The following is a 144,179-nucleotide window of genomic DNA, read 5'->3' as shown; positions in this document are numbered from 1 at the left end:
TGCAGACACCTCCAGCTGCCTGGAAGCTCACAGCAGCCAAAGGCCGAATCACAAATGCTCAGCACAGTGCAGAGGAAATCAGTGCATTTCATCAGAAAGGAGGCAGCAGCTGAATGGCCTGCAATAAAAGCTGCCATTGAGTCATCAGTGATTTTCAAGAACTGGTAGCAATGGTGAAAAGTGATTGCATGCATTCACTATTTACATCTCATTTCCTGCTCTATTTATTTTATTTTATTTCCAAGATTTTCATTGCAAGAAAAACATTTTGTAACCGATTTTCATGCAAAATGTTACTCATTACTCGTCACTAAGAGGGGCTACAGGAGAGAAGAGCATTCCATCCTGTAGCTGAGATGCTGCAGAGCTGCCATGTTTTTCTTTAAAGTAATTATTTTAATATTATTTTAATTTAAGGGGCAATATCGTATCTTGTCCCTTGTAAAAATGATTTTTACTTAATATCTATAAAATGCCAAAATATAATGGCATATAAAGTGATGTCTTCAAATGAGTGATATTTGTTTTAAAAAAAAAAAAAATCATACAAATAGGACCACTTGTGTAGCATGCTGGGGGTGTGGTGTTCAAGGGACATGGAGGGATGTGGACCTGTGGCCCTTCAGTCTCCTTTGGCTCTCCAGCCACTTCCTCAAAACACTTATCAAGATAAGGGCTCGTCCGGGATTTGAACCCGGGGCCTCTCGCACCCGAAGCGAGAATCATACCCCTAGACCAACGAGCCACAGAAAACACAGAATTCCTTCTTTTTTCTATCTAGTGTGACTTCCTTGTGCACCAAGAACGACAAATAAACGTTTTTAAAACAGTTTAAAGTGATTTTAGCCGAATCCTCAATACAGAACTGCTTCAGTTCTGAGATGGTGTCCTCACATGAACTATTTGCTTGAGGTCCTTCCATAACATTTCTATTGCATTAAGCCTTTGAGTAGGCCATTCCAAAACATTAATCTTGTTCTTGTTTAACCATTCTCGTCAAGAACGACTTGCTGTGCTTGGCCTTGTTGTCTTGCTGCATGTCCCAGTTCCTCTTAAGTTTCAACTCAGGGACAGATGTCCTGACATTCTCTGGTGTTATTCAGAATCAGTGGTGGCAAGCTGTCCTGGAACATATGCAGCTAAACAGGTCCAAACAAGAACCGTACCACTCCCATGTCTCATGGACGGGATGAGGTTTTGATGCTAGAATGCAGTGTTGTTTTATCTCCAGACACAACGCCTCTCATTTAAACCAAACAATTCTACTCCGGTCTCATCTCTCCAAAAAACTTTTTTTTTAAAAAAGCATAGTCGTCTGGCTCATCAATATGATGTCTGGTAAATGGCAGAAAGGCAGAAATGTTCTTTTTGTTGCGCAGTGTCTGTGTCTTTACCACTCTACCATGCACAGTTCAATGTTCTCCTAATGGTAGATTCATGAACATTAACATTAGCCAGTGTGAGAGAGCAGCCTGTAGCTGCTTAGAATTTACCCTGGGTTCCTTGGTGACCTCTCAGACTGTTATACTTTTTGGAGTGATTGTTGGGCCGACCCCTGATTAAACAAATACACACAAGTATAACATTTTTTGTATTATTATTATTATTTGTGTTACAGGGTTCTCATTGTCTATTTTCAGTACTTTTGTGAAAATCTGTTGATGTTTTAAGTAATTTTTATGCAGAAATAGGGAATTCTAAACTTTTAAGTGGCACTGTCTATAAAACTGAATGTGTGTGTTGGAAACACACACACACAAAAAAAAGTACAAACATCATCATTAAGAAAGAAGGTGTCCTAAATTGGGCTAATTCTGGGAGTATGAGTAGATACAGTGCGTAAATAATATAGAAATATAATCCTCAAAGAATGAAGCATCAAAGCCTGTATATTTTCAGACACAAGAAAGAGACTGATTGAAATAGTCCTTTGTATGTTGGTAGAAAGAACTTCTTCAGAGAAAAACTAGGGGAGTGAGCCATAAAAGCACATTCACCATCACTTCCTTATCTTGTACCTTCTGTTCAGCCTCAAACAAAACTAACTGGGGGGCAATAAGGGGCATCCTTACACAGGTATGGCACTTTAATTAATTAAATGGTCAAATATTTGAACCGGGGCATTAATGTGGATGTTTGGGAAAAGCATTAATCAAATGCTTCTTCACAATCTTTACAAATGCTGTTTTTAACTTAGTTATGCCATTACTATATTCTAAATTTAGATTTAACTTAATGAAAGGAGAGTAATGATGACGATTGTCAAGGAGTTGCTCAGTTAGATTCATAGTCTTGAGACTTTGTACAAATAAAGTAGCTGTAATTCATGCCTAAGTAAAAGAGATGACAGAATTACGCATTAGTTCTTACCATGGATTGCCATATGTGCAGAGCATGCCTTTTGGTTTTATCTTACAAATGATAATCCCATAAATGGAATCCAGTGAAATTTTCTCTGGTTTGTGTCATATTCACTAAACCTTTGAAAGAAAGAACATTCCCCACTCTGTATAAACACATTATCACTGTATCTGATGAATACTGCCAGATAAAATCTTATCCTAAAAATGTTTGAACAATTAAAAATAAGGCAATTTTATAGTTTTTAGTTTAAAAAAATTAAGGCCATTTTATTGGTATTTATATAATGAATTACACTGATTAAAATCAAGAGGCGCAAAGAAAATCTAACTGCAAGAGACCCTCCGTAAAGGAGGTACTACTCATACATTTTTAAGAAACATTTGTTAGAACATACGGGGATAAATGCTGTATTTTGTTTTAATATTTAAAGACACCAGCAGCAATGTGAATAATTTAAATGTACAATGGTTTCTTTGTTGTTGATATTCAAGCTTGAATGTGGAAAGTCGTTTTTAATCACTTGCTTGTTTGCATGTCTACTTCTTAAAAGAAGAATTACAGTAAGGTTCAAGCGTGAGGATTCCCCCACTGAGTTCGAGCATTGACTCTATGCTACAGCATGTAGCGGTGAGAAAGACTCAGATTGTGCTATGTACCTTTGGGCTTAACAGCAGTTTGGAGCAAACTTGTCTTCTGGCCATTGTTTTGGACATTCAGTTGAAGAGAGAAGATTCATCCACTGATCATTACATATTGGTGCATTATATCATGTTGCTGAGGAATTAGGAGAGTGAGAATTAATTGGAAACATCTGGATTGAGGCCCCTGTGCAGGATACATGGCATCAGAGTTGGCCTCATACAAAGACAGTTGCCCAGAGTTGTGGTCAGAAGGTGATCAGTGGAAAACCACGAATCCTTCCACTGGTGAAACAAGCCGTCAAAAAGATGGAAGCTGATTCAAATATGGCCAGAGCTTGGAAAACGATTAAAGGAGGGTAATCTGACCATGTGACTCAGATGCCTCCTGAACAAGCAGGCCAACTTGGAGGAGATCCTTGAATTACCACTTGACCTGGACCTTCTTCAGGAGGAGCTGTCAAACTTGGTGAAGAGCTTCTTGCATGTCTCCTATTACTGTGTGTAGAAAATGAATGACATGTATCAATTTAACCGCTTTTTAAATTTATTTGTTAAGGGGTGTAGAGTAACACCAAACAGCCACAACATTATGACCACTGACAGAAGAAGTAAATAACATTGACCATCTTGTGACAATACAATGTTCTGCTGGGAAACTTTTGGACCTGGAATTCATGTGGATGTTACTTAGACATGTAGCACCCACCTAGACCAGACCAGGCACCCCCCACCCCATAGCAATGACACTCCTTGATGGCAGCAGCCATCCCCAGCAGGATGCAGCACTGACACAGACACACACACAAAAAGGGAGATCTACAAAATATTAGCAAGGTGGTAATAATCTTATGCCTGAACGGTATATAATTACAACTTCTCTGCTCAATGTCTAGTGGTCAATCAACCAGCCATGATGTGCAGCTCGCACCAGACATATACCGGCTTTAATGTTTAAGTTAAATGAGGACCTCTTGTTCTTGTCTTAATGGTCTTTTTTGTTATTGACATTATTGACATTGTGTGCCAACCATTAACCATTATGGCCAATGAGTCTGCTTTAAACATTTACATTTAGAAAACATATTTGCTTTGATTAATATTTGTCATTTAAAATATTGCTAACAAATGCTAAACTAAAATGTCACCGATTGTACTCCTCCTTCATGAGCATGTCTAATTTGTTTCTAGCATCTGTGACCGAGCATCTGCTGCTTACCAAGGACACAATTAGCTATCCATCAATCAACTCCCTCTCTTGTAGCTAACTCAGATCATGCTCTGCCAAAAAGCATGGGCATTAACAAGCAACTGTTGGCCATCATGTCCCAGACCAAGCTGTGCTTTGGCGGTACGGTGTGGAAAATTTAATGTTGAGTGATAATATTGAAGGTTTTTGTGTGAAATTGATTATCAGTGCAAACAACCAAATTAACTGTGGTGCCTACAATCTGTTATCTTCAATGGGAATGCTACTAAATGCCAGCATTCCTGTTAGCATTGTGTTCATTTGGGGACATACTAAATCGCCGTGTTGGGTCAAAATTAGCTCTCTAAAAAAATGTATGAAAAATTATGTGAATCTAAATTTGTTGCAAAGTCACTCTAATTATGAAACAAGAAGTGTTGTTGTTAGGTGTCTTGGGCTTTGTTTGTAAAAAATCCTATTACCCAATGTCAGAGGTGCTGTCAGTGTCAGTAGTACGGCCTCCGGTTGTAATTCTGTATCATATATAGATGTTTTGGTTCCCTGTGGTCTTGCAAAGGAGATTTTTGGTTGGGGGTTAATATATTAAAATATAAGAAACAGACAGTACTTATCGCCAAATAGGTAACTGCATCTAACTTCTTCAGCAACTTTCCAAAAACCAACAATCTGAAATTCACCCCCACTTAATGCTGTGAGTGGGCATCTGTCAGAGGTAAGAAAATACACTGGGTTATAAACTCTCTGCCTTTCTCTTGGTTACGTCAAACATTTATGCAACTTATAATGTGTGCAAACAAGTGCAGCACTCTGAATGTCTTCCTGGACACCTGGACCAAATATGAAATAAATATCTGGTTTTACCCCCCCCGTATAGCAGGCAACTTTTTCACTGACTGTTTGGAGCTGGTACTTTCTACGTGACCAAACAACACATCTTATTCACCACTTTTTCTCTCGAGTCTAAAAACCTGACATGTAAGCTGAGGATAGTAGAGGGAAACTGGAAGGAAGGAGATTCCACTCAGTGGGTATGTTTAAATTTATATTTTGAGCCATCTATGAGATTGTTTTATACTCCTACAGTATATGCAGTATATACTAAACTATATGGTAGAGAAGAATTGTACAACATGCCCCCAACAGTACAGTTAAGTCTTCAGTATTGGAAAGTAAGACTCAGTGTGAAGATCAACACAGAATAAAATAAATGGAATGGAGAGTCCCGCTGGCCAGCTTGTCAGAAACCTTGCACTACCCCGAAGTCTAACAGCTGCTGTGAACTGCAGTGCTTCTGAGAGCCCCCTTTTGGTGACAAATTGGATCTTTCTGTCCATTACTTCCTTTTACGTAGAGTACAATCTATGATTACCATCAGGCATTCTGATGAACCCCTAATGAGCTCACCAAGCAATTACAATCCTATTAAGACTACCAATTCCCTTATTTGCACCTGCTGGTATGCACATACAATATAAAGGTGTGGAAAACATTCATGCTCGAATGCATAATATTGCTCTGGGGAGAGTAAGATGGATTTGCTCTGACTGGGTATTATTCTGCTGGTATATCCCTTTCCCTTCAAGTAATAATGTCCCAACTCTCCCTACCGGGACAATCTGCAGCATGACGAAGTGCAATTATGTGCCGCATAATAGCCAGTTCTAACCCTAACCCTGTTTAAGACACGAAGGGCAAAGTAAAACCCTGCGGGACATGCTGTGACTGTGGAGAATTGGGAAGGAGAGTATGTCTGACACATTGACTGAAAAAGCTGCCAACAATAGACTAATAATGGAAGGTCACACCTATGCCTGATATCGCTGAGCAGAGGCAGCTCGTTCAGGATTCCTGGCTTTCTGCTTGTGTTGAGATGCACAGAGGCATTAGGAAACATGATTTTTGACTTTTTGGGTTCTTTTTGTTTTGTTGATGCTTTGTTTTTTGTTTTTGACGTGGGGATTCCACTACCATATGCTTGGAAATTTCCCCAAGGACTTGACTATTGTCAGAGGACAGCATCAGACCAGAACTAGACAATGCAAAAAAAAGTGGACAATATGACAAACCTTCCCATCAATAGTGTCAAAATGAAAAAAATCCATATGCTGGCTTTTTCAGGAAATAAGAAAAAATTAATGTTTAAAAGATACATGAATAAATGAATAGCAAAAAGTGAAATAAAACAAAAAATCAATATATTTCCAGAAACTTTTGGTGTTGTAGACCATGGTAGCAGGTTGTTTGGTATGGTTTGTGTTGTCAGTGAGTGCACTAAAAAAACTGAACTAGTTTGTTTGCTGCGTAAAACAACCTCAGTCTGGTAGATTTCTAACTGAGCTAATGGAGCTAATTATTGCTAATCTAATAGATGACATGAGATGAGATGAGATGAGATGAGATGAGAAATGCTTTATTGATTGCATATAATGGAAATTCAAATATGAATAGTTAACACTGTCAATGTTATGTCACACAATAAGCTATTAAGCTATCACTATTATGTGAATGCTAACATTAGCATTATCAAATGACATTATTTTACTCATCAGGAGTTGTCTCAAACAGCAGAAACCTCTATTTTTAGTTCTTCTTTTCTTTGTACCTTCAACAAATTCTTCCTCACACGTTGAAGGTCAGAGTGGACACTATTTTAAAGTACAAAGCGGTATTAAAGGGCTAAACAGACAGGAGCTAGCAAGCAGGATGCAGCCTGACACCGGCTCACACACAAAAACGGTTTAGGAACAACTCAAAAAAACATGAAGAACAGTACAAGGTGTTGACCTGGCCTCCAAATTCACTAGATCTCAAACTGATCAAGTATCTGTGGGATGATCCACAGAGGCCCCTCCCCTCAACCCATAGGACCCAAATAACAACATTCTGTTGCCAGGAAGGTGGTCATAATGTTATGTCTGATCGGTGTATGCAACCTTCAAAAAATGGAATTCATGAACTTCTGATTTATGACCTGGAAAGTTGTGTGCAGGAAAGTCTTGGCCTTCAACTTTTTGACATAGTTGTGACAAAACTACTACCAGGCAACTGTTGGTGATCAGAAACTAAAATTTTAGCAAGTTAATCAGCAGGTAGTGTAATTATGTAATAAATTAATATATTTAGATTTTTTTTTATTTTAAACTGAATAAAACACACATTGCACCTTTAAGCTTGGTGAAAATGTCTTTCTTTTGACATCTCTTTAGCCAAGCAGTAAGGAAAAATCGGATCCTCTGCTCTGTTCTATGCAAATAACACCAAGCGTGGAGGCACATGGTTTTCACAGTAGAGATATTGTCACCCCGTTTCCTCCTCTCCCTCCCTTCACTTTTTTTATTCTCATTTTTTTATATCTTTCTTTTACACCACTGCAAATTATTTCCATCACTTCTACTTAAGTGACATTTACAAATGAGGGTAAAATCAGGAAGGCAGTGGAACTCAAATTGGAAAAGGCATTGAACTGAAGATAATGCCACAGGCTCTATAATATCAAACCAAATGATATGAAATGTCAAATGATGTGAAATTGTTGCAGTGCTGAATTTTATGCTCCCACCCTCATCAATGCAGCACTTTTTTTTAGAAACCCTCTCTTTGGGCCCATGAGTAAAAACCTGATTAGATTGTGCAGAGGAGAACATCATGTTCAGTCTTAAAAATATATATATATATATATATTTTTAAATCACGATGAATAAAAATATCAGGTCCGATTCAAATAAGTAATACATAAATAAATAAATAATAAAGAAAAAAATGGATAATTTGGAATGCGAAGTTTAATGCTCCTTACTGCACATTTCCATGATTCTTTTGTGCCTCCAGGCCAAAAACAAAGAAAATCTACCTGCTGCAGAGGGGGAAGACATCATGGTTTTATTTCACCTACTTACATGCTGGTATAATTTGCATGCAGCTCATATACTAGATGGTGAGAAATGTCTTTCTCCGGTGACATCCAATCTCAAACAATGTTTTCCCTATGAATGGCCAATTTCTCAATTACTGTTACCCATGTTTCAGCGATGATAGTTGTTTTTTCAGCTATCATTTCTTCCGACTGAGCCCCTCAGTCGCTGTTATTCATGGTCTGCTTTCACTGTCTGCAAATGCAGTTAAAATGTCTAAAAGTTACCTTAGAGATCATATTCATCCCCATGGCATATGAAAAGACATCTCCCATATTCCTGCCGACAATTCTGAGGTCAGTCTTGCGACCCTTAAAATCATGCTGCGAGAATTCCTGAATAACGATCCATGTTGATAAAGCTTTGGAAAGCTGACTTGTAAACATTACCTAAACCTGCGTTATATCTAATTAAAGGCCTTGACCTCGCTGTGTTAGATATGTGACACGGGATGCGGAGAAAATCCCATCCCGCGCATGTATTCCTCACCTCCCTGCTGAACCCATGCCCCCTGTTCCATTACATTTGATCTGGAATCCCATTCACGGCCCAGCGACTCCCATTTTCTCATGGGATTATCGACAGGGAGCCTCCGTTTGTTCTAATCCATCTCTTTGTCATTCAAGACCAGATGTCGATTCCATAATTATATTTTCTATCTTCCAGTCAGATGTGGCTGAAAGATTTATATGCAAAGTTGGAAGAACTCAAATATACCGTCCCTGAAAGAATAAAAAACTGCAATCCAATAGTGTTCTCTCTTCTGTCTTACTCTGAAGAGGAGTCAGAGGTAATTGTAGTGCAACGTTGCTATCTTTTCGGGAGGAGGTTGTATCATGTGTTTCTTGGAGTCACTCCATGTCTTTCTCACCAGATGTGCAACACGCACAGCTCTGGAGGAGCATGTTTTGAGATAAGAAGAGAGGTGAAGGCAGCCTGCGTTTATGGCCATGGTAGCGATGTACTTATATGTGACCCCAAGGCAGATGAGCAGATGCTTCATCACCCTCTCTGTGCATTAGCAGGATTATAACAACACATGGACATGGAAATAAAGGCTCGGCGGAAGCCATAAGGGAGTAGAGACGCATAGTAAACACGGATGTTTACAATTTATGACGGCATTCATAGAAAATGCACATGTGACGCGAGATGGACAGATAAATGCAAACATTAATAGACCGGTCAGCCTAACCTCAGAGATATGAATGGACTGGATGAAATATCAATAAAAAACACCTTTCAGCAGTCTAGCGATGCAGTATAATTCATCAGCACTACAAACTGCAGACCCCAAAATAACCATAAAGTTGAATCAATAGATCTTTTAAACACTTACAAAAGAAAAAGGGAGCATTATAATTATCATTAAAAAGCTGTTGTATTAGACTGCATTAGTTTTAGGTAGCGAAAGCATAATTATGTTCAGGGTATGGATACTGCTGAGCATTTTTACACACTTAAGGGAAAAGACTGTGGTTTTAGATAGTAAAAAGTCAACATGAAGTGCAGATCTGTGATTGGTCGCCTCTATGAAAGTTGGACTTGCTCCATGCCCTTTCGTCCCATAGTGCCGTGCTACATAAAAACCAAACTACTTGATTACTACTTGATTAGACTGGGCTTAAATCATGATATGCAGAATCGTTCTGTGAGGTCTTAATTTATCAGGTGATACACACGTGGCCAGCGCTAATCTAGAATCTCCTTCATTTAACTGTTGGGCAGCTTTTCACGCTGGAGTCCTCTTGTTACAGTGCATTTCTGTCTGATGACTTTTTAAAATGCAGCTACCCAACAGCGACTTGTCAGTGCTGTTGTGTAGCTTAGCTTACGAGTGTTACGTGTCCCTCTGCATTAGTTCCAGGTTGGTTTTCCTTTGAGCGACGGCTTTAATACACTGCAACTGAAGGTCAAAGAAAATGAGAAGTCACGCTGGTGCGTTAAATTAACGATTTTCAACCAGAAGGGCAACTGATCAATTGAAGGGACATTTTAACTGACTAGTTACTTTCTTCCTCCTGCTGCTGGCTCTACGTTGCACATTTGTGGCCATCTCGGCTCTAAATGAAGCATTGAGAGGTTTTACTGTCGCCGAAGGAACCTGTTTAAGGCTTGTTTTTTCTTTGCCCCCACTGGAACGCTTTCGTAAAGCTGTTTCCAGTAGAGTGCGCTTTTCTACAATAGCGTTCCTGAGACGACTATTACATTTACTTTACTGTATTATTAGGCCAACAATGACATGAGGCGCTGGCTGTAAAATGGCAGTTTTCATTTGAAGGAAGGCATTGCTGTAAAATGACGGTTAGCTGACGTAGCCCTCACCCGTTGCTTTGCTGATTAGACTTAAGTTCAGACACGCTGGCGGTTGTCCAGTAAAAGACAGAGACGATTGGAGTAAAGCTCAGAATTTTTATATAGGGCAGTTTCCACAGTGCATAGATTTGTGTGGTTCTGGAATACAACAAAACATTACAATAAACAAAGTTAGCAATGCAAAGAAATGTCACAAGAACTCTCAATCACCTTAGCCTAGCATGAACTGAGCATGGAGCTACACTAGGCTAACATAAAGTAGGCTAAACCTAGCAATTGAGCTAACCAAGCTAAACGTAGCAATTGAGCTAGCAGAAACGGTTCTATTACTAATAGCAACAAAACTTACATTTACATAACATATAGCTACAATCACATTGCACACACATATCGAAAACTGATTACTTACAATTTTCATGCACGCACAACACTTTTGGAGAACTTTCAGCCCTTTTGATGTCAGTAATGGCTGCCATGTGTCTCAGTCATCAAGATGGATGACAGCAATGGTGGGCGGAGCCATACCAACTAAGAGTGTAACGTGATTGGCTGGCTGTATTGACTGATTGACAGCTGAATTAGCAAATAAGGAACTGCTAGACAAAAAGTAAGGATTTACATGAGGTAAAATGGGCCTTTTTAACAGCCGCCCCCAGATTTCTTATGGAAATCTGCACATCATCATAGAGGCCCTGCAATTAGGGGAGATCCTACTCGGGCAGTGCAGGAAGGTGAATGATACGGGCCACTGGGCGCGTGTAGCTGCGGTCCCCAACTTGCACTGTCACAGTCCGGACCCGATCATCTGATCCAGGGAAGACTTGTGATATCCGTCCCACTGGCCAGAGTGCTCGAGGCAACTGTGGATCCACAATCATGACCGGGGTGCCAACCTGTGGATCTGGTGCTTCTATTTGCCATTTCTGACGTGCTTGGAGACCGGGTAGGTAGTACTTCAGAAAGTGTCTCCAGAAATGGTCTGCCAGCAGCTGACTGTGCCTCCATCTCCGCCGACTCAACATTTCTGACTCCGGATACACAACCGGTGGGAGTGACGCGTCTGGCCGCCCCATCAGAAGAGAATTTGGGGTTACCGGGTCGGGATCACTGATGTCCGAGGAGGTATAACCAAGTGGTTTTGAATTGAGGATCCCCTCAATCTCAATGAGGACCGTCCTCAGGACCTCTTCTGTCACTGATTGAGCTCCCAGAGTGACACGCAGAGCTTGCTTGAGGGAGCGGATCTCCCTTTCCCAGCAACCGCCAAAGTGCGGTGCACTCGGGGGGTTGAAGGCGAACTGGATTTGTTGGCTGGCAAGTTGAGCTTGAACTTCAGGCTGGAGAGCGGCGAAGGCCTCCTTCAACTCTCGTTCTCCTCCCCTGAAATTCGTCCCCTGGTCGGACAGCAACTCAAACGGTCTGCCTCGCCGAGACACAAAGCGCCGGAGTGCCATCAGGTAAGAGTCGGCATCCATGCTGGTGAGGAGGTCGATGTAGACTGCACGCGTTGTCATACATTTAAAGATGATGCCCCATCTTTTTTCGCTCCTGCGTCCGATCTTAACTTCGTAGGGGCCGAAACAGTCTACTCCAGTCGAGTAGAATGCAGGCTTGTGGAGTCTCAGTCTCGCAGGTGGCAGATCAGCCATTCTAGGAATCTGGGGGGTTCCACGCCATTTCCGACAGTCGGCACACCCTCGCTGATGACGTCGTATAGCTTGCCTTCCATGGATGACCCAGTACTTGCGACGAACCTCAGCGAATACTCGCTCTGGGCCGGGATGCAATAGTTTCTCGTCAAAGTCTTTGATGATCAACTTGGTGATCCAATGCTGAGGGTCAAGCACGATCGGATGCATAGTGTCCTGGTCAAGTAGAGTGCTGTGTCGCAGGCGACCTCCCACCCGGATCAATTGAGTGGTATTGTCGAACTCGGGGGCAAGGGTGATCAGGCGACTGCTACTGGGTACCTGCTTTCCTGCTTTCAGTTGTGCCACTTCAGTGGCAAAGCAATCCTGTTGGGCTTGCTGGAGAAGAGATATCTCTGCCTCTTTGAAGTCGCTGGCGGAGGGACTTCCCTCAGCCGCCCCGTGCTTGGAATGTGCCGTAGCCTTCAGGAGATCGCCGAAAGTGGTGAACTGACTGGCTTCTGGGTTTTCCGGAGCCGGTGCTGTTGTGGTAAGGCCACAGACGAGGGTTTTCCGGAGCTCCTCTCCTTCTGGAGGTGGAGTATCTGGCTTCTTAGCCCACTGCTCAGGAGAACCTTGTAGGAATGCTGGGCCTTGGTACCACCGACTCTGCTTTCCTAGCTCGGCAAGAGTTTTCCCACGAGTAATGTCGTCGGCGGGATTACTTAAGGTGTCCACGTAGCGCCAAGCATCCCGGTCTGTCAGGTCTTGGATCTCTGCGACCCTCGTGCCGACGAATACCTTGAACCTGCACGAGTCTGACTGGAGCCACGTCAGAACGGTGGTGGAGTCGGACCAAAAGAGGGTTTGGCGGATGGGTAGAGAGAGCTCTGTCCAAAGCACTTTAGCTAACTGTGCTCCGGTAAGAGCAGCACATAGCTCAAGGCGGGGTATTGATTGCTGCCTTTTCGGTGCTACCCTCGACCTAGCAGCCAGGAATGCCACCTCGACCTTTCCGCTGGAGTCCTCCGTTCGGAGATAGGCCACCGAGCCATAAGCTCTTTCCGATGCATCGCAAAACACGTGTATGTCTCTGGTACTGGTGGAGGAATCCATCTCTCGACTGCTGTAGCACCTAGGAAGGGATATCTGCTGCAGGTCTGGCAGCTCACTCTGCCATCTTCTCCATGCCTGGAGGAGATCCTCAGGTAACTGGGGGTCGTCCCAGTCTCGCTTTTTTGCCCACAGCTGCTGGACTATCACCTTGGCCCTTGTGGTATATGGAACGATATAGCCCAGCGGGTCATACTGGCTAGCCATGACCTTGTAGATGGTGCGCATGGTAACCTCAGGACAGTCGGGAGAGCGGGACTTGTATGACAGAGTGTCGGACTGGCAGTGCCAGTGAAGCCCGAGTGCCGATTCTTGAAGGTCTGCTTGCCCTTGTGCAATCCAGCGTTCAGCGCTGTCCGACCTTGCCTCAGGGGGTAGATGGTGGATCACCGAGGGGACGTTGCTTGCCCATTGACACAGGTTAAACCCTCCTTCAGCTAGAAGGTCCCGAAGCTGGTCCACAAGCGCTTTGGCCTCCTCCTCCGAGGTCAGGCTCAACATGCAGTTGTCCACGTAAAAGGCCTTCTCGATCACCTCGCCGACGACGTCTCCTGGATGACTGCTTTCCTTGGCATGTTGTTGAAGGGCGAATGTTGCGCAGCAGGGACTGGATGTGGTGCCGAACGGGAGGACACGCCACTCGTAAACGCTGGGTGGTTCTTCGCGATTCATATCTCTCCAGAGAAATCTTAGCAGTGGCCTGTCTTCAGGGAGGAGTCTCACCTGATGAAACATCCCCCGGATGTCGCTGCTGATCCCAACTGAATGTTCTCTGAATCTGAGAAGGACTGCGAGCAGCGATGGACTCAGGGTAGGCCCAGGGAGCAGAAGCTCATTGAGGTTGTTTCCTCGGAACTGGAACGAGCAGTTGAACACTATTCGGTTCTTGCCGTTATGTTGCACCATGTGGTGCGGGACGTACCAGCTGATGGCTGTGGTCTCTTCAGCACCAGGTGCCAGTTTCACCACGTAGCCGGCTCGCTCCAGCTTCCGGATTTCAGCCTTGTAGGCTTCAGCTTGGTCAGGTGCCTTAGCAAGCCTCCTTTCAATGCTCCTTAGCTGTGGGAGCACAGCTTCCTTTGGGGCTCTTAGCTGAGGCATGTTCTTGGCATGCAAGAGGGGGGTCGCGTACCGTCGAACTCCGTCCACCTCGACCCTCACAGTCTTGGTCTCGAGAAGATCTATGGCCTCCTGGTCTTGCCGTGATCTGACGCTAGCCTTCTCACTACGCCACGGTAACACGTCCATCTGCCACAGTCGTTCGACCTGACTGTACAGGTCCGTAGATGAGGGGAGGGTGGATGTAAATAGGCACTGCTGCTCAGTAGAACCATGTTTCAACTCCTGTGCAGGACCCTGCAGCGTCCATCCAAGGCGCGTCTTAACGGCAGCCGGCCCTCCGGGTGGTCCAAGACGGACTGGCTCCACTGGCGTTAGCAGGTGGGGGTAATCCGATCCAATGAGTAGCACTGGCTGAGCCTCGACGATGGGCTGCAATGGAAGTCCCTGCAGGTGGCGAAACTTGCGTTGCAATGCACTGACGGGGTGAGTGTGCTTGGCAAGGCCCAACTGTTTTGCAGTGAATGCTCCTTGAATGTGGTACATTCTCTTAGGTTCTGTAGCAGGAGAGATGGTGAATGAGACTGCCGCCCCATGCAGGACGTGTAGTTCTTGTCGCACTGTGCGGAGGGTTATATCTTCTGACTGCCCCTTAAGCCCAAGTTGCTGTGCAGCTGCATGGAGGAGAATTGTGCGTTCTGATCCGTCGTCCAGGATCGCGAAGGTCTCCATGGTTCGGTCTCCGTTCCTCAGCAGGACCTTACTGAGCTTCAACAGCACCCTGCGTCCTGCAGCCGGCCGGTCAACATACAGCATTTCACTAGTCGTGTTGAGTAGGACAGAGTTGGCAGCATCAATGGGATCCGGGGGTTTCTCCGGCCTTTCCGGAACCCTATCAGAGACCTCGTGGAGCACCAGTAAGTGTCGGCGGTTGCAGGTTTTGCATCGCATCTTGAGGTTGCATTCCCGTGCATGATGATCTCGACCACAGCGCCAGCATCCGTTCTTCTCCTTAACCCAGCTCTCCTTTTGTTCACGGGTTAACCGCTGAAAGTTGGAGCATGTATTGAGCGTGTGGTTCCCGTTATCACAGTAGGGACAGTACATTTTCACCTTCTCTTTAGTGGCAGAGGATTTCGGTTGGGCACCTGGAGGCTTTGTCTCTGTGCCAAGGAGTACGGTGGTTGCCCAGGCAGCATGCTTGGGCTCCTTTCTTTGCTCTCGACCCTTAGCCTGGGGCTCCCTCCTCGAGCTGTTATTGAACCTGGTGTTATCCTCTTGTACTTGGATCTCAAATTCCAGCCAGTCTGCTAGATCAAGCAGAGTGGGAATGGGCGTCCGGTGTGGATGGATGAAACGGCGGAAGCTGGATCTCAAGTCATGGGGGAGTTTCCCCAGGAGTCTGGAGACGTGTGATCCACACTCAAGTTCCACCATACCTTTCCTGCCCAGCTGCTCCAAAAGGCCCACCAGTGAGCGTACCCGCAGGGCGAACAACCTGAAGGCTTTGATGTCACCACTGGCAATATTCGGGCCATCCATTAGTTCCGCGATCCGCTGAAGGGCGAGCTGGTGCGGTTGCCCGTACTGCTTGTTGAGAGCGGCCATCGTATCGGAATAAGGGTACCTTGAGTTACAGTAGGAGTCAGCGACCAATAAGGCTTCTTCTACCTTGAGATGATCCGTTAAGATCTGGAATTTGAATCTCTCATTGGCGTCGTCTGGGAGGAGGTTTTCCAGGGCGATTTTCATCCGAGAGAACTCTCTGGGATTTGGTCGAGTGAAGTCTGGTATGGTTGGAGTGGGTCCCTTATACGGCTTCAAATGGCTATCCTGTCGTTGGGGGCTTGGTGACCTACCATAGGAGTACCCACGATGAGGGGGAGATGGTGAACGTTCCCACTGATAAAAGCGATGAGAGTCTCGATAGTTAGCGGAGTCTCGCCATCTGGGTGCTTCCTGCTTATCACGTTCAGCCCTGGATGGACGAGAGGGGGAGACGTCCCGATAGTAGTGGGATGACCTACCCTCTGCTGGTCCCTGTCGTCCAGTTTCTGAGGCAGGGCTGCCTGAGCGTGCAGGAGTAGCGTTGGGTCTCCTGGTTCGAGGGGCTGGGATAGGTCGGCTTAGCTCTGGTCGTACCGCCTGCTTACCTTGTCTAGGAGCTGGGACTGGTTGTGGGGAGGAGGACCAAGAGTGATATGACGGCTCCTCGCTCACATATCTGGACCGAGTTCGACGATCAGCTCGGTCTATTTCCATCCTCGCCATTTCTAACAGCAAGGCATCTTGCCGGCGACGGAGGTATTCGAACTCCTGCCTCATTTCTTCTTGGGCGGTGTCCCAACTATCCTTTGTCCCCCATCGTGGTGGTGAGTACGAGGCCTGACTTATAGGAGGTGATGGAGCTCTGCCTGCTGTATATCGCCACTCGTCCTCATCCTCATTGTGGCGACTTCGTGGGGGTGATGAACGCTTCATCTGATCTGGGTCACGGTCGGCCCGTGATGTGACGAACGGTTTCTGTGGCGCGGCGCTCCCAGCCTGTTCTTCCTTTTCTGAATACTCCATGTCAATCCGCAGTAAGCCTGAATCCGGCTCGAAGGACCATGTAAAATGACGGTTAGCTGACGTAGCCCTCACCCGTTGCTTTGCTGATTAGACTTAAGTTCAGACACGCTGGCGGTTGTCCAGTAAAAGACAGAGACGATTGGAGTAAAGCTCAGAATTTTTATATAGGGCAGTTTCCACAGTGCATAGATTTGTGTGGTTCTGGAATACAACAAAACATTACAATAAACAAAGTTAGCAATGCAAAGAAATGTCACAAGAACTCTCAATCACCTTAGCCTAGCATGAACTGAGCATGGAGCTACACTAGGCTAACATAAAGTAGGCTAAACCTAGCAATTGAGCTAACCAAGCTAAACGTAGCAATTGAGCTAGCAGAAACGGTTCTATTACTAATAGCAACAAAACTTACATTTACATAACATATAGCTACAATCACATTGCACACACATATCGAAAACTGATTACTTACAATTTTCATGCACGCACAACACTTTTGGAGAACTTTCAGCCCTTTTGATGTCAGTAATGGCTGCCATGTGTCTCAGTCATCAAGATGGATGACAGCAATGGTGGGCGGAGCCATACCAACTAAGAGTGTAACGTGATTGGCTGGCTGTATTGACTGATTGACAGCTGAATTAGCAAATAAGGAACTGCTAGACAAAAAGTAAGGATTTACATGAGGTAAAATGGGCCTTTTTAACAATTGCAATCAGCAATAATACAGCGGACCTCTTAATCATTAAGAAAAACTAATGCCACCATGCAATCAGTTGACCTTGTGCACAATTTTGCCACAATATCCCACTGTCCCATTGTTGCTCTCTAATTTACGCCGGACATGCGGGGTCAAGTTGAGCGAGCACGATAAACGTAAGCCTGATTAAATCAACCAGAAGAGCAAATCAAGTCAACGTCTTCTGTACAGCTAATTCTGGATTTGCATTGTACATGCCATTTACTGCATGTGCTGCTCTGCAGAGGCTGATATGATGATCTCCACATCTTCGAGTTCATTCTTCTTAGCTTTCCTGTTCTGTCAGTTTGCGTTAAGCCCCGCGGCACATGCAGAAAAGCCTGTGACCAACAGACCTTGTAGGCTTTTTTTTTTTTTTTTCATTCCGCCCGGAGATTTCACCTCACTAACTTTATTATGTTCCTAGCAATCCCTAAGCATTTGCTCTCTGATCCCGAAGTCCAAAGAGATCTCAATCCCAAAGGAATGGAGAGAGACTCAAAAGAATTCAGAGGGCAGACTAGCAAAATCAAATGCACTTTTAAATTCAGAGACTGAAAATAGTGTCTTAAAGGGCATTTTTATTACACTCTGAGGAGGCTGTGATGAATGGGATGCACTGCAAACATTTTCACAGGGGAACACTATTAATGGTGGAGCGTATGACACTGGGAGGTGCAGACAAATGCAGGAAGATGTTGAGGAGGGAGATTTTTGTGTTGAAGGATTTTTTATTTTTTTTCCTGCTTTTGAAGGTGCAGTGTCAGCTCACTTCCTTTCTGCTTACAGAGCCAGAAAGCCTCGGTCACCTGGTAGGTCACAGCGAGGCCCAGATTCCCTTGGTTGCGTAGCGACTGCTTTCAATGTCATTGCGACGCTTTCGGAAACTCAACTTTGTGTATCCCTGTAAACAAGACTCTCCAGCGGTGACCTGAGGGATACAAAAGTAAATCATTTTGTGTTACAGCGGGGACTCTAAATTGAAACAACACTGTGATGTCTAAACCTAAGAGCTTGTCTGTAAGCGGAGAGCCGTGCACTTGATACCAGAGGTTAGTTGGGTCAGTAAAATGAAACACATAAACATTAGAGCACTGCTTCCTATTGCATACACACACAAACACACACACAGTGCCAATTAGAACACATTAGTGCTGCTTTGGATGACCACATATGATCAGTGGCCTGTTCATTCAGAAAGCTCCTTTCCCTTGAGAGTGAAAAATCTGTCATGAGGATGAGACATGAGTGACTGCCTGTAGGATGTAGGGGGTGACTTCATGACACCAGGCTCATGCAGGAGTCAGGACTGGACAGTGCAGCAGTTTCCAAACAAGTTTGCTTCTCCTATACAGAGGAAAGGGCCAATTCAGTTACTTATTTGTGCATGTATCAAGTATCATGTATCTGTTTATTGTTGCTGCAGAATCTAACAGTAGTGTTACGCTGCTGGCTTGTGAGGACCGCCAACACGTCTTCATCACCTCACGGGACACTTGACATTATGAGTATATTTAATTGCCAATTAAGCAGCCACCGCTTTGTAAGTGTCATAAATAAAGGCATATGTTGATGCTGATGTTTGTGTTCCTTTTCTAATTGCTAGATAAGCTGACAATGACGTACTGTTTTATAGCTTCAGCCAGTTGTCAACTCGCCTTACAATCGCAAAAGTTCCGGCCATTTTTTTGTGACTCATTTAACGTTTGTTCTCCCAAACTGGTGGGACTCTATAACAGCATTCATACGTGACTTTAAGCCGGACAATTGCTCGGAGTGTTTGTTTGCCCCCAGCTTCACCCTGCCAGACTGAATACGCTGAGACATTGTTTTGATTTCGGGCCGAGCTCCACTACCACCTGTATCAGATTGTCTATGAAAGGGGAAGAAAACTACTACACCCTGCCCTGCAATCTTCCCTGGGCTGAAGTAAATTGCTTTCATTTTGGCTAGCGCTCCTTTGTTATAATGTGACAAGGCTACTGATTAGACGAGAGGGAGATCAATAAACTGTCAAGCTTGTGGCTCAAAAGCAGTACAGGGAAATCAAGAGAGAGAGAGAGAGAGAGACTTTCTTCACCCCATCACTGACTGGAGTTCACATTGAGCCTCCAGTCTTTGAGGGTTAACACCCCCATTTGAATTGACACTCGGGAGTTTAATCTCTTGGCTAACTGGTTAGCTGTGGAGAAAAATGTGGTTACTGCTTACTGCTATCTTGAGCATGTTATTTGATCATCATCCTGTCTGCATCACATGATATTCCAATATTCCAGGTATCACACTATCTTCCTCAGTCATGTTCATTCTGTCACTTCTCTTCATTTCTCGCACTTATATGAGGATTTACAGTCATTGCCGTGCTCCATCTGTCCACCAGATGCCCTCAAACTTACCTACCTGCCCCTAGTCACCCGACTCTACATCTACATGTTCTGCAATAGCCTGACCTTCCACTTAAACATCTGTTCCCAAGTCCTCTGAGGCTTGTACACATTTATGTCGGCTTGCTCCCGTTTTGTTCCAGTGTCCTGTTCATGCCTCCTGTACCTGCGTTTTTGAACCACTGCCCGTGACCTGCCTTGCCATGTCTTTTTGGACCCGTGTGCAGACAATGGATGGAATGGAGACAATTTCTCTCGGAATTAAAAACACAAACAGGGTTAAATTTTTATATTTTGCTGATGGTTTATGTACAGCAAGTAGAAAGCTTCCAGCAAAGACAGGGTGTTTGCATTTTAAAAATAGTCAAATTGGAACCCAATGGAACGCTTTCATAAAGCTGTTTCCAGTAGAGTGCGCTTTTCTACAATTGCGGTCCTGAGATGACTATTACATTTTACTTTTATCAAGCCAACAATATGACATGATTCTGCAAAATGGCACAGTTTTCATTTGAAGGAAGGCATTGCAATCAGCAATAATACAGCAGATCTCTTAATCATTAAGAAAAACTAATGGCACTATGCAATCAGTTGACCTTGTGCACAGCTGAATTTTGCAATATCCCACTGCCCCATTGTTGCTCTATAATTTAGGCCGGACATGCGGATTTAGACAAATTATATCAGACAGTAAAAGATCCTTCTGTATTGCGATTTATTATTATTATTATTGTTGTTATCCTTTATTAATACCACATGGTTGCGTTGAACCAATCTATTTGTACACATTTGAAGCAGTGGGCCGTCTGCAAATAATTTAGGTGCTTGCTCAAGGGGTCTCAGCCATAGGAGGGATTCAAACCTTCCAGTCCCATATCTGCTTTTCTAACCACTAGCCCACAGCTCCCCTCTAAATATACTCTTTGCATTTAAACCATCCATTTGTACACACGAGCCACCTCTGTGGTGCCTGGGGAACTCAAGGGCACCACACGTTGATATGCAGGATTTGACCTTATGGTCCCATTAATTCCTAAGATGCATTTTATTTTTGTAGCTGGTGAGTACATATTCAGTTTAGTATACTGCTGGACAGTTTAACCTGGAGATATGTAACATATTAAATAAATTAACCATATTTTGCATTTCAGCACTTATCTACAAAGTAATTGGTGATGGCCAGATTAAAGTGCCCAAGTAAAAAGTGCAATGGGGTAACTGTATAAAGAAGCAGAGTGGTAGTACTGTAAATGTACGAAAGACAGGAACAAAATAAAGAACAGAAATTATGTCTTTTACAGAATAAATATTGTTCAATATCCACTTTAATATACATTTATTAATAATGCTAAAATGTCTGTCATCATTTGTTTGTCATGATTATTGTCATATATTACAACAATGATCTGTATCATTCATTTTCAGATAGAATGCAATGTCATTTTATTAATGGACTTAGAGTGTAGAGCATGAAGCTGATGAGTCTGCGCTGGTCAGGATGTTCTGTTCAGTCAACACTGATCCTGAGTTTGCCTCTAGTCGTGATCCACCCCAAGCTATCTATGATGCAATGGAATATTTTTTGCCTTTCTTATTTTGGTGTAAGGGCTGATGCTCATTGACAGTGACGCTGATAGGATGGGGCAGGTGTCCTTTTGATGTCCTCAGCACAGTTATTAACAAGTCATATTGTATGTGAAAACCAATCATACAGGATAACAGGCAGTAATAGCTGTTGTCTCAGCATAATTGTTTAGAATTCAGGATGCGCAGAGAGAGAGGGCCGGTGAATGACATGCAGAGCGGAGACGCATTTGTGCTTACCGCCTTTTGAAGATTGTCCTTATGCACGGAGGGAAATGAAGCAGCAGGTAGCTATTTGCCATCCAATTAGGATTATTCGTGAAGTTCAACAAGCATACATCTGAAAACTGTTTTTCATCACTTTCCAATACCCCTCTTTAATGATACAGATAGGGGGGTGCTAATGAATGTCGCAGACTTAGACACATCCCTCCAGGAAGCATCGGCCAATAACATTTTAGATCTGTTTATCTATTAATGAGTAGATAAGAGTCTCAGCAGTGCCTGAGGTGTAAGATGGAAGTTTTGCAAGAAGTAATCACTATATGTAGTTCATTAAGCCTGAAGCGCGGTGAAGCCCTTTCACACAACTGACACTATTCAACACATGGCTGTTAAATGTGCGACCGCTGCAGGTTTGTGACAAGGGGAGGTTAGACTTGCTGTTGTTAATGCACAACAGGGACCGCATTTTTAATAAACATCACGCATAGAGCAAAATGCTAGGTACTTTGCAACAAAACGGCAGTCACTCGACTGAAATGAAAGCCACTACACTGGGTAATAATGCAATGACTAACATACAGGTTTCTGTGACGCTCCGCTGTTAAACATGCAATGGTTCGTTATGCAGAGATCTATGATTATGAGATTTTCACAGAAAATTACACCACAAGAGTGAAATGGCTCCGCGTACATAATACCTACCTTTCGGATTATCCCCTTTTGAGACTTAAAGAGTTGTTGATAGAAAGCCCAGGGGGCAGAAGACAGAGCCACTTCACTTTGATCCTGACAGAAACATGGCTGCCTCCCAAAAATATCATCTCCTCTCAGCTTGACCCACTTGTTTGCTCTTATCTTCAGCGTGTTGAGGGGGAGTGAAATGATATGCTGTTGCCGGCAGAAATTGATTCTCAGCCTTTTTTTTTTTCTTTTTTTTTATCCTCTCTATGCGACAGGGTATTTAGTAGATTCTAAGGGAAACATGATATACAACATTGTGTATGCTTTTAAAGAAAGTGGCTTACTGAAAGTGCGTGCGTTATTAGCATGAGCGGACCCAGATAATATATGAGCTGCAAGGTACTCAGTGAGGAAAGTATACAGTATTTGGACAGGAAGAGGAGGAGGAAGACCCTCATATTGAAGGAAGGTAGTAGATAAGAGCATGTCACTCTATGTTTAAACTGTCTGTCTGTGTCAGTGCTACAGGATGTTCACTATATGACTTCAGGCCCCTGCAGTGTCACAAGTGCAGCTAGATCAGTGAGTCGCACACATTTAGGGCTCCTGCAAGGTGACTTCTCACGTGTCCATAGATCATGTACTGCATAACACCCTTCAAATCCCATGTCTGCGATGTTGCATTCAGATCAGAGGGAAGAAAGAGACCTTTACTTTTGTTTACAACCACCAACTTTGTCACTGTCACTTTGCCAGCTGTGCTGTTTGTCACCAAAGCCCAGTGGGCTTAATGACCCACAACCAAGCCTGTAAAATCCAAAGGACGCCATTATTAGTTGTCCTCGTCCCTAATAAAGTTCAATTGTTTTAGTAAGATGTCAGAATGTGCTTCTAAATACGGCGTCTTTTCTTCCATTTGCCCGCCCGATGCAGATGCTCTTATCACCAGCACCAGAAACACTTGGTTATGATCTCAGATAATTGATTTCGCAATGAGTGTACGCCTTGAAAAGATGCGGGGGGAAAGCACTGAGAGACATCATTAAAAAAAAAATTGAAAATGTAAACGAGGAAATCTTCTTGCCCATTTTCGTAATCGTCATTGTCAAAGTGTTTCTTTTCTTTCTCTCCTTTTCAGTATTAACAGGATTGCCTGGATTCTTACAATAAGAAATGGTTGCATTAATTTAAAAAAGAAAAAAAAAAAAGAAAGAAAAAATGTGTTTTGTTTTGTTTGGGCTTTTTTCACGTACAGCAAGGAAGGAATCTGAGTGAACAAGGACTGTGCCAGTGAGATAAGGTGTAGAGTCTCTTTTGCAGTCTTATCAGTATCCTCTGCAGTCTTAGCATTGCCACAGCTCCAGTGGGAATTGACAATAACAACCAAAATGTTTTTTACTCTTGCTCCTTCTGCAGATGGATTTGCGGGATCTTAAAGTCTCAAAGCTGTTGCCAAGTCCCAGTATTAAACACTATCTTACCTCATTTAGCCAGAGAGAACTCTAGGAAACTCAAATACATTTACTCAACTTTACAGGTGTAACTGACATAGAACATACTGGAACGGCGTTTTACATTTTTATTATTCTTTCTCACTTTGTGCTATTTCCAGCAATTCAAATGAAAATAAATGTAGCAGTGGAGATCAAAGAATTGTGTCACAGTTAAGTGCAAAGAGAAGATATATTGTACAGGAGCTGATAGCAGGATACATACTTATGTGTAGTTAGATGCTTTATTGTGTTTTACAAGTTAACATAGTGACTATAGTTCTTGTGTGAAATACTTTACTATTACTCATGCATATTATCTGGCACAGCCAAAAAGAAATGGAAATGGAAAAATGGAAAAGTGGCTGCCATCACTATGTACAATAATGCATTGCTGATCCAGAACAAGACTAATCTTTATTTTAGCAACAAGCGTTATTTTTCCTCTTCACACGGAAGTATACATACAAGCAATATGTACTGTATGTTCCACACATAATTTGAAAATTAACAACATTAGAAGTTACAGCATTATTGAAAAGATAAAGTTAAAGCTGCAGTACAAAACTTTTTGTCTCCCTCTTTTGGAAGTGACAGTAATTGCACACTAGCGACAAGCACATATGACATACCTTCTGTTTCCTTTTTAGACAGTAACCCTTCTTCCGATTGTTGAGTTTCTTTTTTATCTAGAGCATCTGGAACTTTTCTTGATTCAGTTTAATTCTTCTTGACTCCAGGTGGTGAACTCACAGAACCCAAGTTACATTCGTAACACAAATTTTTCTGTAAAAACGATCTACCAATCATTGCTGGCACAATATATATGAGTCTCCATTATACTGTAAAATACAGAGTTATGTTGTACTGTACTATCTTAACCAGCATTGTGTGAACTCAGTTGGCAAGAGCGTAACTTTAACAGGCTGTTAAAGTCCTGAACTGTAGCTTTAAAACCTCAACCCTTGTATCCTCTTCAATACAGTAGCAATCTCCAGTTGCAATACCACAATTTAGACCCACTATGGTGAGTAAAATCCTACAAGTATAAACATCACTTGGGTTATGAGCTATTTCTAAACACTTGAAACAGAGCCATTTAGAACCTGTAAGACCTTTTAACTATTTCATACAATCCCCATCAGCTGAAGGAGCTTCAGCTTTTTCTCCTCTATGTTGGCGCTGAAGTTCAAAGTATCTCCTTGACTGTGGATTTTATGCATCAGCAGGTAATCAGTGTGTACCCATTGTAACCAACAGCTGTTATTTGAAATACTATTAGTGGACTCTGAAATATTTTGAGTGTAGCCCAAACTCTGAAGCAGAGTTTCTGTAAAGGCCATCGTAAAACACTCAAGTGAAGTATTTAGCTCTACTATAATAACGTAACTGTGATTTTCAACTCACCTGCTCTTGTTCAGTTTCAGAAAACCTTTTTCCTGGAACAAGAAATGTCATACATCCTGCAGACATCCTCACACATACACTAAATTCTTAACAACGGCTGATAGTAAATGATTAATTTCACCAGCAGAGATAATATGGTGGCTCAGGCTTCCCTCACACTGCTTGCCCGGCTCCTTTTTGTCCTTTGTGTGACATATAGAGCAGGACAGAGAGGCTGCACGGGGTGACTAATGTATCCAGGTGGGTCATATCTAGCAGGCTGTATAATAAGCAGAATGGGATCAAATTTTGAGAGTGGAAACAGATCAGGACCGGTATCCTACCCCCCTGCGAATCTAATGTAGTGACCTTGACTAGACTTGGAGCCCAGCTTTGGGTATTTTGCCAGAGGTTTTGCAGCAAGGTTATTTAGCTTAAGAGTTTCTCTCTTGTGAGTGCTGCGATAGTGAAAACCAAGACAGTCATTATTACCAAAATGTATGAAGGCAAACTACTGAGAGACACAGTTGATGTAGCTTAAAATTCCTACCGTGCAATACTTTATCTGTTATTGACCTACTGACTGACCAAAATGCAATTTTCTTTAAGAAAAATTGGCTGTGAAAAACAAAAGAAACCAATAAATAGGGATAGCATAAGAGTGAAATGAGGCATTCAAATGCCCCTCGGAACACAGTAGTGGATGCAGCCAAACAAGCCGCAAAGACTGAAGCACAGTATCACTGTTCTGGGCAACATTTCACGAGCAGCTGCACAGTGCCATCTAGAGGTGCCCCAGGCAACAGAATAGAAAAAGAAAAAACCTTAAGTTGAGTCTCATGCAGGTGACACCCTACATTTCTGCAGGTGTGCATTCTGGGTATCAGATAGTGAGAGGTGATATCTGTCTCCGGCAAATGCACCCCCTCAGATCCTCACCTGGTGAAAAGAAGGCAACATGTCACCGTGATTGCTGATTCTGTTCTCCCCACATAACTAATCCCTCACTGATCCTATTTGGGGGAAAAAAAGTGATGCAACCAAAACTGGAGCAAGAATGCCTTTACCAGAGCAGACCCAGCCTGTTAGGAAGCAAAGAGTACTGTGAAATGTGTCGAGGTTGTGGTGCTGTCAAAAATATCATATCTGAATGTGGCTGCTGTTGAGTAGCTATGCTTTGTCCCTCTCTGTTTTAATCACTAGTGCTCAACTGTCCCCAGCAGCAGCGTGGCATCTCTAGCACTGCAGGTATACAGCCTCTAGATACACGCTGTCATCAATTTTTCTGCCCACTGAGCACACATTTGTTCATGTTCTGTGCACTCTTGTCACAAAAGTCAAAGCTCGCGGTTTCTGTGTTCTCTGATGGCTAAAACTTACCAGTTGACCACATATAAAAACATACACTGTGGATGGTGTCTGTGCCGGGAGATCTGGAGATAATACTGCAGCAGCAGACGCCGCTGTCTTCATGTCAAACTGCTTTGGAAAATAACGAGATAAGACGTGGCATTTGTCCTCAAGTAAACGTGGTATTTATTTGTAATTAAGAGCCCACATCTGAAACGCTAAAGGTTTGGTCCTGCTGTGACGGCGGCATTTTAGAGAAAGATTTGTTTTCTCCGGTATGAAATGAGTTTAGTCGCACATGGGTAGCACTGACAAAGATATGCAAGCTAATTATATCAGGGGGGAAGTTTCCCTTTCAGACCTTAAGCTGAGTAATTTTTGTTATTTCGATGCAAAAATTCAGAACCCCATAAAATGGGTAACACGAGCTGATTATTTGCAAAATATTCTAAATAACTCATGAATAACCGGGCTTTGTGAGACGGCAGATACCCATTCATTTTGTGCCATCCCATGCTGTGTTAGTAGATTCTGAAAATGAGATGGACAGATAGATAAATGAGTACAAAGGCAAGCGACTGAGTGCAAGCAATTGATTTTGTTTTCACACGCTGTATATGTGTGGAAGGTAAGTGGGTGGGAGGTGGGTAGACGGGGTGAGCTGTGGAGATCCATATTCTAGAGGAAAAAATGGGGACAAAAGTCTGGAGTGGAACCAGGTCTGAATTAATTGCCAACACCTCAAGCAAATTTAGCCTCAATTTTGCCACCTGATGATTACAGAGGTCACTGGAGCTCTAGCTCTTGTCCTCATTCCCGATGAAAAAAAATTGTTCCTTCCGGGCTTAATGTGACTTTAACCAATGTCACAGTTAAAATATTCCAAATTTGGGATCCTTCTAGGATTTTTACAGCTGTTCTGAAATAATTATTTATGCATGGAAATGTGCTTTGGGGGCGTAAACCTATTCTGGTCTTTTATAGCTGTGAAATATCACTATAATTATTTTCAGAACTAGATCCAGTGTCCGTGAAGGGCCACTGACAGCAAGAGTGCAACATGACTTTCAGCACCCAACTGATGGTTCAAAGCAGTACATCTTTGTTGTAATAAACATTTTGATTAGATGAAAATAGATTTTGATTTTAATTGTTAACGGCTTCCCAGTTGCAGAGGCCTATACGGCATGCAGCCATTGTTGGTGCCAATAATTCACACCGAAGGTCGCACACAAAAATGAAACTGGCAGTGATGTGACTACAAGAGATGACGTAATTTTAATGAAATCCAGTAAGTTGTAGGGATGATAGGCAAAACGACTTGTGGTTGAAACTAAGTTGAAGCAATTCCAAATTTGATTGAGGCCATGACCAATGGGAGCGACTGATAGGAACATATGACACAAACATCAAATGTTTACTGCAAGGAAACACTGTTCATGACTTTAGTTCCTACCACCAAATTCATCATGCCGACAGAGGGCTTGAGTGTCGGGTGAACCCAGATGGAGCTGTGGCCTCATTGTCAGTACTCTCTTTTCAAATACAGACTGGGGATGGCTAAGAGAGCTAGCTCCATCAGTGTAATATTTCTTTTACATGTTTTAAGTGGTTTATTTGGAAACATTTGGGCTAAGCTCTCTTGAAATGGAGCTTGTGAGCTTGTAGTGACGACATGGAACGCTGTGTACACAAAATGTTTGGTGTTCAAGTGATAACCTCGGCTGTACAGATGTGAGAGCACAAAGGTGCCTAGGAGCCGTGAGTTTCTATGAAATTATGAAAAAAAAACTCACGACCTCTGCAAACAGAAAGAAGAAAGAAAAAACCCACGGTGGTCACTGAAATAACTTGAAACTGACAACAGTAATAAATTAACTGATTAAAATCAGACATGGCTTTTGAATTGCAGTTGAATAGAATAATTAAAAAAAATACAATAAAATGAAACTGGCCTTGTTAAGCTAGTGCTAGTCAGGACACTGAACCCACAATGCAGACCACGACAGGAACGGCTTTACAAAAGCTTTTAATTCCAAGACAAACAAAAAGAACAAATCCTCAGGCTGGTCAAAGAAAGCTGGTGATCAGACAAGAGAAGGCTGAGCATGGCAAACAGGGCACTAAAGGTGGAACAACAAACTGTCAGAGTAGGGGAGGGTGAACCGGAGTTAAACACTGCAGGAGCTTGTTGAGACGATGAGATGCAGGTGTGAGAGAAGAGCAGGTGAAGATCAATGGGGGAGTGGTTGGAGAATTAGGTCAGCCACGCCCAGCCTGAAGAGACAAGGGGGGCAGACAAAAACAGACACAGAACAAGAAGGGCAGGGAAACACCAGGAAAAAACACAAAGTGATAGACAAGCCCTAGCACATCCTAACAGGCCTGGACAAAAATGATGGTACCCCTAGAAACGATTGAAAATAATTGGACCATAGGGAACTAAGGAACTAAGCAGTGTCCTGTAATTAGCATCACAGATGTCTTCAAACTTGCAATCAGTCAGTCTTCCTATTTACAGTAGTCACTGTGCTGTTTGGTATCAAGGCGTGACCACACTGAGCATGGACCACAGAAAGCTAAGGAGAGAGGTGTCTCAGGAGATTGGAAAGAAAATTATAGACAAGTGTGTTAAAGGTAAAGGCTAGACGTCCATCTCCAAGCAGCTAGATGTTCATGTGACTACAGTTGCACATATTATTCAGAAGTTTAAGGTCCAACGGACTGTAGCCAACGTGGCTGCAAGAGGAAAACTGGTGAAGAGAAGGATTATACAAATACTAACCAAAGAGCCCAGAACAACTTCCAAAGAGATTAGAGGTGAACTCTGAGGTCAAGGTACATCAGTGTCAGATCACACCATGTGGACATAATGGAAGACTACCAAGGAGGACTTCACTGTTGGGTTGGAATTTGCCTAAATACATATTGACGGGCTGCAAAACTTCTGGGAGAATGTCCTTTGGACAGATGAGACAAAACTGGAGCTTTTTGGCAAGCCACACCAGCAAACATGGAGCAAGAAAAGAAAACTGTATCTACTGTGAAACATGCAGGAGGCTTTGTTATATTCTGGGGCTCCTTTGCTGCATCTGGCACAGGCAGTTTGAATCTGTGCAGGGTGCAATGATATCTCAAGACAATCAAGGCATTCTGGTGTGAAGTGTGCTGGCCAGTGTCAAAATGCTTGGTCTCAGTCAAAAGTCATAGGTCCTCCAGCAGGATAATGACACCCAAGGATGGCTGAGAACAAAACACTGGACTATTCTAAAGTGGCCTTCCATGAGCCCTGACCGAAACCCCATTGAACATCTGTGGATGGAGCTGAAACATGTAGTCTGCAGTCTGGTGAAGGCACCCATCAAGCCTGAGACAGCCGGAGCAGTTTACTCTCGAGGAGTAGGCCAGAATACCTGTGGATAGGTCCAGAAGTTTCATTACAGAAATCGCTTGATTGCAGTGGTTGCCTCAAAAGGTTGTGCAACACAATATTAAGTTAGGGGTGCCATCATTTTTGTCCAGGCCACTTTCATTACATTAATTTTGAAAATGATTCTGTTGAACCAAAGTTCAAAATCAATGTCTGATTTTCATTAGTTAATTTTCAGTACATTTGTATTTATTATTACTTTTGTCATTGTGGGTTTTTCTTTCTTTAATGGAAGGGTACCAACACTTTTGTCCACGTCTGTATATATGCAATAGACTGGCTCCCAGTTAGGGACGGACATTCCTGATCTCCAGATGATTAATCCTAATGACTCTACGGCCCCACCATAACGCTGACATATCATATGTCTTTTGAGTGAAATTCATCACCAACTATGGGATTTGTTTCCGTAAGCACACATCCATGTTCCCCTCAGAATGAATTGTAACAGCACTGATGATGCTTTAATTGTTCATTTAGTATCCCCATCTGGTCTAAACCCCAATTTGTGCACTCAATTTAACACACTAAACTAAGATGGCGAACATATAATTATACCTGCTGTGCATTAGCATTGTCATTGTAAGTATATTAGCATGCTGACGTTAGAATTAACCTCAAACTGTACACTATCGCAGAGCTGCTAGCATGACTGTGTGTTTCGTTTTGTCCTACAGGAAGATTCAAATGAACAGATCTGTCAGCACTGGTTGTACTGGTTTTCATTTGTAGGCCATTTGGCAGTAAAGTCATTTTTAATGACTCACCTCAGACTGATCGGAGTGATTAGACCTTCAGATAAAGAGCTCATTTAGCTTTAATGTTAACAGCACTGTGTTATTAGAGTGAGTTCAAAGTCTGTGTTTGTACACAAAACCCCATTTGACTTTTGAAGAAACAGTGTGATACTATAAATGCATCTACATCTTCTAGTAGTCAGACTAGTCCGGCAACGCAGCTTGACACTGGACAGCCTTAAAGTAGAGAGTTGGACAGATGACCTGGATTATGTTGACTCAAATATTTTGCATTAAAAGCATTACAATATATATTTTAATTTGTGCAAATCTGGCTATTGATCAGCAAAATAAATAAATAAAAGCTTTTGGACAATTTTTACTGTTACATTCAGTAAATTAATGTAATTGTCGTACGTTTTACAGTTAAATTCACCTTACATCCAAATTTATTTCAATCTGAGACCCTAAGTCATTACACAAATGTGATAACTGACTTAGAGTTTAGCAGAGAAGAGTAGTTTTCATTTGTATTACACATCCCCTTAAGGCATCTAAATAATACATTTTTCAACCTGAATTTTCTGGGGGTTGGAAATAGTTGAGAGTTGAGAGAATGTGGAGTAAAGGGGATGAAATGCCACACCTTCGTGACAGCGTGCTATGGATGTGCAGCTCCACACATGAGATGTTTTCACTGATATCGTGTGTCAGTTGTATGTTGGTGTTTCATCTGAGCCATTATTGAAGTTCATTTGCAGCACGCTCAAGGCGTTTCCTTAAGGGAATACCGTTGTTCTTTGTCTTCCATGTCACTATCTCAGCACGCAGGCAGCATATTGATCCATCCTGCAAATCCCTCGCATTAAAACTTCCCCTCAAACAAAGTGCATGCACACAGATCTTCCCGCTGCACAGCCTGTTAATGTTTAATATTTAAACCGTTTTCAGTTCGATATGATTCGGTTACGCTGGAACATTTCTTGTAGATTTTATAAGAAGTGGTTATTTAGATGGTTAGTTAACCTTATTTTCTTAGGATATCTTGTTAAGATCAAGATATTTTTTCAAGAGAATTAATTACATGTTCATCACAGGAATGATCTATCGCTTAAGGATATCATATAAGGATAGTAAAACCTTTAGTGTCCTACAAGAATTCATCTATTCAGCCTTGTGCTGTCTTGCAGCTTGTTTCAATATTAAGGTGAATATTAAAAGAAAGACAATGTCTCCCATGATCTGGTTTCATGCTAATGAGCTCTGAACTGAATATATTAACCATCTTAGCCACCTAGATTGTAAGGCATTAAAAATGAAGACAGGTATGTCTTCAATTCGATCTTTGTTTGAAGTATGGATAGAATTGGGAACACATCACACATTACTTATATTACTATATAATAAAACCCCTGCTTGGACTTCTAACGGCTGTAACGATTAGTGCACTTCACAGAAGACAAAGCTATAAACCACTGCTTAGAACAGCTATTTGTAGATGAAGGTGCAAAGGGGCTCTAAGGTGTTTGCTTATGCAAAGTCAGCTACAAATTTTATTGGGTGGAGGCCAATATCTGTTCTGAAACAAAGTCGGAAGGACAAAACACTCCAAATGGCAAATTCTTCTTCTTTACCCAAAACCCTTTGCATAAGAAGGCAGATCACTGTCATCTGACTATATTTGTTGCAAGCTGTGGCGCAGAGAGGGACCACTGTGGGCAGTCACCAGCACTCAGTGTTCATGGATTTGTTTTGGATATGCGAGACAGAAGTGCGACAGAGAAAACGATCTCCTTGATATGCCAGATGTTTCCTCAGGAGCTTCTCAAATTGCCTTGGGCAAAACAACAAGGAGACACAGAGAGGAAGTTTATAGAATCATAATGTCTTCTCTTCTTCTGCATGCTAACTTGAGTGTCATTGTTATTGTTGTTGAACTGCTTAGTTTTGGCATATAAATTATATTTTCAACCAACTAAAAATGACAAACTGTATGTATGGATCCTCTGTCACATTCTAAACAAGTGTTGTGTTATCAACTGAAACCCTGCCCTCTGCATTAAGATCTCACTGCAAATATGTTGTTCTTTACTGGTATGTTCACATGATGGCTGTATATACTGCTGGATATGCTTTGAGGCCCAGTTGAAATGTTGCTCAAGTGCTCATTGATGCTTGCTGTAATCTGTTTAAAACTGAACTGGCGAAACAAACACATATGATTGTGACGCTTTGCAAAAACCTTTGTTGAGCGTCCCGCCCGTCACTCAGCATTTAGAATTTGTGGACTCAAAAAAAGATACAGAAACGAGGGGCGAAAGTTTAAGTTGAGAGGAGGGTTTATGGAAAGGCATTGCTGCCATGTCAAAACAAAAAGAAAAACGGATTGGTATCTTGTTATAACGTGAAAAGTTTCTTGTTATTACAAGATGTTTTTCACGTTATATCATGATAACCTATATAACTTTATATTATATTGTAAAATCCTTCATATTGTAACTTATATTGGTGGATAAGTTGGACTCCGTGTGATGTTAGTTTGGTAAAGTCAGAAACATATACGTTATAACGTATATGTTACCACTGTGTGGTACGGCGCCTGCACCGCGTCCCACATCCTTATAACAATATCCTTCGCAAACTGAGGAAAGCTAGAGCCCTGGCCCCCATCATGTGCACATTCTACAGAGGCACCATCGAGGGCATCCTGACCAGCTGCACCGCTGTGTGGTACGGCGCCTGCACCGCGCCCTGCCGTAAGACCCTCCAGCTCATAGCGAGACCAGCTGAGAAGATAATCGGTCCCTCTCTCCCTTCCCTCCAGGACATCCACAACACCCGTCTCACCCGCAAAGCCCTCCGCATTGCAGGTGATCCCACCCACCCGTCACACAACTTCCTCAGTCTGCTGCCATCAGGGAGGAGACTGCGGAGTCTTCGGGCCGGGAGCAGCACACTCAAGGACAGCTTCATCCACCAGGCTGTCGGGAAGCTCAACTCTGTACCTGCTCTTTCCTCTCTCCTTGTTCTGCTCCCTGCACACGCTAACTCCAGACTCTGAGATGAAAAGTCGTCCCAGATTTGTACATTTCATGTTAAAGTTGTTGTATCGTAGGCCTTTGAGGAAAGAAATTTCCATCCTGTGTATGTCTTACAGGTCATAATTGACAATAAAGCAGAATTTGACTGACTTTTGGATTTTGATATAAGTCATCAGAGACCCTAAGAGACATTATAGTGTGAAAAGCATCTTGTTATAACAAGAAACTTTTCATGTTATAACATGATACTGATCCATTTTTCTTTTTCTGACATGGCAGCAGTGCACGTCCATATGGGCTGGCCACCAGTTCCAGAAAGGTTTTCCCAATTTACATTATATTTTATTTATTTCTTTAATGTCCTAAATGTTACTTTACAGATAGTGAAATTCTGCTAACAATAAATTAGCTTATCATATTATAACATCAAGGAGCCTCTTTCTCCATTGTCATGAAGAAGTAACAGGTCAAGCACGAGCTGCTGAATAAATGTAAAATTTAAGTGAAATATCTGAAGCTGCTTCTTCCCCATTTTATTTTTCATAGGCTTGTGCCATGGATTTTTTAAATTAAAGAACCACATAGCACAGTTCTGAATCAGTTGTAGTAATGATCCCACAGTTTTCTGCAACAAAGTTACTCCAACTGCGAGTTTCATGACATTAATGGGACTCTTATTTCAGGAACCTGGAGAACTCCATGTAGCGCTTCTCACTTTGCAACTCAATTGTGATTCTCTGTGACAGCAGCCTTCTTGCCTCAAGTTCAAGTGTTCCCATTAAGAAAATTTCCAGATTTAAATGCGATAGGGTAATAGTTTGTTCCATGATATTTAACCACTTTTTTGAGAGTGATTTTGAAGCTTTTTCAGCGAGGACTAATAACACCATATGGCTGCTGCGTGTGGCAATCTGTGAACATCATGCAACAGCAGCTTCAACGGTCAGTCTATTAGGGATGGATGGAATCAATGGATGAATGCATGATCTACTAAGGGCTGCATTTTATTTCAGCTTGTGAAGTTTTGCTGTGACATGCCTCCAACAATAGTTGACAAAAGAGTTGAATTTTACCTTAAAAAAGTTTCATTTCTAAACATTAAATGTGCATATTAATCAGGCCAGAACAGTGAGCACAGTCTATTTATTTTACTCAGTGGAACATTGCAACACTCATACCAGCACACACGACACATACATGCTCTGACATGATGCATGTCAGCGTGAATCAAAGCAGCAGCAAACATCAGATAGCAGGAGTTCTTGTGCTTAGAGGAACTTGTGGGTTGACACAGTGCAGGTAAGGAAACCTGAGGCACATCATCCCTTTTCACTGTGCAGCTACCTCCTTATAAATATAGCATCAATAGAAAGCCTGGCTGGTGTTTTGGGTGAGGAGAATGAAGCAACTCCACCTGAAGACTCAGTGATCTTAGATGAATGGGGTGTCATTCAGGGAATATGCAGGGCACAGAGGGTGGATCTGACGCCAAGCACTGCAGCTGCCGGTGAAGGCCGTTCCTCTCAGCCTCAGTCACTTTCTAAAGATTAACCTATCTTCGCATCGCTTTGCACGGCTCTGAGGAGGAGCCTTTCATGAGCTCCTCCACTCAGTTTGACCTCTCTCGCAAAGACGACTCAGTGTTCGGCTGCAAACATCTTTCATCAATTTTTAGTTATAAAAAACACACACACACAAAATAAGCTTCACTTAAATCAAACTAAAACACAATGACATGCCATGCTGTTTATTTTTATTATTTACAAGGAGACTTGTGTAATCTAATAATCCAGCCATTTTGAATTGACTCAAAATACACTTCTTACAGCTTCTTTTGTTGGAGCCGTGAATACTTCAGGATACACTGTGACATGGAGAAACATTTACCAGACAGGAGATTGTTCAACCACCATGTGACCTCTGATTATGTCAAACCGGAGTTAAACATACAGCATAGATGTTAAAAAGGGTTTGGATGAATAACAGCATATGTAGCCATATGCCAGCTTGGTAGAAAAATAATTAAAAACGAACATCCACAATAATGCCAGATAGTGTCAGAGGAAAAGCTGTTGAAGTCTATCTTCAGATGTCCTCAGAGAATACTTTTTGACTGTGCGCAGGTGGACCTATCAATCTACTGCCTGTTTACATGGCTGCCAGATGTTAGTCAGCGTGACCAAAATCGTAGCTTTTTTTTTTTCTTTTTTTGTAATTTTGACTATTATTTAAAGACCTTTCTGCTGTCATTAAATGGCTTTTAAAAATTGCTGGAATGTGTTTTGCTTTTAGGCGGTGACGGGAAACGAGGGCGTCAGGCTGAACGTACCAGTCATGTGCTGAATGGGGATGATGCTGCAAGCTATCGGTGTTTTAACCACGTACTCTCTCTATATTTTTATTTATTTATTTGATAGGGACAGTGCTCATTAATGAACATCTATTCAGACAGCAATAGACGTAAATCTGCCGAATTATAGCAACAGTGCTAATTTGCATCTGCAGTCCCTAGGCAGGTAACACAAAAACATGATAAGACATAGGACAGGACAATAGATCACAATAAGAGCACACCACAAGACAGTACATTACTAAGAAGATAAAAGTCAGTGGTTACAAGCCTGGTTTGCTTTCAACCACTGCTTGAGGTGAGTTTTGAAGGTTTGTAATGTGGGACGCTCCCTTATGGAGAGTGGAAGACTGTTCCAGATCTTACTGGCCTTTACAGAAAGAGCATTTTGTCCAAAGGCTGTTTTTCTGTGTGGGACCTCACAGTCCCCTCTAGAGGAGTCTCTGGTCCAGAAACCGCTGTGAGCCCTTTTTTTAAGAAAGACATGGGAGGTGGGGCAAGTCCATGTAACATGCTTGTTGTACATCAAACAAGCAAATGTAAGATTTTTAAAATTCTCTAAATACACACGATTCCACACACACACAAAAATAAAGTGTCTGTATACATAAACAATTATACATTTATACAAGCATAAGACTTCACATAGAGAATCAGTGTCATTGCAACATCACTTGTAAATAGTTTTACTACCCCTAAACTAAGAAAATCACATCTTAAATAAAATTGCTTAAATTAATAAATTTAAGCAATTAAAGACTGAAATTCTCAATTTCAGACTGTTGTGCAATAACTCCCCGTACCCATCCCCCAGTCCACCTGCACCACTATTGACAAATTCACACTGTTACGGATAAATTTGCATCTTTTAGTGTTAATTTGCTGCTACTATACCAGTTTACTGTTCTATAATTCACCACTGTACTAATGCCATTCACATGTGCGCTACTGTGTGCTTTTACTGTATATATTGATAGATTTTATTGTGCATTGCTACTATAGTTTTTATTTTTATTGCTTCTGAACCAAGGGCGGCACAGTGGAGTGGTGGTTAGCACGGATGCCTCACAGCAAGAAGGTTCCGGTTTCAAATCCAGGCTGACTGGGGCCTTGCTGTGTGTAGTTTGCATGTTCTCCCTGTGTCTGTGTGGGTTCTCTCTCTGGATTCTTATTCTTATTATCAACAGTTGCCAGGACTCTGAGAATGCTGGCTATAAATTCATTTTGTGTTGTTGCTATATTTGTCATGGTGTTTACTTGCATTTGAATTTATTTGTTAAAAACTTTTATTTGTGTTTTGCCATGATGCACTCCAGTAAAGCTACTGTTGAGGAAAGACCAGCTGTCTGAAAGTCATTTAGGATGGATATATATGGTTTTCATTCCCACATTTTCTCCCTCCTAAAGGATACACAAACACAGTGACAGAAAGTACATTTATTCGAGTATCACTCACTGCACGTGCAGGTGTGAAGTACTTTCCATTGTATGTATTCTATATTTCTGCGGTACTAATGTTCAGATTATTATTTTTTTTATTCCACGGCATTCATGTGATTGCTTGAATTACTTTTCACAAACCCCTAAGAAAACAGAGTACATACATACATGCATACATAGTATGCACAATAAATATTCATATTACTTTCGTCTAGGCTGGTGTACATGCAGTCACAGTCGAGTTAGAGATCAGGTCAGGTTAACACCACACAGGGCAGAAAGTCACATACAGGACATGACAGGGCGAGGCAGGCAGACAAGAAGAACAGGACACAACATGCTGGGATGTCACAGGACAAGACTGGGACATAGCAAAGCGGTGACGTTACTGCCTGAGGTCGGTGTGTGTCTACCACGCCTTCACGATTGTGAGCTTGCCCACTTTCCACTGTTTAATTGACCGCTTAAGATGATTTTCGTAATAGCTGTGTTGGCAGACTGCTTATATTGAGACACAGCAGGCACAACAACAGTCTGTAAAAGTGAGTTTGCACTGATGCTGCTGCAGTGGATGCGTGCCAGTGTTTGCTTTTCTCAGAGGTTTGTGTTCCTCAATTTGTGTTTCTTTGGCTGCCATGTTGTGCATGCTGATGCAGCTCTCCTTATCCCGTAGGACCACACGGGTGCGTCAAATGTAAACTTAGCTGTCTGAACTTGGACAGGAGAAGAATTTCATAAAAGAAAATATATATATATATATATATATATATATATATAAAAGACATGTTTTGATGATCAGTATTTGTCACTTGCACTGTACAGTCTAACTCCAGACCCACACTTACATATCTTCATAGCTATGTTCTTTGATTCGTTTTCTAAGTGTGTTGTGTTGAAGGTTTTTTGCATTATGGGTACCGCTCTGTTCCCACTTGGTGTAATTTAATTACAGTGGACCTTGGCATGACCAGGCAGTGCCCACGCAGAGCGGTGCAGAATGCCAGCCGGGAACATCCTGTCTTAGGCGACAGGAACATCAGATGCGACAGATGGCTCATAAATCATGGAGGTGCGTGCACAGTGTCGATGGGAAGCCTTCCTCTGGAGAGCACACTGTGAGCAGGTGGGCAGTGGGAGCATCAGCTCAGCAACATGAGCCCTGGATGCATTACCATTGCAACTGAGTAACTGCTTGGTGTCACGGAGGCAGAGTCGGAGGAGAAAACATGGAGAACTGCCTCTACTGTGTCACACTGTTCACTTTCAGTCAGCTTGCATCTCGGCATTTTAAGGTGTGATTCCACAGCGTGTAAAATTTTTATTTATTTATTTTTTTACTTGTATCGTATCTGATCAGATTAGCGTCACAATAACTTAGGATGTAAAAAAGGCCACAGTCTCACTTTCCGCGTGCACCATATGGCAGAGTTCACACCCAACAAACTGAGCATAATTGTTGCAGATCAGAAATCATGTAGCTTCTATTTAAGAGAGATGTGCGGAGAGTGTGTTTCACTTGTGTTGCATGGCCCCTCATACAGGCACTCCATCAGTTTTTATTTATTAAAATCTCTGCAAATGTATTCAGCATTGCAAATATCTAATCAAATAAACAACACATTTCTACACACACGTGACACGTCTACAGCAGAGGCGCTATTTAGCTTAACAATCTGTTGTTTTTATATCTACTTAAAGGGACTCTGACACAAAAACAGCATTCATTCATATTTTTAAACAAGAAACCTACTCTTTTGCTGTGTAAAGATTTTTAAATCCAGGTGAAAATAAGTGATATTGTAGTCCTTATAAAAAGTTTACATTTAAATACCTTAAAATGAAAGATTTTAAGGTATTGTAATCAAATAACATCGTATTCACTTCTCCACCCATGCCCGCTTAAGCGCTTATCTCCGCGCGTATTAGGTTTCCCCTCCGCCACATTTATTTATTCCTCATATGTACCGAGTTAATTAAGACACCAGAGCATTAATTGATCCTGATATAAAATTCATTCACAGGAAAAGTAATTTCCTTTCTGATTGCTAACTGCCTTGGCTCCTAATCAACGCTTTACTTTGCATTCACTCACATGAAAGAGGTTGCTGCTCCTGCAAGTGTGAGGTGGGGAGCAGCAGGTGACAATATGCTACATCAATAAATCACAATCCTCTTTTGAATTGGAGCCTGTTTATTTCTCTTTGAGTTTGCACGAAAATTAGGCTTGACGGACTGTGGACAAAGCGCTGCTGTTCAAGACTGTTATTGTGCATTTCATCTGGATTCAGGTTTTCTTTGATTAAAAATCTAGAACTTTAACCAACTTAATCTATTTTAATTAAGTTCAGCTCTGATAACTACATCCAAAATCCAAAGGGAACTGCACAGAAAAGGGGTAATGTGGTGCAATGAAATATAGCAGAATCATATTTTTGGTTAGTATGTCACTTATTTATTCATAGTGACTGAAGGTTAGGTTAGAGTCTTTCCTTCCAAAATAAATAAATTTTAAAAGCCAGACATCACCAGTTGACAGCCCTGCAGATGTATTACGGGCATTTTATTCTATCAGACAATAAATATCTTGGTTGTTGCGCCTTTAAGCAAGGGAGGCTTTATGAATATGTATGCAGCGTGGCATGTTAATTATACTCGGGTCAAAAAGCATTTGCATACTATTAGTGTTTTGGAGGTTTGAACTCGCTCAGAGTAGAGGTTTCCTGAATCAGATTTTCCAGCGTCAAATAAGCTGGCAGTAAGTAAGGAATAAATTATTTTGGCATGGTGAATAATTTAGGGTATTGACTGTTTTGCTCGTGTGCCAGACAATGATGTCAGATGTTAGCCAATGAGGTAAGAACGCGACTTTAGGTGCTGTTACTGAAATTAAAATATACGAATGCCGATAAATCATTAGAATCACATGATCCAGTAGATGATGAAGACCCGAAAACCTACACTTGCAGTCAATTCAGATGCACAGTAATGCTGTCATTCTGGCAAAAAAAGCTTTTTTTCTTCTTCTTCTTCAGTTTTTCATTGTTATCATTATCTTAGAGCCACTGTAATTTTCTACATGGTGAGCTCATGAAGGCTACAGCTTTGAGGAAACAAGCCTTCAGAAAGGTTATCACCTCCCTATGTTACACCTGCTTGAACAGTGGGGTCACCAACCAAAGAAGAGAGCGTCAAATGAAAAATTAAAGATGATTTCAATTAGGGAGGCCCTTTGATAAGCGGTTATGTGGCTGGATAAACACACTGGCAGATGAACTGATGAATAATACACTAATAGACTTTATGAGTGAGATTGATTCCTTCTCAGATCAATACTCCTCATACTTACCTTGATGTGAAAGTGTGTGTATCGCCATTCTGAATCAGAGCACATCACAGTACTCTCCGGGGAACCTTCAGTCTAAAAAGACTAGCTGAAATATTCAGCATTAACTCCACTTGAAGCCAATGTCACTAGTTCTCCCTTCTCCAGCTGGCTTGTAGCACACACACACTCAGCCTACTCTGTTGGCATACTAATTTCAGTGTGCTAAAAACTTTCCATCATTCCTCTGATGAAGTCTCTCGGCGACCAGATCCACAGTTGTTTGAATTGTTTGTTTGGAGTTTGTTATTCACTTGTTAATGACACACAAACACACGCGGCATCTTGAAGAGTGGCATGCTGCCTTTCTCAGCCTGTAAAACCAGAATAGTAACATCAGAACTGCAAAATCTCCAATGACGGCTTATCACTTTTAAAGACGAATGAGAATTGAAATTCTGCAAAGCAAAGAAACATGTGGAGTGATTTTCAGCATCAGTTTAAAAAGATTACTCACTTAGCCGCTTGGCTCTAGGGCTGCCAGTGACAGCTGGTCTGTCTTATGGTCCGTCCAGCACTTTGGTCCAGATTGACATATCTCAACAATGATGGATGGGCTGATGTGAATTTTTGTGCAGTCGTTCTTGATCTAGGAAGAATCCCATCTCACTTCAGAAAGGCATACTTTGTGGTTTCAAATGAAATGTCACAATGACTATTTAGTGGGTTGAAAATGTGAGGACCAATTGCAATATATTGTAATCACTTGATTTTTCAGTTTTTATCTGTTTCTATCTATGTGTAAAAATGTCCTTAATAATCAAATGCTGTTTCCATTTCAAACTGTGACTAGCTAGTAAACTGTACAACACTGTATGACACAGCAGGCTTACATTGTATGATAGAGAAAAACTAAAGCAGCGGCGGAAAGGATGTGTGTCAATGAGTGCATGTAAAATCTCCCAAATTCTGTGGGACTCAACACTGCGCTAGCCAGTAAAATGTCAGAGCAGCTTGATGAAGACTGTTAAAGTGTGCCTTGTAACATGTCCCTTTTAAACATCAAGCGTCAACAGGAGGTGGTAAACATGTTTAATTCTAGTTGGGCATTGAATAATCGACGTCTGTGGGGAATAACTTGGTTTTGGAGCCGGCCTCAAGTAGTCATTGGAGGAGGAGGTTTTCACATTGTCCTGAGGGTTGATTTATTTATTTTTTTTCCCAAATTGTGATCTTTTTAGAGTCTTAACCAAGCAGTTTAATTTACTTAATTTAACCAAATCATGTGGCTATGTAATACAATATTCCACTTTGTCACTGGCAGTTGTCCTATTATGTTAGAATTGTTGGAGAGAGCTGACAAGAGGCTTACAGTACAGCCTAACAGATGTTCTTCTATCTTCAGTGCCACTACTACATGACATACCAGACTTACTGTACTCATGAATCACTCATTTTTGAGGTGAATGGAAAGGGGAATGTTCCCAAAATAGACAATATGCACCATACAGTCCGCGGTGGGTTTTGTGGAATAGTGAAACAGGGGATTTATACACCAATCAGCCACAACATTAAAACCACTGACAGGAAAAGTAAATAACATTGACCATCCTGTGGCAATGGCAATACAGTGTTGTGTGGGGAAACTTTTGGACCTGGCATTCACGTGGATGTTACTTAGACATGTACCACCCACCTAGACCAGACCAGACACCCCCCCCCCCCCCCCCCCCCCCATAGCAATGACACTCCTTGATGGCAGCAACCATCCCCAGCAGGATGCAGCCTGACACAGACACACACACAAAAACGGTTCAACAACAACTAAAAAAAACATGAAGAACAGCACAAGGTGTTGACCTGGCCTCCAAATTCACTAGATCCCAAACTGATCAAGTATCTGAGGGATGATCCACAGAGGCCCCTCCCCTCAACCCATAGGACCCAAAAGCCCCCACTAAAAACATCCTGTTGCCAGACACCACAGGACACCCTCAGAAGGCCCATGTCCGATCTCTGATGAGGCACAAGGGAGACCTACACAATATTAGGATTGGTCATAATGTTATGCCTGACTGGAGTATGTTGTAGAGCAGTAATACAGTAATGTTGAAGATAAACAATTGAGGTAGAACTGTAAAATTCTCCCATAGTTCTTCCTTACGAACAAGAGATATGATCTTTTACTTAATATTCATGCAAACCTATGCGTGGGCAATTGAGTTAAGAATCATGGCTAAAACTCAAAATGAAAACCCACTTTGCGAATAAACAACAAACCCTCCTTCACTTTGATTCTTTTCAATAAATTTATATTTTGTTAGAAAGTTAATATTTGAAGTGAGGTAGGAAAGCAAAGCCCAAAAAGTAAGCATCACATCAAGTCCCCTCCTGAAGTCACTCTTGTAATGACTGCTGAATACAGGGAGGCATAACTTTTCATTCTCAGCCCATTCAAAGCACCTAGCGCAATTTTAGCTTGGCTTGAATAGAACTGTGGAGTTTGCAGTAGTGCTGAATGTTGAAAGGCAATTGGCATCTCTCTTTTTGCATTTGGGGGTAATTTGAAATGCTTTATTATACAGAGACTACCAAAGTGGCAGCTGTGATTAGACACCACTTTAAGGCATCATACATACAGTGTTCACTCGGCAATCAAGGTCTGCTCCCTGTCTGCTGTGATATATATATATTTTTTCACCCCACTTAGTTTCTTTTGTTTGTTTCTCCAAACATGTGGTTTTGGTGAGCGAGATAGGATACAGAATTTATGATTTAAAAAGCTTTTTATTCTGTAAGGGATTTTGTACTTTTAAGGCTGGATCTATTTAACGCAACAAACAACCTGATTACAAATGAATGATGTGTGGGAGTATTGTAGTAGAGTGCCTTGTTTCAGTCATTTAGATTTTAATTAATGTCATTATTTTTTTCCAGCATTTTCATTGCACTGTACTCTAAATGCATTACTGCCGACAGTGAAAGGAGGGACTCCGTGCACGGTGTCATTTTTCTGTCTCTCAGATCACGTTTCATTTTCCCAGCGTCTTTGTATATGGTAATTTCGACCGAGTCAATTAAACGCTTCAGTAAACAAGGCAGTGCGATATTTCAAGGTTTGCATATGAAAGGAAGCCACAGGTAACGAGTTGTAACCACGGTGGTAAGCCCAGTAAGACCACTATTATATTAAAAATGTATACGTTATCTCCTGATGTCACCCAACAGTCACACAATCACCAAGGCATTTGTGCCTCCAAGGCGTCAAGGCACTAGATATATTCCTTTGTTGAGATGACCTCATGGCCAGCTTTCCTGAGCAGACCATGTCTCACACATTGTGACTGACCTTGCACTTGCTGTCTCACCTGGAGGGGAGCTTCTCGTGTCCCAGCCGGTCGACATTATACCAAAGTGGGGTTTGAGCTGAACTCTGCCATGCTGCATGCCAGAGGCGCTAAAAAATCCAATATATAATCTATAACGCTGCAGCCGCGTTGCCAATCGCCTGTCTTGTCAATCTCCCCCAGATATATAGCACGTCTGGTTCATGCTACTATGATGAATGCTGTTTGTTTGCTTTAGTATTGTTGTTTTTAATCTGTCCATCAGAGCGACGTCTTAGCGCAGGTCTCAAGGCAGCATCGCCATTTCTTGTCAGCACAGATAAGGCATTGCCTCCATGGAGCCGTCCTTGTTGCTGGAGCAGATTTCCGCTGTAGTAGCAGTACTGTCTGCCTTCACCGCAAGGATGCTGGCCAATTAAAAGCCCAAAATCTGTGTTATTCAGCACAACCAAATGACTGTTGACTGCTGTGCAGAAGCATACAGGGTGGAGGACCGAACTTCCTCGGAAAAGTAGAGGGGGTTGGCTTCCATATGGTCGACAGATCTGTTTAATGCAGCATAAGGGAGGATGTGACTACAGCTGCAATAAAATTACTAGTCATATATGACACAGAGCATTACAAGGAGAGTGTGACTCACTATTCTTTACAGTACACTGTTAATGTTTTGTCAAATTTTGGATTACTTTCATGACTTAAATGACCCTCCACGTACTTCAGAATGAAAGGTATAGCATGATTGCAGTTGAGGTGGGTGGCTGACGCCTTGGCACACATCTAGAAAATTGTGAGGGCACCCACCAGTCACTCAAAGTCTTTATGTAACTGGAATGGGTGTGTTCTATAAAAACGCACCTGCAGACAGTTGAATGAATGTGGAAATTAGCTTTTAGCTTTCGGAGCCTACCTCAAGTGGCCACTCTTTCACTCTTTGGCGCTCAGCATTGAATTCAGTTTTTAGGCAGGAAGTTCCTTCTCAGTTGAAGACTACAAGTGAGTTAAGCTAGATTTACAATGCCTCTCCATTTCTCCAGAAATGTAGCCCCCCCCCCCCCGCTTCTAACACACCATCTTCTCAGACGTCTTCTCTGTTTTCTGCGTTACAGTGATTTCAATAAAAGTAAATGTTCAACATTCATTAGCTCCAGCGTGAACCACTCAGCTCCAGTTTCCATTGTATGAACACTGAGAATCTTATTAGCCACCAATTAGCATTTTAATGGTGTAGTTGCAAAATGATGCCCACACACTAGCACAGTATAAATGCCTACAAAGACATAGACCACACCCAGACCCTATGGCTTAGAAATGTTGCAGAAGTATAAACCAAGCAGTAGGAAGAGGCTACCAGTTAGATGTTACATAAGGTGCTACTGGTTAACACATCCAAATGTCTGATCCTACTATCAGTAGCTGGAGGGAAGAGGAATGTGATAAAAAAGAGAAAAAAAACAATGATTGTTTTGGTTCTTCTGCATCAATTACTTTCTTTAAAAATTCCTGTCATGAATCCCACAACGCTGGAGCAGAACTAAGAAATAAAATTCAAAGTGACAAAATTTCTACATGACCAGAAACCCTAAAAGTGTATTTTTGACATCATTGGGAAATTCTGCTCATTTCACTTTCATGGTGTCTTAAGCGGTAAAACAGCATGTTGTGCCAGGTCTAGAGGCAGAGGGGCAGGTGGGTGCTGACAGAGACGGGTGCACAGGCACCATGAGAAGAGGAAGAGAGCCAAAACCTGCCAAGCATACACAGACACCAGCAAGGCCTCAAATGACACAACATATGGAGTGCAGCTGAAAAGTCCCTCCACCCTTCTCCACCCGCCATCACCTCACCCTCTTTTCCTGCCACACAGCAGCTCTGAGAAAAACAGGCACTGAGGCTGTGATAGCAAGTGGAGAATTTGAATATCTATTTTCGTAACAATGGCAACCATGTTAGGCATTCTCAGAAGACATGCTAAATCGTATCCTGATTCATACAGAGGGACCCTAAGTCGAAAACATCTAATTCTGTCTAATAAGAGAATCAGTGAAGCTTGTTAGCAATAATACTTTTTCCCCGCGGCATCAAAGAAAGTTGTGGGATACCTGTACGCTGCCTTCCTGTTAAGACAGAGGGTATAAGAGAGGAGCAGAATGTGAATAGTATAAGGTTTATTTGTGGAGCATGTTTCTGGGGATTCAATCAATAGCATCAATGTTCGCCCTCGATAGCAGCTGTCCACCCCTCATTAATGAAGCAGAGGCCAATTACCAACCAGACCGCCTTCCGCCCTTTCATTAAAGACACGCTCGTTGTCTGCAGGCCACGGAAGCAGACAATGGAAGCAGTGCTTGACCTTGACTTCCCGTCACTCCACTTTTGTAAAGGCATCTCTCAAGGAGAAAAAACTTTCCGCAATGTCTTTGCTGATTTGCCAGGTTTTCAGTGTGATAGAGTTGATGGAGGAATCGAGGCATAGTGCTGTCTCTGGGATCTCCCATCACTGCCTAAGAGCACTCAGTTTTCTCTCTTTCCTTCAAGGCCAATTCCCCCATCTGCTCGCCCTTTCTCCTTCCGTAACATTTGGCGCGGCGCAGTTGTAAAAGCCTCCAGCACCAACTACACCTGCAGCTTTGCTATCACTGCAGGCTAGATGTGCAATGGCCCCGACTGGTGTTACCAACAGGCTCCACACCCACAGACATTTAGCCGATTCACAGGCTGTCACAGACAGCAAATACATGCCCCTCCTGGCTTGCCAGTTGTGTGGCAACCCAGTCTGATCGAGATCCAAGCAACTTTCATGCTGACTTGCTCACAGGAGTTCTGCTGCAGAACCAAACTTTGGATTCATCCCAACCTGAGCTGAGTTTCAGTGATTTGCCCAGATGGTAAGTTACATAAGTATGATAGTAGCCCTGTCAGCAGTTGATGTATTCAGTGCTAAAAGGTGACACCACAATGGCCAACTACAGTATTCATCACTGATGTCTTTTGTGCAAGAGAAATGCCCGTCACCATCTGTTATCTCCTCCAAAACACATGGATCAAGTGGCTAGTGGGTACACAGGGAACATGGGAAGAGTACTGGACAATGTTGACCAGGATTTCCCTTCAAGGCCTGTGGGCTGTGGTAGTTCTGTGAAAGTCAAGCAGACATTCATTGCAGGTACACTGGCTAACCATGGCTTTGTTTCAATGCAAGTGCTTTTTGAAGTTGAAGATGCTCTCACTGTTTCCATTGTTTTAAGTATACTACACTCTCATAAATGTCTGAATTGGGGATGGTTCAAATTTTTAGCCTATTTTTGAAGCTAACTTTTACCATAGCAGCCAGAGTCCACAATGATGAAGGATACAAAAGCTGACATTACTGATACCTTTAACTTAGGATATTGGTGCACCAACAGTTTGAATACTAATTCTTGGCCATATCCACAATACAGACCTTTCCGTATTGCTTACATTTGAATCTACAGTGTGTTCAGATACAGACTGCTCAATTCATTTGCGCAGTGTGATGAAATGCTGCAGACAGCAGCAGCCGCCTGCGGTGCGTGGAACGAGAACAGAAAGGAAGACAGATATAGGCAGACAGATTAACATGAGCATAGATTACAGGCGACCATGACTGAACAAGCTTTTTACACACCACAGAGCACCAATGTTGCAAGTTTGCGCTAAAATCCATGAATGCATTACAAGTTGTAAAACTGAGGGTTGATGTATATCTTGCAATTCCTCCAGAACAAATCAGATTTAGTTAATTTTACTCCACTCTGCTGCTGAGACAATCATCAGCAAGACTACAAAAATAAAGTGACATTTCACAATGAAACCATTAATCTGTTTCTGTGGCAGCCACACTACAAATCAAGGTAGTCACCAATAAATCGAAGGGTAATCTCTTTACATTTAGTGCTTTGATAAAAGTGTAGCTCATAAAACTTAAGACTGAAAATGAAAATTAAATTTAAAAAAAGAATCCTGCAGTTGGATAGAAAGTAAAGCTAACGTGAGGCAATGGAACTAAAACGACCTTACAAGTTCAACAAATACAAAATCGTTATGACAGTTAGTATGGTGTGAAAATAACACTGCTGTATGCAGGCTCAGACAATTGCAACTTGTTTTGGTGTGAATGTACAATGCATACACCATGTGTAGAGGGAAAACATACAGATACTAGGCAGATGAGAGATCTGAACTGAAGAAAAGTTGGCAGTGGAGAGTTTATAAAACTATAAATTGACTCACATAATTAGTTCATCAAATTTAAACCACGCACCAGAGATGTGTTTTTGACATATATTTGCTCATACAGTTCAGAATATACTGCTGAGCATTATGGGAATAGCTTAGAGTGCTTAGACTGCAAAAACAAGCTTTCCCATGCTTTCTTTTGAAATGCTTGTTTGTGCTTCTTGGCCCACGTAGAAACAGACATAGCTAATTAATCCCTGACGCCGGGCTGAGCCTGGAGAGATTGTTTGGGACGGCAACATGCAAAGAGACATCAACAACACTGAAATGAAGCCTGACAGGTGACAGCAACCCCAATACAAGTGACTGCATGCATGCTGGAACCACCCAGAAGGGGCATTTGTTTGGGACGTCACAAGCGATATTTGCTGACTGTTCCCTTTTTCCTAATTGGTGAGGAACTTAAAGGAGCCATCCCAGTGGTGTCATTGTTAATTGTACTTTAGGCCTTACAATATCTTGCTGTCACGTGCTGTTTTTTTCTCTCTTCTAATTTTGGAAAGCCTGGAGATATTGTAATCAACAGTCTGTGTTCAGTTTGGTAAAAGATGATAAAGGCAGGCTGCAGAAAAGACTAAATTAATTGTTGTCTCAAATCGCAGGCTCAGCAAACCTGTTTCAGGCAAGACCCTAATGGATGCAGTGTGAACAGGAGATGAATTGGAGGACCTGATAATTTGGTAATGTGGAAACTAATGCTCGGCTTTGTCTTGCACACAATCATCTCTAGCACTTTTTGTGGATATCTCACACAGCGCATATTTTCACCATTTCTTTCATTTTAAGGCAACCGTTCCTCTTTATGTGTGTGTGGTCCTTTTCTGCTGATTGCAGGGAGGCAACCTGAGTCCAAGAGCTAAAGCTTGATATCTGTTGCCCACAGCACTAAGGAAGAATGGGGAAGCTACAGTAAAAGAGTAGAAATGTGAAGGAAATTAAGGATGGAATTGAATAAAACTATTCCTAGTTTACATATCCAATAGTTGGTTTGATTTAATGGTTTTCATTCAACTTAAACATGGGGGAAAGCATCCTGGATCTCATTGTTATTAGGCTACAGCTCTCACTGCAGACCTGGTTTACATTCAGTCTAAATTTTCACAGACATTATTGTGTGTTTCAGGGTTACTGGCATGTCAGCGTATATCCACAAGCTTCAATTGTTTCAGTTATTCAGGCTCTTCCTCCTTCACAGTTACCGTACATGCAAGGAAAAGCTTGGATCCACCAAGCTGACAATCTGGGTGGGGCTGTTGATGATAATTAATGTGGCTAATTTTTGCACAGTGTTCCCCTTTAGTTAGTTGGATCCCGGTTGGAGGCTTTTCAAACAAATTGACTAAAAACTACATGAATATTTTTACAAAGACACTACTATCTAGAATGAGTGAACCACAGACCGAATGATCAATATGATTCAGGAGAGGCCAGCTCTGTATGAGCCCTTCATAGCCTCCCAGCTACTTCTTCCACAGTACCCTTTTAAGTGGTGAATACAGACTACTGCCACCTGCTGGTATGAAGAGTAGAGGGGAGGGAGCTTAAACGTCAGTTGGCCGTTAGCTGTAGTTTTTGCAGTGAGTTAAAGTGCAACTTTTTGGTTCAAACAGGTGACGCCACGGTTACCTGTCAGTGCATTGATGTCCGTGCCTTAATGTACCACTCGCTTCCCACCTACACAAACATCGCACATATAAAGAAAACGTGTTTATTTAGGAATGCATGTTTCCTCTCAGATATCCGCCTGTGTGTTAGAGATGACATACATGCATTGGGATTAATGCACTACTTTGCCTTCAGCTGTTTCTGTCAACAAGAAAATTCACTTTAAGTCTATTACACACAGAGGATGCCTGTCATTCTCAACTACCTATTCTCTTGCAGGAAGGCAATCTTAGTAATTGGGATAGATTCTTTCGGATATGCTAAAGGCAGCACGTATTCTTGCTCTTTATCTCTCTCTTGATTCATACATGTGAACATGCGAGCACACACACATACACCTACACACACCCACTGGAAAAGACACTCTGGCAAACACTGTTTACTGATATGCGGATTGGGTTTAAGAGCGGAACACTGAGCATTTCAATCTAAACAGTAAACACTCTTAATTGGATTGTGTGCTTATGTGCTTTGATGTGAATCCTCTAAGGACGGTATATTATTAGGCCTAATTGATTCTGATACATATTTACACGAGTTTGGAAAATTAGTCGAAAACAAATGCGAGGGGTTTCATCGCGAACCTAATTGCTGGGGCATTACGTGCCACCTTTTGGTCGAAACAAACCATTACTGGAGCACTGTGTCGGAGTTTGCCTGGCAGTCCGATGAGGCTGCTCTGTCTGTGTCAACATCTTGCGGAAATGACACTGCAGACCTCCCGCTCGTCACAAATGAGGCCCAGAGGAGGCGATGGGAGATGAGGAGGGGCGCTAACCGTCACCCTGAGGTTGAAAGGTGGAGCACTGTTCCTCTATTGGTGACCTTGTATAGCAGCACCTGCCTCCAGAGGGTGTGTGTCAAGCGATTCAACCCCTTCCACAGGAGTCTGATTTAGTCGCCCCGCACAGGTCCAATGCAGTCGCTTTGCTGATGGACACAGTGTTTATTAGACAGTGTTTATCCGACCTGTGAACTCCACAGAAATCCACAAGTCAAATACAAAAGTTCAAGACAAGTCTAGTCCATCTTCAACAACAGACAGATGCTTTTTGAAGTGTAGGAGTGGAGGATTAGGTCAGCAGGTCTGATTGAGGGTTGGTGTCACTTTTTAGCATTGCTTTTCTCTGTGAGATACTGTGCCGGGAAAATAACCTGATCTCCTTGGCCAAGGAGCGGGCGATCACGTCTTTGGTTTCACATCACCTGCAATTTGAATTCCATTACTTCCCATGGCACACTTGAAATAAAGCTCGGGGCTATTAATTACCAAAACTATGGGTTCAGGGTAAAGGTGAATGTGCAATTACAGAATTAAATCAAGCCCCTGTTTAGCTTGTCAGTCCTGACAGAAATAATTTGGGTGAATTATTAAAGGCTTCCGCCGCTCTCAGCTGCTTCACTGTGGCCTCGGACGTTCCTTGCAGCAAGAATCCAAGCTCAGATATTTTCTCTCTTAAACGAAAGAGTTAATTTTGCCTATTTGAAAGTTTTCTTGAACTACGCATGTTTTGCATCACTTGTATCGGGGACGCTGTTACCTGCCAGGCTTCATTTCAAAGTTTCACATTTCTCTTTGCATGTTGCCAATCTCTCCAGGCTCAGCCTGGCGCCACGTCTTGGACAACTCAACAATTGCTACAGATGGATGGATGTATACGTCCACGTGTTCGTTGCAATCTTCGAACCTTGTAATGAAAGTGGTCAAGCTTAATGAGATCTTCTCAAATTGGTGGAGGTTATGGTAATCATGTAGAAATTTGACATCATTATCATTCTTTTGGGGCCAGCGAATCCGTTTTAATGAGACGACTTCTGATGTGGTGTTACAGTTGTACTAGGATTGCAAATGTTCAAATTACACACCGCAGATTTTCTTTTAGCCAAGCTTATGCAAACTTCTGCTGCAGTGTGTAAATAAAGGATTACAGAAGTACAAGTCTGTACAAAATTGCAGTGAACCATGTTGTTTGCGTGACTCATGCTGCCATCTTTAAATGCGTGTTTCACTCCTCCGAAATGAACAAAATAGCGCAATGTCTTGTGATGTCGAATTCTGCTGCTGGCAAGCATTTTAACTAATTTCCTATAATGAAGCAATTTGCCAGTGGCTGACTGGATTCTGTGGTGGAGTTCTGGTCTCTATGACAACCAGCTGTCTGTAATTAGTAAATCAAGCCAGGCTGAGGTTTTAAGCAGTCCGAGTGGCCTCCGAAAAAAAGGCAAGAGTGACAAGTGTTTCAGTAATTGTGCTGTCGTGAAATTTATGCTGACATAACTTCAGGAATGTGTGTGCTTCTGGTGTTTTTTCTCAGGTATTTTAAACCCTGTGGTTAAAAACAATCCTTGCTGCTCAGAGCTTTTCTGTTTGGCTTACAGTGTTTTTTTTTTTTTTTGTCTTGCAGCACTATTGTGCTCGGCTCTGTGTCAGCTGGAGGTGTGTATTGTGCTAAAACAGCAAGAGGTATGTAGTGTGCTTTGATTGATGTTACTGCTTTCTTATAATTACCAATTAGTGGGTATATTTGACATTTCAAAACAATGAAACCGCAAACAGAGAGTAACTGCAGCTTAATAATATTCCTGCGTGTTGTTCTGCTGCTGCAGCCCGTGCAGCTGCCTTGGGTTTGGATTATCCTGGAGTCCATGGAGCCCCTGATCTCTATGGACCAGCTCACCATGGAATGCATCCCCGATCTTATTATGAGAATGATCATGAATTGGCATTGACTGAACCGAACATGGACACCCACCGACAAAATCAGCCAGGAGGAAGCCCCTTTGACGACACAATGCACAAACAAGCTCACCCCTGGAGTTCTGACAGATTCCTACTGGGCCACGCTTCTTACAATCCGAGCGAATACACCACCAACCGAGAGCTCGGCTTTCCCAGAGGACAGTCAGATGGTGACCTCGAGCCCAGTTTTGAGGAAGTCAAGCGTGTTGCCCTATCAACACTGGCTGAAGCCCCCAGCCAGTCTGACCTTGTGAATTGGGATCCTCAAGGTCGCTACAAGCCGGTCTCATTTGTCTACAATGAGCATGACCTTGTTGTTGACGAGTCTGGCCCAAATAGACGTGGCATGTCTCTGAGTCGACTCCGACTGCCCCAAAGCATGGCAAGCAGGGGTCATGGCGCTCACCAGAAGGATCTGGGCAGATCTGTCCTTGGTTCACCACATTTTCTCAACAAAGGAAACACCCGAGCGTCGAACGGTCGAGGTCTTGTGTTTGGTACTAGGGAGAGGATTGGACTTCCCAGCCATCTTGCTCAGTATCCGCACAGAAGCCTCAATGTCAAACCGTTTGTTCAAGGTAACCCCGATCTCAGACGTCTGATGAAATCTGGCCCAGTTTAGGAAAAAGTCTGAACTTAAAGTGCTGGCATATAGCTCAGCGGTCTTGTCAGGTGGTGTCATTGTGTCGTTAAAGTTAACAGGCAAGCATTTTGTGAACGGGGGGAAAGGGTCAGATTTCAATCATTGTGGTTTCCTTTTTCGCATCACTGGGGGGGACAAACAAACAAAAAAACATGTATCTGTGTACAAGTCACATCGCACATTCTGTCTTGAATATAAAATTCATAAATGGCAAGAATCCTCTCTGCCTCTCTCCTTTTTCTTCTTTATCATAAATGACTCACTGGGGTCTGGATGTTACCAGAGTGCCATCTGTTGGCTGTAAGTGGTAGAGGCCACTTTGGCTCACACTGTTTCACACAGGTGCTGCTTAACAGAAGGTCAGCCTTTGACAAATCCCGTAATCTGTTTACAGTCTGTTGTTTGCAAGTACTACTAGTGGCTATGCTAATTTCTCCAAATCGCCTTCCCTGGCCTCTTAGTGGTGGCCTGGAAATTCTAATAGAGAAAATGAGTTGCTAAAATACAGCTTTAGATCTTGAATTTGGTCTGCGAGTAACACACATTTATCATGAATTGATTCTTTTTGTAATGCAGAACACGAGCTAGAAGAGCCGGTACATTTTCTACACAAGATTAATTGAAGAAAAGCTTCATTTTAGCCCCAGGCTTTGATTGCTCCCTAAGAGTTTGAGCACATGAAATGGCAGGCAGGTAAGGTTATCCACTGATTGACCCGTAAATCAATCAATCAGGAGCTGGCGAGTGAGTCGGTTAGGAGCGCTCATCCAGAACGGGAATAAGGAAATGAGTGACAGAACAAAGTGAAGCAATCAACTGTTTATGGGGAGCAGGAAGGAAGGCAGTCAAGTGTAGCTATACATCATAAAGGACATTACGTTGGGCAGAAAAAGTGGGCCGTTCAGTGGCAGCAGGCAGTTAGTTTGATGCCTATATCGAGACCACACATTTGGTGGTTGCACCTTACGTGTTGAAACACCTAAAAGGAAAGTGAATACATAAAATGTTTCAGATGTCAGACAGCCATCCTGCAATTGTTTGCCTCTTTACCCTCGATCAATGACTTAATGACCCCTAGTAGAGTTTCTCGATGCAGATAGAAGTGGCAGCTGTATTTTATGTCACAGATTCCATGACCTGTTAATAAAGTTACTGACAAATACATGTGACTCCCTGAATGTTTTTACGTTAAAACAATACATCAACTTTTACACATGGTCAGAAATCCTGCCTAGTGAATCATTTTGATTGCTGTGACGCTGTGAGATGTTAAGGCCCCAATACAGAGTTAGATCAACACCTTCTTGAAGGTCTCAACAACAATTTAATAGGTATTGAATTATATTTCACACGTTTTCATTTCTGCACACAGTTTAATTATCTGCACTACTGAATTCACACACTCACTTTAACTTCCTCCATTGTGCATGAGGTTATGTCTGCAAACCGTGCGAGCCCAGGTTGGAAAAATGGGTACAAGTCTGTGCTCTTTATCATGTCTGCAATAGAAAGCAATTCCGCTTTTGTGTTTTTTTTTAAATGAAACAATGAGTTGCTAGATAGTTTTATGGCTATGTTAGCTGCTACACGGGGAACATTTAGCAATGAGAAGCAGCAAGTAATCAATAACTGCAGACCACGCAAAAACACAAGCCACAACAGCAGATCTACACTATATTACCAAAAGTATTCGCTCACCCATTCAAATGATCAGAATCAGGTGTTCTAATCACTTGGCCTGGCCCCAGGTGTATAAATTCAAGCACTCAGGCATGCAGACTGTGAAACAAGACATTTGTGAAAGAATGGGCCGCTCTCAGGAGCTCAGTGAATTCCAGCGTGGAACTGTCATAGGATGCCACTTGTGCAACAAATCCAGTCGTGAAATTTCCTCGCTCCTAAATATTCCACAGTCAACTGTCAGCTCTATTATAACAAAATGGAAGCGTTTGGGAAAAACAGCAACTCAGCCACGAAGTGGTAGGCCACGTAAAGTGACGGAGAGGGGTCAGCGGATGCTGAAGCGCATAGTGCAAAGAGGTCGCCGACTTTCTGCACAGTCAATTGCTACAGAGCTACAAACTTCATGTGACCTTCAGATTAGCCCAAGTACAGTACGCAGAGAGCTTCATGGAATGGGTTTCCATGGCCGAGCAGCTGCAGCCAAGCCACACATCACCAAGTGCAATGCAAGGCGTCGGATGCAATGGTGTAAAGCACGCTGCCACTGGCCTCTAGAGCAGTGGAGACGCGTTCTCTGGAGTGATGAATCACGCTTTACCATCTGGCAATCTGATGGACGAGTCTGGGTTTGGAGGTTGCCAGGAGAACGGTACATTTCAGATTGCATTGTGCCAACTGTGAAATTTGGTGGAGGAGGAATTATGGTATGGGGTTGTTTTTCAGGAGCTGGGCTTGGCCCCTTAGTTCCAGTGAAAGGAACATTGAATGCTTCAGGATACCAAAACATTTTGGACAATTCCATGCTCCCAACCTTGTGGGAACAGTTTGGAGCGGGCCCCTTCCTCTTCCAACATGACTGTGCACCAGTGCACAAAGCAAGGTCCATAAAGACGTGGATGACAGAGTCTGGTGTGGATGAACTTGACTGGCCTGCACAGAGTCCTGACCTGAACCCGATAGAACACCTTTGGGATGAATTAGAGCGGAGACTGAGAGCCAGGCCTTCTCGACCAACATCAGTGTGTGACCTCACCAATGCGCTTTTGGAAGAATGGTCAAAAATTCCTATAAACACTCTCCTCAACCTTGTGGACAGTCTTCCCAGAAGAGTTGAAGCTGTAATAGCTGCAAAAGGTGGACCGACATCATATTGAATTCTATGAGTTAGGAATGGGATGGCACTTCAGTTCATAGAATGAGTAAAGGCAGGTGAGCGAATACTTTTGGTAATATAGTGTATGTTTCCTGTTTGTTGTTTCAGTTTGTCTTTGAATAAAGTTTTCTGGTTTCCCACAGTTACTCTCAGTCAGTCAGTCAGTCAGTGGAGCCTACTCGTGTTGCAGCATTAGGCTAGGCCAGGTTTTGATATGATTAACTGTTAACTCGTGTAGCAGATGATCATGAGAGCAGATACTGGTCTGTGGTGGTGCCATCAGATGTGTGTTGGATTGTAGATTGTTTTTGACAATTTTTTATCCTCTGTTCAGTTTGTGCCTGTAGCAGACCATGCTACAGCCACCACACAGCATGCAGACCTTTGTATAAGCGTCTACACTCATAAATGAAAATGCATGTTTTGAAATGCTTCATTTCAAGACCTAAGTGAGCTGTTTCCTAATTTTGGGGTTGGCAGTTAGTATGTTTACATTTAATTTAAGTCTACATTAAATACAATCTGATGCTTACGAACAACATGACATGCACTATATGTCACACACACACACACACACACACCAAAATCTGGCCCACTAATAACAAAAATAATTGTTTTGTAGATAGTCTTAATGGTATTTCGGAGTTTCTGATTTCCTGGAAAATTATTTAAAAATGCAGATGACTCATCCTGCACTCGGAGATGTGTACGAGTTTTTTGTCCAATGAAACGCTTTCTTAGATTTTTACATCCCTACCACCATCTACGTCTGTCCTTCAGCAGCAGCAGCACTGCCGTCTTCAGCTATCGGCTCAAACATGTATGAGTGCTAAGGCCACTGGAACTGACCAATCAGAGCAAATGGGGCAAAATGTGGAGGGGTGCGGCCTTCCTAGATCTGTGTTTACAGGATCAAGTAAAAATGATGTGAATGTAGGAAATGATTCTTATCACTTGATGACTTAATTGAGAAAATATTTGTCACGGTTGTCACGTTTCTTGCCTTCTTCTTGTGAAATACTGCACAGTTAACTTCTTCAAGCCACTGAAAAAAAAAAGAGGAAACAGACATTACTTTATTTAAAAGGGCCACAGGGCACAACAATATTTCACAAATATGCTTTTTTTATTTTTTACTTCATTCTGCCTGACAAATCTTCCTTTAATTTGCGCTTCCAATGTCGTGAGGCAAACCTCTTTCAAAGCAATGCTGATTGTCCTCCTTTAGCCAAGCTCTGAGAAGGTGGTGGTTAATAAGAACGTGTATATGTGCTTGTGTGTCTTGTGATGTGTGTATTTCCTTCTCGTGTTACTTCTCCACTCCCCTTGTTGTCCCACGCGAGGCTCTCAGTGAGCCCACTATAGCCTGCCAGCACAACTGACCTGTGGTAAAGGGGAAATCAATAGTCAATTCCATTTTGCAGCCAGCGTGTGACAGGTACTAGATAGGAGTGGATTGGGTGCATGTAAGGAGCAGGAGCGTGAGTCGGAGCTTGTCTGACCCTCTCCTCTCTCAGTCTCTCTCACCCGCGGTGTCTCACAGACTCACTCGACCAGACCTCGTGGTGGACACAGCAGCAAAGTGCAAGAGGTTACACTCCTCGGTGTACAACAACTCGGTGACATGTAGACACATTAAGCAGTGTGTAATGTTTATTATGCTCATAATTGATCTTCTATAGCAAGTAGCCCAAATGCACAGGGAATCTAACCTGTTTAGTACATTACACATGTTACAGAGAAGAAACTTTTGCAAGATACGTCGACACATATGCTCTCTGAATCCATACCTGATTCCTACTATAGTTTCTATAACAGTAATGATACAATCTGAAGGCAATGCATCTTCTACAGTAGATAACTATGTTAATCTCCTGACTTTTCTTTCAGTGGACATACAGTCAGTCATGTCCCAGAGTAGTGGTCTGATCAATTTAAAGTCAGGGGACAGGACTCAATCAACTGGTCGTTGTCCCTCCATAAAACTAATGTAATGAAGCTAACAGGAGAGTCAAGCTTAGCTAACAGCAGTCCACAAATCTGTAAATTATATAGGAACATGTCTAATAAGTTTGTGTAGTTAACTTCTGTCACTGTTTCCCATTCAAATTGATGGGAAGTGCACCATAAATAATGAGGCCTTATCAGGTTAATTGAAGGGCCTAAGACTATTTGTACAAGAACACAGTATTTATAATTACATTTTTATGAGTGTATAATCACCTTTAACTGTACATAATTTTTCCACTGTGTTTTGTTTGCATAGTTCTTCTCATCTACAGAGGTAGTTGTTCCTCTTCTTCAGAGCCCACCATGTTGCAGCACCATGTTTCAACAGCACCCACCAGAACGGACAAACAAAATGTTCAAGACATTTACATAAAACTGTGGTCACCATGAGTTCTCTTACACACTTGGGAAGGGAGGCACGAGGGAGACAAAATGGAAGTAAGTTGGTTGTAGTTTGCAACCTCACCACTAGATTAGTAGTCATTAAATCCTACAAACTGGTCCTTTAAATGAAATAATCATTCAGTAGAACCATGGGCTTCAAGATTTTTCATCATTATTTTCTGACACACTAAGTAAAAACACTAAACATGATAAACACCAGCCTAAATACATAAACCAAAAACACATTTAAACTCTTTGTCTGAGGATGAAAGTGTGCACAGCTGGTCCAGAAATTACTGTGATATATGTTTGTAAGTGATTTAAAATTTTAGGAGGCTTTCAGTCACATATTTTCCTTTTTCAAATAATTTTGCGGAAAACGCTCTGTCGTCCAGTTAATACTTTTAGTTTTTACCTACAAATACATTTACAAACTACGACCAGTTTCATTGCACTGGAGGACGAATCAATTTTTGTTTGCTGTATCTCATTAAATAATATTCTTAAGATTCTCAACAAGAGAAACCCTGCACCCTTATCTTATACATTCAATAGCCAGCATGTGACAATTTCTAGCAGGTCTAAACTATTGAATACAAATATTATTCAAATCACCTCACATAAACATGATATTTTTGGGGGTATTACTGATTTTTTTCTTATTGATGTAATCAATATCTTACCTGACTGCACTGTAGCCTGACTTCTCTTTATATGGATGAGTGCAGTAGTAGGAGGACATAGTTTGAGCTAAAGGCTTTTAAATATTTTTAGCCTTGAATATTAGCATTCCTGATTAGCAGAAGCCCTGATTACAATAGTTGCGGCTGCGGTTAACTACAGTAATTCTCTGTATAGGGGCTGACAGCAGTGAGATGATATTTCCAGCAGTGACTAATTTGGGGTTCATCGCATCGTTAACGTGAATAAGAATCTAAAGATGAGACAGCATTCTATTAAGTATAGTACAAGAACCGTAATCAAACCTAGCAAGGCTTCATCAGTTCAACTTAGCTTCGGGGCCCTCAGCTAATTTTACTGCTCACTGAGACGTAGCATGTAATACCCAGTGGATGGAGAACACTTCGTTCATTACTGCTGATTAGGAAAAAAGATCAAGCAAAATATGTCAACTCATGATAACCAGTTAATGTATTTTTAATTAGTGCCCGCTTTTCTTTTCTCCCGTTGGTTCTTATTCAAAAACCTACCGCTGCGTGCATTTAATTCCTCCTCCAGCGGCCTCTTGATTAACAGTTAGTTCCTATTATGCTTTTGAGGGCAGCAGAGTGACCGAGCAGGGATGCAGCTGTTAGATTAAAAGTTGAGTGGGTGAGTGCTCATCGGCTCACCTCGCGCACCATTTGAAATGAGTTCTCAGCCGCGGAATCATTTTACGATATAATAAGCTAATAAACGTGATACGGCAACTAGTTTCAAGTGCCCTTGGGGGGGTCAAGGCACAGTTTACAATCTCATTTAAGAGCTTGTTCTATTACCACGCTGACAAAGGCTTAGACAGGCTCAGAGAGGGAAATGGCTGCATTTTGAAGCAGCCCTGGTAATACAGCATATCTGCTACTTCAAAAGGTCACACTCAGCACCGAAGGGTCAGTATGAACCAGAAATACCTCATTCTTATTGCAAGAAGGCTCTCAAATTGTAGGCTCTTTGACAGCTACCGTACTAACACCTTGTGAGGAGACCACTGAATAAGCTTGAAATACCTCCTTAATGTCATACAAGCAGCAAGGCTACCCCACAGGTTCACACACAGACATTTAATTCCCACATGTTGGAGCATAATGACTGTTATTACTCCAGCCACAATCACCGCGCAATGTGGTATGACAGAAAATAAAAATATCAAACCACTTGCAAAGAATTATGGATTTTGTTGCAGAGTTTAACATCTCTCTCGTTGAGCTATTTAACTCCTTTCTTTCAAAACTGAAATTTAAAAACACGCCACTTTTCCTTCCCATAACAGGGCCCCATCAGTCATGTGTTTCTTCCTGGAAAACAGTGAAGTTTCACAAATGCAAAACGAGGATGTTGCTGCCGCTGCCACTTGGCTAACACACACACATATGTTCTCCAATCTGAGCTGCTTTGAGCCTCACTGTTTCATCTGGTGCTATCAGGGCTGATGAGAGCCTCTTGTCTTTCTGGGTCTGCTGCAGCTGCTGTGTGGTGAGTGGCAAGCCTCTCTGATGGCTCTCCTTTATCTTCACATCAAGCAATTTGCCGCTCTTTTCATTCTGATACTTGTGCCAGATTTTTGTTGTTTTTTTTTTAAAAAAAAGAAAAGAAAAAGGGAAAACTTAACAAAACTTGTTTTCTGAGCGACACACGTTCGATCTAGATAGCTGCAACTCATCCAAGCGAGGGGCCACTCAACTTAATTTCAAATAAAACACGTATTTGATCATTTTTTCTGGCCAGTTTGTATTGTACTTGTGCCATTTATCATCCTCTGTATATTTTTTAAATAACATGATGGTAGATATTTTAAATATGTATGATTAAAGCAGCAACAGCCAAGATAAGATAATCCCTTTAAAGTAAATGTATTTTAAACTGGTTGCTCAAAGTGTATAAGAATACTTTCTACAAAAGTCATTTCAACTACACATTTTTTTTGTGTATAATGTTTCTCTAAACAACCATCTTGACAGATTTCTTCACAGTTGTTTTGTCATATTCTACGGGTCACTATGGACACAGTGTTAAGCAAGTCAACGTATAGAAAACCCATTTATGTTCTGGTTGTCCATTGAAAAAAGAGGATGTGAAACAGATTGCTTTCCTCCTTCTTAGATTTTGGGATTTTCAGACGTGCTGACATGTAAGGTCAATATGTCTGAGGCTGAGGGAACTGCTCTGAAGCCTGGATACAAAGACAAATCTCTGTTTCTTTTGTAAATTATTTAAACACGCAAGGCCTAGAGTGAGAAAACAGACCAAAAAGGGGAAATGGTGGCGAGTGTGTCATTGCACTCTGTGTGAAGGATATTGCAAAATCCTGAGAGTGTGGGCGTTTTGTAACCCGTAACAGTAATGGGAAAGGAAATGTATGGAGGCTAGAGCAAAACATCCCTTTACACAAAGTGACTCAGAAAAAAAAAAAAAAAAAGGTATCCAGATAGCATATTTGCATCTGCATGTTAGGACTGTAATCGACCAACACACAAAGAATAGCCAGACTTAATTTATGCTGTCTTTAAGTATGTCACATTGCGTTTGTTGACAAAATACACTCCAAATTTAATACAGTTTTCTGCTCTCCCCCTTCTCTCGCCCTCTCTTTCTCTGAATTGCCTTTTGTCAAGGCCAGAAGCAATTACCTATTAGTAGTAAGCAGAAATTCTAAAAAGGAAAGCAAAAATGGAAAATGGAAGCCTTTTTGCAAACTGCTGATAAGGAACAGGGAGAAATTCCATTTCTCACTCACTGCGAAACGCGGCCCGGTTATTATAAACTGAGGGCAGTAATCTGACAGTTTGAGCGATAGTAATAAATTATTCCAATTATAAGTAATGCTTCCTTGTCGTTTGGAGTTGTTGCAATTTGACAGTCTAGATGTGAAATTTCTGCCCAAAGGTACAACGTTGTCCTGCGCCAAGATTCTTAGAAGACCTGCTAAATGTAAAATATAATAACAAATAATTTCAATTTTAAAATCTCAAGAGTCCCAGCGTCCCAGTGGACTTCAGCTTCTTCAGTTTATCACAACAATCGGGCAGGGAGACAAATGCCGAGAATTACGAGACCACAGGAAGTTTCTCAACGCTGTGGTCTCATTTACTGGTTCTGTGTACATGTGTTGCCATGTGACACATGTTTGAGTGCGTGAGCACGCCTCTGAGAAATGACTCTCTGATGGAGAAATCAATAAGGGTCATCTGCCCCATGGTCAGATAACACACATGATCTTCCCTCCTTGTTGCGCTCTTAGTGGTATTTAATGATTATGCATTTAGTATTTCATGATGTTATCACTTGGCATGATTGACCAATAACTGATTCAATGTGGATCAACTTTACTTAATTTTATACTTTAAATGGCACTTAAAATGTCAGTGACACATTTTACTTATGATGTTGTTAATAAGTTGCAACTCAAGACTATTTCATAAAAAAATACTTTAAATGTTTCTAAATGTTTCCCAGACAAATTGTTTACCCGGCATTCAGATTCAAATTTAACACTTAAAGCAGAAAATCTCCAAATTTGATGGAACCAGGAGAAGATTTCAGTTTTGATTTGAAACAATGACCAGATCTCGCAATATCATGTAAAAATCCGGCTTCACATGAAGTGAAATATTTTGTGAAAATATATTGTGAAATGTCTAAAAACCACATGTGCGTAAGTGTTTTATGACATGAAATTCTGTGAAGACCCCATGTGTCAATGTGAACATGTTACACATAAAAATGTCATAATGCATAAGCAAGTGTACATGTGACATTTTAAAAGTCTAATGTTCTTCCATTCGTTGATCGTTGATTACTTTGCATGTGCTTTTATTGTCAGGGTAAAATAGATTTTCTCTGACTAAATCAGTTGTTTCCCTTTCAGCTATTTATCACACTAAATAATAATAATAAAAACATGATTTACAATTTTAAAAGTGATTAATAATACTTAATCGTACTTAAAATCATGCTTAAAATGATGTGAAACATTTCATTAGCTCTTCTTGCTTATGTATTGCTGTTAACAAGCTTTCACTCAGGATTATTTTCATAAGGGCTCTTTGTTCATCATAGTAAATTCCACAAAATTGTTTAAATTTAAAGTACTCTGTGACAAATTGTTTACCAGAGTTCAGATTCAAATGTAAAACTTTAAGCAGGAAATCTGCACATTTGAGAAGCTGCAACCGGCAGAAGAGTTTAGTTCTTATTTGATAAATCACAATGAACAAAAAATAAAATGTGTTTACGCGAAAAAACACACGTACGTGACAAATCACAGGTGCCCGTGTGAAAATGTTACTCATCAAAATGTGACAATGCATCTGTAATTCATTGTTGACGTGCAACATTTTGTACGTGTAGCGCTCTTAGAGTAGTTACTTTGCATGTGCTTTTATTGTCAGAGTAAAATTGCAGCTCCATCCATAGTTTTTCTTTTACTCAGTGAATTGTTTCAGAACTCTTTCAAACTCCTTTGTTTTTTCCTCCATATAGCACATCGAGTCTCAGCCATGCTGTGAAGGCATGTCTGGCTCTTGTTGGCAGTGCTCTGTGAGCCAGCAACCAGATTTGTGTGAATTTTAAACTTCCAGGCTTGTGTTATGGTGAGTATTTCAGAAACGCAAGACTCGAAATTCATTTCAAGTTTTCCGACACCTGTGCTCGTAATGTGAAGTCCCAAATGGTTCTCGGATTTAAGAAGCAGATTGGTGACTTAATATCAGAAGTACAATATGTTGGAGAATTGCTACCATCTGCTTAGCCCATCATCTCAGCTGAACATTGCTGCTAATTACACATGACCAATCAACTATGGAGTGCAAGTTACCTTCAAACAACTCGCAATCACAGTTTCCAAGAATTCTTTCTCGGGAGTTTTATCTTTCTAATTTAACGGTGTAAGGAGGAGGAATATAGTATGTACAGAGAGCTACTATTAATAACAATTTATTCTGTCTACAGGGAATTTGAATTTCATTTTATCAGCTAGCAGAGCTTTAAATGTCAAATCTTCTGTGTAATCAGGTCGCATAAATGTGGACCCAAGCTGCCACGAATGTTGATTTTTATTATTCCTGAGTGTGTCATGTGTCAGCGCTCGGATTTGTTCCGTGTGTGCTCTACAAACACAGACAGCACTGCAGGTTTTTCATTGCTAGAATTGTGGGAGGCAGCAAATGCAAACTGTTTACACTGAAATATTGTGTTTCACAGAGATCACTTGAAACGCCATGCTGATGATGCCTTTTGAAGTGACAGACACTCGCTTTGAAAGGAATGGCAATTCAAAATATTGTTTTGAAAGTTTGCAATTTAGGAATAATGCATTTCATTTTTTTGGCTGCCTAACAGGTTTTATCATCATGACATCCACATGGGCGTCAGTGATTGTCATGCTGGTGGCGTTTGTGAGTGAGGCGAGGAATGGTGAGCATTGCTGTCAGCCTGAAACAGCAAATCTGAATGGAAATACCAAACCAGCAGTTACAAAAACAAGTGTTATTGCACCTCTGCTCCGTTTGCCTTGAAGATTCTGCCCATTAAAAGGCTCGTCAGCATGCTGTGCTTAAAATGTTCTCCTTTTCAGACGTTGACATACAGCCATGTGCCAAGGTCCAGACGTCCAGCTCAGTGGTGCCTCTGGGGTCGCCTGTTACAGCCACCTGTGTCATCAGAGAGGACTGCCCTCTGGGCACTGGACAAGCTGTTCATATAGAGTGGCGCCTCGGCGATCGCTTAATTCCCAGCAGCCCCGTGGCCAATGGGAGTGACAGGGTTTCCGAAGTTGTAATATCAAACTTCAATCAGACCAGGGAATTCCTCCTCTGCTACATTCAGGCTCCTCCTCAGGTTGTTGCAGGAGTGGAGATCCGAGCAGGATGTAAGAAAACTTTAAAGTATCTTTACGTGTTTGGTAACTCATGTGATTCCATGTGCTGTGTCCTAAGCAAAAAAAAATAAAATAAAAATAAACAAAAAAGACTAAAATGGAAATTACAATTAATATTTTAACGTGCTTGTTGGAGCTTAATGAGACTTTTAAAGGCTGACTAATTATAAACTCAAGATCAATTCTTATTTTACTCATTTTTATTTGATAAAAACTGAGACCCCAGATAAATCTACATCCCTCTGCAGTCCCTTGGTGTGAAGGCACAAACAAATACTATCACTGTTATACTATACTATTTCATGCACCTAACCCTGCACAACATACTTATTCCTACTTGATTCCCATGCAATGCACAGGTCCTCTTGTAGTGAAGTTTTTATTCAACTATCGATCCACCACTAGCCCCATTGAACCTCAGGTGCTAGTGGATTAAATCCCCAACCCAGCTGGGCGGATGTGGGTGTAGACTGTGCATGAGCAGGACCTTAACAGCTCAACTGAAAAAAAAAAAAAAGAACCTCACTTTGTTTTTTCATCTTTAGATCCACCAGAAGCCCCACAAAACCTCAGCTGTCAGACAAACCTCACCAATCCCAACACAATGACCTGTAGCTGGGACCCTGGGCAGCGGGAGACCCACCTGCCCACAAAGTACAGCCTCCACACGGAGATACGGTAATACCCTGCCTGTATATGCTCTGAGACAGCGGTGAGAAAGCGGACCTCATTTTAGTGTCAGACATGTCATTTGCAACGTCTGCAACGTTTCACAACTGTGTTTCTCCATATTGTGATTTCATCATTTCAGGGATTTGAACATGAACCATGTTTATGAGGTGCCGCCAGGAGTCCACCGCTACACCATTCCTCGCTCTGGCTTTATTCTGTTCACTGAAATGAAAGTACAAGTGAAGGCTGTCAATGAGCTGGGAGAGGCACCTTCAGCAGCACTCTTTTTGGAACCCCTTAGTGCAGGTAGGATTACTTGTTTCTGTGGACAAGCAGTGACCCCAGTCAAAACAGCATAAAATGAGGTTGTAGTCCTCACTGCAGTGGTGCAGGTTCAGTCCCAGCCTGTTCCCTTTGCTGCATGTCGTTCCTTTACTCTCTTCCCTTTATTTCCTGTCCTTCTCCACAAATAAAACCATCAAATAAAGGCACTTAAAGCCCCTCAAAGAATTCTACACTCAAATATAATAGTGTGGCTTTCCAGTAGAACTGAAATAATTTGAAGAAAAATCTAAATTCCATGTAATCGTTTGTTTTCCTGACTGTTTTGTTTTGTTTTGTTTTTTTGCAGCTAAGTTTGACCCACCTGAGATTCTGAATATGGAAGCACTTTACAAGTATGGCTGCCTGAGGCTGAGCTGGACCGTGTCCCAGGACCAGGTCTGGATACGGGACCGTCTGAACCTAGAGGTTCGGTTTAAGACAGCTGACAGCAGCCAGTGGAGTGAACAAGTGAGTTTGAATCAGTCAAGTGTTGACTTGACTATAGCTATTATAGGTATGAACATGCTGATAGAAGGAAATCCTGCTAAATGTTCACACATATCTGTATGTGTCTCCTGGGGCATGCGTCAGATCCCTGTGAGCCGTCCTAGACCTGTGGACCTGTGCCGTCTACTTCATGGGACTCGGTATTTGGCCCAGATTAGAGTGAGATACAAGCAGAGCCCCTGGAGCGAATGGAGCGACAGCCAGTCTGGAGTCACCTTGGAGAGCGGTATGGCTGTGATCAATTCACAGTGACACAATCAGTCACTCTAACATTTTCTAATCTATTGCCTTTTCTTCCATTTCCTGCTCTTTTCAATATATGCTAATGCCATGTCCTGCATCTCCCATTGCTTTGCTCTACAGCGGAGGCTCAATTGATGTATTGAGTTTTGTCGCACACTCTGGCAGCGGATCCATAGGCCTGTCTTGTAAAGAAAAGTTTTACTTTCTAAAGAGTGAGAAGTGCAGGCTTTTGAGGAGCTGCCGTTCTGACAGACATCTCTTTCTTTTCAGCTCCCACTGGACACCTAGACTCGTGGATGAAGGTATCGGGGGATCAGATGCCCAAACAACTTAACGTACAATTGTTTTGGAAGGTACACACATTCCACACTTTGCTTGACACCTGTCACACATCAGCGTATTTCTCTCTCATAATTCTAGTGGAGTGTGTGTGTGAGGTCTGCTTTTAAAACCTGCTCACTTCAATTTTTTTTTCTTTTCCCTTTTTTGTGCCGCTTCAGCCATCAAAACAATTCCGTGCCAATGGTCAAAATGTGTCGTATATCGTCACAGTGCAAAAACCGCCGGGAGAAAAGGGAAAGGTGTGCTCTACAAGAGGGAATTATTGTTCTTTTCAGATTCCTGGAAGAGTAAAGAAAGTGTATCTGAGAGCTGTAAATGCAGCAGGGAAGTCCCCACCCACTGAAGTTCGGATTTTTCAACCCAAAGGTAACTGAGTTTTCTTCATCGTCTTTTTTTTCTGGTTTAAAAATATACAATACGTTGTTTGTTTGTTTTTTGTTTTTTACAGAAACATGCACAATGATATGTTTTTGTGTCTATAGCATATACGGATATATCAGACTTCACAGCTGTTCCTCGTGATGACACATCACTACTGGTCCAGTGGAAAAGCGCGGTTACTCCCGGCCTCACTGGTTATGTGGTGGAATGGACCCCGTTGTTAGAGACAGGCCTCTCCCACATTCAGTTTGAAATCGCCGACAAAAACCAGTCCAGCCTTGTTATAACAGGTATGTGTTATAGTATTTGTATTACACGTTTTCAGATCCATTCTTATTTTACACACCTTTCATTTGGTTTTCTTAATCGGGTGATCATCCTTTACAACAAGAATTCAAGCAGTCAGAGAGCAAGATCTTTTTTTTTTTTCTTTCCTGTGCACGACCTGCCTGTGCACACTGTTCGCTCGCGGGCACTGATCCACTCTAACCTCTTCACTCTCATCAATAGGCAGCTTTGAGCCCTACAAGCCCTATGGGATCTCTGTATATCCTAGATTTAAGGATGGGATAGGCCTTCCTCAGACTGTTAATGCCTACTTGAGACAAAAGGGTAAGTCACCAAAGACACAAAGAGGATCACACAAAGAGCAAGGAGAGGTGTGAGAGTCAGGCTGCCTCAACTTTGAAGAAGTGGGAACAGAGTTGGCACATGGGTTAAATATATATATATATATATACTGTATACTGTGCACTGTCTCAGGGAACAGCTGATATATGATGGAATAATGCCCTCTTGTGGAAAGAAATATATTATATTTTTTTCTGGCTTGTGGAATTCTGATAGCGCTCTACTGTTGTAATGATCACCTGGGATGATATTTCTTTTTAAAGCTCCATCCATGGTTCCAAAAATGCAAATTAAAAAGACCTGGAAGTCATATATTGAGCTCACCTGGGATGAAATACCATTAGACCAAAGGAATGGAATTATCCAGAACTACCAGATCTTCTACTGGGATGACAGAGGACCCATCAACGGTAAGTTAAAACCCTCAAATTTCACATTTTTATATACTTGAGCCTCTCTAATGTCTGACTCCTCTTTCAGTTGTGAATGCAGATCCAGATGAGAGGAAAGTGACCCTGAAAAACCTCGACGCTATGTATCTGTATGAAGCTTTCATGATGGTTAGCACATTTGGCGGGAGCCTGAACGGGTCGACAGTTCATTTTCAGTTTGAGCCTTTTGGTAGGTATTATCATTTGACTGTGGCTTTCTGGAGAAATGGAGATTAATTGAATGTTTTTTTCAAACACAACGTCGTGCGTTTTTTTCTTTTCTCAGACGCAGTTACTGTTGAGATGATTGCAACCGCAGCCGGTGGACTATTAGTGGTTATCATCGTTGTAATTTTGCTAGTGCTGACTTGTTTCTCCAAGCACAAAAGGTGAGATAACCAACATGCTGTCTTATGATGTGAACCTACAATGTCTTTTCTTTCTCAACATATTTTTTTTTTGTTCCCTTACTTTAAGGATCACTGGTCGTTTTTGGCCAGCTGTTCCAGATCCAGCAAACAGCAGCATCAAAAGATGGACATCAGAATCAACACAGGTGTGGAGAGCTGACATCCAGCTGTGCAAGATAAAATGTCTTTTGCATTCCAGGTTAAAGCTACAGTAGTCAACATTTTCATATTAGCGATACATCAAATTACTGTGTGACGTGAAAGGGATTTCTCAAAGTGATGAACCATGGGACGAAAACAGAACTAACAACAGAGCCGACAACAAAGTGAATAAAGGACAAATACAAATAAATCAAATGAATCTTGCTCACCGTTTCTAAGCAATGAACTGTTTACTGTTCAGCATAGCTCTGTCTGTCAGTCTTAGATGTTTACAGCTTCTCTCGCTGCCCCAAATGAGGTCAAAAATGAATGCAGCTAGCATTATGTTTAGCTATCTTGAACTAATTTTGATCTTGTGCAGAGCCTAGATGTTGTCATTTACTAATTAAATGCATTAATGACTAATTTAATTTTCTTTTGCAGGACACCTATCCTTCCTGGGATAGTGAGGAGCCCAATCCAATATATTTGTCCCACCTCAGCTTCCTGGACCTCCCTGTGAAGCCAAACAAAGTGGATGATCCTTGGTTAAACAGTGCAGAGGACACCAGTGACCTGGGGGAGTCTATATGTGGCTCACCATTCATCCCAGGATATTCTGGTTCAAATAGCGACTCTGTTCCCTATGCTACTGTGATCTTCTCTAGTCCATGCAACAGCCCACCACCCAAAGAAACTCATGTGTACTTGCGCTCTGAATCCACACAGCCCCTCTTGGAGTCAGAAGAATCCTTCAGCCCCAAGTGCTACCAGAACATGGCGACTGTTGGGATGTCAGGGGAGCAGTGTTTCTTTGGACCATCCCATGATTGTGTGCCCGAAGAAGGGCCAGACCCTGCCAATCTTTGGGACGACTTTCCTTTTCTGCGAGCATTAGCCATGAATGATACTCAAAATGACTAAATGTATTTGTTTGCTGATTATAAGAGTAGCTGTTTTGCAAGATGCTTATGAAGATCTGAGTTTTGTGTAATGAGCTTTGTGTAACAGGTTGCATAGCATGCAGCTCCAAATGCAAACTAGATTTTATGCTAAAATCACTTGGAAATTTTACGATTATGATGGCCATGCTTTTTCTGTATGACAATCTGTGTAAAAATCACCTCATTAGAAAATAAACTTTTTTTTTTACAAAAAAATCCTCTCTAAGTGCCGTTACTTCTGTTTTTTACCTACTTTGTTTGCCTTTTTTCTATTTATATAATAATTGCTCTTAAAAATGGAAGCAGGGTAATTTAATATACAGATCACTTATTAACATGTCTACAGCAAAGCATTAATTAGAAAGTTTTATTAACTAAAACAGGTTAACTCTCTAAGAACTAGCCATAGTAGTAAACATTCAGTTACAGTAAATACAGTAAGTATAATAATGAAGTTTTAACAATTATTCGTATTTAATGCAAAAATAACTAAAAAGAGCGCAATATACCGAAAAGTATGTTGTTGTTTTTCAAGAAATAAACCAAAATCCATCTCCCCTATCCCCTGTCGTAGTTGTTCGATCGATGTGTTCTGGGATCGTTATATAAGCCTTGTAAATTATTCCTCTACCCTCGCTCATCAGTTACTTTGGTCTAACCAAAATGGCGAGGCTTATGTAGGGGTCGAGTGTGGTTACTTGGCACATTTTCATCACTTTTAAAGAGTGCAAACTCTTACTCACTATCCTGAGAGCCATGTTCGCAAACATAGGCCTGCGGGCCGTTCTGAAGTCGTCGGCTGGTGTTTTACGTGAAAGCTCCGGCCTGTTCTCGGCCGTGTCACTCCAAACGCGAACATGCAGTCCGGCTTTGCTATCAGGACCTACAGTGAGCCGTGGTAAGTGTGGGGAAGCAAGAAAAAAAGTACAAACTGTACAGCTTTGTTGAGTAAATAGCTGCCTAACGTATTACGTTTTTGCCTGACCGTTAAGTGTGTCCACCAAGCCTTTCTGTAAACAGTTAGCTAGCAAGGTTGTCAGTTAGCTAACATCAACAGTAGTCGGCACTGTTGACTCCAGACAACATGCTAGGCGCCACTTTATTTTAGTGTAAATAATTGGGGTTGGGCTATAATCATAGATGGCAACAACAAACCAATTTCATAAGTGTTTTGCAAGCGTTTTGTAGTGATATGTTAAACGGCTTGTCAGATAATTGAAAATAACTGAGGTTTAATAACACAAATTGGCAATTTGTAAAATCAAGAGACATCTTTGGCTGTAACTTAACATACTGTAAAAATTCCATATATCAGATTATATATCAACTTCACTGTGACATAATGTACTACAAAAAGACTTCAAACTTCGAATTCAAACATAAACTTCCATGCCAATATATTATGTTTTCATATAAAAAAAAATCACCCTTCATGACTGTTAAAATGTGAGTAATTTATGCTGAAACGGCTTAAAAAAGGTGGTAATTCATCTGCATAATCATTTTGGAAGATGTAGTTTGTGGTACATAACACAACCATACATAACTCAAAATAAAAACACAGTTAAATCAAAAGCTCTCTCTGATATTTTCAATAAATGCTGAATACCGTGACCTTTATGAAGATTTAGCATATGGCTGTTTTGTTGGAATGCATTCGTTTTCACTAATATCCAATGAACTGGCAAGTGAGTGAAGGTGTAAACTGCAACTAGCTGGTTGATGCATACAGCCTCAGTTGTATGTGTGGTTGCATCCCCCATATATCTTTGTCTGCTTACTCCAATGCAACATCTGACTCCATTATCATAATATCAAAAGCTTCTAGAGAAGCTAAACTTTCATTTCCCTTTGGTCTATAACGTGATATCTTGTTTTCTCACTGTCGCATCCTATGCACTGACAGGCTCGCATGTACCAGCCGTCGGTTAACAGTCCCGCCTAGTAAGAACTTGGTTAGCAGACCACTTCTCTCTCCAACTCTGACATATTTGCATCATAAAACATATTGATGTGTATGCATTAGCTAGTCTGTGTAATATCGTATAACTTGTACAGTGCTGGTTAACAGAAGTTAAATTTCTATCAATGTCTCAGTAAAACATGCAGTAACATGCAAACTACATAATGATAACTAAAAAAAAACTTTTATCAGTTTTAAAAGAACTTTTATCAGTATTTATAACACATCTCTGGTAGATCACAGTGTTAGTTGTTCATGTAGCTGGATTTCTAATGAAATGCTTTGAACGGTATTGAGGAAATTGCATCATTTTTGGATTTCGTGATATTAAAACCCACACTCTTCTCACCATCTGATATGAGCGTACTTGGGTTTTATCAAGTGTGTAGGATAGCCAAGTTATGATGACTATCTTGGCTGTACTACTGAAACTGTTGAATCAGTCATGCAACTTAAACACGCAGCTCAGTTGCATCACCATTCTGCGAAGTTCTTCTCACCGCTAACCCCTTTCTCACAGCTAAACATTTGTGACAGCTTTATACGTCTAGACCATCATTATGATGTGCCTTTTTGAAACCATATCTTTCTTGAATTCTTAACAGCTTTGTCCGTCAACTACTACCATTTTTTTTTTTTTTTTTTATCCACCTCGTCTTATGGCACTAACTGTTCTTTAAGGGTCTTTAAGCACAAAATGGCAAACACCTTTCTTAATTCATTTTTTCATCTACTATGCATGGTGTGAATACACCAAGATTTCTCATACGTGTTTTTTTCTCAGTTGCAGGAAGTTTTGCAGTTCCACCACCAGTAAGACATTATGCTCGAGGTCGAAAGCAAACAGTATCAGGTATTTTATGAAGCAATGCCATTACCAAAACATGATTAGACATTTCTGAAATACACACGTGATTTAAAAACAAACATTTTCATCCAAGCATTTGATTTCTTCCAGTCCCTCAGAGCCAGCTCAGTGATCTTGATCCAGCAATGCTGAAGATGGATTACGCGGCTGTTCCCATTGCACAAACGTAAACATACATGTCGCCAACTTTAAAACAAATAATATCATAATCATAATGCATTATAAATATGGATTCAGATTTGTATTAGATTTATCAACTACTCTCTACTGTATTTTTCTGCCAACAGAACTGATGATGTTGTCAAACGACTTCTTTCACTGGAGCTGGCGAGTCATGTAAGTCTGCATGTCTCACGTTTATCTTGTGTTTTGTTCTAATGGTTGCTTCTCCAGAAACTGCAGTATGTTGATATGCCTCTTGCAGAAAGTTGATTAACATGTAGCTTAATTCTAGGAATGCATCAGTATCACTTTTTATCAGACAAGCACCGAAATTTAAAGTTTTGTTTTCATAATTTTCTCACTTTCTGACATGCTCAGCAAACACACACTGACTCATGCACATGAGTATATATATATATATATATATATATATACACACACACACACACACACACACACACACACACTCACACACACACTTTTACCAGCCAATAGGGCAATTATAGTAGTAATGCAGTAGATTTTTTTTTTCCCCCTGTCAGTGACACGTCTATTGATATCTGCAGCTAAGGATGGATTTCATTGTTTTGATGTCATGGTGCTTGTCTGTTTCTTTAGTCCAAAGTCTCTGAAACACAATCACAGTGGGAATTACATCTGAAACTCCCTATTTCCTCAAATGGGGCCAGAACAGACGGTATCCATTTTCAGAAGTGTCTGTTGGTGAGCAGTGAGGGGCAGTTCATATTCATTCTCAAACACTCCTTGTTTTCTGCTCAATGAGAAACATGCTACTTGCATGTAGAGCCTGATCTCTGAGAGGGTGGGCACATCTTGCCGACTTAGCTGCATCTGAATGTCTGCCAGGCAGGAATAGCCTAAGGTGCAATGTTTAAAACTACTTTACATCAGAATACGAATACGAATAAATTATAATACTACCATCTATGAAGATTCTTAGTTATCCAGTTCATGGTGTATCTAAAAACCCAAGCCGTACTGGTGTGGGTTGCCTTTGTTTTCGCTTTGTTTGGCATAAATCGAATAATGTTTTTGTTTTCAGAGTGAAAAGCTAAAGGTGAAAAAGGAACAACTGATTGCAAAAGTCCAGAGGGATGAGAATGACCGCAGCTCAGTGGAAGTAAAGGGTAAGATGCTATTGAATATAGTGTGTTCACCAAAATAAGATTTAACTTGTATTGATTACACACTTATTAAATTCCCAATGCGATCCTTCTCCCTTCAGTGGCTATTTTGACCGCAAGAATCCGAAACTATCAAGAGCATTTGAAAAAACATCACAAGGTGAGAGTGGGAGCTGATTTTTCTGTCTTGGATGTTAACACGGACACTAGTTCTTTGGACAGGTTCTACTAAAATGACATGTGTCAGGGCAGTTGATGTGTACCACAAGAGCTTTCATATTTGAATATGTCTCTCCACATTTCCTCTCTGCCTTCCTCTGGTGTGAGGCATGCATGTTCTACAGGATATCCTGTTTACTCCCCCACATTAAATGAAAACATGCGTAGCGCGACCATGGTCGGAAGTTTCCGTGTTGCATCACCTCTTTTATTTTTTTGTAAATTGACTCGGGGGAATATAGATTATAAGTTTTAAACTGCTTCTGTGTTACATTATAAACAGCTGCCTACTTATAATGGGATGACTGTATATAGTGAGCTTCAAAATGTGTCTTCATTTCTGTCCTAAATGAATCACATGTATAGTTTAACTCATTTGTTATTTCACACCAGGACAAAGCTAACAAGAGGCGGATGCTCATGTCCATTGACCAAAGGAAAAAGCTTTTGAAAAACCTTAGGTTGGTTCGCTATGATGCCTTTGAGAAAGTGTGTGAGCAGCTGGGCATCACCTACACCTTCCCTCCAGAATACTACAGACGAGTCACGCGCCGCTGGCTGGCCAAAAAACAGTTCTGCATTATGGTAATGAACAAATTATCCCGTTATATGGTTTACATCTATATTTTCTGGGTGGTGAATTAGCTACATAATACCTTAAACGTGTTTCATTACACACCAGTGAAACAATCCTGCATATGCTGTAGTATTTAAGGTCATTGCTAAACTTTCTGTGGCTTCATCTAACTGACATGTTCAGGTGTTATTTCATGCCCCCACTAACACTTGTGTGTGTGTGTGGTGTGGCCATGTGTGTTTCTCCTCAGGTCTACAAAGCAGTCCAGAAACAGAAAGCAGAACAGAGGCTGAGGATGAAGCAGAGTTCCACACAAACACAGGCACCTACCACAAAAGCAGAAGAGGCTCAATAAAAGACAATATACCGATGATTACAACAGTTCATTCTTCATGCTTGTCTTGACCAAATTATTTACTTATTCTCCTTCAAATGTGGTTATGACGCATGTGGATAAATAGCTTCTTTGTTTAACTGGTTTCCATCATACAATATTGTTTGTGTTTGTTTTCAAGTCGATGTTAAGAATTGTCTGTACATGTCAGAACTGAATGAGAATAAAATGTCCGAGAACATTAAGGAAGACGTTTCCACAAACCTTTAAGAGATGCAGAATTACAGTGGAGTGATAGAAACTGAAAACAAAACTGTGGTTACATGGTGCATGAGCAAGAACACAGTTTGTGTATGCAAATGTGCAGTATATGTGGAGGCTGAAACATGCTACATCAGTGACATGTTCCAGGCTTGAAACACAAGTCAGAAGTGTTATGCCATGGCCTGTCAGTGAGGTCGTCTGTAATCTGGCCCATGAGGCCCTGGTCCTCCTGCAATGCAGAGAGCTTGTCAGCCTGATAGAGTGATCAAAAGAATATGATCCCCATACCCTGTATTTTCCTAGCATTTTCTCTGCAACAAAAAAGTTTATTTTAATGTTCAAAAATACATCTCAGGTAGTACATGTTTTACGCTTTCATTGCTTTATAACATTTAGTGTGTATGCCTAGTGTATGGCAGTTTCATTAATGCACAACAATTAACACATATCTGGCCCTTTTTAGCTGATGGCGCAATCATTTTTCCACCCCTGTTTTGGCAGTGTACAGGCCTTCTGCAGGCGTCACACGTTTACTTCTTATTCTTTATTGTTCTTCTGTGCGTCCAATACATGGCAGTATTATTCCCCTTTTTAAGCATTGTTTAATTAAATAGGTCAGAATTCAGTGAGAATAAAAATGTCCTAGAACATCAAGAAAAAACATTTCCATAAATCTTTAAGGAATACAAAATTGCAATGGAATGGCAGAAACTGAAAAGAAATCTGTATGTTTACACGGCATATGTGCAAGAGCACCGTTTGTATATGCAAATGTGCAATACCTGTGGAGGCAGTGATGACTGAGGCAAGAAAGATCCAAGGAAACACTTCGAATGGTAAATTTCCTTGTTTTTATATAGTGCTTTTCTGCCTGTGGGTACACAAAGCGCTTTACAGGCGCAGAAACATCTACCCATTCGCTCACATTCACACACCAGTGCCACGCATTGGGAGCAACTGGGGATGCAGTGTCTTGCTCAAGGACTCTTCGGCATGTGGCTCATGCCCCCGCCTGAATGTTTGTTGGAACCATAAGTGGCTTCGAGTCGGGGAGGAAAGGCTGTTAAATGGCCTTAACCTTAGAGTTCCAAACACTATGGTGAACACCTACAAGTATGACAGATATGCTACAAACTTCCTGCTACGGATATACACACGTCATAGCTTATAATGTCAGAATGTTTTTGTGACTATAATGGGATCCTGTACAACATCCCAATGAACAAAAATAGATCACAGATAATTCATTTTCATAGCCTAATTGCAGTATAACAAAACAATACATCACAGAAGTATCGCCAACACTACTATCTGACTTTACTTTAAAAGTTCTTGGGAAATTTCATTGATGTTTCAGGTTTCTAAACACGCCAGTCTTGAAATAGCAATCAGTGCAACCTTGTGTGTGAAACAGGGAAATTAATATTAATGTAAAGAGCACTCCCTCAAGGGTTTTACTCGTTCTGTAAGGTTTTGTAGCTGCATGTAGTTTTGTGCTGATTTGAATCCACACCTCTTTTTACAAACTGCAGTGACGATATTATAGGTCGCTTAAAACCTCAAGGTGTATGATAAGAGACACGATGCTTTTGTGGGTGTCGTATAAAAGCGTGGTCGACATGATTCTGTCAGCTGCACGAGTTCCCTGAACTGCGCTCATCTGATGTGAATCTTTGCTAGAAACATGTGCCAGTGACCCATAGTCTTTTCAGATTGTACCCACTATCAGCATCAAAGCAAAGCAGCAGTTCTCGTTAATGGACCGAGTTTGTCAGTGAATTACCACAGATCTTTGTCATCCTCAGAAACAGCAGTTTGTTGGCAAACCAGCATTTCACAGCTCGAGCTCGTCACAGTTTCCTGTGTGGTGTGCAGCTTGTCAGTTTCATCAGGAGGAGTTCATACTTTTCACAGACTCTTCTGGTAAGCGACACTTTCTTTTCTTCTCACAGTAGATTAACTTTAAATTTCACGATTTATTCTATTGGACTGATACTGCTGATATTTGACATATTTGAAAATCAGAACAAATACAGATAAAATCCTGAAGTGAAAGAGTTTTCATTTTGAAACAACTACTTTCTGGGCAACATTTTCGCATTAAAGGCTGAATTAAAATGTTGACTGGGCTAAATGAACATGCTAAATTTGTGATTAAGTCACAAAAGCTCTCGTAGCCCACAGACACTGTTTCGTGTTAAGGAAGAAGTCCATGAAACATTTGTTGAAACAATGAATACTTTGCAGTAGCTTATCGAAAGCTTATTAAGCGTGAAGTATGACTCAACACAGTCAAACTATGACATTTCCTACTGCGGAAATTAATAGCATCATATGCATTTATTTGTATACATGACGAAATGTGAAAAGAAACTGTGACACATGGAAAGATTTTGGTATTCAGGTCATCGTTCTTCTTTCCTCCTGTAAACCACCTGCTCTCTTGCTGCAGTGCAAACAGCGGAATCAAAGTAAGCAGATCCAGAAATCCAAATGTCAAACCCAGTGGTCACCCATCAACCTGGAACAGGCGGCTATGGGACAAATGTCCAAACAGGAGAGTGGAGCACGGGCTTGTGCAGCTGCTTCAGTGACTGTTTAGTCTGTGAGTACAATTCACGCTATGAAAGACTTCTTCACTTGTTTGATTTTTTTTTTTTCCAGAGAGATGTTGTTTTTTCCTTTCAGAAATTCACAACTAAATACATTTCTGTTACTCAGGTGCCCTTGGCTGTGTCTGTCCACTTGCGTTGAGCTGTTACACGGCAAATAAGTATGGCGAAAACTGCTGCTTGCCTCTTGTGCCAGGAGGTTTAACAGCCATGAGGACTCACATGAGACTCACTTATGGTATTCAGGTAGGTTACCTAGAAACAATGAACAAAAATCCTTATTATGCAAGCTTTTCACAATGATCATTCCCAAGTTTTGAGTGAGTCTTGTGTTACAAAATTTCAACTGTGATGTTATGAAAGACAGAGATTTCGTGAACATAGGAAATTTTGGATGTTCCCTGCAGTTGAGAAACCTAAATTGCACTTCCTCACAGGTTATTATTCCATCGTGTGATTTTTTTGCAATCTTTTAACCACAGGGAACAGTATGCAACGACGCCTTGATGAGCTGTTTCTGCGGACTGTGTGAGGTGTGCAGGATGGCGCGAGAAATCCGCATCAGGAATGGAGAGATTACACTCTAAGCAGAGATCCAGCTATTTATTCCTGGAGCTTTCATGCAGACTAAGGGCCGCTAATGAACCATGCAGTTCAATGTATTAACTGTAATTTTTCCTTTCGCCTCATATGAATCTGTGTAACGGTACTGGTATTAATCTGCATATCTGTAAATAAATGCATTTTCCACATTCATTGCTTGAAACACGATAAATAACATTTCTCAGTTTTAAACCAATTTATTTTCTTTTGGACTGTGAAGCCCATGTACATTTCATTTACTTTTCAATGCGAGAAACTAGATAACATCTCAACGTGAGAATCTGTGCTAAACCTGTGAATGAATGCCCTTTTGTAAACCAGTTGTATGCAACTGTTCTGAGATGTGCAAATTTCAAATGAAGAACAGAATAATTTTATACACAACCCACAAAAACAGAGCATAGCACCATCATATGAGTACCATTGTCTGTAAAACAGTGGTTCTCAACCTTTATGGGGTCCTGGACCCCCTGCATATTTTTGATCGACCCTGAGGACCCTGCCACCCGATCTGGTGGGTGGGGGTGCAATTTGATAGAAACAGCAGAAACTGCATTTTAAATTGCATTATGGCATTTATTCACTCTTTATGACTTTCAGTTGTAACTTCCAGAACAAAAAATCATACATATGCAGTAGCTTCTTGGCATAATGTAACACAACAGGATAGTTATGCAGTTTCCAGAAATTATTTAGCGTCCCCCCAAACCCGGACAATTTTCACGTGTTAGCAAAGTTAGCGCAAATGGAAATATGGATTTGAATTTAAAACCAAATCGTCACCTTAATCAAATATTATATATATTAATATTGAATTGTTAAATCTTCTAATGATCGGATCCATTTTTAATTCAGACTGTTTAATAAAATATCTTCCATCATTTACTACTTTCTGTTTTGACTGAAGTTTTAGATTTACAATCTTCTATTTTTTTGGCTTTCACACAGAGAAAAGATCCAATTAATGGACCGACAGTACAGTTGACTCAGCGTAGAAGAGCAACAGCATGAACCAGTGGCTCACTAGCGCCCTCTTCCATGAGGCAGAAGTACTGGCTGCCTCATCTCGTGATTTTTCAGTGTGGTTTAATGTCAGATAAACAAGACTAAATATGTTACACTCATACATGAAATGCATTAATTAGGCTATGGAACATTAGGACACATGATAAAAATGTACACAACCAATATATTGATGGCATACAGAGAGTTAGCCACAGGCACGCGCCAAGGACACGAGCCTAAAGGTTAGATTATGCTTCCGCGTAGTGATCACGCAATGGTCACGCAATGGCCATGCAGTTGCTCGGACGCAGTCGTGAGACCGTGATGGTTCTGCGTGGGGTTTATGTGTCGAAATGCATGCCACACCGGTAGAGGGCGCTATGGTTTTTTGTGACCGACCGAGACTCTTGTGACTATCTCGCCTCGTTATTTACCTTCCGGCTTTTGCCGTAGTCACAGTGAACGATGGACACTGAGACAGGGAGACTGGCATTGGAGCTCCAAATTATTCAAGCAGAGGAAGAAATACTTCTATTGCAAATTAGGGCACGACAAAGGAGACGATGTTTATGAGTGGAAACCGGAAAAGCGGTCTCCAGCGGATGTAGTTAGCGGACCAATCACAGCCAATGCCGCTGCGTTGCTGCTGCGTTGCTGCTGCGTTGCTGTTGCGTCGCCTCGACGCGCGTCGAGGATTTTTGGGAGGTGCGCGTCTGGCCCTTGCGTAGGACGCACGGGGGTCCGCAAGGACGCAATAGGTCCGTAATAGGTCCATACGCACGGACGCGCTGTGTCAACGCGGAAGCATAATTTCGGCTTAACGCAGTTTGTGAGAGATTGCGCAATCCGAGGCTCAGCTGGGCTCGCTGCCTCAACTCATGTCGCTCCCTGTGGTCGCTCTCTAGAGTCACACAAGAAATACGTAAATTCAGCGATTTTGACTATAAAATTGATCGACGTGACGGGAATCATACAGAAATTGCATTTATATCCAAATTATATCAGACCAATGGACAAATAGTATAATTTATTTTATCGTCATTACTTAACCTAACCCATGTTGTCAAGTTTAAATGTCGCCTTCTTCTTTTTCTTCTTCTTCTTTGTGTAACTGTGCTTATCATCTTCTTCGTTTGTTTGTAACATTAGCATAATTTCAAGCGCTAACCTGAACCTTGTAGCTGATGAGTTTTACCACATCAGCTTCCTGCAACTATTTCACAATAAAAGCATTATTAAGAAATTAATGGTGTATCCCCACTGAAACACTATGGGGCTCATAATTTGAAAAGAATGCAGATGCTGTTAAGTTTGTATTAACAGTGTCATGCAGCAACTTTAACAATGCAAACGGGTGCGAGATCTCTTATTAAAATACAATGAATTACACTTGTGAGTGAAATAGATGGAATTAGAGAAAGTCACGTTACCCTCTGTAGTTTAGGTAGATAAAGGTCTCAGTCACATTTGAATAAAATAATACTTTTTGTATAAATGTCATATAATCTTTTTTAAAAGATATTTTATTTTCACGGACCCCTTGCAATTACACCACGGACCACTAGGGGCCCGCGGACCCCCGGTTGAGAATCAACGCTGTAAAAGATGGTATGAGATTTCCTGCCTGGCCACCCCTTCCTGGTGCGTCATAACACCACAGCGATCTGATTGGCTGTTTCCTTCGTGGCCTGGCAACCAGAAGAGGCTTTACCAAACAGACTCCCACAAGGAACGTTCGAGCTAGCGACACTCGCTAGCCTTCTATATTTTCTGAAAAGGTTCAACTGTTCGGAAAAACCATCATGTCTTCAAGGACTCTACCGCTGCTCTTTATTAATCTCGGCGGGGAAATGCTGTACATCCTGGACCAGCGTCTCCGTGCTCAGAATATACCTGCTGATAAAGCTAAGAAAGGTAGCTAGCTTAGCAGCTATCCCACTAACAACATACAAATGTCACCCTGCTGTGGTGAAACGTTAATCTTGCACCGTGATAAATGCACATTCTGTTTGGTGAGTTTGTTCGTTTACTGGTTGGTGCACAGGTAAGTGATTCGGGCAAGATTAACATGAAGTCCAGTCATGGTTAACATTAATGAGTCGATTTTATTTTCCTTTAATAAACCGCATAGACCACAACTGCTGGGACGTAGGACGGTGTAACTGAGCTCAGAGCAGATGTAATTGTGTTATTCCCCCTGCTCCATTGTCTATAAACGGGCCATTGCTCTATCACTTTTATATATCTCCATAAAAGAGCCTGACGGCCAAGTGAAGCCTGGTTTCCACAAAATGACAGTGGAACACAATGTATGTAGTGTATATAAATATTTAGCATAATGAATGAATTAATAGCATCTGGTGATGTTATTATTTATCTGATTTTCAGAACATCATTTTATTTATCTATTTCCTTTTTAACTAAGTTTCCACAATAGCTGGCTGGATAGAGGAGGACAGAAAGAGAGGTATTCTTATGAGATTGAGTATCACCACGCACTAACATATTAGATGCTCTTTGCTCTGCTTTGGCGTAGTCGGAGCCCATTTGCTGCCTAGGCTGTATGATTTCATAAATGCACAAAAGATGAGATGTCATATGCACAGATCAGCTCACAAATAATGTGCTCACGTTGCACACGGGTGCACAGTGAAAGTGGCTGGGCCACTCACATACTCACATCCAAGACACATACTTTATTATTTATAAGGGCTTTCACTGTGTAGACAGGGTAACAAGCTAAGGAGTCATTAAACAATCAAAACTGAGTGAAATATATCCAAACCATATTTTCATGTTATGAATTAAACTGTATCTGTGTATATACATACTAAGACCCTTCTCTGGCGTCACTATATATATTTTTTTGTGGAGGGGGGGTGTTGTTTTCACAGTTTTGTATTCAATCCTTTATTTATGTGTTTATTTATAACGGTTATACTCAGAACTGATAACAGCACAACACACATTTAAAACCAAACTATTTCCAAACTGCCTGTAGGAGTGCTATCAAGTAGAACAAACTGCTGCTGCTTTATTATGGCCTTTGGGATTAAGCTCTGGTTGAATATCACCTTGGCCAACAAATAGTATAGAGTGCTCGTCTGCCTGCTTCTCAACCTACAATGTGGAAAGTACGTTTGTCTAATCTCAGTTAACGCTTTTGCTGTTCATTCGATTGACTAGTTATGAATGACATCATCACCACCATGTTCAACAAAAAGTTCCTGGAGGAGCTTTTCAAGCCTCAGGAGCTTTATTCCAAGAAGGCCCTGCGGACTGTGTTCGACAGGCTGGCCCATGCATCCATAATGAGGCTCAACCAAGCTAGTATGGACAAGGTAAGGTGTCCGTACTACGTTCACAGATGTAGCCTTTTGTTTATTGTTGTGTTACATTATTCTTGTCATTTGGATTTTGACTTAAGTGCGCAGAAGTGATTTTTCCAAACATCACATCACATTCCTTTATTATCAGCACAGAGATGTCAGTTTATCGTACAGCTTCTTCATCACACACATTAGAGTGATGTTTTTTTTTAAAAAAAAAACCATAAACTATACACCAATAAATCTTTGATAAACCAGTTTATAATAATGTTTTGTTGTATTCAAGCATACTTTATATCAAGCAGTCAAGCTTTATTATAGATTGATTCATATACACTGTATGTGGCTCCCTCTGCTGTCCAACAACAACCTACATTTATTTCTGGTGTACTAGGAGACAATGAGGTTGTTTGTGTGTTCCTCTTTCACAGCTCTATGACTTGATGACCATGGCTTTCAAATATCAGGTGCTTCTCTGTCCCCGACCAAAGGACGTCCTCCTTGTCTCCTTCAACCACATGGACGCAATCAAAGAGTTTGTGAAAGACACTCCCAGCATACTCAGCCAAGTGGATGAAACTTACCAACAGCTCATAGCGGTACTACGTGACTCTTCACATTTGTTTCAGCTTTTTGCAGTGGGCCCAAAATGTTTGAGGTTTTGCATTAACGTTGTAACGCACAAAGTGCAAAAAGGCTCCCAGACTTGTTAATTTACAAAGAAGATTGAGTTTAACCATGCATGGTCAGCTGCAGAGCATGACTTGGGTTTTACACTCACGTAGCTGGTGATACATTGCGAGTCACTGCTTTTCCTCGGGCAGGATTTAGGAAATAACAATCTAGTTACGTGACCAGGAAGAAACTCCTCTTATTGTCATGAGTGTCATGGTCTTATGACCAAATAAAATGTGACCATCCAACCATTATGAATAAGACAGAGACAACGTGCCAAAGTAAAAATAAATAAATAGGCTCTTAGTCACATGTAGTGATTTATGACTGACAAATTGTGCAACTGTGGAGTACATTTAAGGATTATCTTAACTTTTATATATATTATATGCCATTCTTTTAGAGTAATTTTATATAAAAATCTAGTTCTCATTTCATTAATCAATACATAATTTGCTTTTTTTTTGTGACTGCACACTTTGTTTTTCTTTATTTTTGCTTTTTTACTCTCTAGATGTATACACCCTTGTCCAGTGGTGAATTCCAGCTGATTAGACAGACTCTTCTTATCTTCTTCCAAGACATGCATATAAGGGTAAGTTCCTCCTTAGTGACATTTAATCACGGGTACAGTATTAATTAGAGAAGATTCTTTTTTGTTGGTCTTTTATTTTTCTCACGTCTTTCTCTGAATGCCTCCCTCTATGCCAGGTGTCCATTTTCCTTAAAGACAAAGTGCAGAACTCAAATGGCCGCTTTGTACTTCCCACCAGTGGTCCAGTGCCCCATGGAACTCAAGTCCCTGGCTTGATAAGGTACCACAGTATATACACAGCTCTCATGCCTCAGATCCAATCAATTTTAACGATGGAGATAACTGCAACAGTAATTACTTGAGAGTAAACTTTGCCTTTGGTCCTTTCAATGATCTTTAATGTTTGCCGTTGTGTCTTACATGTAGTCAGTTTGCAATCTTACCTAGATACTGTAATCTGATGTTAAGTAGAACTGTCTACAGCAAATTGTATTACAGGGGTTTTCTAAATTTAGATGTGTTGTATTTTTAGCTCGGATTAAACGTCTGTGTGTTTGAACAGTGAAGCATCAATGAAACAAAAGCTAATATGCAAAACATCCGAGCTTCTAGTTAAGAAAACAGCTTTTATCACTAGCAAAAGAAATTCAAAAGAACAGAAGATACTGCACACGTTCTTGCTCATACTTTTGTGTTTTCTGTCAGGATGTTTAGCTGTACTGGTGAGGAGCTGACCAGGCTGCAGTTCAGTAATGGAGGGAACTACACTGCTGCACTCCGAGAAGGATCTTTTGAGATTTTTGGAGATCGGGTCACAAAGCTAGGCACGAACATGTAAGACACTAAAAACTGACCATACACTTTTTAATGCTGTTAATGACAACCGTAAGTCATGGGGGCTGATAATGTAGGCAACACATCCTTTCTCATTCACGAGGTCTGATCAAGATATGCACTTGGTTCAACATATTTTTGTATGCTGACACAATTTTTGACACTTTAGCTTTTTACTGAAACATTCGTTATATAATGAATATGGTCATAAGGTGCAGACTTTTAGGGGATTTTGGCAACAGTGACCAAAACCATGCTGTAAAAATCTACCCTGGGCTGCATGACTTTATTACTGAACACAAAGTAGGAAACCCTTGGTGATGTCCATGCCTTTCAGACCTTAGATAGATAGATACATAGATAGATAGATAGATAGATAGATAGTTTCTTTATTAATCCCAAACTGGGAAATTTCTCTGTTGTAACAGCAATGTACAGGCATTCAACCATACATAAATATAACAAAAGCTAAAATCAACAATAAAAATAAAAATAGAGAACTAAAAACGTACAAAAGTATACACAATATTAACAAGATTATAAGATAAGTGAATAAGTGAATATTAAAAGTGAATATTAAAAAGAAATGTTAAATTATATTGCAATGAGGTGAACTGAATATAGGTAAGATTAAAAATTTACAGCCAATTACCCAAAACAAGCATGTGCAAATGTGCAAGAAAAAAACAAAAGTAGGCAGTCATTGCCTGCAAAAGATTCTGGTTAAACTGTTGCAAATTAACTTTTTTTTTTTTATGTACAAATTAATTTATTCAATTACATCTGAGTCCCTGAAAAGTTCACAGCTTCAATTGCTCATATACATTATATAACTAGAACTTGAATATGTTTTGGTGAACAGATAAAATAACAAAAGTTATGATGATATTGAAATATCTTTATATGGAGTAAATAGAAATCAGCCTTTACGCATTTAAACTGATGCCATTATAGTCTGCCACAATACAAATAACCATTTTAAAAGACTTTGGAAGGTGTTGTTGACACCATTAGATGGACATATACAGTATATGTGCTCATTCTCTCTTTTTTCATCTTTTCAATCAGGTACAGTGTAAGCCGCCCTGTGGAAACTCACATGTCTGGCACATCAAAAAATTCAGCTCAACACACAAAGGTAAAAATATTAATGAAATAAAATATTAATTATCATACACAACAAATAATTTGTTTTATGCACACAAATTAAAACTTTGTCTGTCTATCTATTTGGTAGATAGATAGACAGACAGACAGACAGGCAGATAGATAGATATGTATGTATTGTATGGTGGCCAAAGCACGTCCATGAATTTGGTGCAGATTCAGCATAAATATACGGAAGTGCTATTGTGTGTCAACAGGTCAACACTGCTCCCAACCCTCTCGCCAAAGAGGAACTGAACCTGCTGGCCAGGTTAATGGGAGGATTAGAAGTTCAGAAGCCAGGAAACACTGACAGTGGCTTCCGAATTAACCTCTTTGCCACAGATGAAGAAGAAGTGTGAGTGAGTGTTGTGATATTGCAGACTATTTAGCTTGTTTTAATTTCCTAGAAATAACACTCTGACTCTCCTTTATCACAGGGAGGCATTAATATCAAGACCAGATGAGCTTTCATATGGAATTATAAACATCCAAGCAACAAAGGTAAACAATTATCTGTCCTCACAAACTCTTTATGCAGGAAAATAACTTCATGCCCAGTATTTCTTTAATAATAATCCTGATTTTACTAATGCAGACCATTTTCATCTACATTGAGACTACAAGTCTTTGAGTTGCTTTTCTGATCAACTGCAAGGCACTTTTGTCCCTGTCATCACTGTAGAAACTACACAACAGCTCTCAGGCAAGGTGTATGATTACAAGATTAGTCTTTGGAGCCATAGTGTTTGTTCTAAATGTACTTTTGACCTTTTATGTCAGATCTACAAATGTGGGACCGGCAGAATTCCTGGTTTGCATTGGCCCTAACATGTTAGCATTCACAACTGATGGGCTTGTTCTATTTAAGCAACCCACATGATCAGACTATTGGAAGGTCCTTCGTGATGGACTTTAGACTATACAGTCAATGAACAGAGATGTGAAGCTTTTCCAGTCTAACAGGATTTACCGTAATGAGCTACTGAGTAAGTCCCTCTCTTGATTGCTCTAATTTTGTGATTGGTGGATAACATTGTCTGTTAGGACCAGCAGGCTAATGCAGAACTCGCCAAGATCATGGGAGAGTTCACAGAGTCTGGAGATCAGTCTCCCAGTGCCAGCAGCAAAGGAGACGACCTTTTGGCCATGATGGACGGTCTGTGACCAGGGGTCGTAGACACAAGTCAGAATCAAGAGTCTACACTTTTGAAGACCAGTCTGTCAGTACCTGCAAATACACCGCCGCAACCTCACATGGCGAAAGAAAACCACCGTCTTGCGGTGCTTCTATTGGTTGTCAGACAACCACCTGCATATTTGCATTTCACTACAAAGAATGTGTGGTAAGACGAGCTCTAAGTGATAATATGCTGTAATAGAACGTTGACTGTAAACGGAGAAGAGCTTCATTGCAACAAGATATACGGTAGGCATATATGAGTGTGACATGTATGGTAATAACAAAACATCTGTTTATACTGTAAGCTCTTTGTAAATTGCACATTCCTTTAATGTCACAGTGTCATTTAATCGTAAACATACACTGTTACAATTGCATTACAGTTTTAGTTTTGGATTTTCAGGTTTATGGCGTAATTTCAGGATATTTGTTTATTTCACCGTATTTCCTATTACAAGAAAATCTTATCTTTACACAGTGTGAAGAGGAAGTTCATTAACCTCTTCTGCATTCTGATGAAAAGGTGATTAAATCGTACTGTGGCAAAATCAGAGGGAACCCAAGTGCTCTTTCTGTTTTGATTTGAATTCTCTGTTCTTACACCATGCTGTTCCACTTTAAAAGAGTTTGAACTTATTCCACGAACCTGTGATGTCTATGAATGTTGCAGTAAGTACGTAATGCAATATAATTAATTACCTAATATGTACATTTGTTTATTGCATACTTTATTTACTGAACGTATTATTTTTGTGTATAGAAATAAGAATATTGCTGCAATTGGTAAATTGTTGAATGTGCAATGTAGTATTTTTAATAAATAGATTTAAAAAATATATCTCTTTTTTACACACATTATTGCATAAACTACTGATGCAATAGAGTGTTAATAATGGCATGAACCATGTAACAGTGTAACGTTGCAACATTTATCAGTAGGGGGCGCTGTAGGACCTTTTTTAAAACAAGTACCCAACTGTTGTCATGAAACGGCATGTCACACATGGCTAAAAAATATTTTATTATACCACTATGTTTACATGCATATACATATACACATATACTTACATATGCACCCCCCTCCCCCACTTGCCCAGACCTATAGTACAATCAGAATTGGTATGGCAACGACAATCTGCAGTATGCACAATGTTTGCCTGCAGTCTACCTGCAGGCGAGTCAAAGTGAGACTGTGATAATCTGCACTCCCCCATTCAGCCACTCACGCACACGAGCATAGTGCATACCATGCAGGCAAAACATGCCGAGACATTTCTCTGAATTGATCTGGGGGAGGAAGATTCTGGTGAGGTTCTCCCAATAATCTTGGCAAAAGAGAGGCAAGAAACACTACATGCCCTCAGGACACAGCCTGTACTTGCAAAACAAACAGAAACCAGAGTTCATGCCAGTAATCTTGCATGAGTTCAATGGATTAAACAGAGCTCGCTGAAAAACAGTATTTCACCATAAAGCTTTGCAAACTTAATTGTGTATCAAATTACAAGGTTGGTTTTGTTTTTAATATACTGTCAAAAGCTACAGCTGTGAAAGCTATGAATTTACCAACAAGAGACTCCACTCAACCTTTCTCTTAACATGCCAAAATAATCTCTAAGATGTGTTTCTTTCTCAGACACACATTTTAGTTATGATTCAGTTTCCTCTTTAAAGGCTGTGGGCAGGACACTGTAAAGCCGCACTGTGACATGCTTTTCATGTGGGTGAAGCATATGCTGTGCTGATTCAAGGCAGGAAAACTAGTACAACTCAGGAGAGGATTTGCCCTTTAGGTTGCCCTCTCTGTGTCTGTCACATCTGCCCACTGGTTTGAAACTGGTAGCTGTGGGTGGAATATAAGGTTAATCAGTCAGTCTAAATTGGGAACATAGGTGGGCTAAACTAAATGTCACAGTCATTAAAAAGTATGCTGAGTAAACGGCACTGCCTTTTTAGAGAGCTTAGTTGGTAGTCGTGTGTTGAATAACATCTTGGCCAAATGCTATTTAAACATTAAATAGTGCTAAACACAGTAGCGCTCATCCAGAAATGTTGCGAGCAGACAAATATTGCAAACTTGTTACGCATTTATCAGATGAAGTAGTGATTGAATTCAGTGATACACAGTTTCACTGAGTCATATGGTTAATCTAAATGAAGTGCAATATCCCGTTAAAAAGCAACTAAGGCCTTATATTAAGCAACACTTCAATCATCTCCTTTAACATACTTTCAGGTTCTGTACTACTACTGTTGAAAATGTAACTGTAGATATAATGGTTTAACTGAATAGGCTTGTTGTGCGACTTAGGTGACATTGAAGACTGCTCCATTTAAGGTTTTACTGCAAATTCAGTTATATTTTTGGATTAATATGTGATGACCTCTTTCTGTTGGGCTATTTCTTTTAAAAGTTTGCATTTACGAGTATTGTTTTTGTACAGTCTAAATGGCAGAATAAGTTATGTTCTTACTAACAAATGTTCAACCACTGGAACTCTATTTTAATGTGTTGTAGAATTTAGATGTTTTTGTATGTGAAGGACAAAATAACAAACCAAGTGTGATATTGTATCTGTACAATGACAGCAAACTTAATTTTAATTAAATAAATGCTGCCCCTGCAGACGGCCATGATGTAATGTGTTTCATTTAGCAACTTTTATTATGCAAAGTATTTCATCATCGACCATTTACTGGGAAGGAAGTGCTGGCATTGGTGGAGGCCACCTGTCAATCAAATAACTGTGTGCGTCATTTCCGTTGTCAGGTGGTGCTGTCGCTGTGGAAAGATGCGATCAGCGAAGAGCGAAGGCTTTCCCTTAATTGCTCATTTCGGTAACAGAGGCTAAACAACCCGAAACCAAACCTCTGTGGTCCCTCCTGTTTAAGAGAGACGCTCCGCGCGACAACCGCAGCGTGTACCCGAGAAATGTCCATGTTTTAAGGAGGCAACGCAGACTTTACCCGGCGGTTTTGGCTCGAGGTAAGCGAGGTGGTGACTACGTTGCTATCTAGCTTTCTGGCACGGCTAGCCAGCTGTAATGTTACCTACTTTGTTTAAATGGCCTCGCGGCTGCTCACTAGCCTCCAGCTCGGCGTTGGCTAACGACGCTCTCCAGCAACCATATTTAAACCTCTCGGGTAGGCGAGAATTCAAGCTAAAGCGGCCGTAATCTAGCTAACAGCTGCTGTGTGTAGTTTGCAGCGAGAGCTCAACTCCTTGTTGTGCGGTGTGCCCCTTTGTGTGGCCGGTGAGCCGGGAGCAGTAATAGCGTATCCAGCCGAGGATTTAAGTCAGCTTTGCTTCCCTGTTTGTATGTGCAATTACGCTCGGTTGTATTTTCCCTACGTTAATATATCATGTAAAATACGGCGTGCGGTAATGTGTTCATTAATAGTCTCAGTCAGACGTTGTCCACATATACTCACTCCTTGCAAAGCGTTTGAAACCGCACACTGCGCTCAAATAGTTATTAATGGGTGCACAACACATGAAGTTACGAGCTGCCCGTGGAGTGGTTTTGTCCAAGTTGCAAGGCATAACGTCAGCGTCGTACTCGTCTCGTCCACACTGCTCGCTGCCACGGCTGAGCGGTGGCCAGACTTTGTGGTCGCAAAATGGCATCAAACAACGTGTGTGACAGCCCGTGTGCCTGTGTGATTGTTTTTCGGCGAGCGGTTTACAGTGTGACCTTGTGTCCGCGGGATTGTCGTGTGGTCAAGGGCGTCGGTTATTGCAATAATGCAGTCAGCAACTGCAGCTATCGGAAGGACTGTGTGATATGTGTGGCATTTCATTCAAGCAGGACGATTGCAGCTTGTATGACCTTCGAGTTACTTGGCCTTTTTTTCTTAGTTTGTGATCTATTCATGGACTAATTGATTGTTATCATACCCTCTTCAGTGGGTTCAATTTCTTATCCATTCATTTGTTTACTACCTGCCCAGGTGCCATTTTACTTTCTTTGTCCATCTTGATACTACCTTGATTTTGCAGTCAAGCTTTTCTTGCAGAGCCAGACAAGTGGCATGTAGTCTGGGTGGGTGGATCCTGAGACACCTACGTGGTTGTTTTGTTCTGATACTATTTAAGGAGCCCACATTTCTCGTGGGCACAGGCAGCGTGTCTCTCCTCCTTTTGTGTGATATGATTCAGCGGCTGTATCTGTTCTTGTCCTCCCTCTGGTACAGTCAGAGGCAGAGGCAGTCCTGCTTGCCAGATCACTGGCTGGGCAGAGAGGCACAACAGTGTCAGAAAAGGAATAGCTGTGTGGTGTCATCGCGCTGATGTCATTTAGGTCAGTGTGCGTTCGTTGGTTGCGTTGACCTTTTGTTTTTTATGCGTGTCTGGGGTTGGCTCCACATTGCTGCAGCTGGTTTTAGTAGGTAGACGGATAGCCTTGGGTCAGTTTGCCATGTGTTGTGTAGCAGTTTCTGTCAATGAGTCAGTTTCACGTTATAAGCCCAAGGTGCATGATTTACTGTGCTTTATGTGTTTTTAACTGATCATTTGTCTGGAAAGAAATGCATATCCAGAACAGTTTCTATGAGTTCTGGCTCTGTACCTTTATGTTTCTTTCTGTGTCAACCTTTCTAGCACTCTTTAAAATGTATTTATGTGTCAGGATTGAAAGCCGTATGCACATTGCTCACTCTGCCAACCGCTCTGGCTGCTGGATGACAAAAGTTAAATAATTTGTCTCCCCAGGAGCCTCGTGAATTGCAGTAGCTGATTATTTGTTGCTTTTTGTGTCCTCTAGAGTAAGATGCTCTCTTACTATTGGCAGCGTGACTCTGTGTCACTCTGGCTTGTGCCATAAATGCTGTCAGAAAACCTCAGCTTATCAGACTCAGTGGGTGATGACTAGTGGAGATGGAGACAGATGGGCGAGAGACATGATGATGACACTGTCTGCTGTCTGGGATCACAAAAAGCCTCATGGAAGTGAGAATTCATACCAGCCCATACTGACTGCCAACTGTCCTGTCTCCTATCTGCCCAAAAACGCCAACTGGCGAGTGGTGCACGATTCGTTTTGAAACGGGAAGATGGCCTTATTCATCAAAAAAAAAAATCTTTTGAGTTTGCCTCACTTGCATGATAATTATATATTCAGATTTGTTTTGGAGTTTGTCAGCTCTCTCCCATAACCTCTAGTTTGCGTTCAACTCTTGTTTTGGATTTCATTTGTCTGAGTCACTACTCTTGTTCAGTTGGCTAAAATATGCACACCAAAGCTATGAGTCCCATTTTTACTTAAGCGGTATCATTTCATCCTGCCCTGCTTGTGTACATAACTTCAGATTTTCAGACGATATGATGCACATGCCAGAAGCTTGAGGGCACTCTCTTATCCGTGTCATCACCTGGACATTTAAGCATGTCTGTCCAATGGAAACTCGGGACACCAGCAGAATGAATCATCCCTCTCAGTTCATGGCTTTACTTCCCTGTTACAGGAAACAGATGGAGTTTCATCACATAAGAACTCAGTATCAGTAAACAAAGCATACCTCTTATACTCTGAATTCTGGGAGGTAGATCAGATCTGCTGTGGCGGCTAAAGTCATTTTTGTAATGACGATGTGTCACACTGTGTCACTTGTTCTTCTGGCATGTGAATCTTGCTCCTTATCGTATAGTACAGGCTTGTTTTTTTTTTTTTTTTCTTTCAGCCTTGTTTGAACGTGTATGTCCTTTCAGAGGAAGGTCTCCACAGATAAGCTGGCTGCACAGATTCAGAGATAAAACATGCCGATTAAGAGCCAGAGGATTTTCTAAACCCACAACCACTGCAGCAGGAAAAGATAAAGATTAGAGAGTTAAATTAAGATGCTTCGGTTTAAAGAATCTTGTGCTCGTGGTGTCATGCATTAACATGAGAGTGCTAGCTATTTGAATTGCAGATTGTGGCACATACGCATTGCCTGTCGGGGAGATTGAATCTGAGGTGTTACCCACGACACCAGCAGCCATTATTCTGAATGGAGCCGTAATGGCCTCACATTGACACCGAGGTGTTGGTAAATGTGAGGGAGGGATATTTAAAGTAGAGGGTGGAGCTGCCCTGAAGTTTACCTCCTTTAACCTCTGTTTACTAATCAGTGTATTCTCGGCCAGCTTGTAGGACCACTGCTAAAGCTCTAGGTATAGTGTTGATTTTTGCACACTATTTATTACAATTTAGAAAATGATCTTGTTGTTTACAGCTCTCTGATGTTTTGTCAGCCGTTTGAATATTTCCAGTCACGTGTATGCACTTTCCCTTTAACTTGACTATCTTTATCCCATGTGCTAATCAGATTTATTCCCCCGTAGAGCTCCAGTATGTCCAAGCGGCGCTCGTCGGAGAGGGGGGCTGGAGAGACATCAGGCAGGGCCAGCAAGCTGCAATGTCCTGGGATTTCCGGCAGCAATGCCAAGAGAGCTGGGCCCTTCATCCTTGGTAAGGAAGCTGCCAGTGTTTGCTAAGCCATTTGAATGTATGGAAATAGCAGCATGTCAAAAACATCTGTGTGAATGAAGTCGCATTGTGAACACGTTTACGCACTGCAAGAAACTAGGGAAGGTTATTTGTGTGTATGAGTTGTGGGGTGTCTCTGTGTGTATGCACGCCTGAGACAAGAATGTGAAGAATTTTGCTGATCCCCATGACATTGGCCTGAAAGGTCTGTGTCGAAGCAAGGTTATTTCCTCCCATGGGCAAATGTATTTCTCTCCCATACTCTGGAGACGTGTATGTTTTCTGCGGCACAACTCCTCCACTATTTGCAATACAGAGTGTCAAAGAAAACATTACACTAGGGGTGTTAATGGGTGCATGCACATGCAGCCTTTAATGAGTTGCAGTGAGAGCACACACTTCAGCGTGTAGCCTGCCTTTTGGTCATGCAGCTGTTCCTTTTCTTATCCTTGCAGGGCCTCGCCTGGGCAACTCACCAGTGCCGAGCATAGTGCAGTGTCTGGCCAGGAAAGACGGCACCGACGATTTCTATCAGCTCAAAGTAAGTCTGTCAGGGGATAGCATGCTTTGTGTGTATCTCATAAACATAATCACTACAACACAGTTTAATAAAAATTTGGCATGTCATTCAAAGGAAAGCTGTCATTTCCCCGTAGACATGTGAACCTTTGACCCTCCTTTGTTGGTGTTCATTTTATTGCCCCAAGTTTCAGTCTGGTGCAAACAACAAAACGTCCGCCAGGCAGTCTGTTTACTGGGGCTATATAGCATCTGTTAAACAAGGGAAGAGGGGCTATAGAGCTATAGAGGGGGAGAAAGGAAGGGAAGAAGGTGGCGCCCCACCTGGAATGTCAACTCTTAACCCCCTATGACCATATGATGAGTCAGTGCGCGACCCTCCCCTCATACCCGTGACTACAGCACCTCGGTGTCTACTACACAACTTGTTGACTTCACATTGGGGTATGAACTTCAAGAAAGCTATAGATCTTTGACAAATCTACTCCAGACTTAAATTTCATACACATGTCACTTAATGTCATGACTTCACACATTAAGTGGTTTAGTGTCAGGGCTGACACTGACATGGAATAATAGTTGAAGCTCTCTTTTTTTGCTGTCTGGTTTTGTATGAGCTCTTGTCTTGTGACTTCTAATATTTGCTCTGTGATTATGTGCAGATCTTGACGCTGGAGGAGCGAGTGGACTCTGCCGGGGAGACTCAAGAGGAAAGGCAGGGGAAAATGCTGCTGCACACAGAATACTCCCTCCTTTCTCTGCTGCACAACCAAGATGGGGTGGTCCACCACCATGGCCTCTTCCAGGTAGGCCTGTATACATTTGGCAATTAAGTGCCGTTTCTGTTAACAGGTTTATAATATAATGTTAGTCAAATAATTAGCATCATAATAAAAAGAAGTATTTCTAGTTCATGGTGTATTACTCAGCATTGTGTGGGTGAGTGTTCTGTATAACTGAGCTTGATAAATACAGCAGCATCACCATGGAGAAGTTTCTGTCACTTTCTGTTCAGTTTGAAATATGGTGTCACCGTGCAAGTACAAGTAACAGCATGCTCTTATCAACTTAGTAATAGCTGCGGTGAGCTTGTCATTAGCCTAGCCAGTTGCTTGTATTTTCCTTATCAAGGTTGTTTCAATAGAGAAGTGGGAGTACCATTAAAAGCTATATTTATCTGCAGTCGTTTTCTATTCACAGCCCCATTCATTCACAGTGATCCCCCTCCCTCACCTGTCTTCCCGTCTGCCTCCTCCTCCTCTAACTTTGTTATTGTTCCATCTGCCTTCTCTCTCTTTCTCTCTCTCTCTCTCTTTCTGTGTTTTCCTTCATTGTCTCTCTATCACATCCTGTCTCTTCCACTCTGCCTGTGTTCTCAGAATAGCAGTATTGAGCCATGCACTCTGATTCATTTAGGCCTGCAATATTGATTGGATTATAATGGTGCATCTCCACTGTGATATAACATCTAATAATGTACTCTTTCAGAGGTACTGACTACATCTAAAAAAAACAAAAAAAACCTGACGACCTGATACAGAAATCAATAATCAACAAGTGGTGACTCTGCTTAGGCTGCTGGAGGAAGAAGAATGACCTTTGTTATTTGTCCTCCACCACTCAGTGTGGCGGGGGTAGATGAGTCTTATTCATATCGGTTACATGTAGGTTGTTGATTGATGGACTCTACCTTCCTAGAAAATGTCTTTCTAAGCTGAATGAATATGCTTGCGTAGCTTAACTGATATAGTGCAGAACAAAGGGGATGGGTTAGTACAGGAAACCATTCTGTTTGATGCATATGTGAATACCTCACCTTTACAATGATTGGATGCTGGCAGAAAGGGCTTCTGAAACACATCAACAGCTCCACGAAGTAAGCACCATCTCAAATGTTTTTTTTTCTCACAATTGTTATTATTCTCAAGGATCGAGCTTATGAAATCGTGGACGACAAGGAGGCCAACAAAGTGCGCAAGATGAAGAAGCGGATCTGCCTTGTGCTGGACTGCCTGTGTGCTCATGACTTCAACGACAAGACGGCAGATCTAATAAACCTGCAGCATTACGTCATAAAGGAGAAGCGATTGAGCGAGCGTGAAGCGATTGTCATCTTCTACGATGTGGTGCGTGTGGTGGAGGCTCTACATAAGGTGAGTCTAGGATGAAATTTAATAACTAGCCCCAGGAAAGTTACACTTTTCTGAAAATACATTTTCCATTCTACCTCTCCCACTGAGTGTGAGAGAAAGTATGAAGGCACAGTTTTCTCTTTTCATCAACGGAGAAAGTCTGGATACTACATTGTTTTTGTCAGCTGCAGGAGAAATGCTTTGTTAGTGTTTGCTGCTTGCACATCCCTTTTGATTACTCATTTCCCATGCTCGCCTGCCACTCCCAGAAACAAACTGATTGTTTTGATACCAGTGATTCAATAAGAACAATTTGACCAAACTTTTTTTCCAACTCTCTTTCCTCCTTGCAGAAAAACATTGTACACAGAGATCTTAAGCTGGGAAACATGGTGCTGAACAAACGGTAAGACCATGCACAGTCTTTCATTTGACCTTTTCCATCAGTTCGCTGTCACTAACCTCTCCCATTATACTGGATCAGTCATGTTAGCCTCCCAGTAAGTCATACTGTCTCAGCTCACGTGTGTGTGAGAGGCCTCTGCAGGGCCTAGCAGCTTGTATTGGTGAGTGTTTAGCTAAAACCCAAGCAGAGGTCACATTCTTAGATTAAGATCAATCTGAGGAACTTCAAGGCCTTCTCTTTTGTGCCTGTCTGTTGAGCAAAGGCTGATGATTCATTCCCAATGGTTAGATTTTTGGGGAATGGAGGATAAACGGGGCCATGGCGCAAAACAGAACAAAGAATGTGCCACTGCTTTGTTCTCAGTGGGAGTGTGTTTGGGGTTAGGGGGTATGAGTGCTGTTACACAGCACGCAGGACCCCATTGAGTGCACCTCGGGTCACAGAGTACTGGAGTTCAGATGAGCCGTGCAGAGTGGAAAACTACTCATCTGTAAACCTTCTCCAGTCGCGTATGAACGAGATGGTTTGTGTGTATTCTGGGCACGAAAACCACCCTTTCTTAAAATAACAATTTGTCTTTTATTTTGTTTAAAAGGAATTCCTCTGGAAAATTAGGAAATTTCGCTTCAAAAATATACCTGTCCGATCTTGATACACTCTTGATAATCGTCCCACAAAGCTAGTAGCCTATTTTTATTTGGAAGGACTGATTGACTAAATCTGCACTCACTTAGACATACCTTCCTGTATCACACACAAGTGACCTTTATCACTGAGTCTTCCCGTGGACTATTCCATAACTTCTTGTCTCCACATGTCTGAGTTTGGGCATTGAGATGTCATGTCCCTGGCTTATCTTTTTACCACATACACATGCTGCGTTTTATGCATCAGCACCCATAACCCCAAACAGGAGCAGCAGCAGTCGTAGTAGTGTTGGTAGTGATGAAACAGGAGAGTGTTTTGATCAGGGGAGGGGGGGGGGGATTCAGGGGAGAGGAGCAGACGAGCGGAACACTCCGTCCCAGCTGGAGACAAAGGAGAGGCCTGCCAAAGGCCCCATAGCTCAGAGCTGACTCACATGGCAGTGCATGTCACAGACACACACACACACACACACACACACACACACATATACACGTGCACAGAGTCATGATTTATTTACCCTATACTCTGCTTTTTGTCTTTCTTTTACACTGCAGTCCCTTTCCTGCATCTATTGTCTTTCTGGCTTTACTTTGTCATATCTTTTCATTTTCCCTCTGTGTTTTATATTTGCTCGTTCACATCTCCTTTTCACCCACCTTGCATGAATCTACTGTCAGTGCGGGAAGACTATGGTCAGTTTAGAGGGAGACCAAAAAACCCTCTCCTGCTATGCAGCTTGTCGTCTCTCTGAGCAATCCACCGATGCCATAGAAAAGCTCAGCAGTTTATGCAAGAATGATGCGATTTCCTCTTGCAGAACCAGCTGTTATGAAAGCAGGATGTTATTAATCAATCTGCAGGGCTGCTGATGATGCATGTCAGACCTGAACCAACTTCCTAAATGTAATTCTATTTACAAGGGTACATAGCCAAATACGGACTCGGGCTACATCAAGGCATGTTTCATTTTTAAATATTGAGAAATCATCCACTCTTGCATTGCCCATAAAATGTACCTTGTAAATGTGGTTGTGTTAGATAGGCAGTGTCCATGATGCAGTACCTTGGCATAAAAAAACAGTGTGCTACACTATAGCCTGTGCCTGTGAAACCATTCAAATGGTTGGTTCCTAACAGTTCAGAGGAATTAAATTTGCTGGTCTCTGTAGAAGCTGCCCTGCGTTTAACCTCCTTTCTCATCAGCTGGTGTATTTTCATCAGAATGTTGCGGGTATGAAGGGGGGGGCTGTTTAGGTTTCTGATTTCCTGACTTGGCCAGAGTCACGTGACCAGGAAGCTGAGATAGTGTGGTCTCTCTTCAGTCCTCGGGGACCCTTGCCTCATGAGGCAAACATGCAATTTCATTTACCCAATCTCCGGTGTAAGAATAGAAGCCTGGGTCGTGATGCACACAGACAAAAGAACAGGCTTCTCCATTGAGGAAGCTTTTATGTTGAGGGTCCTTGAAGCATTGCACTCTGTTTCTCTGGCCCATCCTTGTACAGATCACAACGCTACTGTATGGCTGGATCACAAAAGATGTTGAAGGGGTTGTATCACATAAGTAGCTAGAAATTATGTGGAGTGAATGTTCTATGGGGAGGCTTGAGATTAGGGCGTTTGGTTGGAAAATGAGTATTTAACAGGAATTGGCTCCAGACACTGTAATGGGAGCAGTGAATGTGTGCGATGGAGCAGGGTGTGAAAGTGAGAGAGAATAAGGGAAGCTGTTGACCTCAGGCTTTTTAGAAAGCGGATGTGGGAGAAGAGCATGATCCACAGTGGACACAGGCTGCAGACGGTGGCTGCTTTTGTGTGCGCTCATGTGCTTTTGAGTGGATTTTTGCGTGTGCATGTTCAGCATGGGAGTGAATCGTGTGGGTGCACTTGAAGTTGCGCATTTGTGTACATATTTTAAGTCGTCTTGAGCTTTATATATTTGTCTGCCAACCCATCACTGTGCAGGCTTAGTCATCAGGACAATTATCCTAAGCCACAGGTTGACTCATATGTTTGTCAAAGTGCAGCTTTTTATTTTCTCTTTCTCTGTTAAAGCGGAGGGACTATGGACTGTGCTCTTTTAGCAAAGTTAGGTTTCACCGTGTAATAAGCAAAGTAAATTTACCTTGATGACTTGGATTTTGTTATGCCACATTATTTCCACAGAAACCAAATAAATCAAACAGAGTGTATATTCTTATTTCCTCCTTTTTATTCAGAAAACCTCATGTTATCTTCTCATGTTTTCATTAATGCAATATCTTTTTAATTTCTGTTTTTGTCATTTATAATTTTTGTTTGAGGCACACTATTGTGTGAAATATGTGCTATATATATTCTCAGATACTGGAGTGCCACTGAAGTGGTCGTATGTCAACATATCTGTGTCAAGATGGTCTCTGGCTAAAAGTACAGTGTTAATAATAAATCTACTTTATGCAGAGCATTAGAGCTTGTATAGACAAAGTACAAAAACAAGAACACAGGGGTGAGATAAATATGGTATGGTGAATGGAAATATTTTAAGAGAACATTTCATGTTTCAAGATTATTGACAATGAATCCTTAATGCAGGGCCACTAGATTTTAAAAAGCCCTCACGTCAAAAACAATCAAATTCAGGTGAAGCTAAAGGATGTGGGTGCATGTGGCTCTGTCCTTACAGAGCAATTGTTATCTTGAAATCTATTCTGTACTTGCAGTGGTTTATGCAGTCTGCCAAACATGCCATGAACTTGCAGAAAGTTTTGCTTAAAAATCTTTATGTTCTATACCATGCCTTGATTGTGTTCTTACTTGAAATTGATATATATATATATATATATATATATTTAAGAAATCAAGCTCTATATTATAGATGATGACTAGCGCACCAGATAAGTAAGTGAAGGTCTATTTATATAGCGCTTTTAAAATAGCACACAGCATTAAGAAACAAATGTAACACAGACCAAATTAAAGTGGATACAAAAAAAAGGCAGAGGTGGAGATATAAAAGCACTCGCCTGTGAATATGTTTTTTTTTAAAAGCTGCTTAAAACAGTCCAGAGATTTAACAAATTGGATCGAGAGTTGGGACTAAAACTGCAAAGGCGCACTCGCCATTACAGTTGGAGCATGGGATAGATAAAAGTCAGAGATTTGAGGATCGGAGTGAATGAGGAACAAGGAAATTAGAAATGTAGCAGGGGAGAGTTTTTTGAGAATCCAGTGGAGAGATGCAAGAGCAAGGGTAGAGATGACATCTACTACCTCAGTGTTATTACTGAGGAAGTTGTGTGAGCATTGTGTGGCTATCAGGAATGTAGTTTTGAATTATTTTAGAGTAACAAAATGTACATGTGTAGCCTGCATTTATTCTTTTAATATAGGCTGCGTATATTCTTGTCTGCATCTTGTTGTCATAAGAAACTAAGATATTTTTAAAGCCCAGTGAACTGTTAATTTACTAAAATAACAAGGCATGCTTGCAAGTTCTCCCGGTCTTGATCAGCCTGTGTTCAGTGTTTCACATTTTAAACTGAAATTAGTATGTCTGAGTAATTTTAAAGTGGACAGTACTTGGGGATGTGTTTATTAGCAGTGGAAATGTTTAGGTGATCACTTGATCAAAACTAATTTCTGTTTCAGAATCATTTTACCTGGTGTATTTGTGTGTACTTGCAGCACTCATCGAATCACCATCACTAACTTCTGCCTGGGAAAGCACCTGGTGAGCGAAGACGACCTGCTGAAAGACCAGAGAGGAAGTCCGGCCTACATTAGCCCCGACGTATTAAGTAGTGAGTGAAAACCATATGTTGCTTGCACGTACTTTAAAGGACACTGTGTGGATCAAACAAAATGCAAAAGTGAAGTGCTGAAAAGTTTGTCACTTTCAGAAACTACTGTTTAGAGTCTGCCACGTTTTTTCTGAAGTGACTGACGATGTGTGCACAGGTGTGAAGAAGTGAAATAGCACTGAGATTTGTGTTAACTTAAACTAAAACACAATTGTCTAATGTATTTCCCTAAGCGCCAGAGCTAAATGTCTAGAAAAGTGACCTTTATTGATCTGGGTCCAGGCAGGATTTTAATTGCGCAACGTTCAGCCGTCTTGTGTTTGATTTTCCGGTTATTAAGCAACAAGAAGGAGGTTATGTTGCAATCTTGGACTGACAAAAGCAAGAAATAGCCTTTTTTTTTCTGTTTGTGTAATCACAGTGATGTTGCTTTTTCTCATGTATGGTATGTGTGTGCAGAGGAAGCTATTTTGTTCTTTGTGAGGCTGACAAAAGAAGAAATCTATTTTTGTTGTTCAGCTGTATAGTGCCCATTTGTCACAGTAAATGTTGTACACCTGAGCGCTGCACACTAGTAACATTGATGCTTGACGCATTTTCCTTGGAATTTCCGTCGGCCGTTGATTTCCAGAGCAACATCCTTGACAGTGTACACAAAAACACAGAGCTTTCACGTCCAACCAGTCGGGAACTGTAGATGAAACCCATTGCATGTATATCAGCATAACGTGACAGGCACACAATTACACAGAGCTTCAGTGACTCATACACTGATGACTCACGAGAGGGAAACTACTCCCATCTACCCCTTCCCGTCCCATCCCCCGTGTGTGTGTGTGTGTGTGTGTGTGTGTGTGTGTGTGTGTGTGTGTGTGTGTGTGTGTGTGTGTGTGTGTGTGTGTGTGTGTGTGTGTGTGTGTGTGTGTGTGTGTGTGTGTGTGTGTGTGTGTGTGTGTGTGTGTGTGTGTGTGTGTGTGTGTGTGTGTGTGTGTGTGTGTGTGTGTGTGTGTGTGTGTGTGTGTGTGTGTGTGTGTGTGTGTGTGTGTGTGTGTGTGTGTGTGTGTGTGTGTGTGTGTGTGTGTGTGTGTGTGTGTCACAAGCTTTAACATAATTGCCTGTTGCTGTTGCTGCCGCCTCCCTGGCTGTAACAACACTGCCTATGGTCATGCACAGCCGCGAAGCTCCACCCTCTCCAGCTCCAGTCTCTTTATTGTCAGTGTACAACTGGTTTAATGTCTCAGGGTTGATTTATAAAAACTGTTTTAAAAGTCAGTGTGCTGGAAATATATGGATGTGGACTCATTGCTTGTGTTTGCTCATTTTGTTAATCATTAGTCCTGGTGGCTTAACTGGAATTGAACTTGCTAAATGGTTGATTATCCTGAGTCACACGGGGCAAAAACTGTCGTTGCAGTAGATATCAATTCCTCTGTCTTATGGACGATACTGGTTGTTAATATCAAACACGGATCCTGACTCCCTCTCCTTCCTGTCTTCAGGTCGGCCGTACCGCGGTAAACCCAGTGACATGTGGGCTCTCGGCGTCGTCCTGTTCACCATGCTGTATGGCCAGTTCCCCTTTTATGACAGTGTACCTCAAGAACTCTTCCGCAAGATCAAGGCTGCTGAGTACTCCATCCCAGAGTGAGTATAGAACTTGGTCAAAATTTGTACAAAACAATGGGATCACACTGCCCTAATGACGTAGCATACGGTTTCATCTTTACTTATTCTTTTGCAGTTCTGTTATACAAAATCAAATTAAGTGTAACTGTTGCCTTCACCTCCTCACAGGGACGGCCGTGTGTCGGAGAATACAGTGTGCCTCATTCGAAAGCTGCTGGTGCTGGACCCTCAGCAGAGGCTGACTGCAGGAGAGGTGCTGGAGTCGCTCAGTGGCATCATAGCCTCATGGTAATTGCACCTCCTGCTGGGTCTTTGAAAAACTACACCATTTTCATTTGCACTAACTGCAGTTGCTTGCACCTTGCTGTTGCTCATAAACTAATTGCACATATGCCATTACAAATCCTCAAGCCCATCATTGTGTATGAGTCTTATTGTGTGTTCTTAATCACAGGCAGTCTGTTTCATCGATGAGTGGGCCTCTACAGGTGGTTCCAGACATTGATGATCAAGTCAATCATCCGGAACATCTGCAAGAGGTAAGATCTTGAAGCATGGTTATATCCCAGATGTTTGCATAGCAGACCAAACTATTATTATGTGTAGGTGACTGTGGCTAGATGCTAACAGTAGCTATTAATGTTAGCATCTAGCCACAATCACAACCACAACTATTAATGTTTTACTAAACTAATTTGCCTGTATATAACACACCGTGAACCTACATGTACCTACACATTGAACTGAATGTGTTGTCTTTCTCTAGGCCAAAGCGATCGAAGAGTCTTCACAGTACGAGTTCGAGAACTACATGCGTCAGCAGCTGCTGCTGGCTGAAGAGAAGAACACTATTCACGAGGCCAAGAGCTTTCTCACCAAGCGGCAGTTTGGCAGCATCCCACCTGTACGGCGTCTAGGCCATGATGCCCAGCCAGTCAGCCCACTAGATGCTGCCATCCTGGCACAACGTTTCCTTCGGAAGTAGTCCCCAGCTACCTATACGACCTCTCTGGCCTCCCCAAAAACTAAAGAAACCTGCAGAGTTCAGAGAGGACTGAGGAGGATAAGCCCCAAAACTGACCTCGCATACAGGAGGCCCAGCACCCGCAGGGGTACAGACAGCTCCATATGTAGGGGGGTTTAAGCAAGCTAGGTGGAGAAGACCAGATCTGTGCGCTGCAACAAACTGCCAGGTGAAACGGAAAGGCCTGCAGGAAGATCTGAACCAAAGGTTCCTAGCCCTCAGGTTTCCCATTGTCAGATCTCACTGTGCTACAAACCTGATGGCAGTAACACAAGGCGCTAACAAAGGTTCTGCTTGGAGTGTTGAAGAAACTATTAACCATATTCCTCCTCCTCCTTTAAGATCTCCCTACTGTAACACTTCCCTCATCAATTCTGGTACCCTGAGAAATACAGGACCAGAATCATGTAGCAACCCCTTCTCTAGTGGTTAATGGTATTGCCTCAAGTCAGATCACCTGATCACAGATGTCACTTCTGTATACCTCCATTCCACCCTTCTCCTCTCACTCCTTCCTTTTCCTCTCTACTGTTTTCCTGTATAGAAAATAATCCTGGTCCTGTCTGTAATTCTGACTTCAAATCAATCTACCTCTCTGTCTTTCTTCTCTGTTGGTAAACCATGCTCACTGTTCTGAGACAAGGGATTGTAACAATTGAGTTTTGATGCCACCAGTGACATAAAGCATTAATGTTTTCTGTCAGAGTGATGCTTTGAAACCTTTTCAATGGTTTCAAAAAATCTGAATAAGCTTTTTCTTTTTTTTTTTTAAAGTCATACTTACCTTAAGAAGTAGCATTTTATCCCAATATTTGCATTGAAGACAGAGCTTAATATCAAAGTATGTGTACAAGCATCTTTTGGTATTTGCAGAATGCCTTGTCTCCTACTTTTGCCCATCCCTGTGGAAATCTATTTTTAGCATCTAGGCAGCTAGTGTGAGGTACCTGGAAGTCACAATGCCAAGAACTGAATGGGAAAAACTGTGGGATCCTCCCTGCCAAGGCATATTAATGGTAAAGCTTCCCCAGTGCCACTACGGTGAAGATCAGGCACGGTCATGTTTCTATTGCCAAAAATGTTGTCTTAAATCTACTCTTAGCCAAGGAAACTGGTACCCACAGGCCCATTCAGAAACAAATGGCTTCTAGGTATTCCAACTTCCCTGTTTTTCTTCGTCAAGACAGATCATGGGACAAGTGTTTCTCAGTATGAATGTGAACGGTCACTCTATCCTTGTAATATGTCTGCAGTATCCATGAGTGTGTGCGTGTTCTTTTGTTTTGGGCCAGGCAAAATAAGAGTCTGCAGAGCTGTCAAGCTCTTAACCTCTGACAGTCTCAGACCTTTTAAGCTATCCTCCAATCATTGTGTTCTGTTATCTGGCCTGCCTCAGAGGCAGACACTGTGAAAACCAGAGCAGGCTTTACTAAGACAGGGCTTGACTGAATGTTTTAGAGGATGACATGAATGCTTTGCGTTTGGACATGATCACATATCTGTTGCCATTCTCAAGCCCTCTCTTGAGCTCAACTTGTACATGCTTGTATTATCTCACCATGCAGGCTCTCCTTGAGACAAGCTGGTGGCTGGTAATCAATACTGTAATATTTAGACAAAGGAAAATACAGATAGATTTTAATTTAGTTGAGTTATCTTGGCATTCTTCAGTTTATGAAAGTGTTTCTTCAAACCATGGCAAAGCTACTAACCAGTGACTGTTAGGCATCTGTACACTGCAACTTGCCTTTGCGTATTGGTACCTGCTTTAGGCTCTAGACTTCTTCCTATTTATATCCAAACTGATTGCATGAACCTAGACTCTGGAATATTTTTCAAATGTCTTTACTTGTTCTCTTTTCTTTGTAATTTTGATTTATTTATTCACTTGTGTAGACTTTTCCCCTAAACCACTGGGGCTTGTATCACAGACATTGATTGTAGACAGTCAAACTTATGCCAGTGAAACAGGCCCCATATCACTTTGCTCTCTCAGCTTTAAGAAATCCAGCAACGGTTCAACTTCAGCCATCTAATTTTGATCATTTTCAGCCTGATTCATGAAAGAGTAGCATTGTATTTCCTTTCTGTGGATTACTAAACCATTTTCTTGCCATTTTGCCACAAAGTCCGTGGTCACCTTAAGCTACACTAATAACGAGACTGACTTTTGCATAGTTCTATTTTTTAAAGAAAACGATACTCGCACGTTATCTTGATTTATGGGGGGGGGGGTTTGTAGTGTTTTTTTTTTCTTTCATTACCCCCGAATCCCCACATGAGTCTGCACTCTGGTCAGTATGTAAATAATGTACCATCATGACTGCGCCAGTCATATTGTAATGTAGTTCCACCCCGTGAGACACCAACTCTGTTTCAACACATGCCGATTGACGTGTATTTTACCACCACATTTGGAGTCTAAACTATGTAAAGAGAGCTGTCGGCTTTCTCCCACCTCAATGTGAATTCTATAGGTATACAGCAGTATTGTAGTAGTCTAGGTTCATCAGAAGAGGGTGTTTTCTGAACACTGTAGGCATTGCTGAATGTTGATATTAACAATGGCCAGTGGAAAGTGTCCAATGCCATCTTCCATGAGACACCACTACAGATTACTAACTAGAGGTTAAATGTAGATGTTATTATCTGTACTCCCCCAATCAAAAAGTGTTTCACTTCCTAGCTAGTGGATTGTACCACATTCAATGTTTGTTTTACGGAGTTGTATTGGTAGACTGCATTGTGGACTGAAAAGCATGGAAATAGTGTGAGGTAAAACTCTGTGTAAAACATGTGAGTGTTGCATGATTTTGAACTTGGAAAGTTTGATAGAGCAACAAGAATTTGAAGTTAATTTACCCCTTTGGATTCTAGGAAAGGTAAATCTAAAGAATGAATGATCTACTCCCCTGACTGGATGAAAAGTACAGCTTTTAGTTTTTAATTATTATTTTTTTCCACCCTGGTTGTCAGTATATAACTGATATATTGCTGACTGTTTCAACTGGAAACTTGGTGTAGGATGTGAAACGTGGCGTAGTTTAAACCCAATGGGACAATGTGTTGTAAGCTGCTTGGTTGGACATGGGCATCTAAATACAGAAAACTGCATAATTGTACAGATGAAAAACACGTTTGTATAAAAAACATATTTTTCTACTTCATCAGATCTCTACATGCATGTCAGCAATAAACTTTGATATGGAAGCATTGAACTGTGTCATTGGATAATTCTCCTATGTTGCCACTAGGTGGAGCAGTTTATTAAAAATGCAACTGAAGGCAGTAAATTTAATCTGGACTCCTCCAAGACATAATACTGGAAGTCCTTTTTTAAATGTTACCATTTGGTAACAATATGATGTACAGTAAATGATCAGTTGTATTTCTGTGCCAGTATCTACAGTGTGTGTACTTTTATAGTGTGCAATTTACCTGTATGAAGAGGAGGCAGAATAATTGACTCTTTGTGTATCTATACTGCTTCAATCTTGTGGCGAGTCCGATTTTGGGCCAGAATGAGGTAGACGTGCTCAAACAGGAAGCCTCCTGCTGACTCCTGACAGCTCAGGGTTTCTCTGCTGACCGCCCACCTCACATCAGGTCTTGGAATGAACGCACTCTCTTGACTTGAGCATTAATTCCATTATAAATCATAAGCAGAACTGACTAGATTAAATCTGTGATACTGGCAAATGGTTAAGTCATTTTTAATATTCCGCTGATCACACACACACACACACACACAGTGACAAAAACTGAAAATAAAAGTATTGCTCTGACTCACTCAGAGGTATAAGTGGACAAAGTTTTCTCACTCTATCCTAATTGAGTCTCTCCTCTGGTTCATGCACCCTTCTCCCAACATGTCAAGCTGGGCGGGAAACTTAAGAGATCTCAAGGGTCAAAGTTGCTCCAACGCTTTGTCCCCATAAATTACAACCAGCTGGCCTTGAAGAGGTCTATCCTGGATTCACGTGTGTCTCAAACAAACAAGTGTTCATTAAAGACTACGTCAGACATCTGCAATGTTCTTGCTTAATTACCTTAGAGAGCATTACGTATTCGGTTTCACCAGAAAAGAGAAGGATTTATGCAGCTGGACATGGATAACACAAGGATTCACAAGTCCAGATGTGTGTATGTATTATTATTGTCATAGCTTTGTGTGTGTGTGTATGCTTTACTGGTAGCAGTGTGTTTGATTGTTAAAAATGTATTGGAACTAAGTGATTTAGGTGCACAGCTGTGTCAGCCTTGTAATTCCATGTGTTTATGTCTGTTGGAGCTTGTGAATGTGTGTCCCCAGCTGTGTCAAGCACTGCAAGGCTTATAGTCTCTCGCGATGAGACGCTCCAAGAAACCAAATGTATCCTGCGCAAAACCTTATATAATCTAGCAAAAAAAAACACAAAACAGAGAACTCAAAAAATCACACGAGCTGCGTCTGAAATGGTTAAATGGTTAAAAAAAATTCTGCAGCTGAGTGAATCCTGGCAGGAATTTTGCACCTCTGGTCATCTCCCTCCCTAATGGTCATACAGTCTGGATCTTCTTAACGTAATATGCTGTTTACTGTCCTAGTCAAGAACATAAGCAAAGGCAAAGTACTCCATTCTCTCCATGAGCACATCATTTAATATCACGGCCCATTGCAACAAACATGAACGTCTGCAAAATGAATGCATATAAGTGTTAAATTTGTCTTTTACAAGAAATGTAAAGCCACAGATTGGTGTTATACATCACTGGTTTTCTAAAGAAGGAAAGTTCAACCTCTGAGGACCATGAATGTACATGTATGCTTTAGATTTTGCTGTTTATACAACTAAAACATTTGGCCAAACAATCACCCAAGAAGTATCTTTTGCTCCCAAAGCTACCACAAAAACATCCTTTTGTTTCCAGCTGATACCTCAAAGACTCTTAAAGAAGAAGGGAAAATGAGATTAGCAGCATTATGACATGGCATTCTGAACTAAGTTAATTTTTGTTGGCAAGCCGTCACGGCAACAAAACAGTACAGAATGTGCATACGGCCCCCACATGAGGAGCAAGGAGGGAAACATCTGCAAAAGGTTTTACTTTAACTATTTTAAGTTTGTCTTCAGTCTTAAAACAGATGATAAAACAGAAGATCTGAAAATGAAAAATCTATTTACGGTAAAGTCAACAGCAAGTAGAAGTAGTTACGGTGGCCATAAAGAAACGTCTGAGGGATCCACATATCCTGTTTGGTTTAATATTCAGTTACTGTGTGACTTCAGTGATCTAGTCGTACTACTGAAGGCATCTTAAACATGATATCTTCATTCAAAACAATAAAAAAAACGAGGTAACAAAATCACTAGTCCTCATATTGTCGCCACATTAAAGAGGAAGACAGAATTCAGTCACAGACGGATGTGGCTGTAAAACTGGTGCCAGTAGGACGAGGCTTTGTTGTGGCACTTTACACATGGTACAGCAGTGTGATCAGAGGAATGAACTGACCAAATCTGATACAAATAAAGTTGTTTTCCTGTGACTAACCAACATAACGCTTTCAAACCATATTAAAGTGCCCCGATGTGATGCTAAGTGTTTCCAGTGAAAACCAATACGAAGAATTCAGTATTAAAACTCAATCCAACTAAATATAAAATGACTTAATTAGTTCAACATTTTGGTCTGTTTGTTGAACATTGTTCAGATTGATAGCTAGAGGAACCAACTACCCTACAAAGCTAAACAGTTAGCATGACAGCTAACTCCAGCTAAAACCTTTTATAGTTGTGTTAGTGTATGGATAGAAACCAATTACATATACTTTGCCAGTTAGTGAGATCTGTTTGTTTAACTTAGCTAGCCTAGCTGCGTTCCTGCATTTCACCTATGTATGCTACCTTGTAAACACATTGGATTCACCTAGGGCACATGTTCAAGAATTATATTATGATTAAAATGCAGAATACATACAATACATGATTGTTATTTTTCACTTTTGGGCCAAAATTATCAACACCACTCTGCAGGTCTATACAGTAAATATAAACAGGTGGATGTACCAGCCTGTTAGCTTAGCATCAAGCCAAGCTACACTGTTACCATAGTAACCTACCAGAAAAATGCATACACTTTGACTTGCGTCTTTTAATTTGTGATTTTTTTTTTTTTTTTACTGTTGGGAAGAACCAATCTCATGTTTCTTCAGTGAGTTTATGCTAAGCTAACCAGCTACTGGTTCCAGCTACATATTTTGAGCTGCGTTCAAATGGGATCATGCGTCCATGAGATAAGTTCGTGTGAACGGCCACTTCTTGTGGCATTCACACGCTCTTAAGAGGAAATTGTTAGAAATGTTCACAGGCTGTGACATGTATGCATATTCCCAGTTACCTCATCCTTTCATAATGATTTGCATAAGTTGCCCCGGCCATTAGCTTGCTAGGCTGTTAGCCTTAGTTACCACTAGACTCCAGCATGTGGTGTTCTCACGCCTTACTATTGATGTTAGCACTTGAAAGCCAAGCATTTTGTGTACACGACAAGGTTGTGAGTTCCTTTTAAAGGCAGTATATTGAACATGGGTATGAATCTGCCTATCTAACTAAAAAAAAAAAATAAGCATATTTCCTAAGGTCATTCACCACAGTCAACAATCTGGTATGTAATGTGGGTATGAATCCTGCCAGGAGGTACCATTAGTAGAGCTTCATGCAGGCCGAGGGCATAACCCTTCCTACTCATAATCATCTGAAACACATCAGTGTGCATGTGGCCAGAAGATTGTTTACAGCTGCTCTTTCTCTCTGTGACCTTGTCCTGTCCCGCAGGAGAAACACTTCTGTTTCTTGTCTCTTTTGGGATGACATGGGACATTCTTACATTCTGTAATTATTCTTTAGTGGTGTGTGCATTTGATGTGATGCAGAAGGGCTGTGATGGCCCATCCAGTCCTTGCATATTTTGCCTACACATGGCTTTGTTCACTGTTAAGCTCTTCTTAAATCTCAAGAGGAGGATGCTGAGAAGAGCCAGGCCAGCTGTGTTGGAGCACTACTGAAGCTGTTTTATATAACTTTTTAAAAAGAAATCGATCACACTTACTTCTGACTGAATTCATCCTTCTACTTCTAGTGCCTCTCTTCACCCCCTTCAACCCATCCGTCCGGAGCTGAGTGGCAAATCCAACATGGCGCAAGAGCGAGTGTGTCATTTTCAAACTGCCCGCTAACTCCGAACATCTGGTCGTATGGGGAGGAGGGCGACCCTGTCAATGGGAGCCCTTGTCTCCCTTGTCAACACCATGAGAACCGCCCGCTGCAAGGTGAACAAGGAGGCATGTGTGTATTATAAATGTGAGCGTGTGTGTGGACCGACACTGTTCCTACTGGAATAACCTTTAATAGGCATCATTTAGATTCATGAATACTGTATGCTTGTAGAAGGAGCTACTGTAACTGAAAGACTATTTTTTCTTTAATTTTGCTCTAAAAACAATGCACAGTGGATACATGCACCATCTCAACAGTTTACAACACACACTTTTATGAGAATGTGTTTAGTGCAGAGGTGCTTCAGGCCGAGCCCATCCTTAGCATGCCTAATGTGAGACCACACACAGATGGCCTCACAAAACATGCTCTGAATTAATTTATGAAGGATAAATATCTGATGCAACAGCCAGCAACAAGATCATAGCATACAGAGTAAATACTTGTGTGTTTTTCACTGTTCATTTATGAAGACACATGCATGTAAAATCTTGGTTCAGTCCCTCAAATGTGAGTATTTTGCATGTCTATTATTGTTCATTTGAGATTGCAAATGACACCACGAGAGTCTCCAAAATTTCTGCAAGGTTGCACATGTGCAGCTGTCTTTCACCTTCTCTTGTTAACTGATGTTACCAGATGAAGCTTGTTAGACAATTAGTTCGCCATCGTATTGCGGCCACTTGTGTGTGAACTGGTGTCTGACATTAACCAAGCAGAAGGAGCAGAGATCTGTGAGCTCAACTGTTATCCTTACGTGCCAGTCTGTGCGGACCGAGAGGGTTAAATTAATCCAATCATAGTTAATGGTTACACTATTTCATTTTAGATAGTCCCTAAATTTGGCCAAAAGTCTGAATGTCAGAGTGTCATCACCCCAAATCATGTTCATAATTTGATGAAATATAGTGTATGTGCTTGACACGCTTGAGGCTTCCCAGTGACTGTTAGGAGCAGAGGTTGTAAAGTAAATATTTTTTTAGCAGTTTGCTGCTGTTACAGTGATTGAAAACCTTAGCCCATCGCCAAGCAGCAGTAGTTCCTGCTAGCGAGTATGGTTTAATTGTGTGATCATTAAGCAAAATGGGAAATGGGATTAAGTGAAACTTCTCTGAGTGACCAAGGCTGATGAGAGACTGAATCAGTTTGTATTAAATAAACAGGACTCTCATCTGTTTAAAACTCAAATGAGAATAACAGTCTGAGACGGACTGAGGGAAGAAGCTGTTCGGTTTTATGCAAATTCCAAATGTTGAAACATGACAGAATCAGGTCCTGGCCTCTGGGATCTTTATGTGGGGGAAAACCATACCTGCTATCCAAATAAAAAAAAAAAAAAAAAGGCAGAACGTGAATGTGAGCAATCCCCAGAACGATCCCACACTGACCATTTGTGGGCAGAGGGAGTGCTAGCTTGGGAACGGAGCTGTGCATGGACACGCACAGTGATTACGACTCTCGCAGCTGTCCCCACTCAGCGCAGTCAGCGCGGAGGAACTGTGGGAGCCCTGCTAATGTTAAACGTTGCGGAAAAGCTTCGGAAAACTCAGCTGTCTGTCTGCACCTCTCCGTGCCTAATGATGTTTGGGCTCGCACCACATTTCTCTGTCAAACCCAGAGATATAAACGCATATTTTTAAATCATACGCTGCAGAAGAGTTCAGGGTCATGCTTCCTTTTGGACAGACGTGAAGACTATATTAGGAAAGTGAGGGTTAAATTCATCTGGAACTCTCCAAACTAGCCATTCTTATATTTGAAATCAAGTGTCTCTTTTTATATCTACGATTTAGTGACACATTCAAAATTGGTTTTATCAATGTGTTTCTTCTTCATTTAGGTTCATGTTTCTCTAGGGGGCTCCTGCAAGCAATAAAATCTGTCAGTCAAAACTGCTGCATGAACTTTTCCTAAGGTTTCTCAACATCTCCGACACATGCAGCTGTTGACCAGAGCACAGAGGAGCCTTCATTCTTTTTCAAACAGCATGTCAGCTTTTGCCTCGGGGTTTGCAATTTGACTTTTATCCACTGCTTTCAGTACACTGATATAGAATGCAACAGCTCGTTTCAGTTCAGTACTCACACATAAAGGTGTTGCACTTTATTAGCACATGAAACACACTGAAAGTAGACATTTAAATGTACTACATGACGTGTTGTCATCAGTCGTGTGGCTGGTTAACAGCTGAGTCATTCAGAGAGTAATTTCTCTCGACACATGAGAATGTTAAGGAAAACAAAGCCCGCCTGCACTGTGTCGAGAAACCACGAGGCCTTACGTATATCATTATTCCTGTAAAGATACCAGATTTACCAAAATGTTGAATAGATTCTGACTCTCACATCCTCCCCCGCGTCTTCGCAGCTTCCTCCCACCCCTTCATCCTGCATCTGGTGATGGCAAACAGCCGCTGGATTTCCTCTCGCTGCCCGTTCAAAAGTGAGCGACGCACGCCTCTGTGTCTTTGTGTGCGCTGTAAATATTTTCTCCAATCAAAGCGTTGAAACTTCAGAGCACGGTCTAATCTCTGGAAGCCCATCACTTAGACTCACATCAAAGCACAGGATGAAGCAGAGAGAGAGAGAGAGAGAGAGAGAGAGAGAGAGTGTCTCCTCCACTTAGCTTAGTGTTTGTAATGAGAAGGATCTTTAATTCCTGCAGCATGCAGATAAAGAGACATGGATTACACCATTTTGAATATAATCGACTTTACAAGTACATGACACCTTAAAGCAGATCATGAGTGATCATGAATTCCTAAAGTCCACACGCATTTGGTTTCTCTGCTACAATCAAGATTCCAAAAAGGCGACGTCCTAAGTAAGGAAATGGCTCCAGATGTATATAATGCGCCATTATCATGGCCCCTGTTTAGTGGAAGTTAACAAATCCAGCAGGTCTTGGAGGTTTTAATGTCTGATACCGTGGGCCTTCATAAGACAAACCTCCACCACAGTGTCTATAATACTTTGGAAGAATCAGGAAGTTCAGCATATTGTAGTTCTTGAAGAGATTTCTCCACTCATCCAAGTGGCCTCTGCAGCTCCCTTTAAACAAGTCCAGTCCCCTTTCGTTGAGCTTTTTTTTTAGATTTACTGTAGGTCACGGACAGGAAGTAAAAATGTTGAATCTGAACTTGAACCTGAATCTGTTTGCACCATTGTTAAATGATCCATGAGCAGTACCTGTTTGTAATGTATCAGTGGATGTATAAACAGAAATCACTGGCTTACTTCAGTTCAAAGTCTGACATAGTGTCTTTTAAGCAGTATCTTTGCCTCACACCTCTCCCTCTTTGAATCACAACCCCATAATTAAACATGCTCAAAGTGTCTTGGTCCCGATCACGTTGCTATTTTACATTTTTATTTTCAAATGACCAGGCATTTCCTTATTTTTCTGAGTGTCCACAAATCTCATTTAAATACTCAAGGAAGCTTTAAAGGCTTATTTGGAACCCGTTAGGATTTTCATATTCACTAACAATGAATGAGCTTTGTGAATGATGTACACGGTACCAAAATGTTTGCCTTATTTTCTTGATATTTTGCATGACATAAAACTCAATTAGCGCTGCAGACTTTTTAAATCAAACTAAACATAAAGCTATGATACCACTCAGTGACTAAAGGTGTTGATAAAAACTGTAGTCACTCTTGAATGACTAAGAAGCTGACATCTGCAAGTTTCAAGAGACGCACTCCTCCGTTTGATTATCATGGGAAAAACACCAATAATGTAAACATTTTAAAAACAGCCGGCAGCGACTGAAGATACCGATAAAACAGACGATCAAATGTTGCCCTCAAACCCTGCAAGTTTGTCAGTCTTTGATTAAGACCATTGCTTCAGCTTTAATTTGTCATCCCTACATTTATTTTCAACTGCCAGCTTACAAACTACTGCATTCAAAAACGTGCTCTGATATCCGTACCACACATTCTTTGGCTTTGTTGAACAAGAAAATAAAAAACCCACCTACACCAACAACACAGACCTTTAGTTTTTGAGCGACCTTTTTTTTTTCTTTAGCTTCCCTCTCTGTTTCACCCTGAGCCACCAGTCTTCCCGCAGAAAGCCAAATAGAGCTGGAGGTAGTCATTACGGACTTCCCAGAGCCACGCTTGACTGACTGCTCAGGTCTATTCTCGCTCGGTCAGGGTAAAGTGGGTGCACGGCGGTTCTTATAGTAGACACTGGGTGACAAACATTCATACAGGGTGTAATTCTTGCGGTTGTGTCTTCAACCCCAATGAGGCATGGGTGGAGTGCCACTTACTAAAAACCAAATCTCGATTCCCCGAGTGGTGCCAGGCACCCACGGAGGAGAAACATGTCTGGACCAAACTCTGGCTACATCCTGGTCCAGATGTGAATTCTTTAGGGGTTTGGTTTGGGATCCGTCCCACGGCTGGCTGCTGGTTTGCTTTGCATATTTTTGTGTGAAACTGTAGCAGTTATAGCAGCAGGATGTAGGATAACAGAAGTGAAATCAAGATGTCTGTCATCAGTTCATGGCCATGTTTGGAGGTGCACTGCTACCTGAATGTGATCTGTTTTGGACATATGGTTGATGTCAGTCGTTTTGAAGGGTCGACTGTTTAGTTGCCAGTTCATCACGGCCGTCCACGGACTCCTCAGACTCTTAGCAGCGTGTTTATGTTCAGTCTGTGTTCTGCTTTATCTGAAGATGCAATGAAAGCTTTGCAGGCAGTCATTTATCATTACACTACAATTGCAAAACAGTTACCGCAGTCGTGTTAACACTTCCCCTACATGCCTCAAGCTGTGTTTCATGTATTATTCATAAAAGTCAAATACTGTCTCCGACGCTTGAAAATAAGTCCTGCGTGCGCTGGGCGTGTATTCAGTTCTGTTTAGTTTGAGAAAATTGGGACCTGCACTTTTTTCGTGCCTGCAAAAAATTAGCTCTTCCTCCTGCGTGCACTTTTTAAATGGCAGTAGTGGCTGAAAGTCCTGACAGGCTATCATTTCCCCTTAGAAAAGGAATGCATTTAGAAAAAGAAAAAAAAAAAACTGACAGCAAGGGCTATATCATTTTTTATTTTTTTTTTCTGGAAGTGACGCAGAGCGTTCTGTGTGAAGTACACTGTAATAACACGGATAAAGAACGGTTTCAGAAGCCAAATATTACGCAGATAACATCTCTTCCTGCGTTAATTGAATTCAGATACCAAAGGAGTTATTTCAGCTCTGGGAACGCGTTAACCTTTTGCCCTTCATTGTGCTTGATATAACTGCAGTCACTTTTAATGTCATAATTATTAATCTGAGATCGCTAAGTGGCGATTTCTCCATCCAGTTAGCGAGCGTAATATTTTATTTTAAGGTAGCCAAAAAACAGTAACGTGTCAGTGCACAACTTCAGTTTTTAATCACCAGCATTAATCACAAACCTAGACAGACATCTTGTGACAAGTTTAAATATAAGCAATTACTAAATCGGACCTTTATCACTTTGTGAATACATGAGGAATTAGAGTACTTGTCATCAAGAATTGGGCTACTTTAATGCTTTGCAAAACCAATTAGACAGCTGTTAGAGAACAAATTTCAGACGTCTGCTCTGGATTCCTGCGCGTCAGTGAACTGATGTTAAATAGTGATGTTGGCTTCTGCTTGGCTATGAACTGTGCAGACCCCGCAGATAAGATCGGAGACAGGTTTTACTCACCGAGCCAGCAGTCAAGGCTTAACTTCAGGAAATAAGCTGTCAGTTTTTATAGAAAAGTCGTCGAAAACTGCTCCCCAACTCTCGATCCTGTAAAATCGAGGTTTAAAACTTTTCAGTTTGCTCTGTAGTTCAATGCATTTTGTTCCGTTTCTGCTTAAACGTGTTAAATTTTATTGCTTTAATTTCACGTTTACGACTTTTTACTATTGCTTCTTTTATATGTTAGCTTGATGCCTTTTTTTATATTGTATGTGGAGTTATGGCAAATACATTCACCTTTGCTTGCGAAAAGAAGAATAAAGAAGAATAAAATATTAACTGGATCCTCCTCTTGCTCAGAATGAATCTTTAATTTTTACTAGAACAGTGACTCAAACGATCTGCCACGCTGTAAAACAGTTTTAGACGGCCCTGGCCATTATTTATTAAGCGACTGCCTATGTCTCGCCTCCGTCGTCTGCTCAACTCAGCAGCAGGTTAAAAGACTTTTATTCCAAACACCTGGTCCATCAAGAACAGCAGCAGGGATTCGGACAGCAGACGGCGCAGAGAGAGATTAATGTCCAGGGAGAGGGGTGAAGGTTTGGTTAAACACAGAGAGAGAAAGGGTGTGAGATACCAGCAAATATTTGCAAGATGATATTACTAAAGTGAGGCCTCGTCCAATCAGCATGTCCTGTTTTTTTTTTTTTTCAGCTGTGACTGGATGTCAGCTGTGTTTATGTCCAAATCTGTGTTAAAAGTGGCATAACAGCCCACGGTTTAGAGTTCAAGGCTTCAAGCTGTGTTTATTGTTCCCACTATACACCTCCACGCATCATCTCTCTCTCACACACACACGTACGCATACACACAGGGGTCCATTTACTTCCAGTGAATACTTTGTGAGACTGTAATAGTTTATTTTCTCCTCTCATCATGTCCCAGGGTGAACTCAGCAGTCGAGCTCCTCAGAATGTACGCCTGGCCTCCCGGCGCCTCCAGGCTAAACATCACTCTGTACGCTGCACTGTCCAGCAAAAACTGAGCCCTTGATTCTATTTCTGGGTGCAGACAATTACACGACGATGAGTCAACCTGAGCAAAGAACGCTGAAAATGCACAGTAACGTTGACTAATAAGGTAAGAATCAAGCTTGTGAACCTTTTAAGTAGAATCTTTGGAGGTGGAAAAGGCAGCTGGAACTGGAGGCTTTCTCCAAATACTCCAAATGACATCTAATTAACACTCAGCGCAGAAAGCAAATCAGAGCGAGCAAAGGTCAACGTATAGAGTCATTATTTTTGGACGTCAGAGGAACGTTTCGCTCCGTCTATTTAATTTCCCGCTGGAACACATCCTCGTGTTACAGCTAATGCTGCTGGATCTCGGAGAGGTCTGGTCCAAAAGCAATGGCTGGAGTCTACGTGCTGCTTGAGAGGGGGACTGAATGTGGGGGTGGGATCAGGCCGCGTTGCCCTGCTTACTTTGTAGTCCGACGCCAGCAGCTGCAGCCCTGGAATTTCATTCTCTCAGAGGAGATGTTTATTACATTTCACCCAGTGGAGCAAATGAAAAGATATCACTGGAATGAATTTGGGCGGTGTGAGGTTCAGCATAAAGATGAAAACCTCTTGATGGCGATCATCAATCATTCTTTTACTCAGCTGTCACATTTAAAAAGTCGATAATTAAGCATTCTAGCAGCTACCTGGATAACATCTCATGTTTTCCCAGCTAACTACAAAACCTCCGGAAGACGCAACAGGGTGCAGGAGAGCGTGCGCAGCTTTTGCATGAGGGCAAAACATTCTGGTTGCTTCCCAGATTACAGGTCAGCCATTTCACCAGTGATAAGCATCACTCTTTGCTGATGCTGCATTAACTCTGGGTGTTGGAACAGGAAGCTGATTTATGAATCCTCGCCTGTTTTTTTTTTTTGTTTGTTTGTTTTTTCGTCTTCCAAGCATGCAGCTTCAGTGTAAACACCCTGACACTGCACAAGCTGGCCAACAAGTGAAGCAGATGGTTTCCACTACAAGGGAGTGATGTTTTTGCATTCCACTGTCAGGGAGAGCTGAAGAATGCATGCAGCACATACGGCACGCACACATTCGCTCGCAGCACATTTATAAGGATGCATATACTCGCAGACGCATACAGAGACACGCGCAGGCAAGGTTAACTTACTGCACTCCCTGATGTCTCTGGTGCTGACATATTTTGTGCACTCAAGGGGAGACTCTATCAAACAATAATGCTTGCAGAAAGCATTCAGCAGAAATAGTCCGGCTGGATTTCTTTCTCTCTTCTTGCAGCACTCATTTGAATCCCCAAATCACTAAAAGGTCAGACTTCATCCTTAAAGATGAGTCTCTGCCTTACCTATAAATATCATTTTACAGGTTGTCATTCTAAGAACAAATAGTTCATGAACTTAATAGCTCTACAGTTTGACTGACAGTAATATATTCTTGGCTGTGCCTGAAGTAAGACATAGATCACTGGGAGACGTCACTTTGATACGGTTTGACTTTTCACAAAAAGATGAGATCTGTCCTGTACATGTTAGCTCACGCAGCAGCTCCAGGGATGAGTTAATCATTAAGTGCTCCAGCTCAAAATGTGTGATTGCATGCAAAGCAGACTTTTTTTTTTCGAGAACTCCTGTGTTCTGGCGTGCAGCCGGTGGCGCGCGACCAAACAAATTTCCTGCTGTTCTTTTATTTCTGCTCGAAGAAAGGAAGCTCCCACTTATCTGCTGGCTAAAGACGTTTTCTGAGAACAGAGCATGGAAACGGCATCTGCTTCCCCAAAATCCTCGGGTCCCGAAAATAAAGAACTCATGACGAACTTGATCTGGCATAATTACAAGCCGTCCGGGTCACTTTTTGACACCGCTCTGCTCCGCCGTCTGTGCGGTGGTGTCACAGTGCTTGTTTTCGGATGAGAGGCAGCTCGGCTTGTTATCACGAGTGTCAGTTTGTGTTGACTATAGCTGCAGGGGTTTGTTCCGGTGAAGAGGTAAATGACCAGCAGGCTACAGCAGTGACCAAAATCCAGATGGATGCCTCTGTTTCAACACTGTTGATTTAGCGAAGCATGAGTCAACAGTTCCCAGCAGAGAGGGGACAGCAGGATGGAGGGACAGAGGGAAGGAAGTGGAGTGGTGTTGAATGATTACACGGGGCTTAAGCTTCTGGGATGGGGGCAAACAGGAAGCAGATGCCTGAATGATCCAGAGTGAAAATAGTGAGGGATGCGTACAAACTGCTGTGGGTGTGGAGCGCTGTAATTATAATGCTGCTGGGGTGTGTAAGACTGTGAGGTTGGTGTGCTTGACTGAATGTGCATTCATGCTCACTTCTTCTAATTGCACTGGAAATCGAATGCACAGCCTGTAAGCTTTAAAGGCGGTGTAAACTACGAGTGGAACTGCATGCAAGCATGCACGAAATGTTTTTGAAGGCGCTTCTCCCGTCCACCTTTCACATCTGCTCTCTCCCTTGACCTGTTGGGTCCTGTCCTCAGGTGGTGCTGTCAAGTAAACCTGCACTCAAACTTTCAGCATGCTGACTTCTCACCTGGCTCAGCTCCACAGTCCCCATCAGCAGCTGCGCAACCGTGTTATTATCTCGATTACACTCCTCCAGCACACTCCTCCGGGCTCCACCTTAATGACAGGGAGGAGAAAAAAAAAGAAAAAAGGACAGCATCTAATGACTTTGGCCTTCATTATTTGGACCGAAATACATGCTCACGTTTGTCTCTGTGCGCGGACTTCTTTTAGCCCAGCAGAATTGCGTTCATATTGACAACGCTCCAGTCCGCATTAGACCCTTCAATGTGGGAAAACATGTTCTCAGTAGTCATAAATACCAGTGAGGGTTTTATTTTTAGTCCTTTTCTGTGGGATAGTTCAAACACGATTCTGTAAAGTCTATCTATCACCGGAAATGTCCATACAAGTGCATATAAGGATAGGAGTGGCTGTGTTTTTACAAAAGGGATGACTTTGAGGCTAGGCATTTGGGAAGAGTGTGGTTTCACGATGACTATCACGAATACTCACAGGGATGTGGATTTATTTAGTACCTGACTGTCTCATTTAGTCCCAAGAGGGTGACTATTGGCCAGAGAGAGAGAGAATGAGGGTAAAAATATCTGTATTTATATCTGTTCTAGCGAGATTCTGCTTTACTGATACACGCTTTCAATATGAGCTGATTCCTTCTGTGCATAACGCAAGAAAACAAATCTACCCTCTCTTGATGCAAGAAACACGCAAGTTTCTGTTTGTGCCATTAGTTCTGCATCATCATGGGACTCTCACAACTTCACAGGTCTTTTCCAGAATCAGGCAATAACACGCTTCCATGGTTTTAGGCCAGAGGCTTGAGGAGGATCGTTGCACTTAAACAAGTGACTCTTTAATTTGGAAGCCTTTTTTTTTTCTTTTTCAAAGAACATGTCAACAGAGAGGCACTGTTCTTCTGATGAGCTTCATGAAATTAAAAAAAACCCCTGATGATAGCATCAGGACATGATCACATGCAATGTGAAAGATCTGATGGGACTAACCAGTTCACAGCCAAATAACACAAAGTGGATATTTCATAAGTATTTTTGTTTGCAATACTGTTTTGACTTAATTATGATTAACAAGATTTGTTTAAATCCTCGTATGACTTAATGCAATTTGGTCTGTTAAAATATGAATTGGGTTGAGTATCATGTCACTTATAAAACTGAATGGGAAAATACATCGTTGTAAACGTGGCCAGCAAAGATCCACAATCACACAAATTAAATGGTTAGACAGAAAGTAAAAGTTAATTGAGAAATACTGGAATATTGGATGCTAACAAGGTTTGAACCAGTCTGCCTGCACATTCTCTCTGTGACAGTTGGGCTTTTAACCCAAATGAATACAAGACTTAATAAACTAACTGTAAGTGTGTATATGAGTCTGAACGGTTGTTTGGCTCTCTGTGTTAGCCCTGTGGTGGCACTGTGACTGGCTGGTATCCCACCTCCCACCCAGTGCCAGTTGGGAGAGAATCCAGTCGCTCACAACACTAGTGAATACACAACAATCAGCCACAACATTAAGACCACTGACAGGAGAAGTAAATAACATTGACCATCTTGTGACAATACAATGTTCTGCTGGGAAACTTTTGGACCTGGCATTCATGTGGCTGTTACTTAGACATGTACCACCCACCTAGACCAGACCAGGCACCCTCACCCCATAGCAGTGACACTCCTTGATGGCAGCAGCCATCCCCAGCAGGAAGCAGCCTGACACAGGCACACACACAAAAACGCTTTAGGAACAACTCAAAAAACATGAAGAACAGCACAAGGTGTTGACCTGGCCTCCAAATTCACCAGATCCCAAACTGATCATGTATCTGTGGGATGATCCATGGAGGCTCCTCCCCTCAACCCATAGGACCCAAAGGCCCCCACTAACAATATTCTGTTGCCAGACACCACAGGACACCCTCAGAAGGCCCATGTCCATTCTCTGATGAGTCACAACTGATTTGGAGGGAGACCTACACAATATTAGGATGGTGGTTTTATTGTTATGCCTGATTGATGTAGATGATGGATGGATATTTTTGTAGTCTAGGCTAACTGATTAGGATTTTATGGAAGGAATATGCTGCTTGTCTCACCTGAAAGAGGTGTGTTGGCCCAAACGTTGCTCCACTTGCACCTAATTATGGTTTTCGTAACCTCAAAACGGTTTACAGAAATGGACAATATACAGGAGATATTTACATTATTTATATCTCTGGGTTATTTGAAGAGTTTATTTTTAAAAAAAGTACAACTACAATCCATTAAATAAATAATTAGTCAAACAAAAATAGACAAAAGTTGGATGAGAAGAAGACCTAAATATTGTGGAATGTGCAGTTTCAGGTGTGAAATGTATTTGCACAAATGTTTGGCAGATATGTCATATATTTCAGTGCAATAGTTTCACATTTATAAATGATTTTTTAAACAATTTAACCGTTGTTTGCCAATGTCAGCAAGCCATTTCCATCTTCCTAAACTCATAGTTGTCTCGCTCTGGCTCAGCTTTTCTTTTCAGAGTGTTGCGAGTCCTCTTGTCCGCCGTGGACCAGAAACGGTTAAAACAGCCTCCACTTTCAGTCTGGTAAGTTGGCTCAAATTGTTTATGTGTAAACTAAATTGGTACCTCTGAGAAGCCCCGAGGCACCTACACTGCAGTCTGCAGCTCCTATTTGCAACATGTGTGGTGCTCAGCAGTGTTCTGTTGTACGGGGTCAGCGAGGATGGGAGGAAAGGCGCTCCATCTAAAATTCACAGCAGATATGCGAGTGGGTTATCTGTGTGGGAGAGCTGTGGTCACTGCGACCTCCTGACCTGTGATCTTATTGTTAATATATACTGATGGATTTGAAGCATGTCAAGCTGATGATGAACGCCCTTTGAGATTTGATGTTACATGAAGTTATCCAAAACACAAAATGCCAAATGCCATCTGAGTTCTTGTCCATTTTTCTTATACTCTGTTTTTCTTGCTTGGCCAGTTGGGACACTGGGAAATTTGTCAACTTGTTTTTCTTAAGAATTCTTCTGTGTGTGTTTGGAAATTGTCCGTCTAGCAAGGACGGAGCCGACAAGGAGGCAATGCAGGATAGGAAGCCAGGTCAGGGGTGGTGGGGTGAGGTTAAATATGCTCGTCTGGAGCCAAAGGAGGGGAAGATTTTCTCTTTCTGCGTGCCTGCCTCTGCATCCATCACTATATTTGCGTGCGTGTGTGCAGCACAGATGAGTAAACTGGCTCCAGCTTGCCCTGCGATTGATGCCTTTATCAAACCATAATCACTACTGTTGCCGTTTTTAGTGTCAGCCTCAAATTTGATATTGTGTAAGTGTTTGTGGTTATGCCCCGTAACATTCTCTGCTGTTCCACAAAAACAGCTGTAAGCTCTGAAACATGCTGGCTGCAGTTTTCCTGCCTTACCAGCTCCAGGTTTTTATTACGTTCAACAGAGCTACTGAAAAGTGTTAAGTGTCATGCGAAACGTCAGAAAAGAAGAATTTTAAGGAGAAAGTTCTAAACACATTTGAATTCAGGTTTTTTTTATAAGCTGTAGCTATGAAGCTTTAAAAAGCTTGAAGGTTTTCTCTGTTGGGAATCAGTTTTTTGGCGATTTTATGAAGGAAGCCGTAAACACAGTGCAGCATTGTTCGTGCTTATTTTGGGATATATACTTAGCATCTTTTACAATTGCCTGCATGAGAAAGCCCATCATTATGCCTCGTGTGTCAACAGAAGTGGAGTTTTGGTGTTGCTAGGAGGGGTGCTGCTGGCAGAGGTGGCCATAAGTGGAAATAATTATTCATTTTCTTGGACGGCAGCTGACCGTTTTCCTCTCTCTGTGCGCTCCAGGCAGCCAGAGAGTGAATTAATGCGACTGGATGTTAATAAACCTGTTGTTTGAGTCCTAATCGGAGCTTACAGAGGAATCCACTGCAGGGCTTTACCCCTCTGTATCTAGACATTGGTCAGTCGCATAGTTTCCACCTAGTGCATACTTGCGTGAACACAAAGAGCTATTCTTCAATATACAAAGGGTTTCTAAAAGAGCTTTTTCAGCTGTGGCCTGCTGAACGGTCTTTGTAATGTTGTTCAGATGTGCGCAGCTTTACCAACAGAAAAGGCAGACTCCTATTGAATGAACGTATGCACTCGTGTAATTTCGCAAGACCTGACCAGAACCGCGATCAAAACAGCACGGGCAGCAGTTTTTCACGGGGAGCCCGGTTGGGGTTTGCTGGGGTAAGACATTTAAAGGCCTTTCAGGTGCTTAAACACGTCACTTGCCCATCTTACAGAACAGATAGACTCCCAGTCAGTCGCATGTATCAGTTCAAACTGACTCCAAGAAAGCACGTGAGATGAGCGTCAACACGAGACGCCACACATCTTTTAACAAGTCCGCATTGCTTTATTTGGCATGCTTGGTGAAGCATAATCTCCAGAGACAGCAGTTTATCTATCTTTATGTTCCAAACTAATGAGTGTACTGTATATGTAATCACTGATAAAGGTTCAAGTGTTACGGGGGGTTCACTGCATTCCTTTCCCAGCGAACAAGGACAAAGGGAAATCTATTTTATCAGTGAATCAATACATAAAACAATGCTGAATTTGACATGCTGGACTCTGTTAGAGATATTTTTCCTTCTGCTGCTGAGAGAGAAATGTTCCGGCTGAAGGTTGAAACGTCAGTGTGGTAAACTGACATATTTGGTCTTCCACGTTGATGATGGACTTGATGATGATGATGCTATAATTACCATCCGTCCAGTAAATGGATGACATGTTTAAGCTGGGTCCAAAGTAGTGGCAAACAAAGTAACAGACAAAACGGACCATTCTTTAATGGCAATGAAAACACCGCACTGTTTCCTGTTTTGCATGGCATGCTCTCCCCATTTTGAATAAATGATAAACCACACTAGTTATTTCATTTAACAGCAGCTCCCCCGTTACCACCATCGTGACCTTGATAAGCTGAGCAAAATGAATCCTCAACTTTTGACAAGGCACTGTTGTGAACTGAGGAGAAGCGCGGTGGAGGAGTTGGAGAGCAGTCAGGGAGCAACTAACTAACTGTTTACGTAACTAGGGAGGCAGAGGGAGATATTTCAGGTTGCTAAGGTGTTGAAATGTTTATGTAACGCCCCTCAATTTTTACAATTCCCCTGTTCCTCCTCCACTCATTTAATCTCTGACATCCCCTCTGTGTTTAGTGGCAGAGATACGATCAGTGGTGACGGTGAACACTATAGCAGGGCCTTCTCTTGCCTCTGTGCAAACCGTTTCCGGTCCCGGGTTTCCCGCCTAACATCAAACAGACGTTTCCCTCAGTCTCCGTTCTATTTAGCACTGCATGGGTGTGCCGGAAGCAAGATGCCATACCCCTTTCTTGAGATGTTGTTAAAAGCCTGCAATCATGCTGTACAATGCTTTAGAACATAGCAACCGTTTGTATGGATACTCTGCACACCACACTGTCATCAGACGTTCTACAGTTTAAAGAAGTTCCAATGAAAGCTTTGCATGATGGGGATTCTCTTTCTAAAAGGCTCGGCGACACAAGTTTTGCAAGCAGCAACATTTCACACAATGTACTTGTAGGAAAATGCTCTAGTGTCACCAAGATACAAATACTTCCAAAGATGCACAGATAAATTTGGCTGTTCGTCTTGTTGTTGTTGCTCTAGCCCTTTGTGAATGCATGGTTTGCGCAACGAGATGTAGCTACTGCACTTTCAATGTTGATTCACCTCTGTAAGTGGGTGGGTTCTGGGAGAGATAGGCCAATGGGTAATAGCAGAACACTAAGTAATCTACAAACCAGAGTCAGTAAGCTGACAACTGTATGTTTTTGCAATTTGGGTAGATGCTTTAAGCCCATTTTAAAGGAGCATGCCTAGGTATTAACACTAGGCCCATACTGACTCATCAGTATGTACAGTACATACAGTATGTGCATCTACTGGAATTCCTATGTGCCGACATATGCGCACGTGATTTATTATCTATGCAGGGAGCGGGAAATCACAGCAGGAAGGAGATCAGACTTATGATCACAAAACAGACCCCGTATGCAGCAGCTCCCTGCTCTGGGAGCCCATCTGTCTCATAAAGAAGCAACTGCTGGCAGATGCCTCCAGTGCACTTTTTTATAGAGGGGCACAGGGGCCAAAGACAGAGACATGTGTTTTCATGCACTGGAAAGAAGGTGTGGAGAATACCTGAAAGAACAGACCTGGAGTAAATTCGTCTGCAGCTTTGCCAGAGCGGTTTGTGAATGCCAACGTGTTTGTACCTTGACAAGGAACATGTTTCCCCTCCTCTCCTTGTTGTCTGTATAATTTTCCGTTTATTCATCAACGCTGATACTTGACATTTCTCAGCAACACGTGTTTGCAGTTTTATATCACCATATGTTTTTGATTTCAGAAAGAATGATGCTAATTCTCTCAGGGCTCCCTCCAAGGATATTCGTTTCAGTGTTCAGCACATGGATGAGTCATCTATGGGTGGTGTGTTTTCTCTCTCCCTCTCTGAGGTCGTACCAGAAAGACAGAGCTTTAATTATTACTTTTTCATGTCAATTATCAGATTACTGCCTTTCTTGAGAAAAAAAAAAGTCGCTGCTTCCCTGTAAATGGATCGTGTTGAATTTGCACTTTGAGAATGTTGCGGTAGTCTTAAGTGCAAACAACATAAGTGCCTCTTGTCTTAATTTTCTCTGCTTTGTTGTGTGTCTTTGCCAGCCAAACCCAAGCCTTTCATCAGAAGTTTCCATCTACCATTCATTCACACAATATCCCCGTGGTGCAGCTCAACCAACAATGGCTCAGCAGGGCAACCTTTGGAAAATGAGTGGGCGAGGCGACTCCCGTGAAATGCACTGCAAATATTAAATACTGCTCTTAGCTTTTGTTACTATGAAACCAGTCTGGAGCATGTCGCCTCGCTTCACCCCGGCTGAGAGTTTTGTGGACGAGTGCTGTCTTGTTTAAATCTCCCCTCCACCTTGACTTCATGTTTCATCCTTTCCAACCTGCAGGCAGACCCCCCTCAGTCATCAGCCACACATGCCTCCCCCTTGCCGCCTCCACAACAGGCCACCGTGATATACTCTGCATTTACTCTGAGCACCCCGCTGGCAGGCATATCAATTTGTCTGCTGTGATCCAAGAAAAGTCTGCCCTTGACAGCTGTAGGTGCCCTGTAATTAGACTACTCTCATTTATTTTAAGCCTCATTTTCACCTTCTCTCTTCATACTTTTCTTCTTCTTCTTCTTTTCTTCCTTCCTGTGTGCCTCTCTCCTAACTTATCCACCCTCCTCAGACCAACCCGGTACTGGAGTATAAATCAGCCCCAGGGACAGGTGGACATCAGCCAGCCATGAGGAGATTCAGGCAGGAATGTGATCACTGATGCACCACAGAGAAATATTTCAGTCTTTACATAAAGAGACTCGACTTTCCACTCAAAACCCTAAACCTCCTCTTTATCGATAGAGCTGACAGGGTGGATTACTGGAGAGATGCCTTCTGCTTTTCTTTGTGTTTTGCATCCAAGATTTTTTTTTTTTGTATAAGAGGGCAGTAACTTGAGAAAGGTGGCGGCAAGATGTTTGATTTGGAGTGATGAACCCGAAAGCCCAAAGTGTACAAGATGCAGTTCAACTGCAGTAAGTGTATTCTTAAATTTTTTCTTGGCTGCTCATGACTCCCAACAGGTTAGCAAGTGGGTTAATGAGTGAAATATGTGGGACTGAGACCAAGATGTTCTTTTAAGCCCCGGCAGGGTGTAGCACAACAACAGCTCTGCTCTTAATAACACTGACCCGCTGGATAACTAAAATGAACTCTTGATGTCACCGCTCTCAGCTTTTCCTCCCAGTTTTCCCATGAACAGTGCAGGCGACGTTAATGTAGAATGTCACTGTGCCCTCCCGGGCGTATGGCTTTAATAAAATCTGGTCAAGACGGATCTCGGTGGCCGCGCAGATTTACAGCTGAGCTCTCTGAGACGGAGTACGGCAGAGGAAATGTCAGTAGTAAAACTGTTTGCAAAATATGACAAGCACGGGTGCCGTGAACTTGAACATATGTGACATGCAGAATTCAAACACTAAAAAAACTTCATTCAACCTCAGCTGCATGCTCAGTTATTGATGCAGTCCCCAGTGATAACAGATATAGCTTTTATTTTCATTTAGCTTGCAGCTGTTAACAATTAGTATGTCAACTCCTTCAGCATAGCAGTTAACATATTATTGTGATTACATGTTTACCATGTTTTATGTGAGGCTGTTTTCAGCAAAACCATACAGTCTTCTCATTAAAGCTGAGCACTGGGACTAGCAGTGGGAGGGCCGTGTTATAAGTTGTAATAAGTTGCAAATGTCCACAGTTTTTTTCATTGAATTTTGAAATACATATCATCGTAAATGTCTTTATTGTGTTGAAAGTGTTGTGCCAGCATAGTGAGACACATACAATCTGTCAGTTCCATTTTTTATTACCTGCCCCATTAATAGAGATGGATGAACCCTCTGTCACATTCCCCATAGGAATCCTGTAGAGTGGTTTTGAAGCTCAGTATGGGTGGCACCGGCAGTCGCTATCTTGGCATTGCCTGCCTAACTAAGTCAAAGATGGACAAAGACGTGCAGCTAATGCGGGAGGGGGACAGCAAGGCAGGTCTTATGAGGGCACCCACCTGTCACTCTGCCTCTCTTCTTACCCTGATGGACCCATCACCCCAGAACAGGGTAAATCTGGACTCATCAGACCTTCTTCCATTGGTCCAGAGTCCAATCTTTATGCTCCCTAGCAAACTGAAGCCTTTTTTCCGGTTAGCCTCACTGATTAGTGGTTTTCTTAAGGTTGCACAGCTGTTCAGTCCCAATCCCTTGAGTTCCCTTCAAATTGAACGTGTGGAAATGCTCTTACTTTCACTATTAAACATAGCCCTGAGTTCTACTGTTGTTTTTCCTCGATCTGATTTCACCAAACGTTAAAGTGATCGGCGATCACGGTCAGTCAGTTTTTTTGACCACATTTCTCCCTCAAAGACGTTGGTTCCCCACTATCCTTCCAGTTTTCAATAATGCGTTGGACAGTTCTTAACCTAATTTCAGTAGTTTCTTCAATCTTCTTAGACTTTTTCTCTGCTTGATGCATGCCAATGATTTGACCCTTCTCAAACAAACTAACATTTTTTCCACGACCACAGGATGTGTCTTTAGACATGGTTGTTTAAGAAATGAGAAGCTACTCATTGCATCAGTTGGGGTTAAATAACTTGTTGTCAGCTGAAAGATAATCACCCATGCAGTAATTATCCAATAGGAGGCTCGTACCTGTTTGCTTAGTTAAATCCAGGTGGCAACTTTTATTTTTAGCCAGGCAGTGCACTTTGAGTTAGCTGCAAATCCTGGCTAGGTCCAATCCCTACCAAATCTGTCTAGTTTCACCTCCAAAGGACTGTTCAGAAAATCAGTGGGCATTTGAAACAATTGCTACAACTCTTGTTACACAAACCTGCTGCCAACACAAGCTGCATATTTACAGACACGAGAGTAGAACTGATCTTCTCATCTAATAAGACATTTAATACAAATGAACACAAATATCCCGACCAATATCCCCACACACAATATTCACTTGTGGCCATCAGAGATTTAGATGTATGAAAAAAAAACAAAAAAAACAAAAACAAAACCATACATCGGCTGCATAATATAGCCTCTTTGTTGATGTTGTTTCTTTCTTGTCACACTGGACTGCACATGGGAAAACTTGGGCTAATCAGCCTGGAGTTTCTTTTTGCCTTTTTCCTCAACAACAGAGGGAAAGCCCCCCCCCCCACTCACACACCCACACCGCACCACACAAAACACACACTCACCGCAGCTTTCCTCCCTCCCCTCTTCCCCTAGCTTGCCCTTTTTAGGCTGTTCCTCCTATTTTTTTTCCATCTGAAAGAGGGATAGTATGACAGCTTTTCCTGCTTCTTGCGGATTGGAGCCTAGAGAGGGAAAACTCTGTTACTCACTCCGTCTCCAACTTTGAGAGGAAGTTACCACCTCTTCCCCAGACTCTGTACACACACACACACACACACACACGCTGGAGCAGACACAGTCAGGCTGCTCAGGACTTGAACACAACAGCAACTGTGAAACAGCCAGGACTGCTTGTAATGCTGTGTTTTTCAAAATCTGGAGGGAAAGATTTGCAGTTTGCCTGATGCTTTTGTGTGGACTGAACGCCGTCAGAGGGACGTCTCCTCTCATCACTGACCGGTGAGTTTGACAGTTTTGTTTTTCAGTGTGTGTGCAACACCATAGAAACCCAAATGAACCACGGACACTGGAGTCTTACAATGGATTAAGAGCCCAAAGTGTGAAAGCTTTGCTAAAACTTGTTCTTGTATGTGTAGGTGTTTGGGAAAACTTCCATTTCTGTTTTTTCATTGCAGCAGTTTTAACTTCACATCAAACATTTGTGATTATTTCTGCTTTATTAAACTGCAGAGAAGAACACATTTAATGAAGCTTTACACATGATGCTGACTTTTTCTATAGTGAAAACAGTTGTTTAGTAGCAATACACACAGTTTTTGCCATTTCAAGTCTAAGCTGAATATTCACATCCATCCAAAGAGCGTTCATGTGAAGCTGCTGAACAGATTTGTTTTCAGATTAACCTGTGCTGAAGAAGAGCTGACGCAGCACTAGTTGAGACAGGACAGTAGAGCCCGGGTCTGGCTTTCCTGTGCAGCTGCACATTGTTTCCTAACCTTGCAGTGATAAGTTAGTTATCACCCTGCTACTATCAAAGCAAACATCCCTTTGCGCTTTGTTTTTTTTTTTTGTTTTTGTCTGACCTGAGCAGACGTCACGTAACTAAAGCGACGTCACAGGATTTCAAAAGCGTGGGCTAAAAGTGTACACATGGCTCTATTTTTCTGTCTGCTTCTCTCTTTTTTTTTCGCGCAGGCTAATAGAAACCTTCATACTTGACAGCAGTTGACCATATGCTTCGACTCCCATAGCTCTCTCTCTCTCTCTCTCTCTCTCTCTCTCTCTCTCTCTCTCTCTCTCTCCTCTGGACGTTTGTGGTTTGCACCTCTTATCAGAGAGAAAGTGAGGCGAGGGAGAAGAAGGGAGGTGATGGGTGGCGGCTGGACAGGGCCGTGTTGCTCTCTGGGGTCTCCTTTAATTTACACAATCTGAGCGGGCAGGCAGCACTTAAACTGTGCCTCCTCCAGTCAATCAGATAACCCTCCACAGGATGAGTGTGAAAGGTAGTTAAATAACCCCTTCCAGGCTGACTGGGGAGAGCTGACTTCTGTACGACCTCGCCAGCCTATTCAGGCTAGCAGACTTTCCTTTTTCCGAATCCCCTTTGACTCACTTATCAGTCGCCCTGTCTTATCTGTCCCGAGGATGGTTGTTAACTTATTCTATTTACCCAGAGGCCAGGGGTCAGAAACTGATTTCAACTGCTTGTCTAAATTCCCATGGCACCAATCTGTTTTCAAGGGAGATACGGAAAGTTTCGGGAGAAGTCTTGAGCGAAGACACAATGAAAGGAGATAAACACAGACCATGGTGTTGTCCTTGTGGTTTTTGCACAATAGCAAAAAGCACGTGATGATGCAACATTGTATAAAACTTGAAGCAGCTCCACACATAGACTTGAATTTTGCAGATTTAGCAGGCAGTTTATTTCTTTTAAGCAAAAATCCCTGGTTTGTGTAGAGGAACTCCCTTTAATTAACAGCTCCTCATTATATGGCTCACAGGGAGAACACTATATTAAAAAGATTAAAAAAGAATATTAAAAGATAGATCTTGGACAGTTACAGATTGTAGTAATAACATTAAGGTTCAGCAAGTTCAGCAATTCAGGTCCTAATGTACTTTGACATGCAGAAAATTCTGCATCCGGAGCTCGGTGTTGGGTGATCATCTTTGGGATCGGAAAGAAGGAAGAAATAATAATAACCAGCAGAAACTCACGGTGAAAAAATGACTTATGAACTGACAGTGCTATCCGTAGTAATGGGGTCACAAAGCACTTTTAAGCCATAGGACATGAAGTCATACCAGATCAGATGATCATCAGCAGATCTCTTTGAACTCTTAAGCTACAAACCCAGCTCCAAACAGAGAGGTCCATTCAAACGCCAGGCTTTCTACGTGTAATCATTACAGTATACAGTATTATGTTGATCACATGAAGATATTCATGGACAGTGAAAGGTTTACCGACTGCACTGTTAACAGTGATCCTCCTTAACAATTACTCCAATGTAAACTGTCACATTATGACGATATACATACATGGCAAGACTTTATGACCCGTCAGCTGGAGATCTAATCTCACTGACGTTAAGTAATGGATATTTTAGTTTTGTTGAGAAATAGAGGTTTGATGAATGAGGTGTCTCAGACGCTATGTTTAGCAAAGCTTCCATCAAGCACTGATGCCTTGCAGGGCTCAGGGCTTATTGCTTTCTAGTAGGAGCTTCACGGGCCCAGACAGCCCTCTGTTTAGGTTTAGTTTGGTTTTGTTTGACATGTTAAATCCATCAGGGTTTGACTAAGCTCACCCTCCTATCTTGGATGCAGATATGCAGGACACACACATAAGAAGAGGCACATGCAGAAATGGAAACATGCAACAGCTGCGATGGCCTTATTCTGTTTTAAATAAAGCATTTGATTTTAAACAATATGAAACAAAGATTAGATTCTAGACCCAAGATTAGATTCAATTTGCTTATATTTATCGTACAAATTGGGTGCCATTGTGGTTTGAGATGACACTGGCACTGGTTGCTAGATGACAGTAGCAGCCGCTGACTGAAACCATGCAAGCAGCCCACGATTTCTTTGCACCAGGGCAGTCCTGTCACAACAACCCTTCTGAACTTCCTAAACTTCATAGAGCTGCACCGTGTCCATGGGTAGTACAGAGGGGATTCTACGCACCCAATCACGGAAAGGGCAAACACGTGTTTTGTGTCACAGAGTAATCCGTAGGACCCATGTAATTGATACAGTATGTGCTGCTGGATGGTGGCCCAGATCAATGAAAAGAGTGAGATCATGGCTCTATTTTTGGAGCTTTACATTTGGGATAATCTAAAGCCGTCAGTGCTTTACAGAATCATGGAGGAATGCTCCTATGAATCAGTTTAATGCAGAAACATACACAGATGACTAGCAACTGTCAACAAACAGGGAAGTGCTGCACACATACATAAATACACCCTCTCAGTAAACACAACCATGGTTCCAATCTGACTTCCTACTGACTGGTACCTTGATAACGTCACCATGAAGATGGAACATGGGATACTATTTCTTGATTTACATAGTAAAGCATTCTGACTCTGGCCCTCATCAGGATCACATCTGGGTGCTATTACCCACTTGCCCTAACCTCGAGCTCAGTCCCACATCTCTATTACGCCCCCATTACCTGCCATAGCCCACAAAGCATACTCTTCACAGGGCAAGCAGTGCACTGTGGTTCACTTCTCATGACACAAAGATGCAAAGTGGCTAGGGACACTTTACTCTCAGCCAGGCTGCTGTCATACTGGCACACTGAGTCATCTTGACTGTGTAACCCAACTGTTGTTGAAAAGTAAAGATTCCACAGCCAAATAATAATTGACCAACAATGCCTGACTGGGCTGGTTCTCCTCTCCTGGAAAAGTTTTTGCCCTTAAAAGAGAAGCTGTTGTTCATTGAGTCAATGTCAAATAGAGTACAAGCCCAAAGCCAAATACATCAGCACTTGAAAAAAACAAAACAAAGCTCTCTTTCAGCTCCATATCAAACTCTAAAACACATTTGAGACGTTTGGATAGAGCTGAAAAGGAACAAAATGTCAAAGTCTTTTCAGTGAAGAACCACACAGGAGGAAACTTAATAATAAAAGTTGGGCAAGATCTAGATTCTCATTATTGGTGTGGTTTGTCTTGCGGCTGGCAGGACATTGTAGTTCAGACTGAGGTCAAATATGATTTACATTGTGTTTGGTCTTACCTACAAAGTGTTTTAGATGGGTGGGGTAATTTAATATGAAACTTTATATAAGCTTATATAAGCATTCTCAGAAGTATATGAAAGGCTTTTCTTTGAGGTGTTGGCAAATCAGTGCTATTGAAGTATAGTCACTGGATCTGCTGAAGGAGCGTTTAACTCTTCAGCACAGTTTTCATGACTCTGAGGATCTCTTGGACCTTTCATCTTTGACATGCACAACTGAAAATTAATTTTTGACCTTGGAATTAGAAGCTGATGAGACTTAAGGACTTCTCACGTGATTTGGACAATATCATACAGACATCATAAGCAATTGTGGTGCTCAGAGCCATAGAACGAAAGCAGAATTGGTCTGCTGGCGAAAACAATGTGGTACAACATGGTCAACTGATTCAAAACTAGAGAGGGGGTTGATTGGTTGCTGATTCAACTGTTGCTTCCAAGATTTAGAGTGAACTCTCATGACCTTAGAGTTAGATCTCAAACCGCAGACTTGCATTTTACCATTGATGCAGACACAACAGCGCACAGATATAACGGCTTACAGCAGTGTGTTTTTTTTCTCATTTGCATCTACCTATTTCATTAGGCCAATACACAGTCAGTATAAAACCAATTTCTTTGCAAATACCTTCTGACCCAGGTCTGTTCAGGTCAACCTCAGCTATGTCTTTGTCCTGATGGCAACCACCTACATTCCTCTCAGCTGGATACACTGGCAGCCAGATGCAAGAGGGAAGCAGAACTAGCATTTTAGCACAGCTTGAAACCCAAGATCTTGATGTCAAGAGGAACTGGGAAGAAACTGCTTTCTCCAGAAAACCAGCACTTCGCAGCCCTCCTGGATCAGAAGAAATCTCACTATGGCTTCCACAAGAAATTACCTTCACCGTGTGGACCTTCATGAATGCTTTTGCAGACACTGTAAACAGAGATCTTGGTTTGGATAGTATTTCTGTTTACCAAGCGGAAAGTAATCGTTGCCTGCACCTCTGCTGGACTGGGGAGAACTTGAACTTCCATTATATTTTAGTGCTTGGAGACTGTTCTCTGGATTGATTACAGGTGCGTGATAAATGACCTGTAAAGACACGCAGCAGATAGTTTTGTGATACAGTTACAGATTCTTTGGCAGTTTGTGGGTAGCTGTTAACATTTCATCAACCGCTGAGAGAAATTTTCTTCTTTTTTCTTCGTGAGTAAGAGAAAAGCAGAGCCAAGACCGAGCTCTAATCCAGTATATTTATTTAAGGGGGGGGGGTGGGGGGGGCTTGAATTTTAGAATGTGCTCTGAAGGCTGAAAATAGAGAATAAATTACCCACATTGCTGCGTTTGATGCAGCGCATCATTAAGTTCAGACTGATTTTTTCAGTAGCAGCCACTGAATCAAAGCAGAAACATTTTAATGAACATAATTAAGAGCAAAGACTCTAGTAAGGTACTATAAATCCTAATGTCAGATTCTGTGATCTCTCTCACTACAGACAGCTTGTGTGGATTTGATTTTAAAAACAATGAAATGTGATTAAATTTAAATCTGGTTGGTCTCAGGCAAACCACATACAGGGATTGTTCCAGGGATTGTTGCAGCAGCACAGAAATTTGAAGTATTAAAAATATTTCTTTCCCTCTGCGGTTCGGTGTGTGTCTTTACAATGAGGAAATAACACAGACTGGCTCCCTTGTGTAATCTGACCTTTTCATCTTCTGTGTGTAAATCAAATGCGGCTTGACTCCCTGCATAAATTCCACCAAAGGGTTATGACTTTGATTTCTTCATTGTGGGAGAGGAGTATTATGGTTGGATGGTTTATGACAATATTACTGGCGAAATATCTGGGGAAAAGTGTTTCTATTCGGTGACAACTTTTGCTCTGGAGGTCTGCTCCTGTTAGGAGGCCGTTGATAAATCACCAAGCTGACATCTGTTTACAGAAGATAGCTCAGTCAGTCTGTCTTAACATTACTTATCTTAGACAATGGCAGTGATGCTGGAGGAAGGCTTTGACCTGGATGTTGTCCATGTGGAAAGGGACAAACCTTGTGGGAAGGAAGAGCAGTTGTGGGTTGGGACACCAAAAATATCACACTCATTTACTCATGATAGTTTGAAGTTTTTCTTCCCCTCAGCTCCTCCATTGAGACCAAAGCAAACAATGCCCAGTCAGAAATAGCCCATGCCCTCATGTATATGCAGCAGTCTGTTTATGTTGGATCCTGGTGTGACCTGGCATAAAAAACGTTTTGCAAAGAAGAAAAAAAAAAAAGCTGAGTTAGTTGAAGACTATATTATGTATCACTGGATGATATTTTCATTTGAGTTGTAAATACATGTAGACATATATTTACTAGGACGGCTTTTGTGATTATTTAATAGTCAGCACCATGCAAAGCACTCAGGAAGAGGATGCCTGAGTGTTTGACCTGAGAATATGAGGCCAGGAAAGAGCAAATGATAAGCTGGCGGGGACAATAAATAGAACCAAACATTAACGTCACAGGAGCTTAGCTGTAGCACGAAGGCATGTGCTGCAACATGCTCGGCCAGATTATTGGAAAATTTTGTTTCAGCTGACTTATATTGTTTGGTTTGGTGCTTTTCCAGTTGATATGCACTTTATTTTCTGTAAAAGAGATAATGAATTATCAGAGGAGGTAGAAAAGCCTGCAATGAAGGAACTCGTTACTGAAGCTCACAGTATTACGTAACTTCTATAGATGCGATTTTGTGTAGGTTCGCCACACAAAAACATGATGTTTAAGGATTTTTCTCGGTTCAAATGTGTATAAAATTGAACAGCTTTGTTTGTTTTTCTTTCGTTGCCAACTTGCGTAGTTGCTAGCCAGTTGTTTGGTTTGGTTTCAGGTACTTTAATGATTAAAGTTTATGTGTAAAATGTAAATTGTAAATCTGCTTCATTGTTTATATGTATACTTGGCCAGTGTTAAGGAATTTGTTCTCTGCATTTAACCCCTCCATTTGGAGCAGTGGGCAGGCATACAAGGTTCCCTGGGTGCAGTGTAGGGTTTATGATCCCTGCTCAGGGGAATCCTACACTAGTGATCCTACACTCCCAAGTTTTACTACTGCTGTTATATTCATGCAACCTATTTACCAGAACAACAATGCGACATTTATTTGAGTTAAACGTGATGGAATAAAATTACATATCCTATTATAAATGCATAACGGATGTCTCCTTTTCGAGGCTGTAGTGTAAGATCTGAAACATATAAACAAACTGGCTCACCTGGAGAAAATGACTGAAAGTTGAGTCATGGGATAGCGCATAGTGTAGCTGCAGGAGCAGGCCTGTTAATAATTTCCTTGTTTGGTTGAAACAAAAACACAACAAAACAAGGGGGGAGGATAATTAGTGTTAATATAGGCTTTAAACAGGTCTCCAGTTGTCATTAACCACTAGGAACTCCGGTTTGCTGCATTCCAGTGTGAAAAGAGCCCAGTTACTGTACTGTAGGTGTCCAATCATTGGCTTTGACCTTGGCTTGAAGAGTAACTAAAGTCATTTGAGCTGCTCGCTTTATTACCCCTTGAGACAAAAACTATATAACTCACTGAAAGCCTATGTTCTTCAGTTCAGCTTGGATAATGATGAATAGACTCCATTAGTGCAGCAGGGTTTGAGTCTGAAGGAGGGAGGAGATGAACTTGGTCATTATTTTAAAATAAATGGGAGGAAGGCTGCATGGAAGAAGAGAGCGCACAGCTTAACCCTCTCCTGCAACTAAAAGACCCATCCTCTCGCTCCCGTGGGGACACGGAGGGTGCTCGGGAGAGTGGGTTGCCGTAGTGACCATTCCGTCACATAGCCCCTGAACCCTGTCTCGGTCAGGCACTGTGTAGAGTACATAGGCCAAGAGTCAGCAAGATCAAAATCTGCCCTGGAAAGCAGAGAGACTGTGCTAAACCAACTGCAGCTGGCAGTGGAGCTTTTTCCGAAACAGGGGTCCAAGTTTGAAAACTTCACAGCTCAGCATTTTTCACCGTGCTCAGTTCTCCACCTGGCATGTAAACCCCAAGCAAGTTAGAGGGCTGGGGCCAAGTGGAAAGTGATTCTGGAGCCCCTGTCATAGTTCAGTAATTGTTGTGGTTTGAGCTGCTGGAATAAGAAAGGACACCTTTGTATCTTTTTTGTCAAAGTTTTCTAGTATGCCTTCTTCTTTGACTCCATGCCATGTCATGGCAAAATTCTCCACTGTGGGAGAACTTAAAGGAATATCTTATCTTATCTTATTTTTCTATTTTCTGAGGCTGGACAGCAGTAAACACTCAATGGTGACAAAAAATTTCAGCTGCTTTACCCCAAAACAAACACAAGGGGCAGCAATGAGCACATTCCCTATTCAGGTTTCACAAGAGCAAAAAGTTTAACAATGGCACTAATTGGTTTAAATAGTCCCGAAAGCTTTGAATCTATTCAGCTTTTTCAAAAAGGACTCAAAACAGCCAATGTTACTCCCCATTGTGTTGTTAAGTTTGTTTTTAAAAATGTGGATTTGTAAGCTCACGTCCACACTTGGTACTAGCTTATTGGGTTCAGTTGTAGTGACAGCACTGAAAAGTCATAGCAGTGGGAAGTCTTCAGGTCTCCTTACTCCATGTTATGAATCCTGCCATGGAGTGCTGTATGGTGAATGCAGTCATGTGGAGTCATGTAGAAAATCATACACGGGAAAATGTCCTACGGCTGGTTATTTCTACATCAAACAACACTTTTGATTTACAACAAGTTTAGCTATACAGTTAAAGCTGTGCATGGACGCTACTGAATCCCAAAACACTGAAAAAAAAGCCTGCCTCTAGTCTCTTGCTGGACCATGTATCCTGCAACTGGCTTGTCGTTGTTTGCATTGCAGTCGCCTCAGTGAGTTTGGATCTAATGAAGCTTGACGTCTGTATGTGTGTGTCTCTGTGTGTGTATTTGCTCTCGTCTCAGGGTGGCCAAATGAACTGTCTAGCCTGAGGACCAAAGATCACAAGCTTTAACCCAACAACGAGGCAGAGAAAGAGAGAGAGAGAGACAGAGAGAGAGAGAGGAGCGTGATCACTTTGCATCCGTTCTCCAACTTCTCATTACACTATGAGCTGGGACTGAGGACTTGCTTCGTAGTTTCATTTTGTGGTAAGTTTTATGCTTTGTCTGTACTCCACTTTCTGTTTACTTCTGCTTAACAAGAGAATATTTGCAGTGTTTTAAAGATCATTAGTGGACCACATTACATATGGTTTACACATGTGTGGTTTTATGATAGAGTTTTACTAAAGGCTGCTTCAACAAATAAGCACAAATGCAGCATAAATCGATGGGGCAGTCACATCACGATAGAGATCACGCTTAGAGATTATCTGTGGGTGCAATTTAGAGGTAAAAGCAAACGTAAACATGTGGTTTGTGCAATTTGATGACATCCATATGACCCATGTATAGGTATGCTGACATGTGTTTTGACTTAGAGGACAGGTTAGAGTGGGAGTTCATAATAATTGTAGAGAATGTGTTTTTTTTTTTTTTTTTTTTTTTTGCTTCGACAGCCCCAACACAAAGCACATGTTAATATGGAATGGTAACATTGGATTAAAGGCCCTTTATTTTGAATCTGTGCTTCATATGTTGCCACCAACACTCTTATGTATGGTGTTCCATGGAAACAAATCCTCTAATGTTTTTTTCCATAAAATTAGAAACTGTTGTTTCTCCTGAAAACACAAATTACCAAGTGATGATTTTGTAGATCAGGACTAAAAAGAAACAGCAGACCAAATGAACTTTAACTGTCCTTGTATCTCAGCTTGTGCGTGTCTTGACTGGTTATAATTTGAGTAAGACTTCCTTGGGAGTGTTAGGAGTCATGCCTTCACGTAAGAATGGATACAAACACAATAGAGCTCATCAGACAGACAGGATGCCAGGAGGATAGGCCACTTAAATGTCAGGGACACAATGTGCAAACAGTAAGTCAACAACACACTGGCCTTTTCCACCGAGCTTCACAAATTGATCTGGGAGCCCCATCTGACAGGAAGGAGTCCTTTGTGACTACTTGGAAAATTGACTCTTGACCTCTTTATAGAGGGTTGTCATGGATCAGAGAGAATGACAGAGGCAAAGTGCAATGTGCCGAATGCATTATGATGATCCCAGATGAAGCCAGCACTTGAGAAGGACACAGAGACGCTTTTGTTCGAGACTTGGAGGCCTTCTGCCATCCACCCACCCAGAGGCATATGAAGAAGTGCTGCGCTCAGTGGGTTTGACATGTGGGCGCTGCACAAAATGTAACTCTAGAAGAAGGCATCTTGGATTTTAGTCACCTGGAAGAGCGTTGATTTGGTGTATAAAGCCTGATTTAATCTGGTGTGTCATTTGTTTATTGCAGGTGTGAAAAAGTAAAGTTTAAATCACCATGGATGTGAAGAAAAAAGAAATGGACCTCCTAAGCAACAGCATAGCTGCATATGCACACATCAAAGGTAAGTCAAGCTGCAGCTATCTGAGTTCATGACTTAAACAAAGCATTTTTATCATGCTTCTAACTACATCTGATGTTCTTTATTTGTGTCCTTTCTTTAGCCAATCCAGAGAGCTTTGGCCTTTACTTCGTCCTTGGAGTGTGTTTCGGCCTGGTGCTGACCCTCTGTCTCCTTGTAATCCGCATCTCCTGCAAGCCCCGGACCAACATCACCCCCTCCACGCCTGAGAAAAAACACTTAAAGGACATCAGTGATGAGGAGGAGGAGAGTGATGATGATGAAGACGAAGAAGGAGAAGATGTAGAGGCAGCGATCCCGTTGCCCTGCACAGAAATCCCTGTTGGCAATCATACCAGTCAATCAGATGGGACACTGAGCGTGAACGTATTTACTTCGGCCGAGGAGCTGGAACGCGCACAGCGGCTGGAAGAGAGGGAACGTATAATCCGTGAGATCTGGAGGAACGGCCAGCCTGATATTCTAGGGACAGGAACAGGGACTATCGGAAGAGTGCATTACTACTAAGACACATGAGGCTAAAAGGGAAACACTGTGAGCTCTGTGAAGGAGGAACATGGACCTTTGGGTGGGCCTGGTGTCGCTGAAGCCTGAGAGCCTGTGTTAGATACAAAGTGACATTCCACATTTGTTGTACTTGGCTCTGATAGAGATAAACCAAGAGATATTGCACTTCTTATGTAGCAACATGAAATTAAAGCAAGAGATATCTTAAAGACTGATCAATGCATATGGAAAAGATGTGGTATGAAAGTGGGAGATGATGGACACTTGAAGTAATCAGTCTATTAAAATGTATGGTGCTTATGGCAGGAATGAACGTGAGGGTTATGTAAAAAGTTTATTGTAATGAAGATTATTTGTTTGCAGACACAATTCTTCTACTCTAGCCCCATGAGTTTGTGGAGGAAACTTCCTCCAAGAAAAACACCCTGAGGCTGAGGGAAATGACATATCAGTCACATACACAGCGTAAATACAGTTCATTTTGGTGTCTGTAATTTATGACTACATCGCATCGATATCTGTGTTTTCAGGGAAAATTCCACCAAAGGAAATGGCAGAATTAAAGTATTAAGCTGAAACTATGTACTGTTGTTTCTCTTCTCTTCTCTCCGCAAACATACAGCAGCCTCTCTGTACATTTCAGCCCATGGGTTTATAATCAAGAGTCTTTTTTCATTTTAAGGAGAGAGACAAAGACTAAATTTGCCATTGTGATTAATGGAACGTTCATAATGTCTCACTTGTTATTTCTCAATGTCTCCCGCCCTTTAAAATGTTTCAAAAGTACGGCTTTATAATAAATTACCAAAGAGAATGGCGTCAGAATGAAATGAGTTATTTCTTCCCTCACACGTAGACAAGTCGGTACCAGCTGCATGGTATATCAAGCGCACCCTTAAATGAAGGCGGTTCATTTAATCTGTGAACACCTGCTGTGTCTCCTGCGGCTCCTGTCGCATTATCGACATAAACCTGCCAACTTGCAATCCAAGCGTGTTATTTATGGGCGAATTTATTGTTGAAAAGTTTAGATTTACGTCAGGTGTCCGCAATCGCCGCTTCAGGCCGGAAGTTGTCCTTCACCTGATGTTGACAGCAAGGACCACCCCACAGCTTCCCCTCCCAAAGCTAAGTACCGCCTGTTTGCTAACGTGTGTAATGTGAAGCATGTTTTTAGCCACGCTACCGGGGCTTGTGTAGTGTTGTCCATATAGGGGACGTTGTTTATATTTTTGTTTTCGAGGTGAATATTTTGACTGTATATGTATTCCCATAAAAGTTGGTGCAGATTTTCAAGTTGTTTCTTTCACTGTCTGCCACCAGCAAGTCAGGTACTTGGCCTGACCAATCTTATCAGTAGTTCCCAGAAGATGAATCCAAATGACTTAGAGCTAGATTTTGGGATTTGCATAATGTTTTTTTTTTTTTGCTTATTTATGTTCCCAGATGATTTTTCATTAAGGACATTTCCCTCTGTCTTTCATGCTAATTAGCCAATGTAAGCATGCTAACACTCTAAACTAGGATGATGTCATGATGAAACGATGACTTAACGATGGCTAGTCTCTTTTTTTAAATGGCTGTTTTGGCTAATTTCTGTTTTATGCACCTATTGTGATGCCTGATGCTAATTGCTAGTTAGTTCCTTATGCAGGCTGCTCATTTCGGCTGTTATGTTGTTATTTGTCTATGCTTTGCTGCTAAATCCTGTTCTTACGCTGTCAATACTGCACTGTGCATCGATAACTACATCTCTTTACACTGTTGTGTATTGCAGTTGTTAATTTCCTTCCTGCTAATCATACTGTATATGATCCTAACCTGTAAATTTAAGCTGTTTACTGTGCATGCTTACTGTTAACTTTGCTAATTCTGTTGGCTGTGTATGCTAGCTGCTAATTTCTGCTCCTGTTGTTGGCTGTGTATGCTTGCTGCTAATTTTGCTAATGCTGTTGGCTGTTTATGCTAGCTGCTAATTTCTGCTCCTGTTGTTGGCTGTGTATGCTAGCTACTAATTTCTGCTCATGTTCCTTGGCTGTTTA

The 144,179-nt window shown here is 41.7% G+C and overlaps 7 protein-coding genes across 10 annotated transcripts; all 7 read left to right on the top strand.

Moving 5' to 3' along the window:
• Positions 1–52,380: 52,380 nt before the first annotated feature.
• LOC311496468 (uncharacterized protein) lies at positions 52,381–53,840 on the top strand. The gene is made up of 3 exons (XM_084556343.1): positions 52,381–52,553; positions 52,644–52,702; positions 52,846–53,840. The coding sequence occupies exons 1-3, from the start codon at positions 52,525–52,527 to the stop codon at positions 53,598–53,600; spliced, it is 843 nt and encodes a 280-aa protein (XP_084412469.1). The 5' UTR covers positions 52,381–52,524; the 3' UTR covers positions 53,601–53,840.
• A 5,517-nt stretch (positions 53,841–59,357) lies between these two features.
• csf3r (colony stimulating factor 3 receptor) lies at positions 59,358–70,804 on the top strand. 4 transcript variants are annotated; one of them, XM_084556118.1, is made up of 16 exons: positions 59,358–61,044; positions 64,051–64,160; positions 64,909–64,983; positions 65,144–65,437; positions 65,992–66,124; positions 66,258–66,424; positions 66,750–67,175; positions 67,463–67,545; positions 67,693–67,900; positions 68,017–68,205; positions 68,426–68,527; positions 68,809–68,955; positions 69,026–69,166; positions 69,263–69,365; positions 69,454–69,532; positions 69,972–70,804. In XM_084556118.1, exons 3-16 carry the CDS (start codon positions 64,920–64,922, stop codon positions 70,449–70,451), a joined length of 2,616 nt encoding a protein of 871 aa, XP_084412244.1. In that variant the 5' UTR covers positions 59,358–61,044; positions 64,051–64,160; positions 64,909–64,919; the 3' UTR covers positions 70,452–70,804. The 4 variants fall into 4 exon arrangements, with proteins under 4 accessions (XP_084412244.1, XP_084412245.1, XP_084412243.1 ...); XM_084556119.1 differs by lacking the exon at positions 59,358–61,044 and having other exon boundaries at positions 63,594–64,160; XM_084556117.1 differs by lacking the exons at positions 59,358–61,044; positions 64,051–64,160 and having other exon boundaries at positions 64,679–64,983; positions 66,750–66,910; positions 67,034–67,175.
• Positions 70,805–71,077: 273 nt separating this feature from the next.
• Positions 71,078–76,523, top strand: mrps15 (mitochondrial ribosomal protein S15). Its single transcript, XM_084557339.1, has 8 exons — positions 71,078–71,369; positions 73,219–73,287; positions 73,393–73,468; positions 73,590–73,638; positions 74,528–74,612; positions 74,711–74,769; positions 75,222–75,413; positions 75,656–76,523. The coding sequence occupies exons 1-8, from the start codon at positions 71,228–71,230 to the stop codon at positions 75,758–75,760; spliced, it is 777 nt and encodes a 258-aa protein (XP_084413465.1). The 5' UTR covers positions 71,078–71,227; the 3' UTR covers positions 75,761–76,523.
• A 595-nt stretch (positions 76,524–77,118) lies between these two features.
• Positions 77,119–81,361, top strand: LOC311496448 (cornifelin-like). Its single transcript, XM_084556316.1, has 4 exons — positions 77,119–77,926; positions 78,456–78,608; positions 78,725–78,861; positions 79,098–81,361. Exons 2-4 carry the CDS (start codon positions 78,497–78,499, stop codon positions 79,200–79,202), a joined length of 354 nt encoding a protein of 117 aa, XP_084412442.1. The 5' UTR covers positions 77,119–77,926; positions 78,456–78,496; the 3' UTR covers positions 79,203–81,361.
• A 580-nt stretch (positions 81,362–81,941) lies between these two features.
• oscp1b (organic solute carrier partner 1b) lies at positions 81,942–88,737 on the top strand. Its single transcript, XM_084556825.1, has 10 exons — positions 81,942–82,137; positions 83,410–83,564; positions 83,984–84,151; positions 84,742–84,822; positions 84,939–85,042; positions 85,468–85,596; positions 86,665–86,734; positions 86,961–87,100; positions 87,183–87,246; positions 87,790–88,737. Exons 1-10 carry the CDS (start codon positions 82,026–82,028, stop codon positions 87,907–87,909), a joined length of 1,143 nt encoding a protein of 380 aa, XP_084412951.1. The 5' UTR covers positions 81,942–82,025; the 3' UTR covers positions 87,910–88,737.
• Positions 88,738–90,733: 1,996 nt separating this feature from the next.
• On the top strand, positions 90,734–108,383 carry stk40 (serine/threonine kinase 40). Its single transcript, XM_084556144.1, has 11 exons — positions 90,734–90,911; positions 94,248–94,374; positions 94,848–94,933; positions 95,574–95,717; positions 96,840–97,064; positions 97,397–97,449; positions 101,764–101,879; positions 103,379–103,523; positions 103,674–103,793; positions 103,960–104,044; positions 104,272–108,383. The coding sequence occupies exons 2-11, from the start codon at positions 94,257–94,259 to the stop codon at positions 104,488–104,490; spliced, it is 1,311 nt and encodes a 436-aa protein (XP_084412270.1). The 5' UTR covers positions 90,734–90,911; positions 94,248–94,256; the 3' UTR covers positions 104,491–108,383.
• Positions 108,384–131,142: 22,759 nt separating this feature from the next.
• On the top strand, positions 131,143–142,951 carry eva1ba (eva-1 homolog Ba (C. elegans)). The gene is made up of 4 exons (XM_084556495.1): positions 131,143–131,356; positions 140,078–140,263; positions 141,519–141,612; positions 141,713–142,951. Exons 3-4 carry the CDS (start codon positions 141,546–141,548, stop codon positions 142,135–142,137), a joined length of 492 nt encoding a protein of 163 aa, XP_084412621.1. The 5' UTR covers positions 131,143–131,356; positions 140,078–140,263; positions 141,519–141,545; the 3' UTR covers positions 142,138–142,951.
• Positions 142,952–144,179: the final 1,228 nt, after the last annotated feature.

Source organism: Chelon labrosus (assembly GCF_963514085.1).
Source record: "Chelon labrosus genome assembly, chromosome: 12".
In the NCBI taxonomy this organism is placed as follows: domain Eukaryota; kingdom Metazoa; phylum Chordata; class Actinopteri; order Mugiliformes; family Mugilidae; genus Chelon; species Chelon labrosus.
Note: the sequence above shows the minus strand (reverse complement) of the source record. Positions and strands in the feature narration are given on the sequence as shown.

Bases quoted from the DNA above. Each gene is read 5' to 3' on its own strand.
- LOC311496468 (XM_084556343.1), top strand. From the start codon at position 52,525: ATGTGTGTGCTTCTGGTGTTTTTTCTCAG. The intron at 52,554-52,643 runs GTATTTTAAACC...TTTGTCTTGCAG, and splicing joins CTTCTGGTGTTTTTTCTCAG to CACTATTGTGCTCGGCTCTG. The intron at 52,703-52,845 runs GTATGTAGTGTG...CTGCTGCTGCAG, and splicing joins TTGTGCTAAAACAGCAAGAG to CCCGTGCAGCTGCCTTGGGT.
- csf3r (XM_084556116.1), top strand. From the start codon at position 64,788: ATGCTGATGATGCCTTTTGAAGTGACAGACACTCGCTTTGAAAGGAAT. The intron at 68,528-68,808 runs GTAAGTCACCAA...TTCTTTTTAAAG, and splicing joins TGCCTACTTGAGACAAAAGG to CTCCATCCATGGTTCCAAAA. The intron at 69,533-69,971 runs GTGTGGAGAGCT...TTTCTTTTGCAG, and splicing joins GGACATCAGAATCAACACAG to GACACCTATCCTTCCTGGGA.
- mrps15 (XM_084557339.1), top strand. From the start codon at position 71,228: ATGTTCGCAAACATAGGCCTGCGGGCCGTTCTGAAGTCGTCGGCTGGT. The intron at 71,370-73,218 runs GTAAGTGTGGGG...TTTTTTTCTCAG, and splicing joins AGGACCTACAGTGAGCCGTG to TTGCAGGAAGTTTTGCAGTT. The intron at 73,288-73,392 runs GTATTTTATGAA...GATTTCTTCCAG, and splicing joins TCGAAAGCAAACAGTATCAG to TCCCTCAGAGCCAGCTCAGT.
- LOC311496448 (XM_084556316.1), top strand. From the start codon at position 78,497: ATGTCAAACCCAGTGGTCACCCATCAACCTGGAACAGGCGGCTATGGG. The intron at 78,609-78,724 runs GTGAGTACAATT...TCTGTTACTCAG, and splicing joins CTTCAGTGACTGTTTAGTCT to GTGCCCTTGGCTGTGTCTGT. The intron at 78,862-79,097 runs GTAGGTTACCTA...TTTTAACCACAG, and splicing joins GACTCACTTATGGTATTCAG to GGAACAGTATGCAACGACGC.
- oscp1b (XM_084556825.1), top strand. From the start codon at position 82,026: ATGTCTTCAAGGACTCTACCGCTGCTCTTTATTAATCTCGGCGGGGAA. The intron at 83,565-83,983 runs GTAAGGTGTCCG...CCTCTTTCACAG, and splicing joins ACCAAGCTAGTATGGACAAG to CTCTATGACTTGATGACCAT. The intron at 84,823-84,938 runs GTAAGTTCCTCC...CCTCTATGCCAG, and splicing joins TCCAAGACATGCATATAAGG to GTGTCCATTTTCCTTAAAGA.
- stk40 (XM_084556144.1), top strand. From the start codon at position 94,257: ATGTCCAAGCGGCGCTCGTCGGAGAGGGGGGCTGGAGAGACATCAGGC. The intron at 103,524-103,673 runs GTGAGTATAGAA...ACCTCCTCACAG, and splicing joins GCTGAGTACTCCATCCCAGA to GGACGGCCGTGTGTCGGAGA. The intron at 103,794-103,959 runs GTAATTGCACCT...TCTTAATCACAG, and splicing joins AGTGGCATCATAGCCTCATG to GCAGTCTGTTTCATCGATGA.
- eva1ba (XM_084556495.1), top strand. From the start codon at position 141,546: ATGGATGTGAAGAAAAAAGAAATGGACCTCCTAAGCAACAGCATAGCT. The intron at 141,613-141,712 runs GTAAGTCAAGCT...TCCTTTCTTTAG, and splicing joins TGCATATGCACACATCAAAG to CCAATCCAGAGAGCTTTGGC.